This window comes from Adiantum capillus-veneris, chromosome 18, assembly GCF_014529385.1.
Source record: "Adiantum capillus-veneris isolate H3 chromosome 18, ASM1452938v2, whole genome shotgun sequence".
Lineage (NCBI taxonomy): Eukaryota > Viridiplantae > Streptophyta > Polypodiopsida > Polypodiales > Pteridaceae > Adiantum > Adiantum capillus-veneris.
In genome coordinates, this window is record NC_140948.1 from 17,136,008 (window position 1) to 17,280,186 (window position 144,179).

Genomic DNA, 144,179 nt, shown 5'->3' on the forward strand with positions numbered 1-144,179 from the left:
TTGGCACAATGCGCCGAGATTACTTTTATAACTTACAGCTCTAAATTTCCAGCTCTCTGGAAAAAAGGTAATCTTGGTACATCGCGTTGAGATTACTTTTTTTGCAAAGTTAGAGATTGTTGGGAGAAAGGTCAAAATTTATAGGGCATGAATTATTGCGATTAACTTTGAAATATTCGGTAAGGGTTTCTTAATGGCACACGGATAATATTTGTATTAAATCAAAATAGAATAAAACTCCTCAAAATTTATTGCTTGTATTAAAAAGATACTTGAAATAGATTTGTCATAAATATTTCATTGCATAGTTTCGACTAGAGGAATACAAAAGTAGCATTCTGATGATGGAAGCTTTGATGCGTAGCAGTTGTTCCCCATTTTCACAAGTAAGTGTAAAGCAATACTCAACATCCTTTGAACCACCAGATTGACAAGCAGAGATCATCCCCCCAAAACTCTCAGCTTCATTACAAAAACGAATCACTTGACCCACTAGAGTTTGTATGACGTTTTCTTTGATGTGCTTAGGCTTTACTGGGAGGAGAGCATGGCTCGTGTGACACGTGGGTGTGATTTTGGAATCCACTAGCAAGGTTTTGGTGCAACAATGTGGACACCAAATACGGGTCCGTTTATCAAAACGGACACGAGATCTACTCCTTTGCTGCTTGTGTCTGAGTTGGCCCGTTTGGCGTAGTGGTTTGGAAGGTTGGCTAGTTCCATCAAGATCTATGTTTTGCTGTTCTTCATTTGTGCAAACTAGTGGTACACCGTGACCAAGCCGAGTTGTTGTAACATGGACCTCGATTTGTCTAATACTTCCTCTGGTAGGGAGATCAATCTTCATAGGAATCACAAATGTTGAGAGTTTCTCTTTCATGTTTTGCAATTGTTGTCCGATGACTTCAATCTCTTTGGGATCTATGGAATACACCTCTTTCTGTATAGTTGACAGTGCACCTTTGAGGTGGTTGATGAGATCCACCATACATCATATTTCCTCTCTTGTATATCATTGTCACCATCGTGCGCTTCAAAATCACAATGCATGATATCTTTGTAGATATTGGATGCGTCTTTATATGTACCATGTAGAAATTCTTTCAAACGTGGAAAGTGAGACTATCATTCGAACACCATTAAGATGCTTACATTGGCTGTTCCAATCCGGACAATCATAATAACTGCTTTGCAAGCTGACATGATACCATATACTCTCATTTGTGGTACTTTGAATCTTGAAGAGAAGTGACCCTTAATTTATAATCTAAAAGGTAGGTGGTGTGGTTTGAAACCTTTGCAAGATTCTCTCCCCTTCAAGCATTTTTTATGTTTGCATCTGTCCCCCCCCCCCCGGAGAACGCCATATCGCCCAGAGCTAGCTACCATGCAAACCATAAATTAGACATGAATCCAAACCTTCAACGTAACATTTACAGCAATCCCAAAAGAGAAAAAATACTTATTTACCGATGCGACTTTCAGACTTTGAATCACCCACAAGCACATGCAAGAGCTCCAAGATAGATCGATTAATCCAAGCATCCAAAAAAATATATTTAATTTATTGCCATAAGCGATCTACCAAGTTTGTGGTGTCAACATTGCCATGTCTAAACATTCGTTGAAACCTTGGCCATCGGGTTATCCACATGCAATCCCCCCCACACCATCTATAGTGACATAACGAATTATATTTGGGCATGGTGAATACCTCACAAAAAGCTCTTGAAATCTGCCTTTAAAATTTGATTCTGTCACACAACGCATTAAATTTGACAAATCATTATAAAAATCATCCCTTAACTCCTTTGGAACCTACATTTCAAAACAAACATGCATATGTTGAGGTCACTTTTTTTTTGTTAGATCAAATAGTTACAATTAAGCAACTTAACAATATAATACCTGAGGCAAGATGTTCTCCACCCATGCCTTTTTTGGTATGGAACCAATAGAACACGACATGCAACTTAATATTTTGTTTCATTGGCATCAATACTCCAACTATGCGTGTCTTCATCCACGACCTTCAATATATCCTCTAGCTATTGTTTTGACTTATCAATCACAACAGCAAACGAACGAATGTGGCCCATCCTCTCAAAGACTACAATAATTGTTAACTTTCAAGCAATGATGTCATGATGACAACCAGGATCTGTCGTACACAACATGAATCAAATTGGTAGGCCAACGCCTTGTTGGTTTGGCAACACTGCAGCATACAATGGTAAACCATATATGTTTGTTTTAAATGTTCTATCAATAGTCCATGTATTATTTGTAGAGAATTGCTTGGCCATTTGCAGCATCCAGTCATCTTGAATGATCAAAATAAAAAGCTTATCTTTGTCATTAACTGCTTTTGGATTGTACGGTTGGCAAAAATAAGCCACCTGCACAAAAATTTGAATGTAAGAAGAAAAGAAATTTGAACTACTCTTTGTGACTTATGACAATGCTATTACCTTGTTGGTTTTGTATAATTTCATAACCTCCGTATACATAGAAACCCAATAATCATCTGATACGCATCCTATATCAACTTGATCACTTAGAGAGTATCCTCTATATAAAGAAATTTATTAAAGAAGCAAGTCAAAGTGCTACCTCAATAACGCATTTGATAAGACAAGATATTGATTTCATGCGGTATCATAAAGAACCTGTAGATATTATAGTGAAGAAGGGAGGCTCGCTCCATGTGAAATCTTTCTTTTGACAAGGACATGGAAGCAACATATCGAGCATTCCCGACATCAAAGAGGTCTTCCATGCAACACTCAATTATGGATGGATGGACATGCAAGTGATATATATCACTTCTTGAACATGGGACATGACCACTTTGACTAGTGTTTAGATAAATATGAACATCATTACTCCCATAGGTAGTTATCACTTGTATTTAAATGGACAACCACATTTCTTTGATGTCCTTGTTCTCTTTTTATCTCCCCTTCGTCGAGGCACACCACCTTGATGACATATATAATCAATCATAGTTTTTAATTCTCCAGATTTTTTGAAAGAGCGGAGCATCACTAGCTTTGTCTTGTGCTCGATCATGATGGTCTTTAGGTGCCTCTCTACATCGGACATGTTTGTAATAATCACATTTGGAGGCTCTTTATTCAGGTCCATTCTTTGATGCCATGATCCTGAATGAGAAGCGTTAGTTGCATTGCTACACCCACAAGCATTTATGTACTTTTTGATATATATGGTAGATATACCATGCTTCCTAACATCATTGCACCATTTGGACTTGATGGAATTTAGAGTTTTATTAAACCCTTGGTGTTTTGATCCTTTAACAATGTGGCAACTTCTACAATATCCTCCCAATTTTCAACACATGGAATCTCTCAAATATAAACAAAGCCTTTCATCCTCATCACGTCCAACATGAAGCTCATCCTTAATCTTGTGCCACTTCTTCAAGTCCAACATGTCTCTAGAGTCATAGGTTTTAAGAGTCTCCAATGTTGTGGAGATGCCACTTTGAAACTCTTATCATATAATTATATGCATTTCTATCAAAGGAAAAATATGTTGAGGACATGTAGAGATTTGGATCCAAAAATACCTTAACCATTTGATCATCAAGAGGTCCGTTTTTCCCACAAACATCACCTTCTTCATGGAGTACTTCGAAGTCGTCATCAATCTTTTCACTACTTGCATTGCTTGAATCCTCATCAAAGAACTCTTCAATCAAATGATCACCTTCCACGTTTTTTTGATCCCAATATATCACTTGGTTGTGATTGAGGGTGATTGGATGAGAAAGCATACTTTGTTGTGTGCGTGGGTGTGAATGTGTGTGTGTGCGCGTGTACGAGAGAGAGAGACAGAGAGAGAGAAAGTTTTCTGTTGCGTGTGTCAAGATTACACACACTGGATTATATAGAGTGTCAATAGATACATTATTTTGATGGGGACCGAAAGTTAGTCTCTTTAAAGTAAGAAGAGTGAATGCTGCACATACTTAAGCGAACATAAATGAAGGAATTGTTACCATATACATGTGGTAGTGATGTGTGTGAACACACTAGGACCGCCGGGGCATTTTTTCCCTCTTTAGGAGGTTTTTTCCCCCGTGCATTGTATATACGCCCATCACTCTAGGGCTATCTATCTTTCCATTGCACACTAAGTAACACACTCTCTATTGTGTGCCTTGAGCTTCCTTCGTCTTCTCCAAGCTGTGTGTGTTTCTCTGCAACCCTAATTCCAACAATTGGTATCAGAGCAAGTCACGTCCTCCCGGGCTTAGTCGCCAGCTGCTCCAGCACACGCCTGCTCACTTTCTCCGATTTCAGTGAGCTTTGGCAAGCGTTCGCAGGTCGACAAATATTTTGGGAGATCTCGAAGAGCTTGGTCTGCTCAGAATTTTGATTTGGGCTCATTTCGGCCTCCGTTTCCACTACGGGCAGTACTGCACAGGTTATTTCGTCATTTTGTGCAGATTTTCTGTCAGTGTCGTTTTCTGCATAACAGGTGCCTTATAGTCTTCTACGGTTTGTGCTATATAGCACAAGTTGTTCCCGCTCCATTTCTCCTATTTTCGGGCAGTTTTCACATCAGGTGCAGCATTTACCATGGCTGACAACAACAACACAGATGTGTTCAAGATGTTTGTTGCTGAGGACAGGTTGGATGGGGACAACTACCCTATGTGGACTTATATGATGCAACACGTTCTTGTGTCAAAAGGTGTCTGGAACATTGTGCAGGGCATTGATGTACGTCCTGGTTCTGAAGATGTAGGCGATATTGAGGATGTTGCAGGTCTTGCTGCAAGGATTGCAGCTGTTAGAGTTGTTTTGCCTACAGCAGAACAAGCTCGTTGGGATGTTAAGGATGCGCAGGCTCATGCATTGATTGCGTTGTCTGTGAAGCGCACCATTATTCCTCACATCCGTTCAGCAAAATCTGCAAAACAGGCTTGGGATATTCTAGCAGGTCTTTATGCAAGCCGCAATGAGGCTAAAATTGCTTTGCTGCGTAAAGAGCTAGAGTCGAAGATTATGCATGAGGAAGATGATATGGACACTTTCCTTGCTAGTGTCAAGGATATCAATGAGCAACTCATTTCTGCAGGTGAAGTCATTTCTGACAGTTCCCTTGTGCAGACTGTTCTTGATGCCTTACCAGATTCCTACCAGACTTTTGCTAGTACTTGGAGACTGATGACCCAAGGAAATCCTGAAGTTGTCAAGTTTGATGCATTATGCACATTGCTGTTGCAAGAGTCACTTTCTAGAAAAAACAGGACTAGGCAGCGTGCAGTTGAACAGGCTTTTATTGCTTCTCAAAGAAAGGGTGGTAACAGTAATGCAGCCACTTCTTATGGTTCTGCTGCGAGTGGCAAAAATTCTGTTCCTAATGCTTCTGCTGGCAGCACTTCGTCTGGCAATTCTACTGATAAGGGCAAAAAGAAGATGCGTTGCCATTATTGTAAAGCCAATGATCACTTGATCAAGTCGTGTCCTAAGTTGAAGGCCAAAGAGGCTAAGAAGAAAGAGGGTGGTTCCACTGCAAATGCTGGTTCCACTACAAATGCAGCCATTGTTGAGTCTTCTGTGAAAGGAGATTGTGATGCTGATGTTGATGCAGAATGGGCTTTTAGCGCAGAGTGCACTTACAATCCTGCTGTCCATGATGCATGCTTGTCAGTTGCTGCAGATTCACATGTGTGGTATTTCGACAGTGGTGCTACAAAGCACATTACCTCACATCGTGAATTGTTTACCTCTCTCGAGTCTGTCCCTCATGGGAATTCAGTCACTTGTGCCAACAACGCCTCTTATCCAGTTCAGGGAGTTGGAAAGATTGTGCTCACTGCTGCTAATGGCAGTTCCTTCACACTTGTTGATGCACTTTATGTACCTGGGATCAAGAAGAATCTATTGTCTGTATCCGCACTTGCTAGACTTGGACTTGTAGTCAAATTTGTGGATGACAGATGTACAGTTCATGATCTCAGTTTTGGTGATGAAATTGTTGCATCTGGGCTTTTGTGCCGTGGGCTGTATAAGCTCACTTTGTATGACAAGTGTGGACAAAATTTTGCAAATGCTGTTGCAGATTCAAGGGCTATTTCAGATGCAAAACTTTGGCATGCACGTTTTGGTCATCTGAATTTTGCCAGTTTGCTGCGTTTGCAGAAATCTGATATGGTTGCTTCTTTGCCGCCTCTTGAAGCACCTATCAAACATGTTTGTGAAGGCTGTATTCTGGGTAAAATGCAGCGTTCTAAGTTTCCAAAGGATGGTTCAGTTAGGGCCACATGCAGGTTGCAGCTTGTGCATAGTGATGTTTGTGGGCCCATGCAAACTCCGTCCTTGGGCAATTACCTGTACTTCGTGACTTTCATTGATGATTACTCCAGGCATGCATGGGTATTTCCGCTTAAAGCAAAGTCCGAAGTTTTTATGTGCTTCAAACAATTTTTGGCTATGGCTGAAAATGTCTCAAAATGTACTATGGGCACCCTCCGTTCCGATCGAGGGGGGGAGTATATGTCTCATGAATTTAATGCATTTCTGGCTAGTCGTGGGATAAAACACCAATGTACAGTGCCTTATACACCTCAGCAAAATGGTGTTGCTGAGAGGAAAAACAGGTCACTAACGGAAATGGCACGATGTATGGTCAAAAGTCAAGCTTTACCGCATTCTTTTTGGCTTGAGGCCATCATGTGTGCCACTTATGTACTTAACAGGTGTCCTACGAAAGCTTTGCAGTCTATTACTCCATATGAAGCATGGCATGATAGAAAACCTTCTATTGAGCACATGCGTGTTTTTGGCTGTTTGGCATATGCTTTGGTGCCACAAGTGCAGCGCAGAAAATTGGATGATAAGGCTGTCAAATGTATTTTTGTTGGTTATAGTGCTGAAAGCAAAGGTTACAGGTTGTATCATCCGCAAACAAAACGTATTTTGGTTTCACGGGATGTAGTGTTTGTGGAAGATTCTGTTCAACCCTTGCTGTCATGTACTAGAGACAGTAATGTAAGCTCACAGGACATTTATGACACTTTGTTGCCTCTTTTCACTGGTGGAAATACGAATGTAAGTTCCAATGAGGCAAATGTACAGCCTATGGGGGTTTCTGAAAATGTTTTAGAACAGCTTATTACTGATGTAGATGTACATGATGTACTTGATGAGGAAAGGGCTGAAAATGAGCAGGCTAGAGGTATGCCAAAATGGCTGGTGCACACTTTGCGTGACAGTAAATTGGATGCACCTTTATCTAGTCGTACTCGTTCAGGCTCTCGCCATGCATCTTATGCATCAGATTGTTATGCTTTGGCTGTGTCTAGTTTACATGATGTTGAGGAGCCTCTGTCTTTTGATGAAGCACAGAATTCAGAAAATTGGATTGCTGCCATGAAATCAGAATATGATGCACTTATAGAGAATGACACATGGACTTTATGTGATTTGCCTCCTGGCAAAAAGGCCATTGGTACGAAGTGGGTTTACAAGTTGAAACGCAAGCCGGATGGTGAGATCGATCGCCATAAGGCTCGACTTGTTGCAAAGGGTTATGCACAACAAAAAGGCATAGATTATGAAGAGACTTTTGCTCCCACTTGTCGTATGACTACTGTGCGTTTTCTATGTGCATTGGCAGCTCATTTTGGTTGGGATGTACATCAATCAGACATTGTTACTGCTTTCTTGAATGGTGACATATTTGAGGAAGTTTATGTAACGCAGCCTCGCGGTTTTGTCATAAAAGGACAAGAGGACAAAGTGTTCAAATGTAAGAAGGCTTTGTATGGGTTGAAGCAATCTCCTCGTGCTTGGTATGAGAAAGCTGACACTCATTTGGTTAAACGAGGCTTTCGTAACAGTCCAACAGAAAGCACATTGTATGTAAAGCGTGAGGATGATGTATTTCTCATTGTGGTTCTTTATGTTGATGATTTGCTGATCACTGGACCAAATGAGAGACATATTGCTGAATTTAAGGCTGATTTGAATGCTACTTTCAAGATGAAAGATTTGGGGCTGTTGCATCATTACTTGGGTATACAGTTTAAGCAGTGTGATGGTGGTATTGCCTTGTGTCAGAAAAGTTACATAGAGACATTGCTATGTAAGTTTGGACTTGAGGATTGCAAACCTATTGCCACTCCCATGGAAACAGGTTTGAAGTTGAGTCTACATGATGCTGGCGATCCTGCTGATGTCACTCTTTACCAAACTGCTGTTGGCTGCCTCATTTATGTATGCAACACGAGGCCAGATATTCAGTTTGCAGTCTCGTAGGTCAGCAGATTTATGCATAGCCCAGGGTCTAAGCATTGGCAGGCTGTCAAGAGGATTTTCCGCTACCTTAGTGGCACTTTACATCTTGGCTTGTTTTATCCCAAGGGGGGATCATTGCCGCCAGACTTACATGCTTTTTCGGACTCAGATTGGGCTGGTTGTTTTGACACGCGAGTGTCCACAAGTGGTTTTTGTTTCATGCTTGGCAGTTCATGTATATCATGGTTGAGCAAGAAGCAACCTACTGTGGCCACTTCGAGTTGTGAGGCTGAGTACAGGGCGGTCTTCACAGCTACGGTTGAGTGTGTATGGCTCAAACGCCTTATGGCTGACTTGGGTGTTGGACAGGACACTGCCAACACTATCTACACTGACAGTCAGAGCGCATTGGCAGTTGCGAGGAACCCAGTTTTTCATGCTCGCACAAAGCACATTGAGGTGCATTACCACTATGTCAGGGAGAGGCTCTCAGCAGGAGAGATCAACTTGGCTTATGTGCCAACACAGGACAACCTTGCAGATCTTTTCACAAAGGCATTGTCTCGTGAGAAGCTTGAAGCTTTCCGCAAAGCTTTGGGCTTACTCCCCTTTGTGGACTGATCCTGTCCTCAGGGCATGGCACTTCCCTTTACTCATGTGCCAGCTCTCGTTCACCGCATCACTCCAGGGGGGATTTGTTACCATATACATGTGGTAGTGATGTGTGTGAACACACTAGGACCGCCGGGGCATTTTTTCCCTCTTTAGGAGGTTTTTTCCCCCGTGCATTGTATATACGCCCATCACTCTAGGGCTATCTATCTTTCCATTGCACACTAAGTAACACACTCTCTATTGTGTGCCTTGAGCTTCCTTCGTCTTCTCCAAGCTGTGTGTGTTTCTCTGCAACCCTAATTCCAACAGGAATCTATTTATAGCTTGACTTCATTGCACAAATAAAAAGCGTCGTGTCACACCGTTGAAAGTTATGACTGTGCAGACGTTGCTTTTGTGCCAAGATTACAATACCACGGCGTCGAAAAAATCTGCAGTTCTCATTGAATTTTGATCCAACTTTTCACTCCCACCCTTGATCCTTTCCCGTGTCACATATAGACGAGGGGTGTATGGAAAAGTGTCCTTTTTTTTTGTCGGGTGAGAAATAGAAGAAAAGTTTTTTGGTGACTAACTCTACGTACTCGTGACTGCCCTGACGGTCACGTGTCTCTGTGAATCAACTCAGCTGATGCAGTGGACAGCGTCAGTCACCTACTATGGTGGAGTGGTGGAGATCTGGTGCGCGCCCTGCCCCCTGAGCCTGACGATGATGGCGTGGGAGCTCCACCGCCGCCTTAACTCTCTTCTATGTTAAAATGCACCGCTTCCTAGTTCTAGTTTGCCGTAACGCGATTGTGGAATCTGCGCGCACATTACAATGTGGACACCCATTGACACGCTATGGGAAGAGGCGAAGCATTCTAATCAGTTTCAACCCATCTTCTCAGGCACGTTCTGTGTAGTTTATCTGCTCAAGCACCCTGATTACGTTGTGACATGTACTGTTGCTGGAAGCTTTTTGCGGAAGCAAGCTAGAGGCGATTATTTTGGGGTAGGGCACTTTAAGCTTCGTACTTGCGGCCTTTTGATGTAGGTGCCGTAGCGAGCACCATTGTGTAGGAAAGAGGAGAACCATGTCTCACCTTAGCTGGAACCATTTAGGAGAAGTAGCCACTGCAGCACAGCTCACTGGTCTCGACTCTGTGAAGATCATAGCACTCATTGTGAAAGCAGCAAATAATGCTCGGATGCACAAGAAGAATTGTAAGCAGTTTGCCCAACACCTCAAACTCATTGGGAATCTTCTAGAGCAGTTGAAGCTCTCGGATCTGAAAGAATGGCCTGAGACACGTGAGCCCCTTGAAGAGCTTGAAGAAGCGTTGAAGAGGGCATTCCTCCTTGTTAACAGCTGCAAAGACAAGAGCTATTTGTATCTCCTTGCCCTGGGTTGGAGCACTGTCTCACAATTTAAAGAGCGCCAGGCAGAGATTGACAGGCTACTTGGATTGATCCCTCTCATCACTCTCGTCGACAATAACCGGGTTAGTGGTCTGCTATCATTTTCCTGCTGCTTTTTAGTGTTTGTTCAGTGGTAAATTCCTCCTCACTAGATGGATATCTAGTCCCTGCCCTTTGGTTGCTTCATAGAGCTACACTCGTCTGTCCCTTCATTAAGGTGTGGCAATTATTCCCTCTAGGAGTGTCCGAAGAGCATTTCTTTTGAGTTGTAGGGAGTGCTTGGTATTGAGTAAATTGTGGTTGGCCAGCACAGCCCACGCTTAAGATGTAATATCTTGGGACATGTTGTCAGGTTGTCCCAGGGAGCAGCACTTGGACCTCAGAGTAAAAAATTAGATCCTCTCAGCCATGTCAGACGCTGCACAGAGCCACACATAGAGAGGATGGGGGTCAGAGCTTGCAAGTTCATACATAGAGAAATAGTCAGAGACATAGCATGCATGAGACATAGCAGCGGCAGAGAGGCAGAGACAGACAGTCAACCAGTCCATTGTAGTCTATCGATGGAGCGGGGCCAACAAATAGTGGGCTTATGTCTAGGTCTAGGGAGTGAGGGCTTCTTTGTGGCCTTGTGAGGCTATACTCTCTTGGGAGGTCTTGGGGCATCATCATGTCCCCCATTTGGTCCAAGTCGGACTGTTTTTGGTCTAGAGTGGTGACTTTACATCTTCCCTTATATATTGAGTGGCTGTGTGTGTGTGTGTGTGGGGGGGGGGGGGTGTGGAAGCCTTTGGAAGAGGTCCCAGAGTTGTCTTTCGTACACAACATGGAGGCCTTGTAGTTGCGTTTTTAGCGCAGTTGGACAGAGGGATAGAGCATGAGAACCAACAATCGGTGCATAGTTGCCAAGAAAGTCGTTTTTTCAATCAAAGAAACTTACGAAACGCTTCAAACGTTTCTAAACTTCTCTTGAACGTTTTAAAGACGAAATCTTTTTACTAGTGTTTAAGTCACATGGTCTTGTCCCGCTCGAAGAGAATGCATGAAAATTGAGGATAAAGGCATAATCTACTGATATCCGGATCATTTGCCAGCTCTAAAGTGCTCCACCCTCGAGGAAAGAGTTGGAAACTTGCACCTGCAGTCATATTCCACATGCCAGAATCTCCAAGCTGCTACGGGAAGCCCAAAGAATGGGACAACCAGAGCTGTTGAGCAATCATTTGTCTGATGACGAAGAACTAAAGAACTGCACCAACCACCATGTACAATGATGTATTGCAAAGTGTATCTAAAGGAACTTTATGGGAATTGAGAGTGAAACTGCTATTGATCTTCATCTGTTTGGAACACATTTCGAAGGAATATCACCCCTCTTTCAAAGTGAATCGGGAACTAACATCCAACAGAAAGGAACACATAGCAATAACTAAGACTGCAGCTACCACGGCAAGATCAAGCAACCCTGCACACAAGCTGTGCAAGAGCAGAACAAGGTGCTGTAGAAGGCCACCAAATAGACTGTCAATCCTATCCGTTGCACATGGAACCACTAAATCTTTAAGGAAGTAGTCTCAGAAACTAACTCCCAAGCTGGCTCCACATCCCCCTCTAAAGGGAGAACACCCGAACCATGGATAACTGTCATAACCCTCCAATAGTCTCTACTTGTGTAATCGGATCATTTGGGGTAGGTGAATCCGAAGAAAATATGCTTGTGGAACGTGGAATCAAGTCTGGGATAACCGAGAAGAACATTTCCCCAGTTGCAAAGAATGTCATGGCTAACTTGTTCTAGTCCGAAAAGGACCACTATCCACGTGTCTGAACTAACATGCTAGTCTAAGGATAAGGGAAGTAGGTGTGTCCTGAATGAAACAGTCACCAGGGATAAATCTAGAAGACAAGGCATGGGAAGTACTGCTCGGATGCACTAGGAAGGGCAACCGTCACACCACAAATCCGAAAGATGAAGCAACCACCGTAAGTGGCTAAAGAAGAACACCCGCGAAGATATTAATTGCGCTGTGGACTAAAGCAGACCATCCAAAGCCATAAGAAGTGTGCAAGGAAACCAAGGACTAGAAGACACCCTGCCTTGTACTTCGATGAATGGAGCATCGAAAGTCAATTGAAGATAATAATGTGGAAGCCCCCTCTGAAAAAGAAGTATCCTCAAAAGTACGCTCTGAGGTAACAACGGACTCAACCCCACGTTGGAACAGAGCAAACAATGTCACTGAAAGCTACAGAGCTAAAGCTGAGAGCTCTTCCCAAGATAGGACCACCTTCCGCTCACTCCTAGGCAAAGAGAATAAGTACCACCAAAAAGAAATCTGAGATACCCTGGCGTAAAGCTACTTCCTTTGTAACTGAATAGCAAAATGTGAATCTCATAGTCGAGACTCAAAGAGAATTACACCATTGGTAAACTTGGACTGCTAAGAATAGGAAGGCCCGAAAGGTCATCACCTGAGGATCATGTTTGTCAAAGAAGCTGTCGGGGTCCAGAAAGGACCTAGTAAGACTTGGATAAGCACATATACTACCACTATTGTAACTTGTGTCACAAACTGGTGACGTGGCTGCCCTGTACACACACACACACTTGCCTTGGCTGGCTGACGTGGCAGCTGTCCCGGAATTCTTGCGGTGACACATGGCAGCAGCGTGTCACGTGACACATCCCAACCCTATGTGTCCGTGGACAAGCTACACCACAGTAGGGTTCAGTCAGTTTAGTCAAGTCTAGATTAGCAGTGATCTGGCACTTTTGTGAGTCTATTCGTAGACCGTGCATGCCCAGTCACTTAGCATAGATGCACATCCTCCGGTTGCACACAGCATGATCATCGGAATTCCCATCAAAATCCATTAGCATCAGTTAGGGGAATTTTCGAGTGCATTTAGCCTATTTTCCAATTTTTGGTTATTTTCACTTATTATTTTGAAGTGACTTTCCAACAAAAGTATGTAGGGCAATTTTGCTAAGTTAATATACAAGCAAACCCAAGTTAGCACTTTCTGGCAGAAGAGGCAGCAGGAGCTTCCCGCTCAACAGGCAACTTCTCAGCAGTACCCCCCCTCAACACGTAGCCTCGCCATACCTCTCACCCCATCATTGGCGTTTTTCTTCTAGATCCAGCATCGCCATCAAGTCCTACCTCCTGGCGTTTCCTTCCCTTGCAGATATTGCCATCACCCCTTCCTTGCTGGCGTTTTTATCCCAGCCTTTCAGCGTTTTTACTAACTCTAGGCCTTCACAGCAGATCAGCGTTTTTCTTGCTGCCATTCCAGCGTTTTCCAACCTTGAAGAAACCTGCTGATCCAGCGATTTCAGCACTCAACAGCAGCCTAAAACGCAGCCTATGGTGTCAGCAACATCAGCGTTTTCATCTTCAACATGACCCCCAAATAAGAACCACTCATTTTCAGCCTCAAGACAGCAGTAAACAGTCCATTTTCAGCCCCGAAACAGTCCAAGAATTTCAGCATATAGAAGATCACAGATTTCAGCCCAAGTCGTCGTCGTCATCACCGTCGTCGTCATCGGCATAGTTCCATTGCATCAGTCCATTGCATTAGCATTGTACACCTTTGTGCAATCAAAGTTAGACCACTCTGGCCGACGAGAGTGGGGCCTTCGGAGGAGGGTTTTACAACCTCTCGGATTCGTATCTCTTCTCTCTCCTTCTCTCAGTCTCATTCACTTGCACGCACAATAGCCACTTACTTTGTTCGTGATCACAGCACTCTACAAGACGGAAGGCTCTCTCCTTCCCTAAGAACTAAAAGGAACCTTGAGCAATAAAGATCACTAATCTTGAGAAAATACAATATTCATTCCGTTGCACCTTACATTGGTATTAGAGCTTTGAAAGTGTTCTGCATTACTCAAGGAAAGAACCATAAGAACCACAATAATTTTTTTTGCTTGTTGCAATCGCACGAACCCAAGTTTACTTGGGCGTGGCGATTCCTAATCGTGTTTTGTTGAAGAGTGACAGGAATCCCAAGAAAGAAGGGCTTGTTCAGCCTCCCCTTGTGTCTCTTTTCACTCATTGAGAGCGGACCGTGCACTTAGCGGCCGGCCAATCGACGTGAGGTGGGAAAAAGCAACCTTGGTGTGAGTGCAAGGTTGCCAAGGGGTGCGCCCGCGCAGAAAGGAGTAGAACTCGGGTGAAGAGAAGATCCTTCTCCAACGAGATTTGCAAGCGAAAGAAAACCTCAAGAACCCCAAGAACCCAAGACCCTCAAGACTCAAGAACCTCAAGAACCCAAGATTCTCACGAATCAAGGACCTCAAGAACCTCAAGACCCTCAAGAACCCAAGTTCCACGCGAACTTAAGAACCCAAGATCATAGTGCACGGTCGTCACCCGAAGCGGAATGGATACTTCGCATACAGGTGATGAGCATGAGAGAGGCGACGAAGACTCGTCCCCACCCGGAGATGATTTCTTCAACTCTCCCCCTTCACCATCTACGCCACTAAGTGCTATGGAGGCACTGGTCAAGCAGATGATGGCCATGATGGATAGACGAAGCAAGTCGCCTTGCTCAAGAACGAGAGCGCGATGAAAGAAACGCAAGACTTGCGGCAAAACAAGAAGAAAATCGACTTGCTCAGGAACGTGACCGTGATGAAAGAAACGCAAGACTTGCCGCACAACAAGAAGAAAATCGACTTGCTCTCGAACGTGAGCGCGATGAACGAAAAGCAGAAAAGGACAACGAGCGTGAAGCTCAAAGGGAGATTGGCAATCAAGAATTTATTTCCCAATTGCTAGCCTCGAAGACCGAACCACCCAAAGATCGTGGGAGTTCGTCAAGTGACGCAAGCCACGACGTGGATTCCAACCATCCAGTTACAGAAAAGTTGACTTTCAGTAAGTATGACGGTAAGATGGATGCTACAGTTATTCATTCTTGGTTGCATCAATTTAATGCTTATTTTGCGACAACTAAGAAGACAGGAAATAGCAAAGTTTTGACGGTAGCTATGTACCTTGCCGGTGATGCCATCCATTGGTACCACGCATGGCAAGAGGCACAGCTAGCCGTGCACCTAGAGGCAGCCGACGATTTCACGCCCCTCTCTTTTAGTTGGACTGATTTCCAAGACAAGCTCAAGGCGCGGTTTATGCCACCTCAGTACCTTGCACGATTGAAGGACGATTGGCCCGCTCTCAAGCAAAATGGTATGCCGGTTATGTCTTTTTCTAATCGTGTTTTGCAGCTAGGTACCCAACTACGCATGTCGGATGATGAGCGCAAAGAGGCTTTTCTCTTTGGATTGGACGAGTATATCAAGTACGATGTCGAGGTATTCGATCCAATCGATCTCAATAAGGCGGTAGCGATTGCTCTCGCACAGGAGATGAAGCACAAGGGAAAGCCTAAGGAGAACAAGACTTTCACAAGTACCTCGCAGACTTCTCAGAACCCTCAGAACGGTAAGAACGGTAAGAATGGTAAGAATGATAACTCTTCTAACCAATCTTCCAACAGTCTCTCATCAAAGAATTCTTCCAATGAATCTAAGGGTAAGGCTAACACAATTGCTAAACCTAAGCTTACTCCATATAAAAAGGTAACACAAGGAATTGTAGGAGGATGCATCACGTCGGAAGAACAAAGCACTTATTCTAAGGAAGGTCGTTGTTTTCATTGTCACATTAAGGGTCACATAAAAAGAACATGTCCTAAGCTTGAATCGAATGAATCTAAAGAACCCACAGCACCCACTACATCTGTCAATGCAATGAATGATAACACGGGTGTGCCCAAAGTTTCTCAGGACCCTCCCATTGATGATTCTCTCATTAAATGTTATGGTCGTACGTCGGGGCACCATTTTGTCATATTGTTTGACCCAGGTAGTATGCATGATGTGATCAGTTCCTCTCTTGTTGAGAGAGCTCGCCTTGAAGTCAGTCCGAGATCTCCTATCGAGGTCTCTGGCTTTCGTCCAGGTATGGACGCTTTCATCACGGAGGAGTGCCTTGATGTGTTGTTTGCAATTCAATAGACTGCCTTTACTAGAAGATTTGTTGTTTCTCCTCTCTTAGGATGTGATATGATTTTAGGCATTAAGTGGTTTCGTGAAATTGATGCTTTCATAAATTTTTCGGCTAACACTATAACTCTCAATGCCGACAGTGCTTCTGCTACTGTCTTTCATGGAGTGGACACTGCTCCTTCTCCATCTCTCATTGCTAATATGCAGGACAAGGTTGAAAGGATTTGAGATAAGGAGACTCTCTCAGTCTCTTTTTCTCTACAACATGACACACAGAACTTGCATGATTATGAGAAGCATGATGATTTGAATGATAATGATTTGCATGATGATTTGGATGAAAAAGACAAGCATGATGAATTGCATAAAGATGATGTGATTGTTCACAAGGATGATGTGTTAGTGGATGCTTTTTCTAGCGAAGCTAACCTCGTTGTAGATTCGATTAATCACCAAGAATTGATCTTGGCTTTCGAGTCAAGGTCCACAGATCCCCCACACGAAGATTCGATAGATCCGGAAGAAGCGATCTTGGCTCTCGAGCCTTGGTCCAAAGAGCCATCATAGGAAGTATTATGTGTTCGCATGATTGATACGCACGCATTGTTCAAGTGTTTCATTCGTGACGGTTTCCTGTATTTTAGTCAGCATCGTTATGTGATCCCTTTTCCTAGGCATGACATATTGTATGTTGAGCACATTTCTCTCATGGATGAGCAGGAATGTATACGGATTGTTCATGAAAAGTTGAAAAGTTTGTACGTCAGGAAGTCACATTCCACGTCTCTTCCTTGGTATGACACAGTTTCCGAAAGAGGACATGATTGTATGAGCACCAAGCATGGGCATTTCCATTGTGATTTGCCACAGTTGATTGATTTCGATCAAACAGAAAAGATTCGACCTCATTGTTTGCATGTATTTGATGAACAAGTTGTCACTCCGTCTCTATGTTCATCTACATTGCATACACAGTCTTTAGAGAAGACAAGATTTTTTTCCTTCACTTTACATGGAATGGTTATGTTCATGGTTTTGTGTTGGAGAATGTTTCAGGAATTTTCCGCCATGGAGATTCTTGAAAACGAAAGAAGCAGGATACTCGACGAAGTTGAAGTATCAAAGGAGCCACAAAAGACTTTGTGTCGCTTTCGGCGCGGCCCAAAGAAGCAAGCGTTGCAGACCTTTATGAAGTTCAAGTATCGCTCGACCCACATAGCATAGTGGGTCGGCGAAGAGTCCCTTCCAGGATTCCGGATGCTGTTGGCGATCTCCCTCGACGCCATACAGTTCGGTACCAGTACCTCACTTTGAAAAGGAGGGGATGTCACGTGACACATCCCAACCCTATGTGTCCGTGGACAAGCTACACCACAGCAGGGTTCAGTCAGTTCAGTCAAGTCTAAATTAGCAGTGATCTGGCACTTTTGTGAGTCTATTCGTAGACCGTGAATGCCCAGTCACTTAGCATAGATGCATATCCTCCGGTTGCACACAGCATGATCATCGGAATTTCCATCAGAATCCATTAGCATCAATGAGGCAGCAGGAGCGTCTCGCTCAACAGGCAACTTCTCAGCAGTACCCCCCCTCAGCACGTAGCCTCGCCATACCTCTCACCCCATCATTGGCGTTTTTCTTCTAGATCCAGCATTGCCATCAGGTCCTACCCCCTGGCGTTTCCTTCCCTTGCAGATATCACCATCACCCCTTCCTTGCTGGCGTTTTTATCCCAGCCTTTCAGCGTTTTTACTAATGCTAGGTCTCCACAACAGATCAGCGTTTTTCTTGCTGCCATTCCAGCGTTTTCCAACCTTGAAGAAACCTGCTGATCCAGCGATTTCAGCACACAACAGCAGCCTAAAACGCAGCCTATGGTGTCAGCAACATCAGCGTTTTCATCTTCAACATGACCCCCAGATAAGAACCACTCATTTTCAGCCTCAAGACAGTAGTAAACAGTCCATTTTCAGCCCCGAAACAGTCCAAGAATTTTAGCATATAGAAGATCACAGATTTCAGCCCAAGTCGTCGTCGTCATCGGCATAGTTCCATTGCATCAGTCCATTGCATTAGCATTGTACACCTTTGTGCAATCAAAGTTAGACCACTCTCGCCGACGAGAGTGGGGCCTTCGGAGGAGGGTTTTACAACCTCTCGGGTGTCGTATCTCTTCTCTCTCCTTCTCTCAGTCTCATTCACTTGCACGCACAATATCCACTCACTTTGTTCGTGATCACAACACTCTACAAGACGGAAGGCTCTCTCCTTCCCTAAGATCTAAAAGGAACCTTGAGCAATAAAGATCACTAATCTTGAGAAAATACAACATTCATTCCGCTGCACCTTACATAGCGTATGGACCTCCCCGGAAATTGCTGCGCATTCTGCGAAATTTGTACGGACAACTGACGTGGCAGATGCGTAGGGAAAAGCAGCTTTTTACGTGGGCTTATTTCTACGCAAGAGAAAGAGAGAGAGAGAGAGCTTTATTTTTAAGCTGCTCTATTTACTAAGCAAGAGAACTTGTGAGAAGAACTGCTTTATTTTTGCAAGGCTTTTTATGGGCAGCTTTTGGGGCTCTGCTTTTGGCATCCCTTGTAAACCTTTATAAGTGTGGGCAGGGCTCCCACTCTTCAGAGCATCTGGACGCAGAGTCTGAGAGTGAGACCCTCCCACTCCCTTGTACTTTGTGCAACAAATTTAATATAAAAAAGGGACGCCAATGTTTGGGGCCAATACCTCTTGGCACAGAACTCCGCTGGGCCGGTGTTGAATCTAATTGTAAACTGCTTTGAAGCGAATTCCTGTCGTGTCGCGGTAGATTCTTGACTTGGAGTGTCCAAGTCTATTACAATGGTATCAGAGCGCAACCGATTTCTCTTCTACTGGGAAATCCGATCCTTTTTACGCGGCACTTATGGATTCAAGCAAAGGACAATCGACTTTCTCTGCATCCGGAGATGCGAGAAGAGATCACGAAGAAGATTCACGCGAGGAGTACGGCCCGCTTCGGCCTACTCAGGCGGAGCTTGAAGAGATGGAACATCGGAAATTGGTCGATGATGCGACAAAGTTGATGATAGATTTTGCGAAGGACCCTAAACTTGCAAAATTTCAAACCCAGACCTCCTTCGACGAGGTGCACTCACAGTGGCGGCAAACCACGGAGCCACCCCTCAAACCGGCACTCAAACAACCTCCTGCTCCGAGGATGTTTACAGAGCAAGAATTAGAAGAGGTGGTTGATGCACGGATTAGCAAGCTTTTTGACGCGCAGAACAAAGTCAAAAAGCACGACAAAAAGCAGAAGAAAGGAACTGACTTCCCAGGGTTATTTGGGTAGTCAATCTACATTGCCTCGGCAAGAAAGCAAAAGAAGCATGTGCGATTTGAAGGAGTACCTAGTTCTTCTTCTTCTTCTTCTGACAGTTCTTCTAGCTCAGCCTTCAGGTCTAAAAAGATCTCAAACGGTGTGTCAGTTGACTTAGCGGCAGAGCAATGAAATGTTCCCCTCGACATTTCGAAGCTAATGACGTGAAGACCTTTTATGGTCTAAAAATAGCAACTCTCTAAAATTTAGGAGATGCATCATTTGTATTCCTATTGGTCTTCTGACCATCTTTGAAGTCCGCTACCAGACCCAAATCTGCAATGTGGCTCATTTATAGATGATTTTCCATCAATGACCCCGTCTTTGCTAGTCTCTTGTCTACTTGTCCATCTTCAGTGTCAACTGGTCAAACAGGGTAAGTGCCTATCCGACCTAGACTCTTACTGGACATTCCCGTCCGTTCCACACTGGCCATGCAACTCCCGGGCGTTTAGATTTCCAGAGGGATATAAACAAAGGAAATAAAATCTCCCTTAAAGAAAACCAACACAGAAGTTGCCACAATCTCGTGACAACAACCCGAAGCTGAAGAAAACGAGGAGATCCTTGTTCCAGAAAAGATCTTGGCACATAAAGACAAAAAGATAAAGGGTAAAGCGATAAGAAGGTTCTTGGTTAAATTTGCGAAGTGGATGGAGGAGAAGGACCTAGCAGATACTCCTCAGATTGTGAATCTTTACCTTGAAGCATTTGGTTTAGCATAGTCTATTCCGAATCGAACCCCGAACTCAGCTTGGGCGGAATTTGGTGTAGCGGGTATGCACAAGAGGGGAGTCGCTCCACTCCTTTGTCAACAAATTGCCCCAATTTTTGATACTAAAGTCATTGATGTCTCTTTTGAGTTTCAGGGATACTGTGAGTTGACAGTAGTCTGCTGTATGACTTTATGAATTGGAATTCCCGATAATATGATATTGATTTGTTCTTGACTTGTTTAAGTGCAGGAACTGATAGACGAAATGACTGTAGCATTTCGGTTTGAAAGATCTCGATAGATGTGATTGCAATAAGGATTAGTCAATCGGGCATCTATGAGGTCCCGAGTGGATCTAGATGCGATTGCTAAATACGTTGCCGATTAATCATGGTCCGAGATCCGAATAAATTTTGAATGTGATTTTTCATGTGATGTCCCGTGATGTGACTATCGATTGGTACATGTGCTAGATGTGTGTTCCTAGTGCGTCGGTACTAACAGTCAGTGTCTGTTAAGACAGTTTATGGCTTCTGTCTGTTTAGCAGGCGTAATCGAGGGCGATTACAATGCTTTCAAGAGGGGGATATGTCACAAACTGGTGATGTGGCTGCCCTGTACACACACCCCCGCCTTGGCTGGCTGACGTGGCAGTGACGTGCAGCAGTCCCGGAATTCTTGCGGTGACATGTGGTAGCAGCGTACGGACCTCCCCGGAAATTGCGGCGCATTCTGCGGAAATCTATATGGACAACTGACGTGGCGGATGCGTAGGGAAAAGCAGCTTTTTGCGTGGGCTTTCTATGCAAGAGAAAGAGAGAGAGAGCTTTATTTTTAAGCTGCTTTATTTACTAAGCAAGAGAACTTGTGAGAAGAATTGCTTTATTTTTGCAAGGTTTTTTATGGGCAACTTTTGTGGCTCTGCTTTTGGCATCCCTTGTAAACCTTTATAAGCGTGGGCAGGGCTCTCACTCTACAGAGCATCTGGACGCAGAGTTTGAGAGTGAGACCCTCCCACTCCCTTGTACTTTGTGCAACAGATTTAATATAAAAAGAAATACGGAAAGGGGCGCCAGTCTTTGGGGCCAATACCTCTTTGCACAGAACTCCGCCGGGCCTGTGTCGAATCTAATTGTGAATTGTTTTGAAGTGAATTCCTGTCGTGTCGCAGTAGATTCTTGACTTGGAGTGTCCGAGTTTGTTACAATTTGCTTCCTTAAAATCTTCACCAAAATTGTCCTTTGTACTTGTGCTGAAGAGAACATACCCACAACTGAACTATGCAATCAATACCCAATACACAACATGACACCAATGCTTTAAAGGAAAAGTAAAGGAACTGGCTCGGGGAACAAGCCCATGAAGAACGTGGGGGCTGATTTGTAACATGCCAGAAAGCTGGGAAAAAAACTGCAAGGGAAGAACCTGCTATACTTGCCAGTCGTGGCCAGATTTGCACCCGAAGGATTGCCCCCAAGGTTGGAGCTCTCCAAAGGGATGTATGGAAGAAGCATCCAAATGTTGCTGGCTGCGGGCGCAGGAACTAGATGTCTGCACTAACTGTCGACAAATCTGTTGTCGAGCATCAAGAAAACCGCCCATAAAAGGTTGCAAACATGTCCAACAACTGTTATTGACAAGCTCACAAGAGATTGTAAACTGTCCCACAATTGGTACCAACAAGCTCACAAAAGGGCAAAGGAATGACCAAATTTGTAGGACCACACTACCATTGAGGAAGGAGAGAACATGGAGATAGGAGAAGTCCACACTTCAACAAAACCTCCTTGAACTGTTGTCATTGTTGGCTAAGGTTCTGGCACCACATGCTCCACCTCTAAACCTCATCCAAGAGAGTTGGATGATCAAACGAGAAGTGGTTTTGAAGATAAAAATATCGCCCTGTGCCTGTCAAAGCCAACTCCAACACATGCACTGGAACATACACGCAAAGTGCTGCATACCGGATGAACAAGAGTCAACTGAAGCCAGAAGTGTAACTCCCATCCTTAGATGGACAATAGAAAATCAAAGAACATCCTCTGCTTCAAGAAGGAAAGGGATCCCCCTCTATCATCCGTAATCTAGAATCATCAACCTGCTACCCATAAGATAAGTAGCTCCATCGACAATTCTAAGAAAGACATGCATTTGCGAAAGGCAAAACAAATCTGCCAATCCATCTCCTCGAAGAAAACACAGCCATAGAAACCTGCTCTAGAAATGTTGAAGAAGATCCCGTCCAAACACTTTTCTCTGAAGAAGAAGCTGGAAATGAATAGCCCCCCCTCTGGATCCAACAAGCGCATGCTTGCTCCCCTTGCGAGAAGGCACGACAACATGACTCCATCTGGGAAAATCAAAGCAATCCAGCATTGCTACACATTTTGCGTCCTCCATCGGGCTCCCTTCGGCAGAGAGAGGCTGGGGTAAACAAGGGTAAAGACGGGGAAGTCGTAGACAAGGGTCCATAGCCTCCACATAGCCAAATCTGCCCCATACAAGCGAAAAACAGCAAGCTTCTTCTCTCTCAATCATGTCCAAAATGGCACCGCATTAGCCAAATCCGAGCATCCAAGGTGGTCGTGACACCTAGGGCTCTGATACCATATTCGATCTAGAACCCCTGCAATGCCACATACATGAAGGGAGATCACTGAGGTAGAAAGAGAGGACATCTGAGAATGAGAGAGAGCGAAAGTGAGATCTGTGACATGCTCTCCATGCTGATAACAAGCTGCTCATAAAAGTGACATGCCCTCTCCACATGGATACGATCTCCAACATGCTTTGAGAGCATAGATCTGGTCCACCTCCTCGTGGCTAGATCTGACATGGATCTGAATCTCGGATAAGAAACTGCACCATTGCATGATCACTGAAAAACGTTGGGGCTGATCTGCTGGGCAAAAACGTTGGGCTGATCTGCAACAAAAATGTTGGTTCCCCACTCATCTTCCACAATGCCCTCTGGAGCACCTAAGGGAAGGTGCCCCCCTCTGGGCTCAATTGCACTGCTAATAAGGTGACCCCCTCCCCCGACCCGAATATAGGCCCAAAGGCTGGCTGTTCGATCCACTCCTCTAGCTGCACGACCTTGGAAAATGAGGGAACAATAGGAGGAACTCAAGAGAGAGCACTGGAGGCCCGTAGGGATCAAGGCATGGCTAAACACAACCCGACATGAGAAAACAACCTCACACTGGCCAGGCATAGCCACAAAACAACCTTCGCTCCCTAACACTTGTACCTGGGAGAACTTGGGACCGACTGGACGAATCTAGAGGGATGCCTGAACTCTAACACCCCCTCACAGCTCCTTGAAAGGAAGACAGACCAGGAAGCTGGAGTGAGCAATCTGCAAGTGTAAAGAGAGGGTTTTGTGGACGACGATATCTGCTACAAGCTCCGCAATAGAAAGCATCTTGCATTATACAATCCAACTGCTATCCCTGAAAGACATGCGGGAAGTAAAATGCTGTCCGTTGAAAATAAATCCATCTCTATCAAGAATCTCCTCAACCTAACCGACTCACAAGTCACACAACCAACATCTGCAGAAGGTACTATTGCTGACCACTCCAAGAGAATGCATCAAAATTGAGGATAAAGGCAAAAACTAATGGTATTCGGATCATTTCCCAGCTCTTAAGTGCTTCACCCTCGAGGAAAGAGTCGGAAACTTGCACCTCCCATCATATACCACATACCGGAATCTCCAAGCTGTGCAAGAGAAGAACAAGGTGATGTAGAAGGCCACCAAATAGATTGTCAATCCTATCCATTGCACATGGGACCACTAAACCTTTAAGGAAGTAGTCCCGGAAACTAACTCCCAAGTTGGCTCCACATCCCCCTCTGAAGGGAGAACACCTGAACCATGGATAACTGTCATAACCCTCCAATAGTCTCTACTTGTGTAATCGGACCACCTGGGGTAGGTGAATCTGAAAGAAAATATGCCTGTGGAACCGGGAACCAAATCTGGGAGAACCGAGAAGAACATCTCCCCAATTGCAAAGAATGTCATGGCTAACTGTAACTGGTTTCTAGTCTGAAAAGGACCACTATCCACCTGTATGTTATTTCACTGTCCACCTGTATGAAATAACATGCCAGTCTAGGAATAAGGAAAGTAGGTGTGTCTTGAATGGTAGTCTCCAGGGATCAATCTAGAAGACAAGGCATGGGAAGTACTACTCCGATGCACTAGGAAGGGCAACCGTGACACCACAAATCCAAAAGACGAAGCAACCACCGCAATGGCTAAAGAAGAATTTTATGCAATCTAAAGCAAATACCTCTCTAGTGATAGAGAGGGGAGGCCCGTTGGAGGGGTTTGGGACCCCATTTGGTGTTAAATTTCTTTTCTCTCTCTCTCTCTTTCACTCACAAAACCTTCACTCATAGTATCAGTCTCTTCTCTCTTTAGTCTATTGTCCAGACTCCCCATCTCTCACATGAAGTAAAAGGAACCCTCTCATGCAGTAAAAGGAACCATGAGTACACACTGCGCACTCATTCTGAGCATTCACCATCAATCACTTCCACTGCACATTATTTTGGTATTAGAGCTCTTTGGCAGTGTTCGGTATCATTACTCAAGAAAAGAACCTCTCTCAAATTTATTTTCTCAAAGAATCTTTATGTCCTTGCCCTGGACTTATTAGCCACTCCCACCCTTAGTGCATGGCGTTCGCTCCGTTGTCATCTCTCTGTCTTAAGGGCAATTAAGCCATAAAGAACCACATTTTTTTTTTGTTGCTTTTTTTTTGAGATTGTATGTAACCGAAGATCACTTGGGCGTGTGGATCTCTCTAATATGTGTTTTGGAAGAGACCATGGTAGGTAACCTAGAAAGGGCTTGTCCAGCCCCCCCTCGTTCCACTTTTCAATTGATTGAGAGTGGACCTTGCACATTGCAACATGCCAATCGACGTGAGGTGGGTAAAAGCAACCTTAGTGTGAGCGCAAGGCTGCCTAGGGGTGGCCTGCAAGGAGTTGAGCTTGGGCAAGTGAAAAGCCTTCCTAAACTTAGATCGCAAGCAATGCCAAGTACTAAGAACCCAAGTACCCAAGTAACCCAAGTGCCCGAAAAACCCAAGTACCCAAGTACTTAGTGCATTGTCATCACCAGAAGCGGGAGTGGAATTGGAGGAGAAGAAATCCCTACACGAAGAGAATTGTGTCTAGTGCAACGGAATTGGAATGGTGACAAGATTGAGACTTTACACTTCCACAAATCTTTACTTTTTTCCTTGCTTTGATGTGTGCTACTTAGCATGAATGATGGTTCCTTTTATTTCTTTGAAGAGAGAGAGACAGAGATGTGTAGAGAGAGAGAATTGAAATGTTATATTAACCATCTTCAAAAGGCCAAAGTTACCAAACTGATACAATCCTTGTGGATCTAATCCAATGTCTGGGTACAAAAATAAAATGAAGTGTGAAACCGGCCCGAAGGGCGGTAGACTTAGGCTTTCACCCGAAACTTTACTTAAAACTTTAACACTTAGAGAAACCTTGCAGAAGGAACCTGCAACGGGAATTAACACTTCAAAGCGCACATAGCTCGGAAGCTAGAATGCTTCGAGCAGACACCGACAACCTGTAGGCCCCAAAAACTAGCGCCCCTTTCGGTATTTCTTTATTCCTTTAGAGGGTAAAGTTACAAAATTAGAGTCCTGGGGATCTTCATCTGTATCCGACTAGATCATACCTGTTTTGGCAAAATTTCGGCAGCATAACGGCCCCAAAACTCGCCCTTAACAAATCCCCCTGCTGGAATTTCGCTTCCAAAGAATAAACCCTCTGTTTCCAGATCAAAAACAGAAATTACAGCTCGCTGTATTTACTCGTTTTTACCCTGTTTTTAGCCCTAAATAGTCCCAGAACTGTCCACTGACAGTGGGGCACTGTTCCCAATGCTTTTGGCATCCATACGGCTGCAAAACAGTCCAAAAACAGCGCATAACCAGCATTGAAAATGCACCTCTAAGGTGAGGTTATCACCCTCACCGGTGCCTGCTTTTAGAGTAGCAGTTAGCTACTCCTGTTCCTGCTCAAAGAGGCTCTTGCCTCGACAAAAGCATAAGACCACACAACTGTACATAGGTCAAATGAAGAGCCCTCTTGTGGGGCATCATGTTACTGCACGTAGGGGAGAGAGAGAGCAGTGAAAGCTGTGCAAGGCTTCAGTTCTTGCACTTCAATCTACATAGAGGGGAAAGCTTGCACACAATAGCTCTTAACTTGTAACAGGTTCTCAATGAAGCATCCCCCCAGCATAAATCGAGCGCCCTCTCTTCTGCGCTTGATTTGTAATGCATCTGTGAACAAATAGATGCAAAAGGGGAAGAGTTCCATATCTGATGCGCTCCAATGTTGAAAATGAGCTCTTTGGTCCTAGGTAAAGTCATAGGAAGCTCAAAAATGCAGAGAAATGGTTGAAAATTAGAGTTATCAGCCTCCAAAATTCTGTGGTTCTTTCCTTGAGTGATACAAAACATTGCCAAAGCTCGCTCTGATACCAATGTAAGGTGCAACGTACTGCTCCGAAAAGTCAGTTACGAATTCTGTTCTCCCAAACTTGGTAAATTGCCCAAAAAGCGCCACTTGGCACTCATGCATGCAATTTCTCCACATTGGGCTTCCCGCTTAAAAATCGCTCAACTGGTGTATCACTTGACTTTGTGCAGCAAAGTAATAAAATGATCCCCTTGTCATTCTGAAGCTAATGACGCGAACAGATTTCGTGGCCCAAAATAGCAGTTCCCTAAATTTTAGAAATGCTACCATTGGACTCTCACTGGTCATCTGACCATCTTTCACCATTGGGACCACGTCCAAAAATGCAATGTAGCCCTGTTCTCGGGTGATTTTCTCTTGGTGACCCCACCTTGGCAAGTTGCCTCATTTGAGTTAGTTCCACCAACTTATTAAGTGCGGCACTGGAAAATTCCCTTGAAGGATTCTGATGGGAATGCTTATGATCATGCTGTGTGCAACCAGAGGATATGCATCTATACTAAGTGACTGGGCATGCACGGTCTACGAATAGACTCACAAAAGTGCCAGATCACTTCTAATCTAGACTTAGTGGACCGAACTGAACCCTGATCATGCTGTAGCTTGTCCACGGACACATAGGGTTGGATGTGTCACGTGACGTTTGCATTTGCTCAACCCCTCTCTTCAGGGGAACATAAAAGGAACATCCATTGAAGCACAAAGTATTCACTAACACAAGGAAAGAAGGAAAGGATTTCGTGGAAGTTTAAAACTAGATCTTAACCATTTCAATTCCGCTGCACCTGACATTGCTATGAGAGCTTTGAAGATTTTGCACTAATTCGCTAATCCCCGATAAAAGTGTTTTTTTTCTCTCGTGTTTTTGGTTGCGTTGGCAGCCCTTCGGTGTATACTCCTCCCACTCTTTGAACAACAGGCTTGCCATTGTGCGTAGTGTCGTGCGCCTTGAGCGTCGGAAAATAGCAACCAATTGTATATCAGGTGTTGCATGCGGGGTGCGCCGACGAGGGGGTAGATAGTCTCCCGAAGATTAGTCTGTGACCTTCCTTGAACCAAGAGGAGAAATCCTTGCATGGTCAAGACTCGTAGCGGTATGGATACTATAACCGGCCCGTACAACGTAGAGGGCGGTACTATTTCAATTACCTGTTAACTTTACACAGAGCACTGAGAAGGGAAGAGAACACAGTTGCGTCCAGCGACTAGAATGTCACTACGCACACGAGACCGACACCCTGTAGGCCCCAAAGACTGGCGCCCCTTTCGGTATTTCTTTATTCAAATTAAGGTAGACGATCCGACCACTTAGCACAAGCTTTCACAAAGCTGTCCAAACCTGGCGAGGGCTGAAAACGCAGGTTTTCGATCGGATTTCGACAGCATAACGGCGCAAAAACCCCTGTAGGTCAAAAACACCTGTCTAGGACGGATTCCCTCGATATCTGGAAGCTTTCTGGTGAGCTGTCACAGAAATTCAGTGGGCTGTAATTCTCTGTTTTTCACTGCCGAGAGCCCAAAAGCCTGTACACGCATCCCAAGGCTCTCACGAGGCTCCCCCGATGTTCCCTTGCAGTTTAGGTGCGAAACCCTAAACCTGCAGAAAAACACAGCAGGCTGTAATTCCCTGTTTCGGATCGTTTTTAGCGGAGCGAACACGCCTACGCGTGTCCCAAGGGCTCCCGCACGCAATGGGACAATTCCCCTGTGAATTGGACGAGTTTTCACGCGAGAAAACTCTCCAAACTCGCAATCTTTCGTGATGGAACTGTGCGTACCTGTGGGGGATTAGCAATTAGCTGATCCGGTTCCTGTTCAGAAGGCTCTTGCCTTGGCAAACACGCATAAACCCCCAAAACTGTACATAGGTCAAATGAGAAGCCCACTAGTGGGGCATAACATACTGTACGTAGGGGAGAAAGAGAGCAGTATGTAGCGTGCGGGGCATCACTCCCGTCACCATACTGTGCATAGAGGGCAAGGTAAGCATTCCATAGCTTCTGTACCTGCTACAATCCACTTGAGGCTGAAAATGGCGCCCCCTTTGTTGATATGCAGCTCGTTTTTGCCTCCCAGAGTGGCAAAATCGCTCACAGGCTGACACGTCGCCCAGTTTCCGAGTTTGGGCTTTCCCTGCTAAAAATATCTCAATTGGTGCGTCAGTTGACTTGGCAGCAGAGCAATAAAATGTTCCCCTTGTCATTCCAGAGCTAATGACGCGAACACATTTTCCGGTCAAAAATAGCAGTTCCCTAAAATTTAGGAGATGCTTCCATGGCGTCCCTATCGGTCTCCTGACCATCATTGAAGACTACCATTTGACCACCATCTACAATGTGGGTTAATTTACTGGCCCCTTTCAACTTATAAAGTTGCAGTGACTTGACGAGTGGCCCAAATTCCAGTTTGGCGCACACGAGCTTCCATACTCATCAGAATTCAGTGCTAACTGGCCCGGGCAGTCCCTGTCTGACTGACCTAGATCCCCGATGTGAGAAACCCATTTGGCTGCAGCCGTTTCACACTGGCCATGCAATGTCCACTTGCACCTTTTCAAGGGTTCCAGAACAAACAAGTAAAAATAAAATAAATATATCTAATACTTATTTACGGAAGGCAACAGGAAAAATACACCTCCTGGTGACAGATACCTCCACCAATCAAGAAGGCGAGCAAGTGCCACCTATGGATCGTCCAAGCCCTCCCCCAACTCCTCCTCCTTCGTCAGCAAATCCCATGGATGCTATGATGCGCATGATGATGGAGATGATGATGCGGCAAGACGAAGCTCGACGACAAGAGCGTTTGGAAGCAGAGGAGGCACGTCGATTAGAGCGTGTGGAAGCGGCGGAGCGTGAGGAGCGTCGATTGGCGGTTGAAGCCGAGGCTCGTAGGCTGGAAAGTGATTCCATGCGTGATCTCATCACCACCTTGGCGGTGTGACCCGATCCCCCATCTTCGAAGCCCGATTATGAAAAGCTTGCCAAGACCATTGCGGAGGCAACCATTGCTACACGGACGACCAATGATCCAATTCCCGAGAAGATCACGTTCAGTAAGTATGACGGTAAGATGGATGCTATTGTCATTTACTCGTGGTTGCATCAATTTACATCCTATTTTGCGGTTGTTAGAAAGTTTGAAAATAACAAGGTTCTCTTGGCTTCCATGCATGTCACGGGTGATGCCATCACTTGGAAGGATGAATGGATGGAGAAGCAAGAGACGGCCCATATGGTTGCCCATGCCGAGTTCTACCTCGTTCCCCCTCTCGAGCTTAGTTGGGAGGAGTTTGCGGAGCATCTCGCTTCCTCCCTCCACAGTACTTGAAGCGTTTGAAGGAGGATTATCGGGCTTTGTCTCAACAAGGTAAACCGGTGATGTTGTATGCTAACCGTGTGTCATAGCTAGGTGAACAATTTCAGAAATCGGATGATGAGAGGTTAGAGGCTTTTCTCTTTGGATTGGACCACTCGATCAAGTTTGACGTGGAGGCCAGTGATCCAAAGACATTGCAAAAAGCGATACGCTTGGCTCAACTCCAAGGGATGAAGCACAACAAGGGTAAGCTTAAGCCGGCCTCAGGTAATGGTACTTCTTCCTCTCATGACTCGTCTAAGGAAAAGGATAAGAGTTCTAATGGGAATGACAACAATAAAAAGAACTCTCCCAATTCTTCTCCATCTACTTCTACCTCTGTAAGGGCGATAAATCTAAGGATAAGGGTAAAGGAAAATCTGATAAGCCTCAACTTACACTTGATGAAAAGATTGCCCAAGGAGTTTTAGGTGGTCAATTAAGTGAGGAAGAACAAGCATTGTATGCAAAGAGCATAGGTGTTTTCAGTGTCACGTAGTAGGTCACATGAAAAGGGAATGTCCTAAGAAAGAATCTAACAAGGAAACCTCTACTGCGTCAACTTCTGATGTTACCTCTCAAGTGAATGCTATGAGTGTGGTAAAGCAAGAAGCTAAGGAGGAGGGGATGTTTGAAGATGATGAACTCATAAAATGTTATGGACATGTTAATGGTCAAAGGGTCATTGTGTTCTTTGATTTTGGAAGTTCTCAGGATGTCATAAGTGAATCTCTTGTGAAACGTGCACGTCTTCAGACTTCTCCCATCCTCACCCTCCCGGTGCAGGGGTTCTCTGAAGGCATGGACGCTTCGATTTTTCAAGAATGTGATGATGTCACGTTGATCATTCAACAAACCCAATTTACTCGTCGTTTTGTAGTCTCTAAACTTGCAGGATGTGATATCATTTTGGGCATTAAGTCGTTTCGCATGTTCAAACACATTATCGATTGGGAGAAGCTCACTTTTCTCATCAAAGATAATGTGTCGCAGCCCGTCCTCATTTGAGGCGAGAGCGGTATTCCCTCTCTCCCTCTCATCTCTCATGTCCAAGCAAACAGAGAGCTACGTCGAGGAGCCCAAGCAACGGTCATCTATGTCAACCCCACATCAAGGAACTTGGGTATTCTTTGACAGGTATAGTGAAGGTTTTGTTAAGGTCAATTCGGTGTTTTCCCAAGATCATCATTCCCCTACACACTCTCCCCATCGACCTATGGACATTGTCTCCAACCAATTGCATGACGAGAAACATGTAGGTAATTTCTCCATCGGATAAAGTGAAGCCAAAACCAAGTGATTTCTCATTTAGGAGGCTTCGCCCTCCCAAGGTACGGTCTTTTGGTTTACCAGTTCTCTTTGTTCGTAAGACATCAAACTCATTTCAGTTTTGTGTGGATTTCAGCGCACTCAAGTCAAGGATGGTCAAGTTCGAGAAGCTGAGACTTCACATGGCCGTTCCTTTGTAGCGTCCACAGGAGGCACAATGAGTTTCCAAAGTGGACCTATTGAGTTGCCGCCACAAGGGTGGACTTCCAAGGAGCAATTCAAAAGAAGAACCACCGGAGATCATTGTTCCAGTCGAAGTGTTTTCGAATGCTTCCATTTTAGTTTGGCAATAAGAAAGAAGCGAAGCAACATTTCCTCAAATTCAAGGATCGAGGGACACATGAAGCGGCGTGGATGGATGAGGAATTCTTCACCGATTATCAGAATTTGCTAGCCTCATACAAGGAGGCCATGCAGATCGGTACCCGTACCTCACCTTAAGCAGGAGGGGATGTCACATGCACATGGCTCTGTGTGCCACGTGGACATACTTCATCGACTTCCAGAGCCAGTTTTCCCCTTCTTCCTAGATAGGGATGTCTAGAATCCTAGGAGGATTATTACCGGCAATTTTGTGAGCCTGTTTGCAGGACTTGCATGTCCGGACAAGTCCATTAGATTAGGTTTTCCAGTTTGGAATCCTCTTGCATAAATGGTTTGTATACGCGGTTTGACAGATGTTATTACACTACGGTGGTCATCTGGCATGACGAGCATGTAGTTCTAGGTTAGAGGAATCCGACGTGCCAGACCGCTCGTCAATCGGATTCCCGGTTGGGCGGATGTGGGATAGTTGCACCCAAATCTAGACCCCTGGATTATCAACAACCCAAGTACTTGACAGCGATGTAGCAAGAGCGTGGTCCGTTATCGCGACAAGAGCGGTTCCCGCCGTCTCGCGAGAGGCTACAACTGCAATGGAGGTTGTCTGTTTCTCCTTGTTGGCCTCGTCTCTCTTCTTCTTTCTGCATTCTGATTGTTTGTACCCTTTCTTGTGGCAGCGGTAACATTCGATGTCCTTGTTCTTCTTCTTTCTTGTTGCCTCGTTGAGCTATCAAAGCTCCTTCTGCATCAACAACACCTCAGGCTTTGAATGCGTAGTGCCCCTCCATCTGTCTGAGGGGAGGGAGAATCTCGTCCTAGGTGGGAAAAGAGGTACGTCCCTATGTGAGCAAACTCTGAAAGTGGGGATCAAAGCGTGGTGGAAGCTTGAATAGTAAGAGGCCAGCCATGCATGCCGAGGTGACGTCGCCTCCGGCAGAGACAAGGTCGTCCTAGAGTTCCTGCATGTGGTGGGTCAACCCATCGAGTGAGTTGAAATTCTTGAACTGGATGTTGTACAACTCCCGTTCAAGTGTGATCTGTTTGGAAAACGAGGTCTCCTCAAACTGGTCAAGAATCTGTCTCCACAATGGATGTGCATGCTCCTCTTTGGAAACTTCCTTCGTGATGCGGTCCAAGAGGTTCATCATAAGAAAGGTGAAGACTCGTATGCCCCGATCCACCCACTCGTCGATCTGGTCTTGAGTGGCGGTGGGAAGGGTAGGCTTCGTAGCCGAATGGGTGAAATCATTCAACCATTCCCAGAGTCGATGGTAGGCAATGATTGTGCGGACTCATGTCCTCCACACAAAATAGTTGTGTAAATCCTTCTTCTCCTCCTCGACACCGCAGGTGCTCGCTCTTAGACTCTGCGTCCAGATACTCTGAGACGTGAGTCCCCTCGGGTCACTTATAAACATTACAAGGGGTGCTAAAAGCAGAGCCCTAAAAGCAAGTAATCTCAAAAGCAACTTAGTCCCAAAAGCTGCCAAAAACAGTCAGCGCAGAAAGCGGAATTTCCGTACAGTTTTGCCATGTCAGCCTATCAGCGTGAAAAGAGGAATTTCCATACGCTGTGCCACGTCAGCACTGTTAGCGCGTTTCGTATAGCCACGTTTGCAGTTGGCGTGATTTGCAATGTCCGTACAGCTGTCACGTCAGCAATCTTCTTCGCAAAATTTTTTGTGCCTAGTTGTCCCTTTGGCCCCTTGGCAGTTGTCCATGGGTTGGCACAACTTATTAGTTGGGCATTCCACGCCATCAGTTTGTGACAGAAAATTGGGCTTAAGAACTTTTTAGGACTTAGGTAGGGCAAAACATCTGTCAAAGTTTGTAAAATAAATCAATAAATTGACTTATTAATAAACTTGACTTTGGTAAGTTTCTGGGTGAAACTGTCGCACATCTATCCGCCCGAGAATTCGATTGACGTAGGGAATGGCTCGTTGGATTTCTCTAACCTAAAACTACATGCACATCATGCCAGATGCCTGGGCATAGTGTAAGAACATCTGTCAAAACGCTTGTACAATCCATTTATGCAAGAGGGTTTCAAAACTGGAAAACCCAATCTAATGGACTCGTTCGGACATACAACAACAAAATTGTCGGTACTAATCCTCCTAGGATTCTAGACACTCGTATCTAGGGATAGGTGGGAAAGTGGTTTTGGAAGTTGATGAAGCATTTCCACGTGGCACCCAGAGCCATGTAGACGTGACATTGGAGTATGATCATGTTGCTCCAAGATTGTGGAGATCTTTTGTTCGCATGCTGCAAGCCCAATTTGTTTCTATTCATTTCAAGAGAGATGTGAAGATGGAATGGGATCGACTATGGCAAAGGAAGAACAAGACACTTGAAGATTATACAAAGAGATTTTGGGAGTTGTTGTCAAAGGTTCGACACTTCAAGATTGGTCGGTCTTAAAAACTTAGGAAGTATCAAAGTAAGTTTGCACTTTAAGATTTGTATTGCTCTAGATCAATATTCTTGCTCTACTCTTAGGGAGCTTATAGACCATGCCGAAACACGGGAGATAGAGCATAATGGAGGAGACTCTTTTCCAAAGAAGGATAAGAGACCATTTAACTCAATAGTGAGTTCTCTAGAAGGACAAAAATTAGCATCGAAGACAACCTATAAATCAAAAGGAGCTGAAGCCCTATTGCTCCTCTAATGCATCTCAGTTCTGCTCCACCTTATACCTTGGAACGAAGCATTCCTTCGAAGAAGAAAAGCAATAATATACGAAAGGAGATAAGTGTTTCAAATGCGGTCAAACAAGACATATAGCAAAATAATGTCGTAACAAAGGACCCAACAAAGACTTTGCTGACGAAAAATCCATGTAGCCAATCACAATGAATGCTATATGCGATGTGGTGGGTAACACAGAACACACTTTGAAGACACGCCCGTTATTGAAGGTGTTGCTGACAAAAGTGCTCGTAGGAGCGCAACAACAAGTGCAAGTAGAGAGGGAGATGTAGGGCATTGAGTAGAAGAGAGAATGTGCTAGAGGGTGTGTGCAAAGTGATGGCACCATTGTGTGCAGGTAGAGCTCGGAGCTTGGAGAGAGAGAGAGAGAGAGAGAGAGAGAGAGAGAGAGAGAGAGAGAGAGGAAATACACTCGTTTTTGGAAGGCTCACATTTTTGTGTGTAGCCCCCTTCTTTATATTTTAGGTTTTATTAAAGTTTGACCTTTTCACATGGTTGGGCGGTCAGCCAATTGTAAAAAATAATAAATGGTTCATTTTTGAGCAGTATAATGAGTCTGTACACACTATAGGGGGTCAGAAGGACTTTACCACAACAGCCTCCCACATAAAGGCCTTTTGGGTAACCTTTAGTCCAATAGTATCACGTAAGTCCCACTCGAGTAGTGCAAAGCTCATGCTGAGCCTTTGCTAGACTCTTTGTCTGAGGGATTATCGTGTGGCTTGATCTTAGTCCAAGTGACTAGGCCATCCTCAATTACCTATCTAATGAAGTGGTATCACACAACAATATGCTTTGTGTGAGCATGAAACATGACATTCTTAGCTAGATGTATAGCACTTTGACTATCACAATGTATAATAGGCATTTGATGCTACAATCCTAAATCATTAGCAAGTCCGCTAAACCAAAGGGCTTCCTTAGAAGCCTCAGTGGCTGAAATAAATTCAGCCTCTGTAGTAGATAAGTGCAACTTTTTTTGCAATCTAGAACACCATGAAACTGCAACACCAACCAAATTAAATACATACTTGCTAGTAGACTTACGAGTATCCATATCACATGCCATATCAACATCACAAAATCCCTCTTATTGCATAGAGCCCTTCCCAAAGCACAAACATCTACCTAATGAACCCTTCAGGTAGCAAAAAATACATCTAATCGCTTCCCAATGTGGCTTGCCAGGCTTTGCCATGTATCTATTCACAAATCCTATTGCATAAGCAATATCCGGACAAGTAGCAACCATGGCATACATCAATGAACCACAAGCTGACATATAAAGAATGTCTACCATAGCATGTATAGCTGAATCATCTTTTTGGCAATCTCTTTTGCCAAGCTTAATGTGCGATGGTAGAGGCACTCCAGGAGGCTTAACATTTGACATAAGTATCTTTTGAGGATACTTTTCCTGTGATAGAAAGAGAAGCTTTTTTTCTCTATTCCTTGTGATACGCATGCCCAAAATATGCTCATCTTTACCCAAATCTTTCATAAAAAAAACTGTTTTCAGGTGTGATTTCAACTCAATAAGAGCATCCTTGTTTTTCCCACTAAGCAACATATCATCAACATATAGTACGAGGGCAAATAGGCTTCCATCATCAGCCTTTTTAGTGTACAAAGAGTGATCAACTTCACTTCTTTTGAAGCCCTGTGAGAGCATAAAAGCACAAAACTTTTTGTACCATTGTCTGGGTGGCTGTTTCAAAACATACAGACTTCTCTTAAGCTTACATACAAGATGTTCCTTGCCAGACTGTACAAAACCCTCAGGCTGTTTCATATATAGCTCTTTATCTATGTCACCTTGCAGGAATACCGTCTTTACATCCAATTGTTTTAGTTCAAGATCCAAAAGAGCAGCCAGACCAAGTAACACCCGAATGGTTGTCATTTTCAAGAACGACCTCTTGAAAGTCAATTCCTTCTACATGTGCGTAGCCTTTGGCTACTAGCCTTGCCTTGTATTTGGGTTTTCCATCAATACATTTCATTTTATACACCCATTTTATTAGAAATGGCCTTCTTGCCTTTAGGCAAAGGTATCAAATCCCAAGCATTATTTTGGTGCAAGGATTTCATTTCTTCCTGCATAGCAAGCTCCCACTGTTTCTGCTTATAACATGAATGAGCTTCTTTGTATGTGAGAGGCTCACCTTCATCTGCCAGTAAAATGCAATCCAAAGCGGGTGTATACCTTTAAGGTGCCCTTCTAATGCGCGTAGACCTTCTCACCCAGTGATCTACATCATTAGGAATAACATCCATATCATCAGGGTTGTCAACTATATCATCATTGAGCTGATTTTGCCCAATTTCAATTGGCTGTCTATCAATTTCAGCTCGATTTTCAGCCCTCTACCTATCACCGTACATGTCCTACAGGCTGTCCAACATCTTCAGGCTCAAAGATGATAGGCTGATTTTCATGCATAAAAGGTGGCTGGTCGAGCTGAAACCCGAGCTTTTTCTTGTTCCCATCACTAGAAAGCACATTAGTCAACAATTTTGACTCATTGAAGACTATAATCTTTCTAGAGAGAGGATCCTAGACTCTATAGCCCATTTCTCCCTCATCTCCATAACCCAAAAAGACACCTTTAATGTACTTCATGTCCAGCTTTGTCCTTTTCTCTACGGGTACATGTACATAGCCTTCACAGCCAAAAACCCTCAAATGGTCATATGAGACCGGTTTGCCTGACCAAACCTCCTCAGGGATGCCATTATCTAATGCACGGTTGTGAGACTTGTTGCAAATATGAACCTCGGTTTCCAATGCCTCTCCCCAAAACTGTTGAGGGAGATTAGCACTAGACAACATGCAACAGACTCGCTCACACAACTTACTATTTATCCTTTCAACCACCCCATTAGAAGAGAGATTATAGGGAGCTGTAAGCTCTCTTTTTTTATCCCTTCTTTCTGACAAAAGTCAACAAAGGATTTTGATACATACTTAGTACCATTGTCAGTTCTCAAGCACTTTAACTTCTTGCGTGTTTGTGTGCATACATAGGCATTAAACCTTTTAAAAACATCAAAGGCATCATTTTTGTTTTTCAAAAGACGCACCCACGGTTTTCTAGAAGAATGAAAGTGATAAAAGATTGCATACCACCATAAGTTTTGGCAGGCATATAGCATATTTCAGAATGCACACGTTCAAGCACATGAGACTTTTTACGAACACCAGCATAGTACGAGTTTTTCACTTGTTTGCCAAAAATGCAATCAGGACCAAAATCAAGATCGGTTTTCTTTACATCCACTTTGCCAAGAGAAGATAGTACCTGCAGGCCTTTGTGACTCATGTGATAAGCCTTTTGTGCCACAACTCCATATAGGATTGTACATTAGCAACCGCAAGGCATTTCCTTGGAAACACCTTCGAGCGCAAGTAATACAAAGTACCCCTTTTACTTCCTTTTGCAACCATCATAGATCCTTTGTGCATCTTCCACACACCACCACCAAAAGATGTGGTGTAGCCGCTACTGTGAAGTTGGCCAATAGATAATAGATTCTTCTTGATTCTTGGAACATTCCTCACATCATGCAATGCTAATTCCTGTCCATTCTCCAAATTCAAGTGGATAATGCCTTTGTCCTTAATGCTGCAAGCATGATTGTTCCCAAGGGACACCTTTCCGCACAAGCCGGAAGTAAACGAAGCGAAAGCATCCATGTTAGGAGTTACATGAAATGAAGCTCTTGAGTTTGCTATCCAAGACTCTGACAACTCATCATGAGTACTAAGCAAAGCATCAATCACATCCTTTCTATGAATGTGAAGGTCATACATGCCTGCCACAGTACATACATCAATAGCATCTGATGCAACAAGAATCTCATCAATGTCGGGTAACTTTATAATGACCACACTAGAAGCTACATTTGCCTTCTTAGGCTCTTTAGAAGACTTCTCGGCTTTGTCTTCCTTCTTCTCGTCTTTCCTGTTCTTGTCTTTCTTCCTCTACTATTCTCTTTTGTAGTACCTGCAATCGGGCTTTTTATGCTCTATTCTACCACACTGATAACATGTGACCTCCTGCTTCTTCTCCTTCCCTTCGCTCTGGCTCCTAGACGTGTTAGAGGAGTTACTTGTTTGCTTACTCCTCTCTCTAACCTGATATGCACAACTGGACTTATCTCTTCATTTAAGATAGATCCTCTGACTCCATAATAAGTGAGGGTAGGAGAGTTACTCAAAGAGACCACCAGTGTCTCCCATGAGTTAGGAAGTGTCATCAATCAGAAAATTGCTTTCAACTTATCGTTGAAAGCATGCAGACTTGTGTCGTGGAGCTGGCTCAACATACCAGTAAAAGCACTCAAGTACTCGGAGGCAGGCTTCGACTTATCTAACTGTAGGTGACCAGCTTCTGCATAAGATGCACTTGGTTAACCATAGTTTTGTTCTCATAAGTGGCCTTAAGCTTCTCCCATATGGCAGAAGCTGTAGTAAGACCCTTTAACTCTGTTAGTACATCGTTTGACCCGGCCATTTTAATGTAAGTAATGACCGTTTTGTTCAGAAATTTCAGAAAATTCGAAGATCACTCCTTTAGAGACTCCCACCGCTGAAATTTCAGCTACAGCAGTGGTTTGGGGGTGCTTTGAGGCCCTCGATTGATTGTGCTCTCGTGGAGAAGCTTCCACTCACCTCTCGAAGGCTCTGATACCAAGTGCTCGTAGGAGTGCGAGTGCAAGTGCAAGTAGAGAGGAATGTAGTGCAGTGAGTAAAGGAGAGAATGTGCTAGAGGGTGCAAGTGATGGAACCACACATGGCCGGGTGTCCGGCCAATTGTGAAAAATAATGAATGGTTCATTTTTGAGCAGTATAATGAGTGTGTACACACTATGAGGGGTTAAAAGGACTTTACCCCAACAAAAAGATTAGGGGACAATTTCAGGGAAAACAAGCCTTGTTCTTGATAGACCTTGCAGCCAACAAAAATCTGATTTCTTTGAATTTGGCCAAGTAGCTTGGCTTGAAGCATGAAGACATAGAGACTTTTTTGGAAATTCGACAAGCTGTGATGCTTATGATAACGTTTAATGAAACCATCATGTTCAACATTGGAAAACTCAAATTTCAACTTCCAAGGCTTTAGTTATGAAGATACCTTTAGCATTGCAATTTGAATGGTGTAGATGTAATACTTGGCATGCCTTGGAACCACAGGGTTGACTCAACCATCTATTCTTAAAAGAAGGTGGAGTTTACCCAAAAAGGCAAGAAGTTTGAGATTCAAGTGGGAGTGAGCGGAGACACCATACCAATGGCAAGCCACATACATGCAGTCTTTTCAACAGTGTGCGCGTTGTGATGCTTAGAGTGCTGAGCCATGTGTGCCTTCTACCACAACTTGCCGCCTTCCTCGTCACCCATCATCTAGCCCTCGTCACGCATTTGCGAGACTGAACAGGTTGTTTGTTGCTGCCTAGATGGCATCAGTGGCGCGCTGCTGCTTGCCATCACTTGTAACTTCGCCAAGAATTTGTTTGAGATTCAAGTGGGAGTGAGCGGAGACACCATACCAATGGCAAGCCACATACACGCACTGTCTTTTCAACAGTGTGCGCGTTGTGATGCTTAGAGTGCTGAGCCGTGTGTGCCTTCTACCACAACTTGCCGCCTTCCTCGTCACCCATCATCTAGCCCTCGTCACGCATTTGCGAGACTGAACAGGTTGTTTGTTGCTGCCTAGATGGCATCAGTGGCGCGCTGCTGCTTGCCGTCACTTGTAACTTCGCCAAGAATTTGTTGCTATTGCGCTGTGATTCCTCTTCGATGCATCTGTCGCAGGTTCCTTGGAGTTTGTGCTGCAGTTTGCAGCTATTCCTTGAGCGGGCTAAGATGGTGGAGGAGGAGGTCATCATCATTGTGTGCGGCTTGCTCTTCCGCCTAATCTAGTTTTTGGCCAGCTTGGGTGACTCAATCCCTGCTCAAAGCATTAGGTTGCGACGAAGGCCACTTCTGTGTACTGTAGAGGACACCGCTTGGAGGGACTCCCTAGTCCTGCTTCAGCTAGGCTTGATCGAACCCTGCAAGTAAAGGGCCTTGCATCGAGTTGTCATTGTCGCTCTTAGAGGAGGTGCAGAAGCTGCTCAATCTGGCAAATCTCCGGTCGTGGTTGATGGGTGGGTTTGCCTTCTTTCTACCTTCTTGTTTTGCTTTTGGTTTTCAGCTTGCTTTCCCTTGCTTTGGTCTAGGTGCGTGTATGGTGGATGTGTGGGTGTGGGGTGAGTCTTTTTTTAGAGCATGTTTTTTGTTTGCTCTCAATGGTTTTATTTTCTGTTTTCTTGATTGTGTTTCTTACCTTTCTCTATTTCTCGCGTTCATCGTCTTGGGTCGTCTCCCCATTGGGTTGTTGCTATTGACTTGTTGCTCTGCTGTCTATTCGCTCAACAGGCTTCTAAGGTGGTTGCTATTAGAGCTTCCAAAACTGTCTTCTTGGAGTTCCCTCCATAGCTTTGGCCTTCAGGAGCCACCTTCAGCAAGTGGAGTGGTTTCTATCCTAGCTGATAGCTCCTTGTCACCTCAAGTGCAGTGCTTGGTTGCTCAACTTTTGGGCCTTGGCATCCTCTTGCAGTTTCTTGGTGATGTCAGTTGTCTCTTCTCCCTCATCTTCATTATCGACTGCTTTTCTGTTACCTTCTGCTGTCAGATTTTACCAGCTGGTGGGCATTGCTTGTCCTTTTCACCGCTGGTGGCTTTGGTAGTCCATGTTTTTGATATGCAGTAGTGGAGTAAGCTTTTGGTGGAAGTGCCCTTTGAGAGGCTACTGTCATCCTCTCTCCACTTAGCATCCCATGGCACTTCTTATTCTGTTTAGGAGAGGGGTTTTACCTTGGTGTTCAGTTTTTTCTAGAGTTTTTCATGTGGCCAGTTGTACCCAATTTTTACAATTGTCAGATTGCCGCATTCGGGCCGTTGTGTAATCAGTACCCTCAGAATCTGCACCATTTGGGCGTTTGGGGGATTTTTCAAGTATTAGAAATCAGCCTCTTTTTTTTTTTTGTGTGTGTGTGTGTGTGTGTGTGTGAGAGAGAGAGAGAGAGAGAGAGAGAGAGAGAGAGAGAGAGAGAGAGAGAGAGAGCTTTTATCAGGAGCGCTTCCATGCAATAGAGAAAGATGAGCGGTTGTACACTTTGGATGAAGAAGAGATGAAGATCCATGAAACTGTGCTTAAGACAGAGGTTACTGCAAAAGATGCTCGCATGCTTGAGAAGTCTCTTTCTCGAAGTTATCCAGGTTTAAGTCTTGATGAGGTTCTCAAAGAGGAAAACAGCAAGTTAAGGGTTGAGCTTCAGCAGGTGGAAGAGAGTATGGAAATGGATCAGGTTGATGTTATTCATCATCTTATAGATGTCACTGAGACTGTAATTCCACAGAAACATAAACTTCGACAGTCCAGTTCAACATTGAGGTCAAAGCATTTGGAAGTAACAAAAGAGTTTTCACAAGCAAATCACAAGCATGTTAAAGAAAATTGTTATACCCTTGAGCAACAAGAACCTTGTTATTCTGAGCACTTGGACACTTCTCCAAGGTAATGTGTCCTAAATAATAAGCTAAAATATCCCTGCATCAGCGATGGCGAACTCATGATTATTTTTGGTCAGGGAGGAGAAGGAAACTTCATTTTCGAAAGGGGAATTTTCTCTAAAAGAGAGTAACAAAGAGCCTAGTCCATGGAGCAATGATCTTCTGGATTGCTGTATGGATCCTTACTTCTGTAAGTTCATGGGAGAACCTGTTATTGTAATACTACTTGCAGATTTGCAATTGATACTTACCTTTCTTCTGTTAGGTGTGTCCACTTGTATGTATCCCTGTGGCACTTTTTCAGATGTAGCAGCTTTCGCATCAGGTGGTAAAGTCAGTAAGTACAAGGCACCTGCGCAAACGAAATAGACTTTGTGGATTTGGTTGTTTTGGGCAGACAACTATTAAATGTAGACCGTGACAACTGATGTTGCTTCTTATTTGAAGTCATTCATCAATTTCAGTCTAAACATAAGGCTTGTTATATTGGTGTTACTGAAAGAATTGCGCAAAGATTGTCTCTTGTGTGCCAAATAACTGTCTGAAGTTTTTGTTTTTCTGTCAATATACTCCGCACAGGACTTGGCCTTTGCTTCTGCCTTTTAGGATCTAATGCATCACATGAAGGGTCTTTGCACCCCCCTGCCCGACCGGAGGAAATTCACAGAGAGCAGAAGCATGCATCTTAGGCAACAAACATAGTTTATTATTCAGAAGGTGACATTGTAGCAGGAGATTTTCTGTTTGTTCAGGATGCACTAAGGTATGTTGTTATTCGCCTCCTGGTTTCTTTAATGGGTATGCCCTCTGGCTTATTCCTCTGGCTTCTTGGTAGGAGCTATGCCCCCATGGGCTGTTTCTTAGGCTAGCTTAGAGGCTGATGGCCTTAAAAAATATTATACATAATAGGGGAATGAAGGCAAAGATGTTCCTCATCTCGAAGTTGCAGTGGGAAAAGGTGAGTCGGGTAATGATCTTGTATGCAACCAGGAGCAAACCTCCTCTTGGGACGGACGGCCAATGGATCTTGAATCTATCGCGACAGATCTCCTCGGAATCGACCTCCTATTGCCTATCGCCCACTGAACGGGCATGGGTGCGATCTGCAAGTGCTATGCTTACAAGTAAGGTGTCAGAACGAAGAGAGAAGGGAGTGCTAGAGGAGAGAGTAGAGATCGTTGGCAAACTGGGATAGAGAGAGAAAACCCTGCGGCTGAAAAACGCTAGAGAGAGGAGAGAGAAACCGCTAGAAACTGCACTTTAGAGAGAGAAAAACACTAGAAAAACACTTTAGAGAGAGAAAAACACTAGAGAGAGAGTATAGCCCAAACATTGATTGTTTTGCATATAGTGATATGACCCAAAATGCTACTCAAGGGGTCTTCCTATATAGGGTGGACAAAAAAATGCCCTACCCAGCCAGAAACCCCCATGACCAGCGATAAATGAACAAATTGCTACAAAATATGTGAAGTCACTAAATGTGACATATTGCTCACATTTTGGCAAGGGAAAATTGCAAAACACAAGAGACTTTGACCCCGAGAAATCCTAGGAAAGGGGGTCCTGCCTCATGCCAGCTTACTGGGTGGGCAACACTGTGGAATGCACCGTCCAGAAGGTACGTCTACCTCAGGGTACAGCCGGGCACAACCACAAAACAACCCTCACTCCCCAATGTGTTGCTGGGAGATACTGGAGCCACCACTAGCTGAACTCTAATAGCCCCTCTTGGCTCTTGGACGGGAAACAAGTCCAAGGGAGTTGGCATGAGCAGATAATGTCGCTTGTGGAAGAGGTTTGGTGAAGATATGAGTAGGTTTATCTGACGGCGAAATATACTCTAGTCGAATAGAGCCATCCTTGGTCTTTTTATGAACAAAATGGTACTGTATCTCTATATGCTTGTCCGGGCATGAAACACCGGGTTCCTTGCTATGGCTATACAACGCTGGTTGTCAAAATACATTGTGGTTGTCTGTTGGGAAAATCCAATCTCCAAAAGTAGCCTGCGTAACCACACAGATTCACATGTAGCACTGCAAACAACCCTGTACTCTGCCTTTGTGGAGGATAAGGCAATTGTAGGTTGTTTCTTACTGCACCATGAAACTGATCCTGAGCCAAAAGAAAAGGTGTAACCTATAGTTGACCATCGTCCATATTGATCTCCACCCCAATCTGAATCACTCCATCCTCGTAGAATGATCTTGGAGTTTGTACCTCCAGCGACATAGTGAATGCCTAATGACTTGTTTACCTTAAAATACCACAGAGTCCGAAGAGCCTGCTTCATATGTGACTTGGCTGGTCTCTACATGAAAGAGCTGAGAACTTCCATCGGGAAATTGACATCAAACCGGGTGTTGAGAACATAAATAAGAGAACCGACCAATTTTTGATACTCTAAAGCGTTTGCTACATCTAAGGGGTCATATTGTGACAACTTCTGATTGGGATCCATGAGGATGAGATAGGTTTGCATTCAGTCATATCAAATGCTTCCAATAACTCTTAGACGTAGCGCTCTTGAGAGAGAAAGATGCCCCCCTCTGTCTGCCATATCTCCAATCCAAGAAGTAATGAATCAAGCCGAGATGTGTCATCTCAAACTCCTTAGCCAAGGTCTGATGTGCTCAACATGGCTACCTGTAATCACGAGATCGTCCACATAGAGGATAACAAGACTCACGAATCCTCCCTCACTGTAAATATACAAATATGGGTCTGCAGAAGAACGCTGAAAGGAGTGTCGTAGGAAGAAAGAGTCTATTGTTTGGTACCATGCTCGAGGGGCTTGCTTCAGGCCATAGAGAGCCTTCAACAAACCTACAAACCATGTCAATGAAATTTGGATCCAAGAGCCGTGGAGGTTGCTCCACATACCCCTCCTCCTCTAAGTTGCCATCGAGAAAGGCCAAAACTACATCCATCTGAAAAATGGGCCACTGGATAAAGGTAGCAAGGGCAAAAAGCGTCTGATTGGTGGCCATCCTCGTAGTTGGTGCAAAGGTCTCGTCATAGTGCATACCCTGTGTCTGAGAGAAGCCCTTGGCAACGAATTGTCCCTTGTGCTTGTCCAAGGAACCATTAGATTTGTGCTTGGTCTTGTAGATCCATTTGACACCAATCATCTTTCGCTTGGCACGCACGGAATCCAGCTTTTTGTGCATGGTCAACTTCCACTTTGGTTGTGAAAGTGCCTCTTCAACTCTGTCCTTGATCACCGTCGACATCAAAGCATAGTTCACTTATAATAAAGTCCCATCTATCTCAGCAATCCGAAGTTGCTGAGAACGTCGTGTCGTACTGGCATCACGCCAATCTGGTGGAAAATCTAAAGTAGCTACATCTCGCAAGGTCTCCAATATCCACCTTTGTAATTTGTCTTACTTGTCCCTCGTAGGAGGAGCTACTGGTATATCTGGCTCTATTCTACACTATGGTGAGAACCACTATCATGTGCATTATCTAAAATGGGTGCATTCTTTTTTGGAGCATGAGGGATAGGGGTAGGAGAAGAGGGTCAAGAGGAAAATCACCATCTAGGTCTCCAAGTTTCGGCAAATCTGGGGTTGTCGTGGAAGAATTGGGAGTAGAAGCACCCTCTAAAAGAATATGCTCGTTGAAGACGACATCACGGTTGAGTGCAACGTCCTTCTTCACTGGATCATAAAGTCGATATCCCTCGGAAAGAATGTTGTAGCCGACCAAAAACATTCTTCTGGACTTGGGGTCAAACTTCCCCCTCTGCTCCTTCAATACATGGATGTATGCATGACTCCCACATATCTGAAAACGAGAGACATTAGGTTTTCAACCAAAGCCTGCCTCAAATGGGGTCTTCCTTGGAATTGAGGAGGTCGAAGATCACTTTACGGTATGAACTCGTGTCGCAACTGCCTCTGTCCATAAAGGCTTTGGCAGGTCTTGATTCTGAAGCATGGTTCGCGTCATCTCAACCACTCTCCTATTTTTCCGCTCCGCAACTCTTTTCTCTGAGGCTGATCCGATATTTTCAAGCTCCCGCCTGATGCGACGTTCGAACAAAACTGAATGAATGCTTTGGAGGTAAACTCTCCACCTTTGTCCAATCGAATTGTCTTAAATACTTCATTGCTCTCCTTCTCCACAAGAGCACGCCAATCCGTAAAAAACCAAATGCCTCTGACTTGTGCTGTAGAAAATATATCCAAGTAAAGCGGCTGAAATCATCCATAGCAACATGAAATGAAATGTGCCATCTTTGTGAGTCTTATCAACCACCACCAAATTGATTCATAGCTCTTAGAGGGGGGTAGATCTGTAATGAAATCTGTCACAAATTGGTGACGGGGCAAGCCCCCGACACACACACACACACACACACACACACACACACACACACACACACACACACACCCTGTTGATGTGGTAGCAGCCCGTGAATTGCGCCGGCAAACTATACGGACGCTCGCAAATTTCACTCATTACTGACGTGGCGGAGTCTCCGCAAATTGCACTGACTTGCTTACGTGGCAGTACGTACGGATCTCCGCAAATTACGCTGGCTGAAATTGGGACAGCTTTTGGGTTATAGTTGCTTTTGAGTTTAAACTTTTTGGGGCTCTGCTGTTGTGCATCCCTTGTAAGAATAAATAAGTCCAAGGGCCTTATTACTCAGAGCATCTGGACGCAGAGTCTGAGTGTAAGTTCCCATGGTCTCTCTTGGACTTTGCACACACATTAATATAAAAAGAAGGGAAAATTACCAAAATACCCCTCTAATTTGTGGAAATTCCCAAAATGCCCCTCAAATTTAAAAAATTCCCAAAATACCCTTGTATCTAATTTGGTTGAATTATTCAAGCTTATCATTCCTTTATTCTTTTCCGACAATCAAGATCCGTTTTTGAGTGCTTAGCATGTAATTTGTCACAAATTAACTCACAAAAAAGGGCAATTATATCTAAAAATAATGAAGCAATTCATCTCCAAAGCCTACATAACCTACTCAAATTCTAGTTTTAGTATCTTGTATTGATAAACAATCAGTCTTCTTATGAAAGGTACAAATTTTTTAATCTCTGGAAAAATTTAATCTCACCATCAGGGGTATTTTGGGAATTTTGGAAAAATTGAGGGGTATTTTGGGAAATTATGAAAAAATATCGGGGGTATTTTGGGAATTTTTGAAATTTGAGGGGTATTTTGGGAATTTCCACAAATTAGAGGGGTATTTTGGTAATTGTCCCTAAAAAGAAATATCGAAAGGGGCAACAATCTTTGGGGCCAATACCTCTTGGCACGGAGCTACGCCATCGGTGTCGTCTTTTGTGAACTGTTTTAAAGTGAGTCTCTGCTGTGTCGCGGTAGAATCTAGACTTGGGGTGTCCAAGTTTGTTACAGTGGTATTAGAGCACGACCGATTTCTCTTCCACCGGGAAATCCGATCCTTTTCTTGCGACACTCATGGATTCCAAGAAGAATCAATCGACGTCTTCTGCATCCGTTGATGTGGGAGGAGATCACGAAGAAGATTCAACCGAATTAACAGAGGAAGAGTATCCTCGGCCTACTCAGTACGAACTTCAAGAGATGGAACGTCAACAGCAGGTTGACGAGTGCTCAAAGCAGATGATTAAATTTGCGAAGGACCCTCAGTTTACAAAATTTTTGTCTCAGCAATGCATTGCAAAAGTGCACAACCAATGGCAAAAAGCCACAGAACCACCCATCAAAACGGCTATCAAGAAACCTCCTTCTCCGAGCATGTTTACATAACAAGAATTACAGGAAGTGGTTTCGACACAGATCAGTTGGCTTTTGGACGCGAACAATAAATCCAAAAAGCAAGTGAAAAAGTGCAAGAAGGGGATTGACTACCCTGGTTATTTGGGCTGTCAATCTTCTTTTGCATCTGCAAGAAAGCAGAGGAAGCGTGTATGATTTAAAGGACTAGCCAGTTCTTCTTCGTCTTCTTCTTCTGATAGTTCTTCCAGCTCTTCCGACTCGAGTGAGGAGGACAAAAAGGACAAAAAGCGAAGCAAAAAGCAACGCTTCAGAAAGGGCAAGAAAAAGGCAAAGAAACCCTCGCCCAGTTCCTGACAGTTGTACAGAGGAGTCATCCTCTGACAGTCCGGACTCCGATGCCCATATGTTTTATGCGAAGAAGAAGCATTTTTACAGAGCCAACCAATATGACTTCCTCGAAGACAAAAGCAAGAAAGCAAAAGAATTCAAAGAAGATGAACAATCGATAAAATTTGAATCCTTTTCTAGATTCCGAGATGCTCCGAGGGCTTTGGCCTTCATTCAGCAGTTTGACATAGCCTTCTCTAAAGGGCACTACTCAGAGAACTCCAAGATTAGGAGGGCTGCATCTTTTCTTAAAGGCAATGCTCGAACATGTTGGTCCACTCTTCTTCCGAGGAAGGAAGCTCCAGTCAAGTGGTTGAAATTCAAAAGGCTCTTTATATCTTCTTGGCTGACTTGGGAGTACGAACGAGATATACAAACCGCTTGGAACCATCTTCGGATGACCAAGGGAGATTCTTTGGACGCTTAGTGCGAGAGATTTTGGGACTCTTTTCTACCAACCTCTTCATTTAGGAAGATCTCTTTCAAGGAACAAATTGAGCGGTTTTGTTGCGGACACCCTACAGAGATCCGAGACTACTACTTGGAACAAAACTCAAATGCTATTCAAGAATTAATGAGTCATGCGAAACGGGGTTTCTCGATACATTCGAAAAATTTGACTTACCCCATTGATGAGATCTTGACCCTGAGAACCCGACAGACCCCTAACAATGAAAGTAGAAAGAGAAAGAGTTCCCAAGAGAAGGGAAGTGTTTTGCTTGCGGGGAACATGTGCCCATCTCCACAAAGTGCCCCAAAAAGGCACAACAAGAATAGACTGAAGATAGGCCAAAGAGTTTGAGAGTAGCAGAGGAACGTGGCAGAAAAGGCAAGATGAAAGCAGGACTGGTACCAGATTGCATGGGTACTGACCCAAGCCTGGTTGATGAAAGTACAAAACTTTGTCGAGCTTGGGGCAAAGTGAAAGATCAAGAAGCCCTGATTGTCTTTGATGGAGGAGCCAAGGCCAACTTCATTTCACCGGAATTGGTGGCGCGGCTCGAGATTACACCCAAGAGGATGGGACCACCAGTAGAGGCAGTTCTAACGGCACTCGGACGGGACATACCTGTCATTGGCAAACTTCAGTTGGATTTCAGGGGTATTTAGGGCACGAGGACTTTTACATAATGCCCTTGGAAGGTTGTGACGTCCTCCTAGGAGTTCCTTGGTACCATAAGAACAATATTGTGGTCGATTATCGGGCAAAGAAAGCAACTTTGACAAAGGAAAAGGACCGAAAAATTGTATTTGATGTAAAATTGAAGGGCGAGTCCGTCCCTATTGTATCGGCTTCGGCCACTTCCAAATTAATGATATCCAGTTTCTTTGTTTACTCGATCTACTTGAAAGAGTTAAATGATGAACATAGAACGAACATGTCTGACTTGATGAAGAACGCCAAGATTTTTTCCACACATGATGATTGTTTCTAGGAGGACCTGCCAAGCGAGCTGCCCCCATCTCGACCTGAGGATCACACCATTGATCCAATACCTAGAAGCACACCACCGAACTTGCCACCTTACCGAGTTAAACGAGCCCAGAATGAGGAGATTATGAACCAAGTGAAAGATCTTCTTGAAAAGGGTCTTATCCAGGCGAGTATTTCACCCTACTGCTCTCCGGTGTTGTTGGTTTTAAAGAAAGATGGATCTTGGAGAATGTCCATTAATAACAAAGCTCTCAATAATATCACCATCAAGAACAGATTTCCGATTCGAAGGATCGATGATATTCTTAACCAACTTTAGGGATCCTCTTGTTTCAGCAAGACTGATTTGAAAAGCGGATATCATCAGATCCGAATCGCGCCGGGAGATGTCTACAAGACGGCCTCTCGGGCGAGCTTCGGTTTGTATGAATTTTTGGTGATGCCTTTGGTCTTACCAATGCTCCAGCGACTTTCAACCGAATGATGGATAGCATTTTCAGAGAGTATAGATCATTTGTCGGCACTTTCTTTGATGACATTATAGTCTTTTCCAAGGATGAAGCAAAACATAGACACCATCTGCTACAAGTCTTTTAGGCATTGCGAGATCACAAGTTAGTTATCAATGCCAAAAAGAGTGAATTTTTCTTGCCGAAGATGCACTTCTTGGGACACATCGTCTCAATTGCAGGAGTACGGATGGACCCGGTCAAGATCGAGGCTATAGGTGATTGGTCCGATTTGAAGAATGCTCATGAAGTTAGAGGCTTCTTGGGTTTGTGTTCTTACTATCGGAGTTTCATTCGAAAATTTGCAGAGGTAGCTTACCCTTCGCACATTCTGACACAAAAAGGAGTCCCTTTCTCCTGGGGACCCATAGAGTCGACTGTCTTTCAAACACTGAAAGAGAAATTGACTACTAGATTAGTATGACTTTGTCGGATTTGCAAAAGTCATTTGAAGTATATTGTGATGCTTGTGGTCGTAGTCTGGGAGCGGTCTTAATGCAAGAAGGCCATGTGATTGCCTATGAAAGACGATTGTTTTCAAGGCCAGAATTGACAGCACAGATTTATGAGAAAGAGCTTTTGGCAGTGATCCATGCTCTTACTCAATGGTGAGATTACCTACTTGGAGCTGACTTCACGGTCTTCACGCGATTGCAATTCTATCAAGAGGGGGGGTATGTCACAAACTGATGATGTATCAAGCCCCCGGACACACACACACACACACACACACACACACACACACACACACACACACACACACACACACACACACACACACACACACACACACACACACACACACACACACACACACACACACACACACACACACACACACACACACACACACACACACACACACACTGCTGACGTAGCAGCAGCCCGTGAAATACGTTGACAGGCTGACGTGGCAAACTGTACGGACGCCTGCAAATTCCCGTTGATTGTTGACGGCACATTCTCCGCAAATTGCACTGACGTGCTGATGTGGCAGTACGTACGGATCTCCTCAAATTACGCTGGTTGAAATTGGGGCAGCTTTTGGGTTACAGTTGCTTTTGAGTTTAAACTTTTTGGGGCTCTGCTTTTGGGCATCCCTTGTAAGAATAAATAAGTCCAAGGGCCTCATTACTCAAAGCATCTGGACACAGAGTCTGAGTGTGAGTTCCCGCAGACTCTCTTGTACTTTGCACACAGATTAATATAAAAAGAAATACCGAAAGGGGCGCCAGTCTTTGGGGCCAATACCTCTTGGCACGGAACTACGCCGGGCCGTGTCATCTTTTGTGAACTGTTTTAAAGTGAATCTCTGCTGTGTCGCGGTAGAATCTAGACTTGGGATGTCCAAGTTTGTTACAAATCCATGGAAATAGATGACCATGGTTTACTAGGGATGGACAGAGGTTGAAGTAATCCATGTGGGCGATAACGTGGAGGCTTGGCCCTATTGCAATTGTCATATGTGTGTATATAACTTTGACAAGCTTCCACATTTAGGCCACCAAAAATCCTGTGTGATAAGCTCAATCATCTTGTTTACTCCAAAAAATGGCATGCTATCGGAGAATCATGTCTCTTGAAGTATTTGCAATCTTAGCTCTTGTGATGGTATATATAGAAGTCCCCTATAGTACAACAATCCATCAACTTCTTCAAAGTCTTGAAAAGTGCTTTCAAAGTGAAGAGCTCCGCGTAGGGAAGGATTCTGCATAGGTCCACAAAGGTCATGTGAAGCATCTCCAAAACTGCAGTAGCTCGGCGTGTAGAGTGCTTCTGAATAGCCTCTCTATGTTGCTCCTTACGAATGCAAGTAATGCATTTCCCATGCTTATTTTCAACATCTGGTAAGCCTTTAAGCATCTGCTCACAAAAAGCAAGCCAAACAGTATCATTGTTCAGATGATCAAACCTATAATTCCATAGATCACTTGTGGGTATCCTCGTTATTGAAGAAAGAGCATGGAGCGTGTGAAGACCATTCGCCACTCTATCCGCTTTGACCTCCTTGCTGGAGTCTTGATCCCGAACGGACACCGCATCCTCTGTGAAAATCACCTCCATGCTCAATTTGCACACCTCGTGCACGGACATAAGATGAAATCCTAGCTTTGGAGCATAAAGAACCTTGGAGGTATGCATATCCACTTTGCCATCTGGAATCAACTCCATGGAACCCTTGCTTTGAATAGGAATTTCATGAAAATAGTACCACAATGTTGTTGCATGTTGGACAAAAGATCCTTTGAAGGTGTTATGTGCTACCACTATCAAGAATCCAATTGACCATCTCAAATCGCAAGAGCCATCTCAATCTCCAATGTCCTTGGAGAGTCCTCTTAGGGTAGAATCTCCAAGGTTGATGATTGTGCCGCTGCTGTCGTAGAAGTCGAAGCATCTCCAACTCGCTTTGGACACTTCCACCAATAATGGCGTTTTCTTCCACAATGATTGTAGTACCGATTTGCCTTCGAGGCATCCTTTTCAGCATCACTCTTCTTTGGATTGTTGTTACTTTTCTTCTTACCCTTTCGCTTGTTGTTGTTGTTGTTGTTGGAAGAACAACCAAGACTTCGGAGCCAAGCTTCTTCCCCGTATCGAACTGCTCCTCGTGGTCCAGCACCATTGGATCAATCTCGTCCTAATAAATAGAATTCAGCCTGCAACCGCGAGCAAACCTACTCTCGGGACCGGGCAGCCTATGGATCTCGGGTCTATCGCGATAGATCTCCTCAGAACAGACTTCCTACCACGTACCACCCACCGAATGGGCACGGGTGCGATCTGCAAATGTTATGCATGCAAGTAGGGTATCAGAATGGAGATAGAAGGGAGCGCTAGAGGAGAGAGTAGAGATTGCTGGCAAATCAAGAAACCATTAGGCTGAAAAACGCTAGAGAGAGGAGAGAGAAAACACTAGACACTGTAGAGAGAGAAAAACGCTTGAGAGAGAGGATAGCCCAAATGTTGACTGCTTTGCATATAGTGATATGACCAAAATGCTACACTAGGGTCTTCCTATATAGGGTGGCAAAAAAAATCCCTATCCTACCGTTGATGTAGCAAAAGGGTCCATATGCACACTCACATACCCTGACATCTTAACACAACACAAGGAATCCCCTTACCTCTTTAGCTCACACACAACCACTCAAGGTCTCAATGAAAGTTCTCCCCACAAACCCACTTCAGGCTCCAAACGTCTCGAACTACAAGCCCTTGGCTACACGCAGACATTACGAGGTGAGTTGAGTTTTTCAAGGCTTGAAATCACACTCGATGGTGACCAAAAATATAAAAAACTCAAAAACTCCAGCCACAAAAGGCCTCTTTCAAACCATTGCAAAAACTTCACTAAACTCCACTCTGTTGGACTCTTTGGTGTAGCCTCAACTTGAATGGTACCGATACAGGGTCACATAAGTCTTACAGAAAGCCGCACCTTCTTCCCTTATTTCCTCGCACACACACATCTATGGAAACCTCAGAGGGCAAAATTGAAGAGAAGAAACTCTCATTCACTCCTCCACGCACTCGAAAACGGGATGCGAACAACACGGAACTGTATAGGACCACCTGTAGAAACCGTACTCCCTCTTCCACACAGAGAGGTATAAGTGCTGATATGCCATCCCACACACTCTCCTTCAGGTTGGACACTCACGGCACCGTGAGTGATGTGGCATTAATTAGCCTTTTCATACTTTTTGACCCATTTTTGATGTCTGACGGGCTTTTTTTTTTGGTGGGAAAAATGCCAAACATACTCTGATTTCTTCCAAGTTTTGTAGGCTTGATCCTTGATACTCAAGCTTCATGGACAAACAAAAACTCCAACCACAAAGGGCCTTTCTCAAACCATTGCAAAAACTTCACCAAACTCCACTCTGTTGGACTCTTTGGTGTAGCCTCAACCCTAATGGCACCAATACAGGGTCACGTAGTCTTGCAGAAAGCCGCACCTTCTTTTCTCAACTCCTCGCATACACACATCCATGGAAACCTTAGAACTTCCATAGACCTTTCAAGTGCAAAATTGAAGAGAAGAAACTCTCATTCACTCCTCCACGCACTTGAAAACGGGACCCGAACAAAACAGGACTGCATAGGACCACCTGTAGAAACCCTGCTCCCTCTTCAACACAAAGAGGTGAAAGTGTTGATATTCTATCCCACACACTCTCCTTCAGCTTGCACACTCTCGGCACCGTGAGTGATGTGGCAAAAATTAGCCTTTTTGGGAAGAATGCCAAACGGACTCTGATTTCTTCCAAATTTTCCAGTCTTGATTCTTGATACTCAAACTTCATGGACACAAATCAAAATTTCATTTTTGACCATTTCCAAGGTGGTTCGTGCATCATTGCATATTAGGTGCGGCAAATAAACAGTTACCGTGCATGTCAAACTTCCGGGGCAAGATGAGAGTACCAACACTGCCCACTTGCATTATTTGCATTCTAGAAAGCTCAAAAGCACAACCTAGAGCCTAAAGAAGCCACTTGGCACCACAATTAAGGCTTCGACACCCTGTCCAGGCATGCACATGTACGACTGCCGGCACGCAACATGACTATTTGCCATATATACATTGTCCACCAGTGACCATGTTTGAAACCTAGTATCACATTGGATTAACTTCAAAATTCTTGTATTCACATTTATTTGTACATTGTCAGCACTACTATGCATAGCGAAAAGATGTTTATCATCATAGAACCCCACGACTAGCAATAAATGGACAAACTGCTACAAAATGTGTCAGTCACTAAATGTGACATATTGCCCACATTTTGGCAGGGAAAAATGCAAAACACAAGAGACTCTGACCCCAGGAAACTGAAACCGGCCTGTAGCCTCATCGAAGGGCAGTAACTTTGGCTTTCATCGGGACTTTACTTTAATTAACTTTACGTGGTACACTTCACGACACAAAATAACTTCACAGATAGACTTGGAACTGGGATTCAATACTTCAAAACAGATCACAACTTGTAAGCTAGAGTGCTCCCAAGTAGACAGTGACACCTTGTTGGCCGCAAAGGTTGGCGCCTCTTTCGGTATTTCTTTATTGCAATTAAATTTTGGAGAAAACGTGTAAACTTCTACGTGCTATCCCACTTTTATTGGGCTGAACATGGCCTACTCTAGCCCAATTTCGGCAGCATAACGACAATAGAAGGCTTCACATACAAAATCCCCATGCACTAGGTGACTTCCCACGCACATTAGAGCACTTTGACAAACTTGGCGAGAAAATACAGCACGGTGAAATCTCTGTTTTTTGCCTCTAAAATGCACCGAACACTTGTTTCGCAGTTTCCTAGCTTCCCTGAAGCTCTTGGGACATTTTGGCATAAAAAAGGGTCGAACCATAAACCTGCAGAAAATATAGCAAGCTGTAATTCTCTATTTTGGGCTCCGTTTCGGGTGCCGATTGCATCCGTAGCAAGCCTCGAGTTGATGGACCTAATGCAACATGGTTGAAAGTTGATGCGGGCGAAAATGTCCAAAAATAGTAGGTTTCGTGTGTGGCCATAAAAGATGCGTCCAAAGTGGTTACCAAGTGGAAAAACGAGACTCAACACACACGAGTTTTGAGTTGATATTGGTTGTTTTCTAGAGTGATGAGTTCATGGTTGGAGTTTTGTTCTTTCTTTTTTTTTCCATAGAAAAGATCCTTCGATTAGTTAATGAAACTGCCCATAGGGCTACAACCACCTCTTCAAGAGAGGACTACAACAACCATGGTGGGGAGACTCTCCTAATGAAAAACCAACATATGTAAAATGGGGCTAAATCAAGAAATGGGGGGAGGGAAAAGCCACACAGGTGGTCTGTAGTGCCATCGGAGTACACCCTGGACCATGGTGTAGAAAGGTCCAGGATGCCAAAGTCGAAGGAAAGCCTCTTTGCGCTCCCGCATGCGGTCGGAGCTGCCCTGTAGTCTCTCGAGCTGTCCTTTGAGAGTGTGGATCAGCTCTAGCCAAAGGTCGCGAACAGTCTCTGCTGGTGGCACAGGGCAAGCCTCAAAGATGCGGAAGCAACGGGCCCGCCAGATGAACCAGAGTGTCAGGCCACTGATGAGCTCCCAACACTCCTCTCTCTCACTGCACCACGCCTGTGGAGTAAGCTCTGTGGCAGGCTGGAGTGTAGGTCGCCCCTCCTGCATCACTATCATCCTGCTGGTGGAAGATAGCTCAAACTGAAGTGCCGGGCCCGTGAGGGTGGACCAAGCCGTTGCTCCCTAAGTGTACTGTCGAGCCGTGGAAAGAGTAGGCATCAGCTGAAGAATTCGAAGCCACACCTGCTGTGCCAAAGGACAGTCCCAAAGAGAGTGACGCTGACTCTCCACAAGATGGTCACAAGCTGCACATGTGGCCGAGAGACCACTATGCACTAGCCAACTCCCAACTGCTGTAGCTCTGTGTGCGACCAGCCAGTGAAACAAGGTGACTCGCCTCGGCTATCTGGAGTCCCACAACCTCTCTCAGAAGGCTGCCAAGAACTCAGCTGTGAGACCCTCCTCCTGCCAATGAGGTGCTGCAGCGGGGTGGGCCTCCCTCTGTGTTGCTAGTATGTGACGTCCCAGTCGAACAGTGTACTGAAAAAATGGGACACCTGGGTGGTCTGCGGAAGAGAAAGGGTCCCTCCAAAGCCACTCTCCAGGATCCCATTGTACTCATGCCAGTGGACAGCACTCCCAAGCCCACAGTCTCCAGTGTCCAGTCTTGAGAGCTGCTGGGTCAAGATCGATGACACAAGTCCCCCCACAGATGCCCACCACTCGGATCCTCTGAAAACAGCACTCTGCCACCTGTGGGGCCTCTACTGCAACTCGCTGTAGGCGTCCCTCACCCTGTAGCTCGAAGAGCAGGGATGAAAACTCAAGAAGGATGTGGACGACTTTGTTCACAGATAGTATGCCAGAAAGTCAAGTTTTGACAGGCATAAGGCAAAGGGATTACTACAACCTTTACCCATTCCCACCCACCCCTTGGAAAGTATTGCAATGGATTTCATCTTTGATCTCCCGAAGACATAGAGTAGGCACGATGGCATTTGGACTGTCATTGATAGATTTAGCAAGCAAGCTCACTTCACTACAGTGAAGAAAATAATCAAGCTGGACCATTTAGGGAGATTGTTTATTGCACAGATATTTCGATTACATGGCATGCCTGAGACAATAGTCTTCGACAGAGATCCTTGATTCACGAGTTTGTTTTGGAGGCTATTTGGGGGAACATTGGCACGCGGTTGCAGTTCTCGTCATCGTTCCACTAGAAGGCAGCAGATCGACATCGACGAGATTTGAAATTAAAGGAAGACGATTGGGTGCTCTTACGTTTTGAGAAGGCACGCCTAAGGAAACGAAAGGCAAAGGAGCGGCTTTTTCCAAAGCTTAGCATGAGGTATTATGGCCCTTTTTAGATTGAAGAAAAGATAAATGATGTGTCCTTTCAACTCAAGCTGCCCGATACTTGGAAATTTACAATGCATTCCATGTGAGTCTCTTAAAACCTTTTAAAGGTGAGGTGCCAGTTGATGAGGAGCTTGATGAGCAACCCGAAGTGGAAGAGAGCAAAGAGATACTCATTCTTGAACAGATTTTGGTACACAAGGAAAGAAAGATGAAAGGTAAAGTGATTCGGCGGTTCTTGGTTAAATTCAAGAACTATCCAACATTAGATGCGAAGTGGATGGAGGAGGAGGACCTAGCAGATACTCCTCAGATTTTGGAACTTTACCTTGAAGCATTCGGTTTAGTATAGTCTACTCCGATAGAACCCCGAACTCAGCAAGGTTGAATTTGGTGCAGCGGGTTTGCACAAGAGGGGAGTCACTCCCCTCCTTTGTCAACAGATTACCTCGATTGAATAAGGTCATTGATGTCCCCTTTGGGTTTCAACAATACTGATGGGTGGACTGTATTCTGTTGTATGACTTTATGAAACAAAATTCCCGAAATTGAATATGATTGATTTGTACTCTCTCATTTGACTTGTTTGAGTGCAGGAACTAAAAGGCGAAATGACTGCATCATTTCGGTCTCATAAATCTCTATAGACATGATCGCAATAAGGATTAGTTAATCCGGCATCAATGAGGTCTGGGATGGATCTAGATACGGTTACTAAACACGTTGCTGGCAGTCATGGTCTGAGATTTAGAATGAATTTTTCTGTGATTTGTCATGTGATGTCCTGTGATGTCGGGTGATGTCCTGTGATGCGACTATCGTCTTTGTACAAGTGCTAGATGTGTCGTGTCTAGTGCGTCGGTACTTACTACTGAGACACTTTATGGCCTTTGTTTGTTTTGCAGGCGTAATCGAGGGCAATTACAATTCTTTCAAGAGGGGGGTATGTCACAAACTGATGACATGGCAGCCCCTGCTGTATGGATAGAGCAGAATGGACATGATGACGTGGCAGAGTGCCACATGGCAGACAGTACGTATTTTCGGGTTCTGCGTTGATAGTGCTACGTGGTAGAGTGTACGGACTTCAGCGTTTTACGCTGGCTGCTGACGTCGCCTTGCTTACGGATTTTCGCAATTAGCGCTTCTGCTTTTTGTTGGCAGATTTTGGCCAAGTTACTTTTGGAAGCATTGCTTTTGAGTTTTAATGTTTTTGGGGCTTGCTTTTAGCAACCCTTGTAATCTTTAAAAGTGACCCAAGGGGGCTCACTTCTCAAAGCATTTGGACGCAGAGTTTGAGAGCGAGCACAGGCGGGAAGTTGTACTTTGCTCACGGAATAATATAAAAGAAATACCGAAAGGGGCATCAGTCTTTGGGACCAATCTCTCTTGGCACGGAACTACACCGGGCCGTGTCGACTTTCTCTTGTAATTTGTGAATTGTTTTAAGGAATCTCTGTTGTGTCGCGACAGAATCTAGACTTGGGATGTCCAAGTTTGTTAGAGTGGTATCAGAGCATAGCCAGTGTCTGCTACGTGTAGGCATTGGAGAGTGTTCCCATACAGTTTGCATTAGTACCCACATGTGAAGTACCTTTTATAGTGAGTTTATTAACTCATTACTAAGTGGCATTTTTAGAAATCATGAGATTTTTATTGACATTGCCTGACCCAGCTTTAATCCCATAAATAAGTAACTTCTTAAGCATAAGTCAGTACCCTCTAGCAAGCATAAGTAAGTACCCTCAGTATCAAAACCAAGTATCCGTAGTACCTCAACATCTCTAGCGTTTTTGCACTAGATCAGGCCATCAACACTAGCGTTTTAAGTTTTATAACGTTGCAGATCTTGCCGTACCAGCGTTTTCAGTTTTCAGCCCAAGACAGCAAATCAGACAGCGTTGTTCAGTTTCCTGTCCATTGCCGAAATTGGCGACAGTAGATCAACCCATAGCATCGTCATATCGCAGTTTCAAGATAGATCAGCTCTAGCGATTTGCATTATCAGCCCTTAGCCTCTTCAGTAGCAAGATTCCATGAGCATCTCTGCATCTAGGACCATTGTATCAACATTTGTGCAATCTAAAGCAAATACCTCTCTAGCGATAGAGAGGGAGGCCCTTGGAGGGGGGTTTGGGACCCCATCTGGTGTTAAGTCTTCTCTCTCTCTATCACTCACAGAACCTTCATTCAGAATATCATTCTCTGCTTTCCCTCTAGTCTTTGCACATCTCTCATGAAGTTAAAGAAACCTTGAGTACGCACTGAGCACTCATCCTGAGGATTCACCATCAATTACTTCCGCTACACATTACATTGGTTTCAGAGTTCTTTCACAGTATTCGATATCATCACTCAAGAAAAGAATCCAAAGAACCTCTCGCTGATTATTTTGTCAATGAATCTCCGTGTCCTTGCCTCAAATTACTAGCCACTCCCACCCTTAGTCTATCGCTCTGACTTAAGGGCCACTAAGCCAGAAAGGAACCACAATTTTTTTTTGCAGTTGAAGAAAAGAGGGCAGCTATGGAGCTAGAGTGTGAGGCGTTGCAAGACAAACGCATTCAAGACGTGGTTCTGCAAGTGCTATCCTCCAAGACCGACCCACTCAAGGAGGCTGACGAGTCATCACGTAGCCAAGGTAGAGACGACGACTCCAACAATCCAGTCATTGAAAAGTTGACTTTCAGTAAGTATGATGGTAGGATGGATGCATCTGTGATTTATTCTTGCTTGCATCAATTTAACGCTTATTTTGCTACTAACAAGAAAAATAGGAAGAGTAAAGTTTTACTGCTGCCATGTCGAGTGATGCCATTAATTGGTATCAAGCTTGGCAAAAGGCATAGTTGGCTGAGCACCATGAGCATGCCATGGATGATGCACTACTGTCTTACAGTTGGGCCGACTTCCAAGACAAGCTCAAGACTCGTTGTATGCCACTGTAGTACCTTGATCGGTTGAAAGAGGATTGGAGAGGCATCAAACAAAATGGAACTCTTGTTATGTCTTTTTTTAAACCGTATTTTGCAAATCGGTGTTCAATTGCGTAAAATGAATGAGGATCACATAGAGGCTTTCCTCTATGGTTGGAACGAGTATATCACGATATGCAAGTCTTTGAACCAAAGGACTACAATAATGCTCCCAGAATTGCTATCGCGGAGGAAATGAAGCACAACAAAGGTAAGCCGAAGGAGAACAAGTCTACTTACTACCTCTCAAAACCAACAGAATTAGCAGAATGGTAAGAACAATCAGAAGAATCACATTACCTCTCCTTCTCAATCTTCCACTACACCTAGAGCACAGAATTCTTCACCTAACAGTGACAATCAAGGAAAGGCTAAAACTTAGGAAACCCCTAAGTTGACACCTGATGAACAATCTGCTCGAGGAATAGAAAGAGGAGAAAGAACCGCGTATGGAAAAGAAGGAAGATGTTTCAAGTGTCACACTAAAGGTCACATGAAAAGAGATTGTCCCAAGAAAGAACCCACAAAAGAACCTAGAGAAACCACATCTTTTGTTAGTGTCATAAATGAGAAAATTAATGTGTCCCAAGTTTCTAATGATCATCTAGATGAGTCTCTCATGAAGTGTTATGGTCATGTAAATAGTCGGGGCATTGTGATCTTATTTGATCCTGGCCGTATGCATGATGTGATTAGCAATTCTTTTGTGAAGAGCGCACGTTTTGTGAAGAGTGCCTCTCCCATGGTCATTCACAGTATGCCTTCTTTGTTATTAATCTCTCTCTCTCTCATGTTTTGAAAGAGGATAAAAATCTCTCAATACACAGTCCCTTAGTTCAAAAAAGAATCAATCATTGCATTATAAGGAGACTCTCTGTGTCATTCATTCTCCTAAATATGAGAAACATTTTTTGCATGATCGAGATTTAATTTTTCCTAAGGATCAACAAGCCCTCAAGTGGCTCCAGTCTGTATCAAGTACACCTTGGAGTGACCGTTAAGCTCAATGGTTCTAGTCTTGTGAGCAATTTGGTGGTTTGATTGATAATGTTCCTAGTAAAGCTAACCCAATTGTAGATACGATCAATCAAGCAGGACAAATCTTGGCGCTTGAGTCGAGGTCCACAGTACCTATTCAGGAAGTATCTTTTGTTCGCATAAAAAGTTAGTAGGCATTTTTCGAATCTCTCATTTGTGACGATCTCTTGTATTTTCGTCACCGTCTTTGTGTGTTACCTTCTCATAGGGAAGCCATATTGCACGATGCACATGATTGACTCACGGATGAGCATAGAAGCATGAAGATCACTTTAGGAAAAATAAAAAGATGGCATTCAAGGAATACACACTGTTTCACCATTGTAGTCGTGTCAATAAATTTTGCATTTGCAAGACACAGTCATAGCAAAAGCATTAGCATGATTTTCCATCGAGCATTGGTATTGCCTTTATGATTTTCTAGAGTTGATAATTTTAGGTGGAAAATTGGAGTTTAGATCACATTTTTGGCAATGAACTTGTTGGAAGGTTTGGTACTACCGTCACATTTTTCATCAGCATTCCATCCACAGTCTTTAAGAATGCCAGTCATCCAAAAAGTAAACGATGTGCCTACGAAGTTGGGGTTGAAGTTGTTTCAGGGAGATCTCCAAGAGGAGATTCTTGAAGAGGATGAACCCAAGATTGTAGACAAAGTTGAAGACATGGAGCCGGAGCATATTATTTTGCATTGCTTTTGGCCTGGCCCAAAGAAACAAGCACCGCAGTCCTTAGCCTTTGAGATCCAAGCATCAGTAGCAAGATCCCATTAGCATCTCTGCATCTAGGACCATTTTATCAGCATTTGTGCAATCTAAAGCAAATACCTCTCTAGCGAGAGAGAGAGAGAGAGAGAGAGAGAGAGAGAGAGAGAGAGAGAGAGAGACGTGCAAAGACTAGAGAGTAAGGAGTGAATGATATCGTGTGAAGGTTCTGTGAGTGATATTGATAAATATCACTCACAGAACCTTCACACGATATCATTCACTCCTTACTCTCTAGTCTTTGCACATCTCTCATGAAGTAAAAAGAACCTTGAGTGCGCATCGAGCACTCATTTTGAGCATTCACCCTCAATACATCCGTTGCACGTTACACTGAAGGTGATGGGGAGAGAATGATAAAAGACATCTGGGTAGGGGGAATACGGATTTAGGTGGTGATTTTTGTCTGGCATTTATTTCTTGTCAAGTGTGATGGACGATGTCGCTTCTTACTTGAAGTTCTTTGTCCATTCCTTTCTAACATAAAGTGTGTCTGCCGCTGTCGCTTCTTAGTTGGAGTCCATCCATTCCCTTCTAACATAAAGCTTGTTAGGTGTGTTGTTGCTGGAGAGAATTGTGTGAAGATGGTCTCTTGGGTATACTTTATGTAAATATACTTTTAAAGGCCTTCGTGTTTTTCTTTTGGATCTTGATGCATCAGAGTAAGGGACATAACACCCCTTGTCTGACATTGGGAAAAGTCACATTATTGAGAAGGCAATGTTGTAGCAGAAGAGTGGTTTGTTCAGGGCGCTGGAAGATGTATCGTTATTTTCTCCATGTTTCTTCAATGGGAAATTCATCTTGCTCCTTGGCAGGAGCTATGTCCCCATGGCATGTTTCTCATGCTAACTTAAGGGATCAATGGCGTTAATAAAATTCTAATGGGGAGGCAACTTGGTATATGATGATCTAAAAATCTTTCTACATAGAGAACGTGCTCGTTGCTGCTGTGCGCTGCCCCCCTCGCCATCACCCCCCCCCCCCCCCCGCCGCCCTTTGCCCACTCGCGCCAGGCCGCCTCCTCGCAGCCGGCTTGCCGCAGCCCTCCTTTACTGCCCACCTCCCCTTTGTGCACCTTTAGTCCCCCCCCCCCCCCAAGGCCTCGCTTTGTTCAGCCTTGCAGTGGAGTTCTCGCTGGGACTCTACTCGCGGTCGGGTCTCATAGGTGTTTGTCTTCACGCCCCCCCTTTCCAACACAGCAGCAAACACAGATGGAGGCTCATGCTCTGCCCCAGAGGGACTCCTCAGAAGCCTCCTCGCCCGACCCTGCAGAGCCCACCATCCGACTTGGTCTTTCATCGACAGAGCAAGCGAGCCTCGCAGCAGAGGTGGAGCGCCTCCGGGCGACCTCCGTCATCTGCAAGATTCTCGGCACCAGACCCAGCAGAGGAGAGCTGCGTGATCTTCTCCAGGCCCGCCTTCTCGCAGAGGTGGGCAAGATCTTGGATGTTCAGTTCCTCAGACGCGGCTACTATCAAATAGAGTTTGAGACCTCCGAGATGGCGTCCAAGGTCGTCGCGATGAGTCCCTTGACCATCCGAGCAGTTCGAGCCCACTTTCGACGGTGGAGACATGGTTTTGACCCAGCTTCAGATGTTCTGGTAGAGGAGGCAAACCTTCCCATCTCCGTATGCTTTCCTGGTTTGAGGAGGGAGTACCTACCACTTTTGTCCAGGATAGGCTCAGAGATTGGGACTGTCCTGAAGACACCTTGTACGGCAGCCTCAGTAGCTGCCAAGGCGGCTGGCATTCCCTTAGTATGTGTTCTGGTTAGGGACACCCACACTCTCCGAAAGGTCATCCTACTTTCTCGGGTGAGTGGAGGTTGGTTCCGACAAAGCGTGGAGTATTCGGGCCTCCCGAATCAGTGTTTCATTTGTCGATAGATGGGCCATCTTGCGAAGGCTTGTCCACGAAGGAGGCCCCGACCTACACCACAGGCCCAGCCCCAGCCCTCAAGGGCTGGCCAGTAGCAACACGCAGAGTCACAGAGTACGCAGGCAGAGCCACCCTCCGAGCCTGGGGCTCAAGCGGAGGAGGGCTGGCATTCGTGGTCGACGTTGGTAGAGGCCACCGCGCCAGCTTGGCACTCGGAGTGGTCCTCAGGCTCCTGCCGAGCAGCAGTGGGTTCCCACGGGGAACGGATTCGACCCTCTTCAGCAGGACGAGGTCCCTGCTCCAGCCTCCACCTCAGTCTCACCCTCGACAGCCCCTCCTCCCCATCCTCGGCTGCTAGGAGATCTCTTGGCAGCGCCTTTGCCATGAGTCGCTTGGCGAGAGAGGGACAGTCTTTCTTGCGACCCCCTCTTCTGGTGCAGATGTCTCCCTTTGCAGCAGTTCCTCGTGGTCTGACGAGCTTCGACATTCATCGTCGTTGGGATTTCTTTGCCTACGACTTTACACGGTTTCTCAACGACTCCTCACCAGACCTAGAGGTAGCCTGCTTCAGAGTTCATGTACTGCTCCTTGCAGCTAGGGGGGATAGAGGCCTTGGACTCGGTGGTTGGCTTCTTCTCTTTTCCCCTATGCGGCAGAGACTAGGCTGAGTGGGGACTATAGACTCAGTGTTGGAGTGGCTGCAGACACAGGCCCTAGAGTTCTCTCATCACATGGGAGACCTAGGGGTTACAAAATTGCTTCAGACTCTTTGGCCATTGGCTAAGTTTTCTGTGACACCTCCAGAAGCAGCAGGATGTAGACACATTGTGGTTTACTTCTTTGCTGACACGTAGAGCCCGCCATGCTATGTACACATACATGAGGAATCCTGGACAGAGGAGGTTGCTCTACGCACGGCTCGGTCTACTTGGGCTTGGGCTAGACACTCTTTACAGTCACGCCTATCTCGAGGACGCTCGGATACGGATTACTTCCCATCCAAGTTTGCCTCGAAGATAGCACGGTTAGCTGCTGCGGCAGCATCAGTTCTCTCTCGCTCCCCATGAGGATTGTCTCATGGAACGTACAGGGATTAGGTGGGCCCCAGTTTCAGCGTCAGAGGGGCTGACTGCGTCAGGAGCTTCAGCGATGCCTTGTGGGAGGAGAGATTGACCTTCTCATGCTACAAGAGCATCATCTGTGTGAGAGCCGCATTTGACGTTGTGGCGAGCTGTTGCATGGACGATATGAGACTTTTTGGTCAGTTGCATTTGGACGTGGAGGCATGCAAGGCGAGGTATGTATGACTATTGCGGATTCTTTGAAGGCAGGACATTGTGGGCAGAGGGATTATTGTGCCAGGCAGGGCTCAGTGGATCACTATGTAGGTTCAGGGTTGTCTCATGGGCTTCCTGAACATCTATGCGCCCAATTTGGCGAGTGCACGTGCAGAGTTTTGGTCTCCGATTGTTGAGTCTCTGCCGCAGGCAGAGCAATGGTGCATAGGGGGTGATAGTAACTGACTTCAACATGTTGGAGGACCCCTCTGACAGGATCGGTGGTAGCCAAACTGTTGTGCATGGAGTTGAGGTGGCAGCTTGGGAGAGGTTTTGTATGACTCTGCGGGTTTCAGATGTGTCGCAGCATTCTAGCTTTGTGAGGCCCTCAGACAGCCTGGCCTTCTCGTTCGGGACCGCAGAGTGGGAGGAGTGAATCTATCTTGTATAGATTACTTCTACACTAGTGACCACTTTTGTGACTTGGGTGGGACAATTGGCATTCTGGCAAGGACTTCCTTTTCGAACCATGCACCAGTGATCCTCACAGTGATTGATAGGCAGAGGAGGGGGAGCACGATGCTATGCATCCCTGAGAGGCTCTTGCTGGACTCTGCGCTCAGAGAGCGAGTGGAAGCTCTCTGGATAGAGAGCTTAGATATGCAGGATTCTCCTGCTGATAGAGTGGCCTCATGACTTGCTTAGCTTAGTTGATTCTTTCTTCAGGAGTCTTCGGCTCGCCTGGCTGCAGCGAGAGAGGAGCAGCGTCTGCGTCGGGGCGTTGCTTCCTTGTAGAGGATGCAAGAGCAGCATTCAGATACTCCTTGGTTGGAAGAGCAGTTACAGCAGACTCGCCAGGAGCTCGTCAGCACAGAGGGTGGCTTGATTTACCTCATTCCCAGGGAGGGTGGCTCCTTGGATGAGATTCGTCTGTGGCGCCCCATCATCATCCTCAACTCATGTAATAGACTTGGACACTCCAAGTCAAGAATCTACCGCGACAACACAAATAACCACTTCAAAACAGTTCACAGTTCACAATTGATTCGACGCTGGCCCGGCGGAGTTCCGTGCGTAGAGTTATTGGCCCCAAAGATTGGCGCCCCTTTCGGTATTTCTTTTTGTATTTAATTTGAGCTCAAAGTACAAGAGTGCGGGCATGCGCTCTTACTCAGACTCTGCGTCCAGATGCTCTGAGTTGTGAGAGGCCAGCCCACTTATTTAAAGATTACATGGGATGCGAAAAGCAAAGCCCCCAAAAGCTGAAATCAAAAGCTTTGGAAAAATAAAGCAAAGACTCTTTCTTTCTCTCTCAAGCTTTAATAAAGCAGAAAGCTTGTCTCTCTTGCTGCCTTAAGTGAAATAAAGCATCGCCCAAAAAGCTGCCAGAATTGCTGCAAATTCCACCGTAGATCACGCCGCAAATCGCGGGCTGCCACGTCAGCAGGTGTACGAAATTTTCGTGTTTCACGGGTTTGCCTTGCTCACCGATTTTGCTTCCCCATATTGGCAATGTGTCTATGTGTTAGGGTTTGCCACGTCACCATTTTGTGACATACCCCCCTCTTGAAAGCATTGTAATCGCCCTCGATTACGCTTGCAAAACAGACAGAAGCCATAGACTGTCTTAGCAGACACTGACTGTTAGTACCTATGCACTAGGAACACACATCTAGCACATGTACCAATCGACAGTCACATCAAACGACATCACTAGACATCACAGGACATCACATGACATTCAAACATTCATTCGGCTCTTAGACCATGATTTATCTGCAATGTAGCTAGCAGTCGCATCTAGATCTAGTCGGAACCTCATAGATGCCCGATTGACTAACCCTTATTGCAACCATGTCTATTCGAGATCATTTAGACCAAAATGCTGCAGTCATTTCGTCGATCAATTCCTGCACTTAAAAACAAGTCAAGAACAAATCAGTTTCATATTCACGAATTCCATTTCATAAAGTCATACATCAGAATATTGTCAGCTCTCAATATCCCTGAAGCTCAAAGAGACATTAGTGACTCTAGTATTCTAAAAATCAAGGCATCTGTTGACAAAGGAGCGGAGTAATTCCCCTCTTGTGCAAACCCACTGCACTAGATCTCCGGCCAAGCTGAATTCTGGGTTCCATTTGGAATAGACTATGCTAAACCAAAAAAAAATTCAAGGTAAAGATTCACATTCTTAGGAATATCTGCTAGGTCTTCCTCCTCCATTCGCTTCGCATCCAATGCGAAGTAGGTCTTGAATTTAACCAAGAACTGTCAAGTCGCTTTACCTTCTTACTTTCTTTCAGTGTCAATGTCTGTTCTGGAACGAGTATCTACTTGTTTTCGTCCATTTTGTGTTGTTCATCATTAGGCACATCGCCTTCAAGAGACTCACATGAAAAACATTGTGAATCCTCCAAGTTTCTGGCAGCTTCAGTCCAAAGGAGGTATCATTTATCTTTTCGGAAAACCTGGAAAGGTCCACACTATGTCATGCTAAGCTTACAAAGAAGCCGCCTCTTTCCCCTTTTTTTTTCTTTCTTGGGCGTGCCTTCCCCATAGTGTAAGAGCACCCAATTCTTCTCCTTCAATTTTAAATCGCGACAATGGCGATCTGCTGCCTTTTTTTGTCTTTCCTAAAATTTGTGCAAAGTCTTCCAGACCAAGTCCCTCGTGAACTGGTCGGCTTCAAAGAAAAATCTTATCTTTTGTGCTAAGGAAGGGTGAAACCTTCGTAGCAAATTCAAGAATCTTAAATGGCACCTTCCTTATCAAAGAGTTAATTGTGTTTCTGTAGGTATATTCCACCAAAGGTAAAAACCTTTCCCAAATAGTCTTCTGATCCAATCAAAGAAGACTTCAACAAATCCAATACCACTGAATTAGCAATCACTGATTGCCCGTCAGTCTGCGGGTGGAACGATGACAAGAACTGCAACCACGTGCTTATGTTCTCCCAAATAGCCGTCCGAAACAAACTCGTGAACCTGGGGTCCGTGTCGAAGACAATCATCTCAGGCATGCCATGTAATCTAAAGACTTGGGCAATAAACAGTCATGCCCACACTGTGTTCTCGGGAGATAAAACCATTGCAATACTTTCCCAGGGGCGGGTGGGTATGTGTAAAAGCTGTAACAATCCCTGTGCTTTATGCCTGTCAAACTTGACATTCTGGCATACCAAGCAACTGTGCACAAACTCGTCCACATCCTTCTTGAGTCTTGGTCAAAAGAAGTATCTCTCTACCCCTTTCAAGGTGGTAGCAATGCTGCGGTGACCCGAAAAAGACGGACAGTGGCATTCGGTTAGAACCTTTTCCCTCAACGGCTGTGTAACGCACAACATGGTTTTCTTCATCAAGTAGCCATCCCGAATGGAATAGTCAGCTACTATCTCCCCTTTCTGTATTCAATTTCAGCCCACCCCGACCCGAGGCGGTCCGGGGACTTTTCGGCAATTTTCCAAGTTAGCCCAAAGTGGCCTGAGAGAATTCCAGGGGGACCTCTCAGAAATGCGCTCTTGGCCCGAATAGCCTCGTTCGCTCAACATTGATCCTAAAGACGCTTCCGCACTCAACTCAACTTCAAGCCCGCGCGGTGCCACGAAGGCTCCCGCGCGTGTCAAGCAAGACGTGATCTTGGGCCGTTTTCTGGACGAGCCCATCAAAGAGCCGCCAAAGGGACTCAAGTCAGTGGACGCGAGCCTCCCAGCCCGCGAGCTCCAAGTTGCGGGCCCTTGGCCTCTAGGTGAAGGTGTTCATCTTGAGTGACCCGGGCAGCCCCGTAACACTTGGTGTGGATACTTCTGCAAAATCTGTTCTGTGGCGTACTGATCGACCATATCGTCGAAGTTCTTATGATGTATCGCGGAAATAGCCAGAACCAACGGCTTCCGAGACAAAGCATCTGCCACCAAATTCTTCTGTCCCTGAACATGGACAATTTGGAAGTGAAACTGTGACAAGATGTTCGCCCAACGCATCTACTTTTCCGACAGCTGCTTCTATGACAAGAAGTAGCGTAAACTGTGATGGTCTGTAAAGACGGTAAAATCCGCTCCAAGTAGGTAGTGCCGCCACTGAGTAAGAGCATGGATAACTGCCAAAAGCTCTTTCTCGTAAATCTATGCTGCCAATTCTGGCCTTGAGAACAATCGGCTCTCGTAAGCAATGACATGGCCTTCTTGCATTAAGACGGCACCCAGACTACGACCACAAGCATCACAATATACTTCAAATGACTTTTGCAAGTCCGGCAAAGTCAAAACTGGTCCCGTAGTCAATTTCTTTTTCAAAGTTTGAAAGGTAGTCGCCTCTGTGGGTCCCCACAAGAAAGGGACTCCTTTCTGTGTCCAGATATGCAAAGGGGAAGCAACCTGTGCAAACTTTCGAATGAACCGCCTGTAGTATGAACACAATCCCAAGAAGCTTCTAACTTCATGGACATTCTTCAAATCGGGCCAATCATGGATAGTCTCTACCTTGGCCGGATCCATTTGCACTCTTGCTACTGACACAATGTGTCCCAAAAAGTGCATCTCTGGTAGGAAAAATTCACTTTTCTTTGCATTAATCACTAACTTGTGATCTTGTAATGCCTGAAAGACTTGAAGTAGATGATCTCTATGTTCTACCTCATTCTTGGAGAAAACAATGATATCGTCAAAGAAAGTGCCAACAAATAGCCTATACTCTCAAAAAATCCTGTCCATCATCCGGTTAAATGTCGCTGGAGCATTGGTTAACCCAAAAGGCAACGCCAAAAACTCAAATAACCCAAAAGTCGTCCGAAAGGCTGTCTTGTAGATGTCTCCCGGTGCGATTCGGATTTGTTGATATCCACTCTTCAAATCAATCCTGCTAAAGCACGAGGATCCCTGTAATCTGTCGAGTATATCATCGATCCTAGGAATCGGAAATCTGGTCTTGATGGTGATTTTGTTGAGAGCTCTATAATTGATGCACATTCTCCAAGATCTGTCTTTCTTCAAAACCAGCAACACTGGAGAGAAATACGGTGAAGTACTAGGCTGGACAAGACCCTTTTCCAAGAGGTCTTTCACTTGGTTCATAATCTCTTCGTTCTGTGCTCGGCTCACACGGTAAGGTGGCCGGTTCAGTGGTGTGCTTCAAGGTATTAGATCAATGGTATGATCTTCAAGACGAGCAGGTGGTAACTCGCCTGGCAGGCCCTTTGAAAAGCAATCGACATGAGTGTGGAGAAAATCTTGGCGTTCTTTTGTTCAGGTCAAAACATAATCGACCTTCATCCATCGTTCAGTTCTCTCCCAAAGAAAAAATGAGTAAAGAAACTAAAGTTCATCAAGTACAATCTCTGAGCCCTTCATTTGTCAAAGTCATTTTCTCGGCCCGGTAGTCAACCATGGCGTTGTTCTTGTGGTACCAAGGGATTTCGAGTAAAACGTTACAACCTTCCAAGGCAATTATGTAAAACTCCTCCTGCCCTAAACACCCCTGTCATTGCAAACAAAGTTTGCAAATGCTCGGTGTAATGGCAACATCCCGTCCGGGTGCCACTCGAACTAAATCCGCTTGTGGCCTCAGCCTATCGGGCGTAATTCCAAATCGAACCGCCAATTCTAAAGAAGTTGGCCTTGGCTCCTTCAAAATAGCTTCTTGATCTTTCCCTTTGCCCGACAAAGTTTGTACTTTCATTCATTTGATTCGGTTCAGGCCCCACGCAATGTGGTTCCATTTCTGCTTTTTTTCTGCCTTTTCTGCCACGTCCCTCAGCTGCTTTAGAACTTTCTGGCCTTTCTTCATCCTGTTCATTCTGTTCTTTCTGTGCCTTTTTAGGGCACTTCGCGGAGATATGTCCAATTTCCTCGCATCCAAAGCACTTCCCTTCCCTGATGAAGCGAGCTCTCTCCTGAGGAGTAAGCTTGGGTCGTGCATGTTTCTTTTCTAGGTTGCTCTTTCTTTTTCTACTTTCACTTGTCGAAGTCTGTTCGGCTCTTTGTGTCATGATCTCATCGGTGGGTAGGTCAGACTGCCCGATTAGATGGCAAAACCCCGTTTCGCATGACTCATCAACTCCTGAATGGAAGCTGACTTCTGTTCCAAGCAGTGATCTCGGATCTCTGTAGGTAGACCCAAGATAAACTGCTCAATCTGTTCCTTGAACGAGATCTTCTTAAATGAAGAGGCGGGTAGAAAAGAGCTCCAGAATCTCTCGCAATATGCGTCCATTGTATCCTTCTTGGTCATCCGAAGATGGTTCCAAGCAGTTCGTATATCGCGTTCATACTCTCGAGTCAACCAAGAAGAAATAAAAAGCCTCTTGAATTTCAGCCATTTACCTAGTGCAGTCTTGCTTAATAGAAGCGTGGACCACCAAGCTCGAGCATTTCCCTTATAGTAAGAGGCAGCTCTCCGAATCTTAGAGTGCTCTAAGTAACGCCCTCCCACGAAAGCGATGTCAAACTGCTGAACAAAAGACAAAGCCTTCGAAGCATCTCTATATCGAGAAAACGTGTCAAATTTAATTGACTGTCCACCTTCCTTAAACTCTCGGACTTTCTTGCTTTTGTCTTCCAGAAAGTCATACTGGTTGGCTTTATAAAAATTCTTCTTCTTTGCATAAAAGTTGCTATCGTCAGAGTCTGAACTGTCTATAGACGAGTCCTCTGTAGAACTGTCACTCACGGGGCGAGATTTAGACTTTTTTGTCTTTTTCTTGCTCTTTCCGAAGTGTTGCTTCTTGCTTAGCTTTTTGTCTTTTCGGTCTTCTTCGCTCGAGTCAGATGAGCTAGAAGAACTGTCAGAAGAAGAAGAAGAAGAAGAAGAAGAAGAAGAAGAAGAAGAACTGGGTACTCCTTCAAATCGAACACGCTTCTTCTATTTCTTTGCCTTTTCAAATGTCGACTGACAACCCAAATAGCCCGGGAAGTCAATGCCTTTCTTTTTCTTTTTGCCGTGCTTTTCAGCTTTGTTTTGCGCGTCAAAAAGCTGAGCAATTCGTGCATCAACCACCTCTTCTAATTCCTTCTCTGTATACTTCTTGGGAGTAGGAGGTTTCTTGAGAGTGGGTTTTCGGGGTGGTTCTTACTTTTCTATCACTGTGTGTGCACCTCCTCCAAAGAGGTCTTGCTCATATATTTTGCCATTTTCGGGTCCTTGGCAAAATTAAGCATCATCTTTGTTGCGTCGCCGATCAATCGTTGACGCTCCATCTCTCGACGCTCCGCTTGAGTAGGTCGAGGCGGGCCATACTCCTTGACGGAATCTTCGTTGTGATCCCTTCCCGCATCTCTGGATGCAGAGGGAGTCGACTGATCTTCGCCTGAAGCCATAGGTGCCGTGGAAAATAAATTTGGGATCGGATTTCCTGTAGAAGAGAAATTGGCCGTGCTCTGATACCAGTGCAACAGACTTGGACACTCCAAGTCAAGAATCTACCGCGACAGCACAAATAACCACTTCAAAATAGTTCACAGTTCACAATTGATTCGACATTGGCCCGGCGGAGTTCCGTGCGTAGAGTTATTGGCCCCAAAGACTGGCGCCCCTTTCGGTATTTCTTTTTGTATTTAATCTGAGTTCAAAGTACAAGAGTGCGGGTAGGTGCTCACACTCAGACTCTGCGTCCAGATGCTCTGAGTTGTGAGAGGGCAGCCCGCTTATTTAAAGATTACATGGGATGCGAAAAGCAGAGCCCCCAAAAGCTGAAATCAAAAGCTTTGGAAAAATAAAGCAAAGACTCTTTCTTTCTCTCTCAAGCTTTAATAAAGAAGAAAGCTTGTCTCTCTTGCTGCCTTAAGTGAAATAAAACATCGCCCAAAAAGCTGCCAGAACTGCCGCAAATTCCACCGCAGATCACGCCGCAAATCGCGGGCTGCCACGTTAGCAGTTGTACGGTGAGCTGCCACATCAGCAGGTGTACGGAATTTCCGCGTTTCATGGGCCTGCCCTGCTCACCGATTCTGCTGTCCCATATTGGCAATGTGTCTATGTGTGTTAGGGTTTGCCACGTCACCATTTTGTGACAACTCAGCCTACAAAATTCTTGCCAAGGCTTCGAGTTTAAGGATTCAGCCACCTCTAGAGAGCAATATACATGGGACACAGACACGTTTTGTCAAGGAGCGTAGTATCCTTGACAACATCTTTAGTTTTTGGGAGGCTTCTGCCCTCGCGCGGCTCCGTGGTGAGGATCTGGTGATACTTCTTCTCGGTTTTGAAAAGGCCTACGACAGAGTTGACTGGGACTTTTTGAAGGGCACTCTACGCAGGATGGGATTCTCAGCAGAGGGGTGTTAGCTCTGTACAGACGGGCACACAGTCAGGTACTTCTGTCTGGAGGTAGAGGTGATCGTTTCATGCTCACACGGTCGGTCAGACAGGTTGCCCTCTTGTCCCCTTCCTCTTTCTGTTCTATGCTGAGGCGATGAGCAGGTTTTTGGTTTCACAGCAGGTTGGTTTATGTGGCTTAGCGCTCCCTATTCGGGGAGATGAGCTACTGGACGCTAAGTTTGCAGACGACTCAGCCTTGTACTTGGATGGCCAGTAGGCCAACCTTCACAGGTGTGAGCAGGCTCTTGAGACTTTTTGTTGTGCATGAGACACATTGATCAACTGGAGAAAGACAGTGGCTTTCTCGGTTGGTAGTGCTCCTACGCTTGATTGGATACCAGGTGAGGGTTTCAGGTGGATTCTCCCAGGGACTGCAGTTCGGTACTTGGGCTGTCAGGTTGGTTTGGACTCGTCTCCCGAGCAGCAGATTTCTCCCCTCCTCCTGTCCATTAGGAGGAAGTTGTTACATTGGAGCTCCGCACGACTTTCTTTGGCAGGCAGAGTTGTAGTGGCCAACCAGGTGTTGTTGGCTACTATGTGATACATCACTCCTTGTTGGATCTTTTCGAGTTCTTGTATCAGCCAGGTTAAGAGGCTGATCATGACCTTCCTTTGGTCAGGGCGTGACACTCACATAACCCGGGCCAAAGTGGCATGGCAGGTCATCATTCTTCCTTGTTCTCAGGGAGGATTGGGGATCATAGACCTTGCACAGCAGAGCAGAGCCCTTCTTGGGAAGTTTATCGTCAGAGGACTTCTTCCAGGAGAGGAGCCCTGGAAGGAGTTCTTGCTTCAACGGCTTAGTGCTAGGGTACCTCAGGCTAGAGGCCCCTGGCGACCCTCGACTAGATGGATTTGCACAGAGATGCGTAGAGTTGGCTTGAGCAGGAGACTGGAGGACCGCTTCGCTGTGAGTCTGCTGCGTTCTTGGGAGCAACTGCGGCGAGGCCTGGAACAGCGTCAGCCTACTTGCACGGAGGAGCGCCTGAGACAGCCCCTTGTTTGGAACCCCATGGTTAGCACTCAGAGAAGCCACTTGGTTGGTAGTCGACCTCATGTTTCCTGGGGTCCCATGGCAAAGGGTCCAGCATGCACTTTAGGTGACTGGCTACAATTTTCAGGCTTATCAGAGGAGCTTCAAGGCATTCAGCTACCTACAGGGCATGAGAGGAGTGCAGAGCATGTGTCAGGACATCTCAGAGGCAGTACCAGCTGAGTGGCTCACACCTCTCGAGTCAGCAGCGCACGCGACTGGAGGTTCTCATCTGAGTTCGGGCTTGCTCAGAGACTATACCCTCCCTGTTTTTCGAGCTACATGGTGAGGGACGCTTACATCGAGTTGCAATAGAGTCCCTACAAGTGGCAGAGTGTTGTTTTCAAAGGATTTGAGTGGTGGGCATTTGTGGGAGGACTTGTGTCATAGATCCCGACCCAACAGCTCTTGAGACTGGCCACTGGAGATTGTGGGCTTCGGAGAGTTCTCCACTGGCACGAGTACAGTGGGATCCTGGAGAGTGGCTTTGCAAGGACCCTTTCTCCTCAGCAGACCATCCATGTGCCCCTTTCTTTCAGTACACTGTTCGACTGGGACGTCACATACTGGCACCGCAGAGAGAGGCTCGTCCTGCTACAGCACCTCATTGGCAAGAGGAGGGTCTCACAGCTGAGTTCTTGACAGCTTTCTGGGAGAGGTTATGGGACTCTAGACAGCCGAAGCGAGTCACTTTGTTCCAGTGGCTGGTTGCACACCAAGCTACAGCAGTTGGGAGCTGGCTTGTACATAGTGGTCTCTCGGTCGCATGTGCAGCTTGTTACCATCTTGTAGAGAGTCAACGTCACTGTCTTTGGGACTGTCCTTTGACACAGCAGGTGTGGCTTCGTGTTCTTCGGCTGATGCCAGCTCTTTCCACAGCTCGGCAGTTCACTTTGAGGGGCAGCAGCTTGGTCTACTCTCATGGGCCCGGTACTTCAGTTTGAGCTATCCTCCACCAACAGGATGATAGTGATGCAGGGGGGTCGACCTACACTCCAGCCTGCTACAGTGAGAGAGAGGAGTGTTGGGAGCTCATCAACCGCCTGACACTTTGGGTCACTGGCGGGCCCGTTGCTTCCGCATCTTCGAGGCTCGCCCTGTACCACCAGAAGAGACTGTTCGGGATCTTTGACTAGAGCTAATCCGTACTCTTAGAGGACAGTTCGAGAGACTCCAGGGCAGCTCCGACCGCATGCGGGAGCGCAGAGAGGCTTTCCTTTGACTCTGGCGTCCTGGGCCTTTTTTCACCATGGTCCAAGGTGTGCTCAGATGGCACTACCGTCCACCTGTGTGGCTTTTCCCTCCTCCCATCTCTTGATTTAGCCTCATTGTACATATGCTGTTTTTTCATTGGGAGAGTCTCCCAATCATGATTGTTGTAGCCCTCTCTTGCAGAGGTGGTTGTAGCCCTTTGGGCAGTTTCATTAACTAATATAAGGATCTTTTTCTCAGAATTTTTGTTAAAAATAAAATGGGGAAAGAAGGTGAAGGTAAAAGGGCAAATACTTTGAAGGGCAAATACAAAGTATTTGCAGGTACAGGGAGGAGAGTGTATGTTTTGATACAAGAGTCTTATCTCATGGATTAGCTTAGTGTAAAAGCAGAAGAGTACCACCCCACTGCAAGAAAGAGACGAAAGAGCTCCAAATAATCTGCCTAGGTGGAAGAATGACTGACGGTAAGTTGGTGCTTGATAGTACCGTGGATTAAAGTGAAAACATGACTGAATATGGAGTTCTTGAGAGCTGCCAGCCTTATGGACACGTGCACCTTTCATGTTTATCATTATATTTGTACACTCAAACCCAAAACCCCTATACAAACCAAAACCTCCACAAGGGATCGTGTTTCCTCCCTCACACAACTCATGAGGTCACTGAGAGTGAAATGCATTTGGTGTCACACTATGGAAGTTGGATTAACATCTTGTTTGAATACAACTGTCTCAAAAGTCTGAATGCTGTCCACAAGTTCTTAAAATAGGTGGGTGGGATGGTAACAATAGCTAGTGAGAGACAAAGAAAATAAGAAGAAGATTGTCAAGGAACATAAGTACAGAAGCCAAGTGCTTCTCTGTTTGACAACCTGGTTTTTCTTCTGCCTTCTCAGCTCCTGAGGATGCGTGCAATGACTTCATGACATATTCACTGGTTCTAAGCTGTTGCTGCTATACGTGCTGTGTCAGAAGAAAGCTACGGAAGCGCTACAACATCGAGGTATCCGGCCAGACTGTTGCTTATTATATGAGAGAGGCTTTTGTTGACCAGGTCTGCACTTGTAGGGTGGATGTTGCGAGGACCTATGTACACATGTTTTATGCTTCTATTGTGCACTTATTCAAGAGTGGCACGAAATTCTTGCTCGTGAGGGTGAAGGTATGTATGACGTGTGCTATTGTGTTGTCATGGTGTGAGCTCTGAGGACTATTTGCTGACTTTTGAGTGGTCTTGTCCAGTAGGCAAGAGCATGAGCCCTCCTGTGTCTCAGAAAATGGAGAGAGATGGGTGAACTGTCGAAAGCTGGTGCGCCGCGCCCTTGCCCTACAAAAGGGGCTCTGTTTATATGTGAGTGTGGGTGTCATTGATTTGGGACGATACCACTTCACTTGGGGTTATTCTAAGCAATCTTGATGCTTTGGTCCGAGACACGACATTGGTCTCGATTGTATGCGGTAACCTTCCCCTTCCCCTTCCCCTTCCCCTGGTGAAGAAGCATTACGCTTTCCTGCCTACACAAACGTTAACTTTCAGCTCAGCGTTTTACTTCATCTACCTCTTAACGTTTTGCCTGACGCCGACGCCGACGCCGACGCCGCCCGTGTAATCAGCTGCTTTCAATGGTTGCCTGGAGCAATAAAAACACAAATCGAAGTCACTAACGAACTCACGAGGAAGATGGTGTCTCAAATTTATTGGTATTCTTGTCAATACTCTTTGTTTGTATGTAAGGTTGAGGAACTTGGGATTTGATTAGTTATACTCTGCTACCTCAAGTACGTACTGGGCATTTGTGTTTCTGGTTCTGGCTTTTGGTTTTGTACACATTAGAAAGCTAAATCATAGCCTTTGAACACACACGTGCTTATACAAGCCAACTTGGTCTTAAAAACTTGGCATGAAAGGATGCTACTCATATATGATGCTTTTTGAGCATGCTAAGGAAGGTGCAACTTACAACATTGTCCAACACGCCATAGACACAACATATGCTTGTACTAAATACATACAAGATGATTTTCGAAACAATTTTTTGGTTACAAAAAATCAACATATTTTGATGTTTAAACAAATTTATTTCTTTAACATAGATAGCCATCCACATCTAGCAATATCAAAGTCAACCTCAAACATGCGGTTGATATCTGATTGCTAGCCCACCACATAGACTCCTTAATAGTTATGAGAGTATCTAATAGGTCATATCTTATTTTGGAGTTTTAGCCATATTCAAAATACTGCACTTCAAGCTTAGTGTCTTCTCTCATATACCAACCATTCCTCAAACACACCTCAACTTTTCTATTCCCAAGGCCTTTGTGAACATGTCCGCAATTTGCTCATCTATCCTAATATACCAAAGAAGAGAACTCTTTAGCTCTTGTTATGTGTCCATGTATGCACCCCTTGAAGTGTCTAGCCTTTTGTTTTCTTGAAGGGTCATTTACCCTCTCTCACCCACTTTTCTAGCTCATGGAGGATTCCCAAATTAGTCCCTACTTGGATGGAGACATCCTCGAAGTCATGCCACCTCTACTTACCTACCTTTTGCATATTTAAGGCGTGCATCTCTACTCATTGTATATGTTGCCATCCTTCATTTACAGCCCATAAGGTACTCATAGATCAACACGGGAATTTTCCAACCATGGAGGGAAATTGGAAAAACCTCGACCTTGCCTTTGATACGAATCTCAGCTCGCACATGCTTTGTGAATCTCGTCAAACTTGCATACTTAGGTCAAACACGAGAGAGAGAGAGAGAGAGAGAGAGAGAGAGAGAGAGAGAGAGAGAGAGAGAGAGAGAGCTTGGGAGCCAGACTACATGAGATGGTTGTAAGCAATGACATCGTTGAACCAACCAGACTTTCAACTTTCTTACCTCTTGGTTTTCAAGCCTATTTTATGGCATGGATTGTGTAAAGAGAAAGATAAGGAGAGAGCTTGAGCTCTTGCAAGCATTCATGCACATGCACACGCGTGCACGCGCACACATACACAGAGATTAAGAGAGAAAAGAAGAAAGCTTGACCCCCCTTGAACCCTTGCATGCATGCCCCCCCCCCCCCCCCCCCCCCCCCCCCCCCAAACCAAGAAAAAAAAAAACCACACACTCACACAACTTAGAGAGCACAAAATTGAGATGAAGGTTGCAAGTTGCTTCTTCAATACTGAAGAAGGATAAGGAGGTCTAAAAAACATAAGAGAAATATAACATAAGAGAATGACTATGTACAAGTGTCAATGTGAAACCACCAGTGAATCAACTTGCAAGATAAGGGCCATCACTCTCAATACGCAGCCAAATTGGGTGAAGTACATGTCGATGATACTTGTGTTGGTTTTCTCATGCTAGTGATGTGAGAAGTCCTCTAGGCATACCATGTGTTGAGCTTGATATCTTAAGCTAATTAATTCAGCTTTAGTGTCATTTCGTCAATGTCTCAATAAATTATATAATCTAATTAATTCATGGCTAAATTATGATGAATTGAAGTCCCATCTACCCCCCATCCCTCACACAACTAGTATAAACGTTGTAGGTTATCAAGTCACCTCAGTCACCAGGCTAATTATGCTAGATCATTAGGGAGCTCTCTTATAATCTTTTGATTGTGATCAATCTCTGTTAGGATATTATTTACATCAAATCATAAGTTGAGTTGCTTGCAAAGTCAAAGTGTAGAGCCTTGATTTGAAGAGATCACACCGTTCTCTAGGGGGCACTATCATGTCATGCCATCAAAAGAATTTTGTTGCTACCTCAAGGAGTACCTCCTTGGCTCCTCAATTGATGTTATTACGTTGACATTCCCTCAAATTTTTCTACTTAGTCAAAAGTTTCATGTTTTGGGTCTGGTAGGTAGTACAGAGGCTTGTTCTCCTTGCTCACTTGTAATTGCCTCAAGACCCTTGAGATTAGGGGCCACCCATAGTGTCCCTACATCTTCCCAAGCTAGAAGTTTTTTCTGAACTATCCATTGGGAGAGCCAAAATCATCTTTGAGGGGCTCCTACTATCAACTTCAAAATTCTAGAGAGTAAGCAGTTCAATTGTTGCTTCAAATTGGCTTCACACCTTGGGAAGATATCTTGGAATCATACAAATATAAAATGGATAAGTTTTAAGCTCAAATTTCCATTGAAGAAGGAGATCCAATCTCTACAAAACCTCTGTGGACAAGCAAAGACTTGACAATTTTGGATGACCTTGTCATTTAACATTTAACTGTTGTTTGAGCCCTATTTTGTCAAGCTTTCTTGTAGTAAAACTCTCATACCTCAGTGCATTGAGCTTACACAAATAACCTAAAGCTTCATTCTCTCATTCATGTTTTCAAATAATTATCATATGATACCCTACATGAATAAACTCACAAAGAATATAGTAGATGTAAAAATTAACTTGTGTCAAGTGAAGAAGCTCTTGGGCATATTAGTGTGCAATGTTTTTTCGATTGAGAATTGTGTGATTGCTTGTAAAGTATAAGTGTTGTGATCAATGCTCCATAAACACCTCGTTTTTGTCAGTTTTGAAAGGTGTTTCACTGAGCTCCAATGCCACTCGTGCATTGCGACAAATTTTGAGTCAAATTTAGATGCAACCAAACATTCATGATCAAATTTAACAAATCCTTGCTGAATTAGAAAGCATTAGAAAAAACTTTCCAATATTAACAATTTCCCCTCCATAATATTGGTAAAAAATCTTAAAGACATGTACTTTTTCCACTCATATGAAAACCATACCCATTACTAAGAATGGGCATGAATGTGCTATCTTTTTGCTCAAAATACAAAGACCTCAAACCGTAGTCACTAAGAAATCTGCTAGAAAGAGTTGAAAGTTATTTTAGATTGGAATGTGAAATAAATTGTAGTTGTGTCAACTTGACTATCATGAACACAATTAAGGGAGACTCCTAAAGAGTGTTGAGATTTCCCCATTCTTCCCTACATGCCAAGACATACAAAAACACACATAGCACAAAAGTAAATAAGCAATGATTAGAGGATATGTCCAGGAAGGGAAGGGTACAAAAGAAAGGGCTATTCTAACCTATGTTTGCATCTTGAAGGCATGTTGCAATATGCAAGAATTTGACAATCATCTCCTAGAAAGCATTGGTTGGAGAACATGTCTAGCAAGGGAAGGGTTATAAATCTATGGGTTGTTTTTATGAGATTCAAACCTAGGGGGTCTCTCCAAATGCAATCCTCTATGCTTGCATCTTGAGTTAGAATTTATTGGGATGAAATATTTATGGGATATGTTTGGCAAGGATAGGACGATTGAAACCCTAGGTTGTTTCTAGGTGCAAAGAGAGGGCTTCTCTCCACCTCAAATTACATATGCTTGCATCTTGAGTTTTGTCGCTTGAGATCATTGATTGCAAGTTATGTCTTTCAAAGGAAGGATAAGAAAGCTATGCAATTTTTTCATCCAAAGTGAAGCAAGCACTTTAGGCCACTTTCATCAGATACAAAGTGGGGCCTTTTCTCCACATATAACCACCTAGGCTTGTACCTTGAGAAAAGTTTCATCCTCTATGCTTGCATCTTGAAGGCATTGCCTTATGCAAGGATCTCATATATCTAGTCAATGTGTATGTGAGATGTTCTATCTAGGTCGATTTGATTTCGAGATGTAGTCTCTCATAATGCATTGTTTGGAGAGTATGTCTAGCAAGTGAAGGGTGAGGAAGCTTTCTCTTGCATGCATTGCTTGGAGGACATGTCCAAAAATATAAGGTTGAGAAAGTGCTACCTTGTTTTGTGAAAATCAAGGGGGATTGTTATGGGATACATAGGGAGGCTTATCTTTGCGAATGCAATTGCTTTTATGAAGCATGCATCTTGAATGTGATCTCTTTAAGTGCATTGATCGAAGGACATATCCAAAAAATAGAGGGTGAGAAAGAATTGAGCTACTTTCATCACATGCACAATGAGGGATTCTCTTCAAATGCCATTACTTGTGTAAAGCTTGTGTGCCAAATGCGATCTCTTTGGATACATTGATTTTGAGAAACATCCGCTTCATATGAAACCACTTCTGCTTGCACCTTGAAGACATATCCCATTATGCAAGACATTACCATACACAAACAAAGTCTTGAGGAGATTATTAGTAGAAGCCTCAAGCTGTTTACATGGGATTTGAAGTAAGTTTTGGGGATGTGGTCTAGAATGGAACTCTTCATATGAAATCAAGACATTACCATGCATCAAACGAGTGTTAGTAAAAGCCTTAGACCATTTACATCATGTCTGAAGCAAGTTTATGTGAGAGAGAGAGAGAGAGAGAGAGAGAGAGAGAGAGAGAGAGAGAGAGAGAGAGAGAGAGAGAGAGAGCATGAGCCATGCTTATATCCTATGGTATTGAGAAACTCTTGTCCCTATCATTTTAAATGAGAAAATATATACCATATACAATATTGTAAATGGGGGGAGAGAGAGAGAGAGAGAGAGAGAGAGAGAGAGAGAGAGAGAGAGAGAGAGAGAGAGAGAGAGAGAGATGATTGCTAGGTATAGTTCTTCCTTGCTATCTTCGTTTTTAGTGATGGGGACTCAATGGTATCTTCATTGACGTAAAGATTAGTTACCAACTCATGTGGTGTCATTGAAGTGGGGGGGGGGGGGAGAGAGAGAGAGAGAGAGAGAGAGAGAGAGAGAGAGAGATAGATAGATAGATATAAATAAATAAATAAATAAATAAATAAATAAATAAATAAATAAATCAATATATATATATATATATATATATATATATATATATATATATATATATATATATATATATATAGAGAGAGAGAGAGAGAGAGAGAGAGAGAGAGAGAGAGAGAGAGAGAGAGAGAGAGAGAGAGATGATTGCTAGGTATAGTTGTTCCTTGCTATCTTCCTTTTCAGTGATGGGGACTCAATGGTATCTCCATTGACTTAAAGATTAGTTACCAATTCATGTGGTGTCATTGGTGGTTCCATCTCCTTCAACTCCATATCCATGTGCTAGTGATTACCTATGAGGATCAACATAAGAATTATCTATATCTATAACTTAGTATTATGACTTAATTTAATGTGCATATTCAAATGTTATTTCATCAATATTGATGTTGAGAGAGAGAGAGAGAGAGAGAGAGAGAGAGAGAGAGAGAGAGAGAGAGGTCCCTTACAAGAGGAGATTGTGTGTTGGAGGCAATCATTATAGAGAGGCTAAGAACCATGTCCATGGCATTAAAGGCTCATTTGCCATGGGAAAATCCTCAAAGGAGCCTCTATTCTGCATAAATCAATGGGGATTGGTTTGCACAAGAAACACATCTGACTTGGAGGCCCATTAGTGTGAACATCACACACTTGTTTAGCTCATTATTGTCTAGGATCCGTGAAGGTATTGTGAGGCATGGAAGGCAATGAATAATTGGGTACCAACAATGGATTTTGTGTACCCCAAATCCACTCGCAACCACTGACCCATCGAATGCCATGCTAATTGAATCTCATGTTGTAGGGTTTATGTAGAATGCTCCTTTTATCTCTCCATCACCTTTAGCCTACAAAAAATACACCTACTTCTTGTGCAACTTCGAAACGTGATTTCTATTTGTGGCAAGTTGATCACTTCAAATATGGCTACTCAACTCTTGGCCAAGCTTCCCTTGGAATATGATGCTCTCTCCCAATCCCTTGTTTCCTCTACTTGTGGCTACCACATGGGAGAATCTTCTTTGCAACAAATTTCTCTTCCCCTGACCCTCTTGCATGTGACACCACTTTAATAGTTCATGGTGGTGGAGCTACACCTCAGCAAAGGACCACCCAGCACTGTCATCAAACAAAATCGACCTAAAGTTACCTATCATGAAAGATATGGACATACTATAGTTGTCAGGGACATGGATACCTTTATTGCTCTATGCCCATGATATTGTCCTTATTTCAAGCTCTATGGTTGGAGATTGCATGAACGTTGTATAAATGCAAACAATAATGGTCTTTGGGACCGGGACAACTTCTCCACCTGCTGCTCTTGATGCCTCAACGAAGTTATTCGCTCCTGGAATTTTCCTTTAGCCCCTTCATTTGTCCTTTTGCCCTTCTCCTATGTTAGCTCCTTTGTACTTGGAGTGTTGCCGGGTCTCAATTGTTATCGACCTCGACAACCTTTCTCTTATAGTGAGAGTGCATGTGAAGTGTTTGAATGTTTATATATATCTTCTTATTGCAAGGAATAGGGTTGAAATCTCAGATTCAATTTTTGAGGAGCCTTTATTCAATTTGTAATGATTCTTTTAATCACTTCGTTAGTTTTCACCACAAAGCCATTTTGATTAAGGATATAGGGAGTGGTATGTTGGCAAGTACTATCAAAACATTAACCTCAAGGGCTCCACCTTCCAACAATCATCTATAACAACGTGCGTTCAAGATGTATTTCTGTAATCCCTACACACACACATTTCACCATGAATTAAATGAGCCCTTTTGATTGAAAAAACTTATAGCTTTTTCCAAAATTCTATTTTTCAATCCCTCAAGTAAATATAATTTATATAACTTTTTGAATTGTAAAAATGCCCTCCTTTTGAATTTTCACTCCTTTAAATGTAATGTTGCAATTCTTTGAAATTTGAAAACACCCTTCCTTTTGGACTGACATGCGGCACTTGCATAATCTGAGGTGGAACTCACACGATTAAAAAAACCTCAATAAGAAAAAAGGCTTATGTTTTAGGATAATGATAGTGATGTTTTGCCAGCAAAAATAACTAGACCTCAAATTATAGAGAGAATAAACCTTGAAAGAGGCAAACTTCAAGTAAAAGTGAAGGAAAGATGTGAACAAGGGTGAAGGACCCATGGAAGGAGCACAACCTTTTAAGTATGGAAAGGAATCAAGAAGGGAATGGAAGACCAAATTTGATGATTTTCAAGTTGGAGAGTAGAAATTAGCTTACATCTCATGAATGAGTCAAAAGAGAAGAAGTCATATATACATATAGCTCCTTCATTAGACCTCATGTATAAGAAGGCATTGGAAGTAAATATTTTTGATGCATACATAGTGCAATTACACAAAGTAAGAGATATGCCACTGATCGTTGATTATGCGTGAACTTATGAAAAAATAGTGAGTAATGATGGGGCACAGCTACGGCGGGTGCCGGTAGTGAGGGGCCATGGTTTGGAGCAACGTGCAACACACGAGAAAGAGAGAGAGAGAGAGTCGATACTCAGAAAGGACACAAAAAACACCTATGCTTTTCTTGTATATTCACAAAAAAATGAGCCTTACATATATATAACTTTGGACCTTCCGTGCAACAGTCCAGTTCAAACTAGAGTGTATAACTGCATGGTATAAAAGGTGGTTCCCATGAGTTAGACGACCACAACCTGGGCTTGAAACCCAACAATCCCCCCCTCAAGCCCGAACTAAATAGGCAACTCATGATACCTCGAGGTTTTGGTGTACTCGTCAACCGTGAGTTTTAGGTTCTCTCACAACCAAGGATTTTTGGTGTATCCATAACTTGGTGCTATGATAATAACCCCCCCTTGAACAGACAAGGTGTAGGTCAAAAACTTAGCTACCAAAAATGGAGTTTTTGTTTCACTGTCAAACCTTGGGTTTAAGGTGTACCCAATAACCTCATGAAAAGCGGTAATAAAATAGGACTTGAGAACAAAAACTAATAATTTGGGAGGTCTTACCATTCATGTGTGGCAATGTCTATAACCCGTACAAAATTTTGGGACATGGCAATACTTGACAACAGATAAAGTAAAAAGCAGATTTGACTAGAAAGTTTATGATGGTTTTGATAATAAACAAAAGAGGACAAATCTATGACACTAAAGGTGGAGAAAATTGTTTTGAAAACTTGTATTGTAGTCTCGAAGCAGATACTCATGTTGATGTATTGAGTGCTTGAAGTAGAACCGTTGGGAAGGTTGGATGGTTCTTCACTTGCTTTCTTTATTAATAAGCTTTGATTGTGGAATCGCAGTTTTGTTCTTCTTTTACTGACCTTGATTTCAATATCCCGCGTCGCAATAATGCCAATATACAAACCCTTTTGTATTCTTTAAGCTCTACAAAGCCATCGAACCGTTCTCTCAAAACCAGTTTTTTTTAAAGAGAAGCTGTAGTCTTGAGATGTCGTCAAAACCTTGGTCGAGTCACACACTGACTTGAGAAGCCCTTCAATGGGTTGCATGCAAGAATTGTCAATTTTGTGTTGTCCTATTGTCAACAAATTCTGGAATTAGGATGACGTTTTAGAATGCTAACGTAGGGAAACTATGGCGCCTTCCTCTGGGTCCACCACCTCGTTGTTGCCTTTTGAAATGCAATGCAAAACTGTTTGCGAAGAAGTACCACCTCAGCAGTGCGTGTGCTTGGCACTGTCTATTCCCATATGCGTTTTGATATGCAATGACTTGCCAGTGTGAGTGTGAATGGGCTCTCACTTAAAGCCAAAGACTTCAAATAAGGTGGACAATTTACTAAATATCATGAAATTAAAAAACAAAAAATGGCGAATTCTGTAGCAGCAACGTTGATGGCGAAATCTACGTGTAGTGGGCTCTAGAGACAACTGTTGCAAAAGGTACCGTGTCAACAATTCAACAACACCCCAAGGCGACTTCTTTGAAGGCAGTTTTGATCAACTTCACGCATGTCTCATTTCTGCCTTTTCTCTTGGCGTCGACCTTTCCCACGCAGCTTGGTAGCTCGGCTCGACCAAGCTTTGATACCAGTTGTTTGGGGTAGCGTGCAACAGACGAGAAAGAGAGGGGAGTCTCGATACTTAGAAAGGACACAAAAACCACCCTATGCTTTTCTTGTATATTAAAAAAAAGGGAGCCTTACATATATATAACTTTGGACCTTCCATGCAACAGTCCATTTCAAACTAGAGTGTATAACTGCATGGTATAAAAGGTGGTTCCCATGAGCTAGACGACCACAACCTAGGCTTGAAATGCAACAAGTAAGTTCTCTAGATGAAATAGTCCAAGGGTCATTTATAATAAATGAATTGATATACCGGTTGGTAGAGCTCATGTGAGCAACTCCTTTCAAAAGCTCTTAAGATGGTGTTAGTAGAAAAATCAAATTGATGTGGGGTCGACAATTCACCACATATTTTTGAAAAACAACTTGTCATATGGAAATTCATGGAACTCTATGGAGTTCTAATCCCAATATGTTTTTGTAAGTTCTTGATTGTAACTATTATTCAATATTAAAATATGATCAATAGACTTCTAGATTGTAATTATTTTGAGTCTTTGACAAGCTTTCAAGCCTAGGACTTTCAATTTTGGCAATCCCTAAGTATAAAAGTCAACTGTAATCCATTCTTGAGGCTCATTATGTGTAGTAAGAGAGAGATTTTGTTTTGATTTTTATTCAATATTCCTTGCATCTATTTCATCCAATTTTATTTCCATTTACATATTCATAATCTCCTTTTATTTCTCTTTTGATTGATTGCTTGGATTTTGATTTACTTTGCTAGTCGATGGGATTCCCACATCCTAAAATTTCTTTCCATTTAGTTTCCAATGGCACATCATATTGGACCTTTGTCATCCATAAGTTTTGCGCAACTATTTCAATATACAATAGTGCTTGTTTAATATTCATACAAAGAGACAACCTTTCTTCACTTTGGCCAATATTTTCATGCTTAGTTGTTTCTCCACATGTAAGGCCAGTAAATAAGGTATGATGATTTGATTTTGGGCTCTAGCGGCCAAGTGTAAAACTCTTTATGTGATACATGATGGCTTTAGAGAGTAGCATATAGTCATTCACACTATCTCTATTGTGTTTTTACATGTAAATCCAGCAATTCCACTCCATAAATATAAACCATTTGCAATGAGCATATACATACGAATGCACATGTGTAGAAGTAGCCTTCCATAGTGATCAAACTCTTTCTCATCCATTGAAGTGCAATCATACAAGTGAACCTTGTCTAGCTCCCTCAAAATGTATGGCCTTCCGTAAATATAAAACATTTGCAATGAGCATATACATATCAATGCATATGTGTAGAAGTAGCCTTCCATAGTGATCGAACCCTTTCTCATTTATTGAAGTACAATCATACAAGTGAACTTTGTTGAACTCCCTCGAAATGTATGGCATATCAAATTGTTGTGTATCATGTTGCAATTTTTTTGTATGGAATACATATCTCCAAGAAAAAACATCCTTTTCCAGAAAATAAGAAATGTTCTTCTATAAATCAACAAATGGAGTATCCCTATCCATGAAAGTATAAAAGGGAAAGTTATGATCGGAATGTAGCAACTAGCTACAAAAATGGGTGCTCTTTTTTGTGTCATAATTTTTAGTCATATGTAATTTTTATACTTGGCGTCTTTTACAATTGATACAAAATTTTCTAATTCTTTTTTAATCATGCACGCCTTCCCTCCTTGCCCTCGTGCTCTCAAGTTTCAACAAGAAGTACAACATTGGATTTGCTAATTAATTCATCTATGAGAATCCTTACAATCCATGGGTAGTCAAAAGCATACTTCCAATTTTAAATTGACATCATTGGTCACATGTTCCTATTTTCTTGATGGACGTGCCTCTTCCTTTAGCATGTTTTCTTCATAAGACATGTCCTTCTTTTCTTGTTTTGCCTTGTCAAGTGCATTTTGTTGCATAATAGTGCAATATTCACATACAAGACACTTTATAGCTCTTATGTATATTAACTATTATCAATGATAATCTTTCACTTGGTCTCATCTAGCATAATGCATACGATTGGACTATCTATCGAGCAAAGAGATTCTTGCTAACCGGCCACTCTATGACTTCTCTTTGAGAATAATTCCATGAATGATAATGTTCTTGGAATATCTTTCCCGTTTCTTTTCTAAATCTAGATTCTCAACATTCATTGTTTGGGCCATAACTTGCATGAGAGATACATTGAAAATGTATCTCTCATAACTTGCATGAGAGATACATTGAAAATGACATTGAAATATTAGCCCAAAACTTGGGTGTGACTATATTTTTTGTTTCACTTACACCATGAATCATAGTGTCAATTCTTCCCCGTTTCAGTACATGATCATTCTCCACTTTTCTCATGTGCTCCTTCAAAGAATTCATGGTTTGGGCCATAACTTGCATGAGAGTTTGGGCCATAACTTGCATGAGAGATACATTGAAAATGACATTGAAATATTAGCCCAAAACTTGGGTGTGACTATATTTTTTGTTTCACTTACACCATGAATCATAGTGTCAATTTTTCCCCGTTTCAGTACATGATCATTCTCCACTTTTCTCATGTGCTCCTTCAAAGAATTCAAGTCCATAACAAAGCGCATACATTCATTGATTTCCTCTCCAAGATTCATTAGATGTGTTGTTTGCATCTAAAATGTCCTATTTAGATGCTTGTTATCAACAATACGAATCCTTAGCATGCCATTATCCATTGCACCCTATTCATAAGTCTTCAATTGCATGTTTATGGTCTCTTGTAATTTTACCAAGTATCCCAAACCATGGTTTTTGATCTCATTGATTAAGTGTTTGTATTGCTATCTCTATCCTTAGAAGCTTTGGGATCATTTTTCACAATGGTTGTGGACCTTGTTGAGGAAGAAGAACCCTTACAAGTGCCAAAAAAGACATTGTATGAAAAACAAGAGATGATAGTCAACTTTTCCAAACTTATTTACTTTATAAATGCTACTATAGAAAAGCCTTGCATTGTTTTTTTTTCGGTCTTTAGATGAATATATAGAGGCCATCAAGATTTTTGATTGAGGGGCTAGAGATCACCCAAATCCAAGATTGGATGAAGAAGTTATGATCAAAATAGTGAAATATCATCTATTAGAGAGAGAGAGAGAGAGAGAGAGAGAGAGAGAGAGAGAGAGAGAGAGAGGAGAGGAGAGCATTCATAAAGGAAAAAGAAAGTAGGTAAGAGGGACTACCACTTGCACCCTTCAAAGCTATTGATGACCATAAACCATTTCTCTTATTGTTTTAGCAAGAAGAACGAGCCATTTGTTGCTAATACCCCAAGATACCCATTGTTGCATCGCCTTCTTGCATGAAAGACAATGACCAAACAATATAAATTCTTCAATATATGGATCAAATGTATGGGCTATTTTCCAGTACGTTTATGTTTCTCAATAAGGAGCAATATTATTTCTAGAGCACATGTGCTTCATAGGCTGACATGGTTTGCGCTTATCAATAGTTTCTATAAATTAGCTAAGCTTGAATATTTTTGTTCATCAGATTAAGGCGAATTTCTTTGTGAGAGGAAAATTGAACCCATGGCATTTTCTTAATCCTACTCAATTGTTTTGGCCATCAATCTCACTTGATTTTAATTGGATGCATTTCTAGCTTGATGCACCCAAATAAATCATCCTTTCACTAATGATTTTCCTCATTGGGCTAGAAACAAATTTTCATCCTTTTAACATCAAATTTTCAATCAACAACTAAAGTTGCTTGCCTAATTTTCTTGCCCGCTTTCTAACCTTGTTCACTTTTTGTTTCTTAGCTTTTTGAATCCTTAAATCATATACAAAAAATTAAGCTTCTTTATCGATTTATGAAAAGCTTCTTGAGATACTACTAGAATTGTGCTACCCTTGCTATTTGCTTGAACGACTATCTCTCTACCTCTATGCTAAAATTTAATAACTCTATAAAGAATTGTGACTTGGCTAACATACATGTAAATCAAGTTAATCCTAATAGAACATATTCATGCTTCAAAGGATAAGTGTAGAAGTCCTCTTGATTAGAACAATCTTGAATGTGAACTCAGAACTTAACAACTTAATTAGTAACTTGGGCTTCTTATCCCTCAAAATGTCCATCTGTATCTTCAAAGGGAACCATCTCAAAAGAGTGAATGCCCAACTTGATAGACATTTTCTATTATGTGAGAGAGCTTGAGAAGCTTGTGGATTGTCATTTTTGGCTCATTTTAATGTGATCTATTATGTGAAAGAACTTGAGCACTCATGATAACTATGATCGATTACCCTACATCACAAAAATTTATGCTCTTTCTTAGATCTTTCAAGCTTCTTGGGAGAGAGTTTGGTTTTACATTTGTAGATTCCCTTCTCCTCCTCCTTATTCTTTTTACTATCATCATTATTACTATAGTTTTTTCCTTTGAAATCTAGGTTGGTTTTTTCTCCTCCTTTGAGCTTGTCTACCTTCTTAGGAAACTTAAGAGCAGTTTTTCAAGATGGAAGATTCTAGAGGCTACAGAAGAGTCTACTAAACACAAAATTTCTAGAGCACTTTGGATAAGGCATTACATCAAAGAACTTTGGGGATGCCTACAAAGATGAAGTAGAGAAGTCTGCTTGAGTATGTCACATACGTGTGTCTAGCTTTGTGGACTTATGGAAGAAATGGATTGTCTTACTAAGGAAAGGAGAAGGAGCACCCCCCCCACCCACCTTCTTCAAGAAGGACAAGTTCATATATGCTTTGTATCCAACGCTTACAGAGAAGGTAAAGGGGAGGTGCCTTACAACTTATGAGTTGCAGTGAAAATTGCTTGCCTAAAAGATAAGGAGATGCACCTAAAAGCCAAAATCACCAAGGAGGAGGAGTCTAGTGTAGCTCAAGTAGCCCTCATAACTACAACAATTGCTCAAAGAATTCAAGCACAAGAAGTACTAGACAACCAACAAGACTTACTAAACTGCATCAAAAATTATCTTGAGACCTTGTTAATCCATTTGGTTTAGCAAGGGCATGCATCACGTCAACATCCAAAGCAAGGGAGAGGACAATGAAGGCAAGGCCAAGAGTACTACTACCATATAGCTATGGCGAGTATGGTTAGCTATGTGTTTCTTCCCACACCCTTGGAGGCAAGGTTTTAATAGAGTTCCTAGGGAAAACCAACTCTCCCCACCAAGAATAAGACAACAAATTCCCACACCTGGGCCAACGCAACGAACACCACCAATAGAAATCTTACAACCACCACAATCCCATATTCCACCCGTATCACTGACATCAATGGGCAATTGGGAAGTTAGTGTCATCAGTCTTGATGGAAAAGGTAAGTCTAAGGTAGAAGAACAAAGTAGAGAGAAGGCTAAAGCAAGGGTTTGTAAATCAAAGAAAGAGTACTTAGAAGCCATGGAATTAAAGAATTTCAAGAAGAGGAAAGAAATAGGACTAAAGGAGAGTCTCGCAAAAAGCCATCTAAGCCACAATGTAAATTTGGCATTTCAGACTTCACTCTAGGTGATAGCTCTAAACCTTATGACTAAAGAAATAGGACTAAAGGAGACTCTAGCAAAAATCCACCTAAGCCACAATAATTTAAAATCGGCATTTCAAACTTCACTCTAGGTGAGATCTCTAAACCTTATGATTTAGCTCAAGATGTCTGTGTGCAGCAAGGCTCAAGGATCACATGGACTTAGTTACTTCACCTCATGCACAAGGTGAGGAGACAACATATCAAAATTGTAAGCACAAGCAAAAAGTCAAAGGTAGCTAAGTCTATCTTTGGGAGAAACTTGAAGAATATACTACATTTCATAGATGCCCACATCAATGCGAAGAAACTTGTTAGCATGTACATGCTTGAATGTGCATCATGAGAAAAAAAATGATGCATCACCTAGGGACCATGTTAAGCTTCTTAAGATGTCCAAAAATGAAAAGTTATGTTGTGTTAACATCATTAATGTAGGTATAATAAACTCATTTTGCAATGAGGTGTATGTGGAAATTTTTGTAATGCCAACCAAGCGGGAGGGCTCCATTATCATTTTAGGTAGGCCCTCATTTATGGCAATGCAATACAAGTAGGATTGGGTCACATGCATTTTTGGAATGCAAGGAACAAATGGTAAGGGAATATTCTATGACATGAAGATAGGGAAATAGCAAGATATGTATGGAGCTAGAGACCTCAATGCATAAGTTCTCTATTGATTCATCAACCACTTCAAAGGAGAAATCCACAACTACAAAGAAGAGCAATAACTCAATTAAGGCGAAGTGCGCTTGGACAATGATGATATGAGGACAAAAATTTGTATAATTAGTGCTACAGTCCTGAAATCCATATGGGTTTTAGGAATAAACAACTATTCTAGAAAAAGAAGGGAGTGCTACATGCAGATCTCATGCTCGAAACCTGCAGATGGCTTTTGTCAAGCATGAGGAAGTGGCCTGCCGAGAAGCAAATATTTGTAGCTTGGTTTAAGGTTATGATTAGGGTGAATGGTATGAAATGCCTCAAGGGGCTCTGCACCCATTGAACTGACCTCTTTGTACTTGTTGGACATCCCTATGCAAAGAATATGCCAGGGTTTATATTTATTATTTTCAGCTAATTCAATAGAAGATCTAATGAGCATTTCAAAAAAAAAGTTTAAAGACCTTCATATCTCTTTTTTATTGGGGCAATTAGGTCTCCCCAATCTCGGGGAAAAAAAAATTCTTTTGAAACATCTTAAGTGTGTAAGTGAAGGGTAGTTTCGGAAATGAAAAGACACATGAAGGTGGAAAGTCAAAAGACATATGAAAGTGGAAAGTCAAAAGACCTTTTGTGTCCATATAAAGAGGTGGTCCACTTCACATTGGTATATTTGTGTTTCTCTTCTCCTTTATTTTCCCTTTAGTGTTTTCTTCTTCTTCTCTCTCTCTTTCTCTCTCTAAATGTTGTATCCATCCTTCTCACGTCTAATAGATACTGCTGCAAATCTATGTGCTTCATCATTGTACCCATTGCTGCGTGCTATAGACTAGCACATTGCTTTTTTTGTTGTTGAGGGAATATTTGAATTAGAAATACCTTTTAATTGGGGAAATTAGCTCTCCCCAATCTCGGAAAAATAAAATGTCTTTCAAATCATATTAAGTGCATAAGTGAAGGGTGAGTTTAGGAAATGAAAAGACAAATGCAGGTGGAAAAGTTTAAAGACATATGAAGGTGGAAAGTCAAAAGACATTTTGTGTCCATATAAAGAGGTGGTCTACTTCACATTGTATATTTGTGTTTATCTTCTCTTTTATTTTCCTTTTAGCATTTTTTCTCTTTAAACTCTCTCTCTCTCTCTCTCTCTCTCTCTCTCTCTCTCTCTCAAAGTTGTATCCATTCTTCTCACGTCCAACTGATACTGTTGCAAATCTATGTGCTTCATCATTGCCCATTGCTACGTGTTATAGACTAGTGCATTATTTTTGTTATAATTGAGGGAATCTTTGAATTAGGAATACCTTTTAATTTTTTTGAAGCCATTAGGTCTCCCCAATCTCGAAAAAATAAAAATTCTTTTGAAACATCTCAAGTGTGTAAGTGAAGGGTGAGTTTAGGCATTGCAAAGCCCCCTGAAATTTGAAAGTCAAAAGACCTTTTATGCCCAATAAAGAGGCGGTCAAGTGTGCATAGATATCTCTTGTTAAGCTTTGCTTATTATTAGTAATCTTTCTATCCAGCTGAGGTTAAACTCGAAAGCCAATTGATGTGTATCTTTTCAGCAGCTTCCAATGTAGTCCCAAAATTAGCCAAGAAGTCTAATACCTTTGTTATTAATCTTTTTGGCAATCTCTCTTCAACAATGGGTCAAAAGGATGCTTCCTGCCTGGGAGAGCTAGGGGGACGAGTGAGTGATAAAGTTGAGAAATTACCTTGGCAACTCTCCCCATTCTAAGGACTCCGTTGCTTTGTTTCATTTTTGAGTGAGCCTACCTATTAAACCCCCCAATTTCAAGACAATCCGTGGAGGGGCAAGCAGCTTGTCATGCACCTCCAGCCTTTTCCATGTCCATTATAGTCTTAGCCATAACAACCCAAGCTTGGTCGTGCTTGGTGAGTGCTACCAAAAACTTGGCACATTGGGCCTCCGCATGAGTACTAGGGTTAAGAATCATGAGGCCGCCTTATTCCACAGGTTTTGCAACAATCTCCCATTTAGCCCATCTCCAAGGCGTCGAGTCTTTAGGTTGTTTTTCCAAAGAAATCTCTTTACTGGTTTCAAGAACTCTTTCCAGTTGCATTTAGCTAGCTTGAGCAGTGGACCATTAAAGGAAACATAAGGAAGATCCATTGGCTACCTTGCAAACATACTTTGGAGCTGTCCATCATAGTCTTAGCCATAATATCCCAAGTTTGTTCTTGCTTGGTGAGTGCTACCAAAAACTTGGCACACTGGGCCTCCACATGAGTGCTAGGGTTAAGAATCTTGAGGCCGCCTTGTTCCACAGGTTTTGAAACTATATCCCATTTATCCCATTTCCAAGGCGTCGAGTCTTTAGTGTTGTTCTTCCAAAGAAATCCCTTCACTGATTTTAAGAACTCTTTCTAGTTGCATTTAGCTAGTTTGAGTAGTGGACCATTAAAGGCAACATAAGTGAGAAATAAGGCTTCACTCTGCTCGAAAAGGGGAGAAAAATACATTCTTGGAGCCTAGTGCAAGGCCTCTTCTAGAGAAAGGGGTGCCAAGTTGGCAAACTACCCATTTGCAGACTCTTCTAGTGAAGCACTTGATCATTGGACATCCCCATATGAGATGGGAGATGGTATCACTTTGTTGGTTGCATTTGATGTAGGTACCATCACCAAGACTCTGCACTTTGGCCTTGTCCCCAGTCGGCAACAAAAAACCAAAAAGAATTTTCTAGAGGAAAACTTCTTGAGCATCTTCGCATTCAGAGAGCCATATATTCCCCAACACTTGGCTCCACTTGATCTTGCTCCACATTTTAGACCAAGTTTTGTTGAGATGCCCAACCCACTGCTCAGAGAAACCTAGCTTCTTATAAATGCTCTTTGTCAAGGGAGAAAGAAAAGACTTTACCTCTGGCCACTTCCACTCGATTGTCGTGGGAGGAAAAAGTGGGAAAGGATATCCAAGAGTCTACCAACAAGGACCTCTTCTTGAAGGGACAAGCTATTGACCTCCTTCAGTCATTGTAAAGACCGCCATCCTCCTTCATGATGATTCCATAGAGAGAACATTGTGTCAAAACCTTTATTATTGATCTTCTTGCAATTTTGGTTTAATGGCCATCAAGACCAAGACCTTGTAAAATTGGGCCCCAAGGAGACCTATGTAGAGTTGTGTTTTTCTAGTATCTGATCTCTTTATCCTAGATGAGTGTGGAGGCACCTCTGTGGAATTTTCCAATGAATTTACTAGTGACCCCCCCCCCCCCCCCCCGCCCGAGCCCAGCTCTATCTGCACTTCTTTGGGGGCAAAACTCTATTTTGTAGACACAGATTCAACCACTTGCCCCCTCTAGACTCAGATTTGCATTCACCTCAACTTCAAATCTCGCCAAAACCTAAAGATGAAGAGATCCAAAAGCTTTAAAAGCTGACATTTGAACCAACAAGTACTTTAAGGGATTTTATTTCTTTACCAAGTATTAGATTTGGGGTGTTTGGTGACAACAAAATTTTTGGACAAGCAAAAATTAGCTTTGGGCTAGATCAAATTTCATTCCATGTCACATAGAATCTTAGGAATATGTAGGAAAGCAGTCTACACTTTTATTATCATCAACTCCTAGCTTTAAAAAGGTGGAATCTATATAACGATGATAGAATTTTTGAAATAAGATCTCGTATTGGGCAAGACAATTGCACTTGTAGTCCCAAAACTTCAACAATCTCAAGCTATGGACAAGAATAAAAATGTAAAATTGGAAGTAGATCAAAGTCAAACTTCTACAAGTGAGTCTCAATTTAATCAAGGATGATCCAACAAAGAAAAACTAATTGAGGGAAAATCAAGAAGTAAAACCACCAAGAAAATTGGATGTCATGATGCTAAATAAATGCCATCAAAGGTACAAAATTCAAGATAGAATCCATTACAAAAGCAAAGATCATCAAAGGTGAGATGAATAATGAATCAGCTCAACCACAATAGCTAATCAAAGTGGTAAGATGGATCCTTGTAGAGGCTAAACATCAAGCTCTTTAGTTAGAGTTCAAAGAATGCATATGGAACTTCAAAAGGAGGACAAGGTAGAGGTATCATGCTTTACACTATTGGATTCAAATGTTGAGTTCAATTTGAATTCTTTTGGCACTTGTCTTTTGCTGGACAGGCCTAACCTAATGTGCTATCACCTATGAATATAGCTTTATCAAAAGACATGAAGTGCCTACAAATTGCCAAGTCTCCATAATATTTTTCATCAAGTACTAGTAGAGGAATCATGTGTGAGGGCTCCAAGAAACCTGCTAAAAGAGCTAGTGTTAGTTAGAAAGTGGATGGAAAAGGACTAGGCTACACACGAACATCATAAAACACCCACAATGAAGAGAAACCTTATATTGTATCTTGGAGAGACCCATAGTGCCATTTAGACATAACCCTACGGATAATGCATGGATTTCTAGTCGCTGTGTGTGTGTGTGTGTGTGTGTGTGTGTGTGTGTGTGTGTGTTAACTTAGTCAATGTTAGTTCAGAGAAGCTGCTAAAGATCGAAGATGTACGAATGCACATCGAAGATCAACATGAATAAGCAGTAAATATTGGAGTTACACATTTTCCACATTTTCCCAAAATGGTCACGTATTGTAAATTCCTAATTTATTTCAAGCCATTGTAATATTTTAATGTGTTACGGGCTCAATGGGAGTTCCAAGCTGTAAAGAACAGGCCAATTAGTGTGTCTAGTAGCAGTGTAGTGGAGCCCTAAAGGCCTTGGATGCCTGGACATTGCATATTTTTACCCTAGGTATATAAGGCAGTGTGTAAAAGAAATTAGGGTTCTCAAGATTATTTGTTGAGAGCACTCTTTAGTGAGAGCTCTTGAGGTGTGTGGCTATGGAGTCCTTGAGCTTCTCCTTGCTCATGTGATTTGGTTAACACTAATTAATGCTTAATTCTCTTTCACTATGCCTCTCTCATGCTTCTTGTGATTGCCTATGATGCTTTGATTAGCTAGATCGTAACTAATTAGTGGTTAATCCCTCTCTAATCTTGTGTGATTGCCCTCTTTTGCTTGTGTGTGCATGTAGGTTTGATTGAAGTGTGGTGCTTGATAGATCTATATGTGTGTGCTTGTGATTAGTGTGTTGCATGATGATAGGATTAGTGTTGTGTGCGTCTTGCAATCGTTAGTCTGTGTGATTAGGTTGATTAGAGGTGACGAGAATTGGTTGTGGAGATTGCCTATCATTGTGCTTTAGCTCCTCCATAGGACAAGAAGCTCACCTCATAGAGTCACCATTCGTGTTGCCATGATTAGCTCACTAATCGTGTGAGTGTTTCCATGCCCTAGCCGGGTAGCTCATCCCTCCGGACTGATAATTTTGTTGGTCATTGGAGCTATGCAACGATGGGAACCCCAACATTTGGCACCGGTGTTAAGGACGATGGCTTACGCTAGTGTAATTGTGGCATAATCGGATGTGTTTCCTCACTAATTTCACTTGTGTGTTTATGTTTTTCTGGATTTTGGATGTGTGTGCATGAAGCAATGTGTTCATTATTCCCTAATTTGTCACCGTATCTTGCCAATTGTGTGTTTACACACTCCAATTTCACACTAACCCCTTGCTAATTTGACTAATCTTGCTAACTTACACACTAATTTTCTACGAAGGATTGGAGCTTTCAACCATTCAATCGATCTTCATTGGAAAGGCAATCAAGGTGGTATTCTCAACCTGCCTAGAATCTAAAGATGTGTAGAATTGTGTAGAGACTTCACCATGATGCAATGTAATGTTGATGCTATGAAATTTTTTGGATTGTTTGTTTTCATGCCGTCGTAATGCCGAAATTTTCCAGATTTGGTGGCGTATGAAATTGATAAGCTCAATTGCTAATTGATGAATGTACGTTGCTAGTTGTGTGCCTAATTGATCTAATTGCATTCTTGAATGGTCAATTGCAAGTGTGTGCACTAAAATCAAGTGTGTATTTTTTTTTAAATTGAGTGTGTGTATACCTAATTTTAGGTGTGTGTGCACTATTTTGCCCTTGTTTGTGAACCTAAAAATCAATTTGTGCTTAATGATTTTTCAATTGTGATGATTGATTTGTGTTGTGGTCATGCCCAACTAGAGATTTGTGAAATCACATTGCAATTTTGGCAAGATTAACCCTTTTGTGTGAGCACCTAAAGAATGGTAAAAACTGCCAATTTTATTAGTGTGTGTGTGTGTGCCTAAAAAGTGCTTAATGTGCATGATTAATTCAATTTTGGATTGCATATTTGATGTGTGTAATGGTTAATTATTGCATTTTTGAGCTCAAAACAAGAATTTACACACTCCAAATAAATGCGTCAATTTTTAACCTATTTTTTTCGCTAATTTTACCGATTTAATTGCCTGCTTTGGATTTTATTCATCAAATTATTTGGCAATTGAATTGATTTTCTTTGTGTAATTTTATTTGGTTGCACTAATCCCCTATGTGGAGAATTTAAAAAAAATAAAAATTTTTTGGACAATTTTTGCATTTATTTTTGCTTAATTCCGTAAAAATTTGATATCATGTGATCTTTACGTGCTGTTTTGTGTGCATATTTACGGCATCATTTTGAGCGCATTTGTGCCCTCCTTGGTTGAGTTTTGAGCGTTTTGCTATTTTCGAGGGCCGGGTTGATGATTTTGTCGTAAATCACGTTGTTGGTAGAAATTGCTATTTTTGGTGTGCATTTGCATGTTGAAAGTGCTCGATTGTGATTGCCAATGATTTTCTAAGATTTCTAGAATTTTCCAAGGATTTTTTACAGGTGGTTTTTGGATTTTCGGGTGATTTTTAGCGGTTCGGCTAATTTTTGGCCTATTTTTAGCATTTTTGGAAGATTGAAAATAAAATAATAAGGAAAAAAAAATTCGGGCTTCAACACAGTGTCTTTCGACGCATAAAATCTCTGCGCCGGATAGATCCTTACAGTCCGATGGGATAGTTTCCATCGACATTAAAAATACTCTTCTTCTTCCAACGCCCCTCTCGCTCTCCCTCCTCTCTCTCTTCCCCTCCCTCTCTCTCTCTCTCTAAAAGTGCGCTAATCAACCCTCTCTCTCATCCTCCTCACACTCTCTCTTTCTCTCTCTGCCTTTGCCAACACGTGTCCTTCCTCTCTCTCCTTCTTTGTCCTACACACACATCCCCTCCCCCTGCATTTCGGCGTCTGCAAGCTCGCCACTAGCTTGGCGTTTTTGCAAATACACACACGTTCACGCTGTCCCAAGGTCCACTCTCTCTCTCCCACTGTCTGCCAATGCCTGCACACAAACACTCTCTCTCTCTCTCTCTCTCTCTCTCTCTCTCTCTCTCTCTCCTCTCTGTTCTTACTCGCAATCAGCACCGCCAGGTCTACCACGTCAGCACTTGCGTGCGCTTTCGGCGCCTTCAACGGGCTAGTCCCTGACACCCGTAACCTGTTGTCAATTCCTGCATTCAGCGCGGCTCATGCTGCCTACCCGCCTGTAGGTCAACGCACTGCACCACGCGCAGACTGTAGCCAGGTAAGTATACAGATAAGCAAGTTTTTTTATAAAGAAAAAACACTAAAAAAATAAAAATAAATAAATAGATTAATTGAAAAAAGAACATAAAAACAATTAAAAAACATAATTAAAAAAAAAAACCAAAAATCCAATTAAAAAATAAAAAATGGTTTACAAAAGAAAACACACCAATTTCTTTTAAAAATAAATAATACTATGAATAATAATAAACTCATCAAAAATTAAAAAGAAATTACAAAATTACAAAAAATAAAAAAACTCATAAAAAATTCACAAAAAAAGAACCTCATAGAAAATCATAAAAAAATAAAAAATTCACAAATAATTAAAGTTTTTTGTAAAAAATCCTAAAACTCAAAACAAATCCATAAAAACTTAAAAAGTGGCCGAAAAATAATAAAAAATCACAAAATCTATAAAACCTTCAAAAAACTTCATAAAAATTACAAAATTCATAGAAAAACTAGAAAATTCATAGAAAATTTATTAAAAAACAAAACTTTTTCAAAAAATCATAAAAATACTAAAAATTTTAGAAAATTCAAAATTTCACAAAAAACTTATTGATAAAAATAAAAAGAAAGTCGTCGAAAGTGTCAAAAAAATCCAGAAAGGGGTAGAAAAGAAAAAAAGCAAAGCCGAAAGAGTTGCACACCGAACAGACCGTGAAAAAGCGAGCAAAAAGGCCAACTCAAAGCTGTGAGCAATAGAAAAAAATTTCGTGCTCAGTTTTGGAAAGTGCAGCCACAATTCAGCCACAATTCAGTCAAGAAGCTAGAAGTGAACGTGCATGCTATAAATTGGCTAGTGCAAGTAATTGCACTACAAATTACCTTTTAATCGGACGAATAGGGGTACAACTCACATGTGATTGCAGATTAGGTTAGTACAAGTAGGAGAAATTCTGCTTATCGACATCAAAATTTGCTAGGAGATAGTTTTGGTAGATTGAGCCAACATAGACTCAAATCGAGCCGAGAATTCAAGTACAGCAGAGCTAGCAGTGGCAACACATGCACAACTGCAACAGAGCAGATTTTACAGCTACACGGCTACAATGGGGATAAATTTTTATATGCAGATACAAAAGGCCATAGATACTTATGAGCAGCAAAAGCAACACAGGAGCCAAGATTCTATTGAGAAGAGTAAAGATAGATTTAGATAACCCCCAAATGTTCACAGACTTCAGTGGAGCCAGGTATTGCAAGCTCAAAGATGAAGTGTAGATAGAGGTGCAAAAAATCAACCCAAATGTTTATCTAGAAATTTGCACAAGCTAGCAAAACATACATTTGGTGCATATGCAATCAGGATCATTGTACATGGCCTACAATGGTCAGATCTATAGTCAAGAATTAGAATTGCAAGATCCAACATATCAGCCAATAAAAGCCAGTCTAATTGGAGAAAAACGTCAAAGACGGTACAAAGGTCAAGATGGAGCAGTCTACAGCTTGATGCTCAATGTTTTAAAAGAAGATGTCGACAACTTGGTCAGCATAGAAGTAGAAACTTCTCATCTAAAGCTTGATATGACAGAACCAAATGAAATACCACCAGTCATGGCGTATTTCTCAGATTGTGGACAAAAAGGTGGACATTTTTCTAAAGATTGTCCAAGAAATCCAAACAACAAGGACACGTCAATTACCAAGCAAGGCACAAAGCAAATTGGAACTACGAATCTCGATGTAAGTGCATCCAACTCATCACTTTTAATGCAATCAGACGATTTTGCATTACCATTAGAAGCACCAATAAAAGCACTGCAAGTTCAAAGTCACGCATAAAGATGCAGAGACAGCTGAAGAGCTTAAAATTGAATCTTTGAACAAAAAATTCTTCCATGAATTTGGTCAAGATGTCCAGATATCACCGAATGTTGAAAATACTGTTAGGTTTGCAAATTATTCTGCATCCACTTCCAAAGTGTGCAATCATTCAAAAGTCTAAGGAACAAATCAAACAGAATGATGTTAGATTTGTATGGTACACCTAATTCATATGCACACTATGTAGACCAAAAAGGAAAATTGTACAGAAAAGATCAACTTGTGTTTGAGAATGACCCACATACTAGCTCATAGAAGTGCGTCTAATGATAGATCAGACAGGATGGTTCATTTCAGAGGAAAGAATCTATTATAGCCCATCCTCTTTAAAGCTAAAGGATATTACTCGAGTGAACCCAGAAATTTGTTTAGAGCCAAACTCTCCTCCATTGGAAATCAAGCTTCGACATTGTGACCAAACGAGCATATACTTTGACCAAAATAGTCAAAGATATAGACGAGAGTCTAGCATCTCTGATGCCTTGGGTCCTGAAACCACAGAAGCTCATATCATAGGAGACCCATGGGATATCGGGGCAAAGATAATGCTATCTATAGCTTGACTTGGGGAATAATTTGTCATGTTTCACGGAGATACATAGGAAACTATGCAGAAGGTTTACAAATGCCAAACATCAACAATACCCAAAGTGTACCTTCACAGTCCCAAAAGGTGCGACTAAACCAGAGCCAAACAATTTTGAACTCTTACAATGAAGCAGGCTATAGTGATCACCCTAGGAAGGGGGGAGCTCTAAATTCATCAAGCTCAGCTCTAGTACCAGGAATCGCAATGTCAGTTAGAAGCCCTAGGGCTTCTAGCCAACATACCCCTTCAAAGCAAAAACCATTGAAAGATCATATGGTTGTTGGAAGTTTCCAATTGACCCAGATTCCCTCAGAATCTACAGACATATGCTTATATGAAGATTATCAGGGACAAAAGTTTCAGCTAATTTCCACAAATCAAAGTAAAAAAGTGTTCAAATAGTTACATGTGACCAAACTCACATATGCATATCAAGATGCACATGGTAACAAATATCAACAAGATCATGACCTTGTACAAACCCCTATGAATGGCCCGACTGAAGTCAACCGACTGAAGTCAAACACTATATGAAGATGATTCAAAGCCTCAAGCTGCCAGAACAGGTAACAGAAAAGTCAAAATCAATGAAAACTAAATTCCAAAAGGAGACACAAAGGTCACCACCGAAATCTCCTTCGAAGAGACAAATTTTGCTAGAAAGTATTGTGGATCTTTTAAGATCAAAGGTTACTCAGATGTAGGAAGACAATTCTCAACAATTGCAAAAAGGTGCAATATTACAGCCAATGGAGTCAACATCAATTGTTTTGAAAAATGCAGATACAGCTCAACCAAAGAACACTGTCACAACAAAAGCAGTCAATACAGAAAGAAATCTTGAAACGATCAAGTGCAACATTGTTGGTGAAAATGAAGAAAAGCTGTCAAGCAAAGTAAAGCTAGATTTTCAGCTAGATAAGAACCTCATGTCTTTTTGCACTTGAAAAAGATGTGGCCAACCACAGTTGGAAGATGATCCTGAAATTGTGAGCATCTAGAGACAAATGAGCAAAATACCGGGGAATCATCTCCACCACCATTGAAGTAAGTTCAGAGAGCATCATAGCTCAATTCCACGTGACACAGTAAAAGATATGCCAAACGACATCATATTGGGAATGCCATTGGCCCAGAAGATGTTAGAGATACAGAATGCAAACAAGATGCAATCTTTAGAGACAACCAAGAATGAAGACCAGGACTGGTCACTCGCGGACGACAACACAAATTCCTCAAACACAGTTAAAATGGAGACTTATATCAAAACAGATCTTATTGAAGATGATTCATCTCCATCAAACAAAACTTCAGAAGAGCTTGAAGCAAATCAGGCATTAGACAGTGCAGATTAAACAAAGCAAAGAGCAACCACAAAAGCTATTGAGCAGAGAATGCCACCAAAGCCAGAAGTTAAGAAGAATGGGGTTGCAGACAAACCAGAAAGCAATAGGAAGTCCAAAGATCAATCACTCATTGCCAGCTGAATCAACCGATGTAAGTTAGATTGAAAAATAGAGTCTCAAGCTACTCTTCATAGAGACACAATTAGATCAAGATGAGACCATGGAAAATGCAAGCAAGAGATATTCAATAGAACAAGCAATGAGAATACTTATAGTTCTCAATAGTACAAAAGGAGCAAGTGTCAGATGCAATGCTCTATTGGATAAAGAACCAAGGTGCAATGTGGTTGCAGACAACATTCAGATCATTCTAGAGATTACTCAGGGCAAGCCAGGTAACAAAGAAATCATGGGTGAGGATACAAGTCAAGAAGAAATGGTTGCTACCCTTAGCATCCAACAACATGAAGAGCAAGTAAAATTTCAGGTGAAACCTTCAAAGGAAATGCTTGCAGATGTAATCCTTGGACATCAATGGTTAGATCAACACAAGGCCTACAAAAAAGATAAAATGCTAATACTCTCTTTTCTAAAAGGTAGCAAGCAGCAGTTACAGGTGCCATTAATGCTAGATTCAGAGTTGCAGAAGTCACAGGGCTTGAAGAAAAATCTTGCAGACAAAGGTAAAGCGAAAGTGAAACTTCCATCGACTAGCAAAGAAGGTGTAACATATTATGCCTCTACATCAACGAACCCTCATGGATCATCTTCTTCAAGCAAGTCAGGCTTTCAAACTTCGAGTCAATTGCTAACCCAACTAAAACCTCAAAGGAGACACCCAAAAAAGAAAAAATATTTCAGCCAAAGTACTCAAGAAAGCAAAGGAAATTCAAGCAAGTGTTTGTTTCGAGCAGTTTAGTCAAAGTCAATGATCCGGTTTGGATTAAAGACAGGAAATCAGTACAGAAAGACAAACACATGGGATGAATAGCATCACAATGGAGCTTAAAGGAACATTAGTACTATGGAGGTAACAGACATATATGGGTGCCAAAACCGTAGGTTAGAGCATATGAAGTAATGTCAAGTCCCTCCCAATAAAGAAGGCCCACAAGGTATCCACCTCGACAATATTCTAGGATACCTAAGAAGCAGATATACAATAGAAAAACATTGAAAGATGCTAAAGTCTACCACAACTTACAAGAGGATACAAAACAAAGAGGTATCTCAAAGGATATTCCTCTTAGACAAGGATTCTACACAGGCTATACAAATATTTGGGTGCCAGTCCAACCACAAGCCAATTACAACTCCACCAGACCAACATGAAGATCTCAAGAAATCAACAAGACCTAGAGCAAGGCAAATTCAACAAAGGAGTTACAAAGGTCCTCAAAAGATTTGGATTCCCAAGTCTTCCAATAAACCGAGTCAAAAGCTAGATGCCGACAGCCAACAGAGGCCTACAACAACATCAAAGACTCCTATCAACATGCCTAATTGGAGAATCAAACAAATAATGGAGTCTTCACTGTCAAATAAGGACAACCTAACCAATGCGAATGCAAATTCAAAGATAATAAAACAGGTATGGCAAAAGAAACCTTCAATGCCATTCTTGGTCCTTCAACAATCCTCTTTTTAAGGATTCAAGCTTACTTTTAACCGAATAAATGTTTGTAGTAAGCACAGGAATGTAAAGAGTCAAGTCGCCAGGGTGCAAAAAACACTCTTTGGCATAGTCAGAGTTGGGCTGCTGAGCCATAAAATGAGCAAAGCATTAGTCCCAAAGCTTCAAGTCATATTAAACTCTGTGCTAAGATTCGTAGTTATTAGGCTTACGCTCAAGCTGGAAGAGTTGAGCATATCTAAGTCATGTAGCTCATGCTGGATGAGATGAGCATAAGAGTTGAAGTCTATTTACTTACATGGTGGAGTGTTGTAGAGTCCAACACTCACGCATAGTGCAGAGTAAGATGAGAGCACATATCCTTGTCAACAAAAACCATTCTTAAAGGGGTGTCAGCTTGCAAAGCCATGTCATATGCTTTTATAGCTACACCATCTTTTTGAAGAACCCCTCAAAATATTTCTTGCATAGCATATTGTTTTCCATGCATTTTTGTGTATGCATAAATAGGATGTCCCAACATTGGACATATGCATTAGACACTCTTTTTTGCTTCCACCTATGCACCTTGAGTGGACTCTACAACATGCAAACCAATGTTCCATCATGCTACACTTTTATATTTGCTGCCTTTTTAATTCCATATCTATCAGCAAATAATCCCTTGAGTACTTTATTAATATTACAAAGGCTAATAAGTACCCCAATAATGTGTGTATCCCAAAGACACTTTTTCCCCACTGGGTTTTTTCCCTTTGGTCATTCAGATATTAAACCCTAATTTAGAACCTCATCATTCTACTTCCCTTGTACATACTTTTCATAGATAAACAGAAGCCTCATTATGCTATTACAACAACAGACAAATGTAACATCATCTCTCACATCAAACATATTCGGACCAATGAAGATGCTGTAAAAAATTGAACCTCATCAACAAATTCAATGCAAATGAAGACAATCAGACCATCAAAAACCAATCAAAAACCTTCCACAGCCTCCACGGACACTTTTCAACAGTGCTCGAGGATGGGCACTAAAATCGGAAAGGGGGAATGTTAACTGAGTCAACGTCAGTTAACAAAAGTGCTAAAGATCGAAGACATACGAATGCACATCAAAGATCAACATGAAAGAAGCAGTAAAGATTGGAGTTACACATTTTTCACATTTTCCCAAAAAGGTCACATATTGTAAATTTCCGATTTATTTCAAGCCATTGTAATATTTTAATGTGTTACGGGCTCAATGGGAGTTCCAAGCTATAAAGAATAGGTCAGTTAGTGTGCCTAGGTAGCAGTGTGGTGGAGCCCTAAAGGCCTTGGATGCCCGTACATTGCATATTTCTACCCTAGGTATATAAGGCAGCGTATAAAAGAAATTAGGGTTCTCAAGCTCATTTGTTGAGAGCACTCTTTGGTGAGAGATCTTGAGGTGTGTGGCTATGGAGTCCTTGAGCTTCTCCTTGCTCATGTGACTTGGTTAACACTAATCAATGCTTAATTCTCTTTCACTATGCCTCTCTCATGCTTCTTGTGATTTCCTATGGTGCTTTGATTAGCTAGATCGTAACTAATTAGTGGTTAATCCCTCTCTAATCTTGTGTGATTTCCCTCTTTTGCTTGTGTGTGCATGTAAGCTTGATTGGAGTCTGGTGATTGATAGATCTATGTGTGTGTGCTTGTGATTAGCATGTTGCATGATAGGATTAGTGTTGTGTGTGTCTTGCAATCATTAGTGTGTGTGATTGGGTTGATTAGAGGTGAAGAGAAGTGGATGTGGAGATTGCCTATCATTGTGGCTTAGCTCCTCCATAGGCCAAGAAGCTCACCTCATAGAGTCACCATTCGTGTTGCCATGATTAGCTCACTAATTGTGTGAGTGCTTCCATGCCCTAGCCGGGTATCTCATCCCTCCGGATTGATAATTTTGTTGGTCATTGGAGCTATACAACGATGGGACCCAACTCTCTCTCTCTCTCTCTCTCTCTCTCTCTCTCTCTCTCTCTCTCTCTCTCTCTCTTTGTGTGTGTGTCTGTCACACACACACACGCACACACACGCACGCACACACGCACACACACACACACACACACACACACACACTTTAACTTTTGGCAATATTGACTAAGGAATGTATATCAAAATAAAGTAAGCATGGTCAAGCGTAGAATGCAAGAAACCCAGACATACACATTGTTATTATATAGAAAAGAGATTAGTAGCAAAGAAAAAGGAGAGACACACCATAGCCAAGCTTCAAGCTTACTTATTCTCAAAAGAGGATGAGTTTACATCCTACAAGTATCTTTTATACCTAGGGTTTCCTGAGCATTGTTTGAGTGCACAAAACTGGTGAGCATCCTAATCACATAACTAATCAGGTAGGATTCACATATTTCATTGCTCTTAAAACTCAAAACTACTCACAAGCCCAATTTACATCAAACAACACCACGTTAGTGAAAATTACATTGAAAATATTATTTACAAGGAAGGTTTTGTAGATCACTTTCACAATGAGTATTTCAACCTTCATTTTGACACTTATAGCTTACATCTATGTAATATGTAGAAATCACTACACAAATCCCCTCTTCCTAAAGGGTGTGTGTTCTTGTGCTCCATTGAGAAAGGTTTTTATGGGGTAGGAAGAGTGTCGTTGATGAAAACTTGGATGTCAATATGAAGAGTATTTGCCAATGTTGGTTTTCTATTGATTTTTGTTTAAAATTTTCTATGAAATACACTTTGTAACTCATGATCGTGATGTACACATTGTTTACATCTTGTTTAGCTTTCTTGTGTTGATAAGGAAATCGTTAATTAGGAAACCTAGATTAGGTTCTAAAAGCTTTTATGACCAAGGGGAAAATGTTGTCTCTTGGAGTTGATTGATTGTAGGATATGCCCAACATGATTGTGGTAAGGAAGCTCGATGATGTTTTCATGACATGTGAAGAGAAGGCCTTTTACTAAATGCAAGCACCTCCACACGCCATCTTGAAGACCTTTGGCCTTACGCAAGACATCAACATGAGTGAAAAAATTCATGATGATAGTGTTATTCAAGGGTTATTGAATAAATATATTGTTCTTGATGGTGCTTTGATTGATAAATATACAAACCTTCTATGTGCATGGAAGAGAAGAAATGTGTTTACCCGTATCATGTGCACAAGTGTTTATGTACTCACTTTAATTCTCCTTTGATTCAACACACCACCAAAGAACATGAAGCTTGTAAGGTGGTGTACCAATAAGAAATATTAGTGGGTAAAGGAAATCAAGAGAAATCTTACAAAGGAAAAGCAATGGGTAAAGGAGTAAGGTGCAAAAATATTTACCAATTGAGCACACATACATTCACCATAGAAAGAGACATAACTACACTTTGGCATGAATAGTTTGGTCACATTAGTATTGCAATTTTTAAAGAGATGCAAAAATGTATGATGCTTGCACATATGCCTAGAGTCTCAAATATGCATAAAGCATGTGAGTCTTGGATTATGGGCAATCAACAAAGAAAGGCATTTTCAATACATCCCATTTTTTACTTTCTTCATTTACCAATAGCATTGCAATCCCCTCTTCTTTTGAACAAATTTCTTGCAATGGCAATATTCACTTCTATCCTATCCAACTTATGCAATGTGTAAGTTGCATTTCCATGCACGTGCTTAACAACATAAGGACCAAACCATCTGTTTACAAGCTTCCTTATTGTATAGTGCTAGTTATCAAGACTAATTTCATACATCAACAACCAATCACCCTCCTCAATAGGCTTTGGTAAAGCCTATGCCTTTTCTCAAATCTATTTTTATTTATTAGCCTTGGATCCTTCAAGCTGCAAGCTCAATGTCTTCAGGCCTTCCTCCCAATTTCATTATTTGCAATGCAAGAAGAAATTCCCTCCTCATTTGATATTTGCATGGCAATACATTCCATGTAAGAACCACATCTTAAATTGGCATCATAGGCTTTTGACCATACACCAATTCAATAGGCATATATTGAGTGATTGAACTATTTGTTATACAATTAGCCCATTATGCAAAAGGTAATAATCTTAGCCCTTGGGGTCAACTTCTTTTAGTATCTAAAACCATTCATGTCCAGTGTCTTCAACTACTCTCAAATCAGGCATTGAGAATTCCATTGATCATATATCATCAAGTCTATAGAGTAAATTGAATGGAGCAGTGTTCTAACTAGTTATGTATGTTATTGAAAAAGCCCATAATACAAAGTGCAACTACATTTCCTAGTCACGATCTTCTTGAACTAGCAATCTACGTAAGGATAGAGCTTAAAGTCTTGTTTTGGTATGATCAGCTTGGCCATTTCCTTATGGGTGATAAGGTGCATATTTATTATGAACTATCATGAACTATCATGAACTCATTCAACAAGTGTTCAATAACTTTACTCAAAAAATGCATATTCATGTCATAGACTATCTCAATTGGTAAGCCATATCTTGTGAAAGAACACATTCATACACAAATAAAGTTATTTCCTAGCATCATTCTTTCTGATGGATTTTTCTTGAGTCCACTTTGTTAGAAAATCCACAGCTATGATGATATATTGAGGCTAACTTCTATAACCTAGAGATTCTACTCATCTTACCATAGCTACAAGGCCTCACCAGGCACCTCGTCCTTGATCTGATATTTGGTCAACTTTTAGGTACACCCACTTTCTTGATATTGATCCACCACATCTCCAATATCTCTACCTTTGTCTCCATTATCAAACTATGTGGAGGCTATTCAAACCAAGTTTTCTTTCCTCATCCTGTTATTCCAAGTGCTGGCAAGACTAACACTATTGCCTTTGATTTGTTGCACCTTCATTTTAGCAATCTAATTTGTTGATCATGCCTTGACTCTACAAACTCTTTTGAGATCCTCTCCCATTTGATGGTCATCCATTCATATCATTAGTATGATCATATTGTCTTATGATCTCCAAGTTGCTTTCATAAAACCTACAAAGGTAGCCCAATGATGGATAATCCGAGGCCCCACTTGAGCTTCTCTTTTGTTGAGATAATGCCATTTTAAAATTCTTCCATAGCCATTTCCATGGCATTTGAGAGCTCCACTAATGAGATTAATAGTACATTCTTTCTCCTTGCATGCAACATGCTCCAAAACCCCAAAAATTGAGGCAAATCCACAAAGTAACACATTCTCATGCACTTCTTGTTAGATTATTCTTGCAAATAATGCTCCATGCATCCTCCATTAATACAATCTCCTCTTCAAACTCTTCATGGTGACTTTGTATAGCCTCCTATGTTGAAAATCTTAAGAAACTTTCTAGGTAGGAGTGGATTTTAGTGGTTGCAAACATCAAGGTGAGCACCCTGTGCTCAACAACAATGAAACCTTTATTAGGTGTAGTCATTATCTTGCTAGCCAAATAGGTGGGGCATACAGAAAAGGTTTGGGGACCTTTTGCACTAACACTAGCTGAAGCATGTCATTGCCCACACTTGGGTTTATAGAAACAAGATTATCCTAATTTGAAGGTGCAATGGTGTGGATTGAGGCTAAAATTTTATTCACTTTAACATATTGGTTCCCATCAATTCTAATTTGGAAATAACTAGAACAACCATCATGCACTACCTGCTATCTCATTAAGGATTTGGTCTTGAAATGGAAGGGGAAAGTGGTCCCTTTCTGTGGATGTGTTGAGAGGTCTATATCTCACATATATCCTCCACTTATCGTACTTCTTTGGGGTGACAATCACTAGACAGACCCAATCTAAGTCCTCTACTAGATAAATGAACCCAAATTCTAGCAACTTCCTTACCTCATAAAGTGAGGCCTCTTGTTGAATGACACCAAAATGTTGTAGCTTTTGCAAAATAGGCTTACTATTGAGTTTTTACCCTCCTTGAGCTTTTATGTGGTGATCCAAAGAACTGGTGATCACACCTTAGATTGACTTTTCTCAATATGGTCTTTGAGGATGATGCCACATCTTGGCATCTTATTCCTTACTTTTTCGATGACCCAGAAGAATCTTTGATTGTGAGTTACACCCACCCCCATATGGGCTCCCAAGTGCCGGAATATCTTCCCTTTAGACACTATCTCCCCGCTCCCCGTTGTCGGATCAAAGGAATTGCTCTCAAAAGGGGATATCAATCTCAATTTTTTGATACTACAGTTTGACCCTGAGGCTAAGGCATATGTTTGCACAATTTCCAGAGCCTTCCTATACTAACCTCAAGGCTAGCTTCAAGAAAATCAGAGAATCATCCTCAAAGAGCTTTTTATAGATATTTTGACTTCAAATGTGCCCACAATTCTCTCATTGAAGAGGAGCTCCGATTGGCTACTAGCACCAAGGTTGCTGACCAATCGGCACATCCGTGGCTCAAAGCCTAAGGACTTCATGACATCTTCAATGAGAAACCATGTGATCCTATCATAGGCTTTATCAAGGTACAATTGTAGTTGGATACACTCTTGCTTAGAGAAAGCATCATATTCAATGCCGACCATAGCTGCCAGAATATTATCATAAATTGACCTCCCCTTGATGAATCCATGCTAGTGGGGAGTGAGTACTTTGTCAAGGAGGGGGAAGAGCTTGAGGAATATAATTTTGGAGATAATTATTTAGGCTACTAACATCATCATTATGGGGCATCGATGCTTTAGTTGGGAGCATCACACTTGTTTGGGGATAGGTTTAATGAGGCCTCTGTTAATTCTTACGTCCATAACTCCATCAACCAAGGCTTGATTAGCCATTCTCGTGATAGACTTGAGATCATTCCAAAATTACTTGAAGAACTCAGTATAGTCAATACATCCAACTTGGGACTTCTCTTTGCCCAAAGCTTGTAGCACAAGAGAGCATTCATCCTCAGTGAATGCCTTCTCCTAGAGGTTGGCTTCAAAGGGGGGTATCGTTCTTTTGATGCTCCCAAGAAGAGTAGATCTGGTTTCATGCATTTCAGGGGAGCGGGCCTTCACCTGGCTTACAATCTACTGTAGATGTCTAAGCATTAATTGAGCCTTTTCATACGGATCCTTAATGTCATTTCCATTTTTCTTTGTGGTGAGTGGGCCAAGTCCCAATTTCTTTTGACTTTGAGGGCCCTAAAAAAGAGTGCATGGTTAGCTTCCTCAGGTTAAAGAAAAGTTTCTCTGGATAGTATTATGGCCTTCCTCACCTCATCTAGTTGGTAATCAATTAAATCTGCTTTAGCTTCTGACCAGCTTATGTGATCCACCTTAGAGGCTGAGCCTTTTTGTTTTTGGTGGATAGAATCTCAACTTCATCAGCAAGATGTTTAAGCCACTCCATTCCTCTTGGTGCTTCTTTCTTCTAGGTCCTAAGATTTTAATTTATTTTTTCATATTCTTGGCAAAGATATCCCAATCCTTAGGGCTTCCCGAGTCCACATCTCTCCAAAGCTTGCTCTGAGCTTTAATATTTAAGCGCATCTTTGAAGAGGTAGGCCCCTGTCAAAAGTTTCTTTTTAGAACCTTGGGGACAGAGATCTTTTCCTTTGTTTTTTTTAAATTTTATACTTAACTGCAAGTGATCCAACATGAGGCTAGCCATTCATCTTGGTGGGAGCAATGGCAATGGTCTAGAAGAGATGTCGTACCGGAATATTGAAGAGGTAGGCCCCTGTCAAAAGTTTCTTTTTAGACCCTTGGGGACATAAATCTACTCCTTTGGTTTTTTTAAATTTTATTCTTAACGGAAGGTGATCCGACATGAGGCTAGCCATTAAGCTTGGTGGGAGCAATGGCAATGGTCTAGACAAGATGTCGTATCGGAATATTGCAGGCTAGTGTATGCGAGTCTCATCATGCTACTCCATGGGACTACCTCCCACATGCCCTCCATTTTTTGCAAAGGCCTAGCCATTTGGATCTTTCAAATCCAGTAAGCATGTTCGATGCACCGGTTTTGTCCCTTCTCTTTGTTAAATTCCTTCAATATGGATATCATTCAAGTGCTCCCATAGTTTAGCCCTTTCGTGTGCCAAGTACCTTTGGCTCAAGATCCTATCCATAATCGAGAGGATGCCATTGAATCCATTAGTGCCCTCTCTGTAGAAGACAATCTTATTTCCAAATGTTTGCTTTCTTTTGCTTGCGGTATCCATGTGATGCTCCTGGATAGCATAGAAGCTGATTCCTTACCTTTTTTGACTTCCTCCCAAAAGAGTGAGCTCCTTCACATTCCAAGACTGAATAACAAACTCTTCCATTACTGAGAAAGGGGTACAAACTCTTCCACTTGTAGGAACTCTTCTTTTGTTCCTTCTTAATAAGAGAGAAAGACTCAAAATAAATCACCATCTTGAGTAAAAGCTCATGGTTGAGCTTTTCCCCCCTCCCTTGAAGGCATCCTTGGTCAATAGAATCAAAAGAGACTCATGGTTAGATTGCATTATGGGTTGTAGAATTTCACAAAAAAGAATCTTTTTTTGAAGGAAAAAATGAAGAACATCCTTCATGTCAAATTCAAAATGGTGTTTCTTGTCTATCTAGGCAAGAAGGTTTAGAAGAAGACCCACTTGTCATAGCACAAAGAATTAACGTCATTTTAGTGAAGTAAAACAACAATTAACAGATATAGATGCATAAATGGGAGTGGTTTAAAAACTTGAGTGTTTACTTAAAGTGCAAATGTAAATTGGAAATTTGCTAAATGGGCAAAATAGTCGATCCAAGAACTATGGTTAATTTTAGGGATGCAAGCTCTTTAATATTCTCCATAATTATCAAATATTATACGCTCCATACAAATACAAAACCATCATTATTTGTGTGTGTGTGTGTGTGTGTGTGGAGCTTCATCTTCACTGCACATAAAATTAAAGTGTCGTGAGATATATGACGAGTGATGTGAGATGATAATACTTCTATGAAAACCAATCAAAATGAGCTATAATTTTGACATCAATGCAAGATGTGTTTTTTTCCAAACTCACAACTCATGAGTGATAAATGTATTAAACACCAAAAAATTTACAAAGTAAGCCATACTCTTCCCAATCCATGGCATCTGCCATTATACTAAACACACACCCCAAGATACATCAACTGATAAAGGGAGCCACCATGTGACCGAAAACAACAAAAGGGAACTAAGTCAAACTTAGGGTACCCACCAAGAATATAGCCCTACCATGACACACTCGTGGACTGCTAAACCATTGCCTAAGGAGCTTAACGCCAAGAGGGAGGAAAGCTAGAATCACTTTTTATTTTTCTTTCATTTAAGCAAAGTAACAGTACTGGTTGTAGTATCCAAAATATAAACTTACATGGATGATTAGATCAAGCTTAAGGTTCCGAGTTCCACCTATATTTAAGTCAACAAAAAAGTCTCATTTGGCATCTCTAAAGTGGAATTAAAAGGTGAATCTGGTTTATCATGCAACTTAGTTGATAAGCCCACAATATCTTTGCTTATCTCACCACTAGAGGGTCCGATGGTGCAACTTGTTCCTCTTGCATCTCCATTGATGGGACACATGTCTCTTCAACCACCTCTTCTCCAGCTACATCTTTCTTACTAGCCTTATCATATGGTCTAGGGCCACTTGCAGAGGGTCCGACCTCCATTAGGAAATTTTGGAGGTCATTTGGAGGGCCTTCTAAGAAAAATAGAATTTGACTTTCTCTCTCTAGAAAATAGGTGTGGTAAAAGCAATTGTAAACTTGGAATAACTATTCGAAAAGTGCACTTACAAGTAGATTCTTGCCACAGTGTCATAACGGCCATGATGATTGAAGAATAAATCATTTTTAGTTGCATTAAATGGACGTCCTAGAATTGGAGGGAGTTTCTTGTACATGGAATGTATGACTAAAGGAAATAGGACGTATCCTTCCAAACCTTCTCTCTCCTTACTCTCTACTGTTTGTGTGCTGACCTTAAAGAAATCCTCCCTTTCTTGCCTTGTTGCATACATGGATTCTTCTTCCACCCCCACAAATTTCCTCCTTAAAAGACCCTTCTATCATCTACACATTGACCTGGATCCCCAATATATGCCACTGTGTAAGCGAGACAAAACTAACATCAAAGTGACACCGATCATGACAGAGAGACTCAGAGAAGAGGGAGAAAAACACTTAGATATTTGGACAAAAGGCTCATTCTATCCATTGAATCCCATGACCAATGCTTTCCTTGCATTTATCAAATCCCACTAACTTATTGACCTTTGCAGTAATGGGGAGAATGGATTGCTTGGCTACTGTAAATCTCTAAGCAACAAATTAGAAACTTATAAAGACATGGTGAAGCACCAAGAAAATGAGATTCAGAGACTTTCAAACTTGCATCATGAGGACCGAAAGACTGTAATGCAGCGCACACAAGAATCACAGGTCTTGCAAACAAAGGTACGATCACATTACAAAACAAAGAGACAATGTTAGGCACTCGTGTGCGAAAGAAGAAACTATGGAATCTTGAAACGTTGAAGGTAGGCTCTGGCGGCCTTAAGAAAAGAATCCAAGCAGCATTGTAAACTGTATTATTAATTTAAACTAATCTAAGTTTTTTGTTTATGTTAGTTATGCTTTCTTTGTAGAGATTCCATCTATCCAGACAGAGAAACATAGACCCGAAGGCCAATGTAGGAAAGCAGTTAAAGCCATTGATAACTAGTGGTCTTGCAAAGGATATAATGCATGACAAAAAGTTTAATGTTTTGCAACGGGATGTCGTTGACATATTCATTTCAAAGAATGCAGTGCTCACCAAGCATATACAGGGTACATTGGACTCCCTTGGAGTTAGTAAAAGAGGTTACTCAGCTATTCAACAGTCTATCTCTTCCATGTTTGTGAAGAAGGGAATAAAGTCTAAGCTTTTACCAACATCTACAAGTGTTTGGAAGGAAAGACTACAACTCAATAAGAACTGATAGACTTCATTGGATGTCCATTTCATATTCAAGATATTTATGGCTCACAGGGAACTATTGTCACTTATGATGAGTACAACAATATCTTCATGGACCTCACTTTGTTGCAAATTAGAACGGTAGAGTTCTACAATATCATATTCGCAAAGACAGGTGGCGTTCTACATTTTGTTTTGAAGCTACATGAGTGTGAGATTTTTAAAGAGAAGAAGCTAGAGCGAGTTACAATCACATTAATGAATAGGGGCTCTTTCCAAATGTCCCACTAATGACCCTTCATACTTTAATGTTCAATAAAAAAAAAACATATGGTGGCTTGGTGCATTTCAGGTAATCCAGTTATCTCCAGTTTTGCAACTCTAGCAAGCCCTTTATTGTACCTAAATTTTAGATTTATTTTTCGTATCTCATAAGGATTAATCTTGGAGGTAAAGAAAGAGGGCCATGTTAGGTGTTCCATTAAACCCCTATTCCAGATATCATTGATAGACAAATTAATCGAGGAGAGGTATTGGTTGTAGATGGGAGAGAAGAATTTCAAGTTCAATGGCATCTTGGAGGTGACCTCAAAACACTTAAGTGTATGTATAGTTGTTGAATGGGTGCCATGGCAAAGTCTCCATGCTTGTATTGCATGGAACCTGCAAAAGTGATGGACCCAAAGTGGTGGCAAAAGGCTCCTACTCGTCACAATCAAGACTCTAATTTCCGACCAGTTTTGGATATACCACTTGTTAATGTCCATATTTGTACAATGCATGGTCTCTGCTGAATTTTAGAGAAGTTGGTATATCTGTACATTGGGTTTTCTTGGAAAATCAAAAAGTCATCTGAATGACAAGTCGCTCTAGAGGCTTTGGAACTAGTCTTGTCAGATATTGGTCTACATGGGGGCAATGTGAAAATACAGCGGGACGAATAAAGGTCAACCAATGAGAAAGATGTACCCTGCATGGATGAGGGCCTTTGTCTTAACCAATGCCTCTGGTACATTCCAATGATTAATAAACACTGCTCTAAAGTTTTTTTTAAAGGGATTTTTGTGGAGCTTTCTTAGATGACCTTTTTGCTTATTCCTTCTAGGAATAACATCTATCGTGTTTATGAAAGGTGTGTGAAAAGTGCATATCTTATTGAACCATTTCAAATGCCAATTTTGGGTTAAACATGGAGTTATTTTAGGGCATATAGTGTCCAATAAAGGGGTTTCTATAGATGAGGAAAAAATTAGAGACATTCTAGAATTGCCACCATCTACAAGCTATAAGGGACTTCAAAGATTCATGGGTCATATCGGTTATTATTGATGGTTTATTTTATTTTTCACTGAGGTAGTTTGTCCCTTGTACAAGCTTCTTATTGAATTGAATGGAATGAAGAATGTGACAAAGCTTATGAACTAATAAAGAAAGCCCTAGTAAGTGCCTTGGTTTTAAGAGCACTTGATTGGAATGTTATCTTCCATGTGCATATTAATGCATCAAACTTTTCTATTATGTGCATTCTAACTCAGCCAAGAGAACTTAAATTGGACTTTACCATTAGCTTTGCTAGTCGTCGCCAATTGAACAATGTTGAAAGGAACTACACCACTATGGAGCAAGAAGGTTTAGCTACGATTTATGCAATAAAGAAATATTGGCATTATCTTCTTGCCACCAAATTTTTTTTCTAGGTGAATCATCAAGCATTGTTGTATTTGGTAAATAGCCATGGTCCACAAGAAGAATTACCCAATGTTTACTTATTCTTTTGAGTTAGATTTCAACATTGCTATGGCAAAAAACATGTTATGATGGGTGATCATTTGTCTCACATACATAATGGGGAAGCTCATAATGGAGTTGATGTGATGATTTTCTTAATACTTCCCTAATCATGGTTGAGACCATGTTGAGTGGGGTGAGAAAACTGTTAACTTCTTTATTACTGGTTTTCTATACAAGGAGCTTTGTAAGTATTTAGCTTGGAAGCCAATCAAGGAATTTAAACCTTAATGCCTAATTATAGAAACTCTTTATAAGCAAGGAAAGATAACATCCTTAGGAAATGTGCCCATGAGGACGAGTGTTTATACATTTTACAAGAGGCACATATGAACTTAGCTAGCAATCATTTTTTAGGATATTTGATTGCAAGGAAGGTATTAAAATCAGGCTATTGGTGCCCCACCTTGTTTAAGGATACATCACTTTTTGCAAAAGGGTGTCATGAATGTCAATGTTACATATAAACACAACAAAAAGATAAGATGTCCTTACATCCTATCATAGGTAACCCAACCATTTGAAAAGTGGAGCTTAGACTTTGTCGGTCTAACTAGTTTTGCAAGTCGTGACACTCAAAATTCATACATCATTGTTTCCACTGACTATGTGATAAAGTGGCTTGAAGCAAGGGCTACGCATAAAACTCATGCAAAAAAAAGGCTAAGTTCCTCTTTGAAAACATTATTACATGATTTGGGTGTCCCTTTGAGATTGTGAGTGATAATGGTACCCATTTTATAAATGAAGCGATAAAATAACTCACAACAGGTTTTATGAGCTTCTACCACAAGTCTCTATCGTTATTATCCACAAGCTAATGGCTAAGCTGAGAGTACCAACAAGATGCTAATTTTTATTTTGACCAAGATGATTGAGGCTCATTGCAAGATTGGGAATAGAAGATTAAATCAGCTCTACAAGCCTATTGCACTTCTTATAAAGCGGCCATTAATTGTACACCATTCAAGATGGTATTTGGCCAAGAAGTAGTTATGGTATGGGATTTTGTCACTCCTAGTCTTTGTGTGGTTACTCAAGAAGGTTGGGATAGTAACCCACTAGTTGAGTGTGTAGACATCCTTGAGATTCTAGAGGAAGAAAGGAAATTAGCTGTGCAGAATGCCCTTGTGTAGAAACAAAGGAGTAAGAAGAGGTTAAACCACCATTCAAAGAACTAGGATATCCAAGTTCGGGATAAAGTCTTTATGTATGGGGTGCAAAAAGAAGAAGTAAAGGATCATATAGAGTATGTGAAATTACCCCACGAGGTACCATTTATGTGGAAACTCTTGATGGAGTTGAAACCATTGGATTCTTCAACGGGAGTAAATTCAAAAGATATTACGATTCCCTTGATAATAATATTTGCATGCCATCCATCAAAATAAGGCAGCCAAAGCACATGCATAGTAGATACAAGCCCAAGCTAAAAAGTAGAAAAAGATACAAGCCCAAGCTAAAAAGTAAGAGTAACAACAACAGACTAGGGGACAACATGAGACTAACCTTGGAATCATATATGTATTCCAAGTTGAAATAGATGATGATTCTGAAGAGTTTGATCTACCTCTACAATACCTACTTGAATAAAATAGTCCTTATGGGAAAGTATTGTACAATGCATTATTGGATATGAGAGCTCAACATAATTTACTATCACCACATGGAGTGTGGTGTCAGCTAGGAAAAACACCTTTATCCTCCAAGAGTATCATCCAAGTCAAGTATAAGAACAAAACCACCATCTTTGGAATCATGCACACTCTTGTCACTATGATGATGGAACTGTGGATCAAAGATTTTTGGTCATACCTGATGGCACTACACAAGGTAACATAAACCTAGGGCAAAAGGGGATGTTGGCAACTAAGTGCACTATAGATTGGGGGACCAAGAGCATCACAATGCAAAATCAGATCTCAACCCTACCACTCAAAAAACAAAACTTGAGCTATCAACTCTTTAGGTAACACAAGATAAAAAAACTTTGCAACCCCAAGAGGTTCAAACTTCCTTGCTTGTTGTTCACCTCTCTAAATCTTCAACTCCCATACCTAAGATAGAAAGTGTCACCCCAAGGACCCATCCTCCTTCACTAAAGATTATATATTAATGAGTCCCAAATGATTCATTAATGTCTCCTTCTAGTATTCAATCTCATTCAAAAAAGAAGCTTCGTAGCAGCTTGATCACCCACCCTAAGACATGCAAGGTTGCATCGTGTTGGGTTCCTAAATAACTATTGGAATCCCAAGTCTACTATGATGGAAATGATCTAATTTGGGTACCTGAATGTAATCAATATTCTTCCCTATTGCCTTCACAACCATGTAAGTCAATCTTGTAAGTCCAATGTCGGTTGAGGACCGTGGGAAAGGAAAGATCACATAGTACACCACAATATTTCCAAATCTGGTTTGGGTTTTCAAGCACAGTCAATCTATTCCACCTGAAGGAGTACGAGCGGAAGTTCCACATGAGAGAGAGTGCGAGAAGAAGAGCACGACGATATGGCGAACTCGTTCTACTGTAATGTGTAGAGCATAGTGAGTTCTTATTAGGTTTTTACAAAAGAACATGTGTACATACCTGGCGGCCCGCCCACTTACCTGGGCGACCACATTGGGCTTTATACCCCAACAACCTCCCACTTAAAGTCCAATGTGGTACTTTAAGTGTGAGAGAAGCTACTATACAAGCTAATATACAAGAGATGTAGAGAAGTGATGTACTACCCTACACCTAACTGCTTGCGAAAATGCGCAAAGCTCTCTGAGGGAAGTCCTTTTGTAAGTAGATCAGCAGGATTTTCTGTGGTGTGAACTTTGACAAGCTGAAGTTGCTTATCCTCGAGCATTTCCCTGATGAAATGATACTTCACATCCACATGCTTTGTCTTTGAGTGATAAAGTGGATTGCGAGCCAATTGTATAGCACTTTGACTATCACAATATAACACAGGCATCTCTTCTTTGATTCCCAAATCTGTTACTAGTCGATTAAGCCAAATTGATTCTTTGCATGCCTCTGATGCTGCAACATATTCAGCCTCTGTAGTAGACTGAGTAACACAATCTTGTAATCTAGAACGCCATGATATTGCTCCACCAGCCAATGTAAAGACATACCCTGACGTAGACCTTCGGTTGTCTAAGTCACCTGCATAATCTGAGTCTGTAAAACCCTTTACACTTAGCTCCTGACTCCCATAGCATATACGCATACTCTTTGTAGCTTTCAGGTATCTCAATATTCCTTTCACTGCCTCCCAATGTTTCTTGCCTGGGTTTGACATGTATCGACTTACTACTCCCACTGCAAATGCAATGTCTGGGCGAGTAGCAATCATTGCATACATCAAACTACCCATTGCAGACTCATATGGAATCTTATCCATTTCAGCTTGTTCTTCCTCAGACACAGGACAATCTTGTTTGCTAAGTTTCACATATGGTGGCAATGGAACACTCAATGCATTTCCCTTCTCCATATTGAAACGTTGCAAAACCTTGTCAATATACTCTGTTTGTGATAACGAAATCAACTTCTTTGATCTGTCTCTCTCAATGCGCATACCAAGTATATGACTTGCCTCACCCATGTCTTTCATGTCAAACTATTTTGCCATCTTTGACTTCAAAGCTGAAATTTCTTCCAAGTGCTTGCCAGCAATCAACATGTCATCCACATACAAAATAAGGATCAACCAACTGCCATCCTTAGCCTTCTTTGTATATAGACAGTGATCGAACTCACTACGTTTGTAGCCTTGAGAAAGCATAAACTTGTGGAATTTATGGTACCATGCCCTCGGTGATTGTTTTAAGCCATAAAGACTCTTTAACAGCTGGCATACCCAATCTTCCTTGCCTTTCTCAACAAACCCTTCTGGCTGCTGCATGTAAATTTCCACATCTAAATCACCATGCAAGAACACTGTCTTGACATCCATTTGGTGCAACACCAAATCTAATATGGCAACCAATGCAAGAAAGCATCTCAATGTAGTCATCTTGACCACCGGAGAGAAGACTTCATCAAAGTCAATGCCTTGTTCTTGCTTAAAGCCCTTGGCAACAAGCCTTGCTTTGTACTTTGGCTGACTATCATGAGCGGTGATCTTATACTTGTAAACCCATTTACAGGGTAGAGCCTTTTTGCCCCGTGGTAATTTAACTAGCTTCCATGTCTGGTTTTTATGCAGAGCTGTCATCTCTGACTACATGGCCAATTGCCAATTCCCGAAGTCCTTCATTTGCACTGCTTCCTTGTAACATGAAGGCTCATTGCAATCAGTCAACATGACATAATTCATAGATGGAACAAACCTATCAGGAGGTCGCGTGACACGTCCTAATCTACGCACAATAGGTGGCTCAGGCTCAGCCACAACCTGTGGTTCCACTCTATCATGTCCTTGCTCCTCTTGAGCTCTGACATTTTGTCTTGCACGTGCAGGTCCATCTTCTTGGAAGACAACTCTTCTAATCTCCTCAACCCTCTCTAGTTTAGAATGATATTTGGATTCATTAAAGTGAACATCATTGCTGCGGACAACCTTTCTGGATTCGGGATCCCAAAGTCTGTACCCCATCTCACCAGAATTACCATAGCCTAGAAAGATGCACTTTCTACTCTTTGGCTCAAGTTTGTTCCTAAGTTCCTTTGGAACGTGAGTATATGCCTCACAGCCAAAGACTCTGAGATGCTTGTATGAGGGCATTTTGCCTGACCATACCATCTCTGGCACTGAATCCTTCTGCAAAACCTTGCTAGGAGATCTATTTACAAGATGAACAGCTGTTGATACAGCTTCAACCCAAAACCCATTTGGCAGCTGTGCATTAGACAACATACTTTTGACCTTCTCTTGTATGGTCCTATTCATCCTCTCAGCAACACCATTTTGAGGAGGATTGTAAGGAGCAGTAAGTTCACGTTTTATACCTTTTGACTCACAAAAGTCCTGAAAGGCCTTTGAAACATACTCTCCACCATTGTCAGTGCGTAAGCATTTAAGCTTCTTGCCACTCTGATTCTCCACAAGTGTCACAAACGTTTTGAAAACACTAAACGCTTCATCCTTGTGCTTGAGAAAGTAAACCCATACTTTCCTCGAGTAATCATCTATAAATTTCATAAAGTAAGAAGCTCCCCCTAGAGATACGTTAGGCATAGGTCCACACAAATCACTATGAACAAGTGCCAACTGTGTATCTCTTCTACTGCTTCTATGCTTATGTGGCTGCTGTGTTTGCTTACCATATAGACAATGTTCACAGAATTCAAAATCATTAAATGAAAAGCCAGGCAAATAACCAGAACGAGACAAGATTTCCATTCCCTTCTTGGACATATGTCCTAACCGGCTATGCCACAAAGAAACGTTCGGCTGCTCGGTTACATTGATTACATTTTTAGAGACATTTGATACATAAATCATGTAAATTCCTCCACACTTTACTCCATGTGCTACTGTCATAGAACCCTTGGATATCTTCCACATGTTCTGTCCAAAAATGGTGACGTAGCCAGCATCATCAAGTAAACCTGTGCTGATCAAGCTCTTTGTAATTGCGGGGACATGTCTCACATTCTTCAGCGTGAAAGAAGAGCCATTCTGAAACTTCAATTGAACATCTCCAACACCTAAGATCTCACATGTCTGCCCATTGCCTAGCCGAACATGATCTTTAGTGGTCACATAAGAAGTAAACCACTCCTTGTTTGGAGACACATGAAGTGATGCCCCTGAGTCTATAATCCAGTCACTCAGTGCATTTCCATCAGATGCTGTAAGAAGAGCTGAGTCCATTGTATTCTTCAAGAAGTAGATGTCTCCTGACACTAGACTGTCATCCTCTGCAACAGTGTTTGTCACATTTATTTCTTGAATCTTCACCGAGGACTTGTTCTTCTCACCATGGTCTTCAGCTTTCTCTTTGCCTTTTTCTGCTTTCCGTTCTCTGCAGTCTCTTTTCATGTGACCCTTCTTGCCACAATGGTAGCATTCTATGTCACTCTTGCCTTTAGCACTGCGGGACTTGCTACGAGAATGATTCCTCTTTCCACCTTTGTACTTTTCTTTGGTCCTTCCCCTGACAACTAAGGTTGTTCCTTTGACTTTGTCCATTGTATTTCTATTGGTTTCTTCAGTAAGAAGACTTCCTTCTACACCTGCTATGTTCAAACCATATGGAGGTGAAGAATTACTCAAAGCTGTGCGAAAAGTGTCCCAACTTTCCGGCAATGTGATCAACAGGAACATAGCTCTAACAGGTTCATCAAACTTGACACCTTGAGCTGACAATTGACTATAGATTGTGTTGAATTCATTCAGATGATTGGACATAGGTGTCCCTTCTTTCATCTTCAAGTCAACAAGCTTCTTAAGCCAGTATACCTGTGAAGCTGCACTCTGCTTCTCATAAAGATCACTCAGCTTTAACCATGCTTGATAAGCCGACATCTCGTCTGCTACATTGAAGTAAACGCTTTCTGCCAAAGTCAGCATAATGGTAGAAAGTGCCAATTCATCCATTTCGCTCCATTCATCTTCGTCCATATCTTCTGGTTTTATCCCCTTGAGCTTTATAGGTTTTATTTGCTTCTTTTGTACCAACACGTGCCAAATCTGCTTCTTCCACAATGGGAAATTGGTTCCATCCAGCTTCTTGATATTGTAAAGAGCAGTGTCCTGTGATCCAGCCATAGCTACGCTTCACAATAGTTTACTTTTCTGGGAAAAATTCGGCAGAGTTTCCCCTGTAAACTGACCTCTGAACCAATATCAACTTGTCAAATGAACCAAGAAAGCTTCAGATTCTGCAGGAATTTTGGCAGAGTCTCCTTTGTAAAATGGCTCTGGTGTACTAAAAACAGACTAAAAAACAGCTCAAAAAACACCATCTGTGTGACATTGTAAGCTGCGGGTAAACCTGTCCTGCACCTGTACTGTCTCTCACTGTCCTGTCACTGTCCTATAAGCATAGACTGCGACAATGCCTCAACGGCAGTAAAGCAAAGATGCAATCCCAACTGTCTCACAGTCAATACATCCTAGCTGCCTATCTAAGGGTGCTCGAGGGATCGCTCCAAGACCTGTATCACCGAAAGGATCTCAACATTCGAGAATCCCCTAGCTCAATAAAACCTCACTCGACCCTCAACAAAGGCTGCAGTAAATCTGACAGTACATAGACTTCCCACAAAGTCATACATCCACAAATTTCCCACTGTATGCTGTAACCGCTGCGGTGGTTGTTTGCTGCGTGACTCACAGCCAGCAAACCCTTAACAGACATACATCATCTCTGACAATACATCCCATGTGGCAGTACCTGCAATGTCAGGATGAAATGTGGAATATCAAGCAGCAAACACAAGCTACCTGATGGACTAGTGGATGTCGCCTACAGTTTGTGTGTAGATGTGCCCATGTCGTATGTGACATGCCTCCAAGAACTGTGAGCCGTCCTTCGATGTGTAGACAGCCACAAATCAACACTCTGGGAGTGTCGATATCCTCAGCACCTGCAGTCGTAGGCCAAAAACCCCAAATTTGCAGAGACGGATCTTCACCCGCTGAGACCACGTAGTCGAAAATGGCCTGCGCAGACCTTTGTCGAAGCCGAACGGTGGCCGAGATGACCTCAGAATGAAATTCTGAGAACACCAAGCCCTTCGAGCTTACCCACAGGATTTGGGGCCGTGTCTTCGCCTGTCGAATTTCACTCCAATCTGAGTTGGTGACTCTAGCCTCCTGCAGTGCTGCCCCAAGCCTCGATCTGAGCTTTGATACCAGTTGAAGGAGTACGAGCGGAAGTGCGACGCGAGAGAGAGTGAGAGAAGAAGAGCACGACGATATGGTGAACTCGCTCTACTGTAATGTGTAGAGCATAGTGAGTTCTTATTAGGTTTTTACAAAAGAACATGTGTACATACCTGGCGGCCCGCCCACTTACCTGGGCGACCACATTGGGCTTTATACCCCAACACCACCTAGCATAAGGGGGGTATTACATAAAGCTTCTAGCTCCTCATGTAATTCATCCATTGGCATAAAAGCTTCTGTATAACCTCCACCTACCTCTATCAATCCCCATGAAAATACAAATAAATCTACCCCTTCCACTGTAAATTTATCGTCTGGACAAATGTTTTGAGTTTGTTCATGGGAGAGTACCTTATCAACCTTGCAACTTGATGAAGAACCTAGGTTGACAAAAACCTATTGCCCAAAGCACTCACCTATGGGAAGCTAAAACAATTGGTTTAAAAGGGTGACAAGATCTTTTCATCAAAAGGTATGATCTGCTCGAGGAAGTGGAGGAATCGTCCTATCTTGTATCTTCGTATGACTTCCCTCTCAGCCTTCCTTCGGTGACTCTTAAGTTCCAAATCTTAGGGAATGTATATATATAGTCTTATACTTGAACTAAAAAGAAAAATACAAAAGCAATAAAGAAAAAGAGTAATCTAACAAAGAGAGTGATGCATCCAAGATTCGAACCAGATCCCAAGCACTCACCATGTCAAATCAAGCATAAGGAAATGACATATATGTTATTAAAGACCTAACCAAATATATTTGTATTCACAAATATGGCTAGTTTACCAAAAGATATCCATTTCTACTTTTTTCTCAAGTGTGTCGCATGTGCTACCCTGTACTTTTATGTGAATGGGATGAACTAGATAGACTTGTGTGTGAGGAAAATTTTGAGGATGGCTAATATTTCTATTGACCAAGAGATATTGCTACCCAACAAAGAATGTTTCTTCATTTGCATAGGCTTATCTTTTTAAACAAGATGAGTATCCATGCCTAGTGAAATCCTTGATTGACATATGTGCACAAGAAAATGACAAAGAATCAATCAATGAGACTGAGATAGCCTGCGGCCTTAGTGAGGATGGTTTTGTTTACCTAGATGAGGAGGATAGGGGTTTAGCCTTAGGACTGCCAACCAATCTATATAATGTCCTCTTACCGGGTGACAAATATATAAGCTTGGGTTCTACATTTTGTTTTAGTTTTGTTCTTGATTTGGATAGTCTTCTCGTGAGCAAACCATGTCACACAAGAAGAATTGTAAGATGATTTATCATTTTATTAGAAATTGATTTCACAGTGGTGGTAAAAAAGGGTACAACCCATCAACGGGCTAATCACCTTCTCAAATAACAAATGGAGAGCCACCAAAAGAAGTTGATGATGAATTGCAAGGTGCAGATTGTTGGGGTGGTAAAGCTCAATGTGCCGCGCCTGAGTGTTGGGCGGTCAGAGATTACCGAGAACTAACACTGACCATTCATTCTACATAAAAGAATAAGGACTCATAACCCTAACACTATTGTGCTTGGAGTCCACCCAAACCTGTTTCTCCTCTCCTCTCCATTGATGCGCACACACACGCACTCTCGCACGCACTCTTCAACTGGTATCAGAGCTCAAGGATTGGGACCACCATTGGAGCTCAGCGGGGAGGCAAGCCGAGAAGCAGCAAAAACTGTAGCACGTTTTTGCAGATCTATTTTGGCCCACCAAAACATCTTTATTTAAGCCGATTCTTGTCAGATTTTGACCGGTTTTTTGTCCTCTTCAGCTTTTCATAAGAAAGTTTTTTCAAAATCTTCACCAATTTTGAGATACGTCACTCAGACTACCTGTAGGTCGTGAAGTAGAAGCTGCAGATTTTTATAGATCTGTTTTGATCTGTAAAAATAGCTTATTTCAAGTTCATTCCCGCGATCGCCAACTGCTACAAATTTGCAGAAGGAAGTTTCTACAAATTTTGTACAGTTTGGGAGATATTCAGTTCAGACAGCAGGGTGGTCTACCCTCGTCGATTCTTCTACGTACAGGTTTTTGTTGCAGACTCTTTCTGCAATGTCTGTCACATGCATATTTGATGTAAGGTCTTGAGGGTCTGTTATAGCAGACAAACCACCATAGCGGCTACAAAAAAGGGTTTCTGTGGTTGATGTAAGATCTTATGCGGTTTATGTATTGTGATGGAAATATGCAAAGCCTATTGTTGAGGGTCGTGGTAAGGTTTTATTGAGCTGGGGGATTCTCAAATGTGGAGATCCTTTCGGTGATACAGGTTTTGGAGCAAGCCCCCAACATCCCCATAGTTTGGCATTGACATAGGATATATGTTTATGTGGTTAGTGCAGTATTGGTGTGCATCTGCTGACCCGCCAATGTTGGCATTGCTGTCATCTTTATGCGTATGCCTTTGACAATGTTCAGTTGGTGAGAGACACTCTTCTAGAGTTGGAGACATTGACAGTGATAGTTATTTGAGATTTTATCTTGCTGGTTTATCCACTTTGATCAGCATTTCAATCATTGTACACATTTGTTTTGGGTTCAGAAGTCAGTTTTGCAAGGGAGACTCTGCCGAGTTTTTTAAGGTTTTCTATCATCTTCTTTAGTGGAGTGGATCTATCACTTTTGTTCCTTGTCGAGTGATGGCTTCATCATCCAAGAACTCTTTGTTCAACATTGAGAAGTTAGATGGCACTAACTTCCCATTTTTCAAGGAACAAATTTACAATGTCTTGGTACAGAAGAAGCAGATCCGACCAATAAAGATGAAAGGGATAAAGCCTGAGGATATGGATGAGTATGATTGGCAGGAGTTGGATGAGCTTGCGAGGTCCACCATCATGCTGACTTTGTCAAAGAATGTGTACTTCAATGTGAACATGGAAAAGACTAGTTATGAGTTGTGGAAGAAGTTATGTGATCTGTATGAGAAGCAAAGTGCAGCATCACAGGTTTATTGGCTGAAAAATTTAGTCGATTTGAAGATGGATGAGGGCACACCCATGTGCAACCATCTCAATGAGTTCAAAATAATTTTCAGTCAGCTTTCTGTGCAGGGAGTCAATCTTGACAATTCGGTCAAAGCAATGTTCTTGCTAGTTACGCTACTAGAAAGTTGGGATATTTTCCACACAGCCATAAGTAACTCAGCACCTCTTGATGGTTTAACCTGTGCTGATGTTGAGGGCAAGAGGTTAGCAAGAAGAATCTTGATACTTCTTGTGGTACTGCCTGCTTGATTCTGTCAACTATTTGGGGTTTTCTGGTGAAATATTTTTGGTTTTTGATGGGTTTTGGACATTTAATTTGTCAATTTTGTGACTTTGTACTGCTTTGATATGTTGTTTTGGCATTGTTCATGCAATATAGGACATACACACATGTTCTTGCAAGGTTAATGATCATACCTGTCAAATCTGGTATAGTAAGATCCACCGAGGTAGTCACAGCGGGCAAAAACAACTCCGAAAACTCTATGCCCCTGTGGCTCTCTTTCTCTCTCTCTCTCTCTCTCTCTCTCTCTCTCTCTCTCTCTCTCTCTCTCTCTCTCTCTCTCTCTCTCTCTCTCTCTCTCTTTGAATGCTAATGAGCTTATGTTGCTCCATTTGAGTATATATTCCTAGTCTACCCGGAATGCCCCATTTATACTTACCTCCATTGATCATATCTTGTTGTTCATATCACCTTCGGTTCAAACCGTTCGTCATTCTGACACTCGCTTGATCAAATGGCATTCATCTTGTGTTGAATCTTTTCATATTTTCCATGTTCAAAGTCCTTACTTTGAAGTTTTGACATTTGCTTTCAAAAGTCAATTCTGACTTTCGTGGCTCGACTTATCTATTTTTTGTTGATTATCTATCGTTTTTTGCTTTTTTGAAAAAGAAAATTATTTACAATGATTATTAGTCGGCCAAAAATTAGCCAATATTAGTGTATCCTCCCTTATATACATACTCTTATTCTGGTATTAGATGGTGACGATATGGCTCATGATTATGCCAACGAAGAATTTGTAAGGCTCTGAAAAACTGGTTTTTTTTTTTTTAAAGAAAGGAAAAGAAAAGAAAAGAAGTAAGATGATAATAATAATTATACAAATGATGCCGCATTTTCCCTCCTTCCTAGAGTGAGTCGTCCCCTACGAACATGTGTCAGAGTGCATGGGAACCAAGCGCGTGTCTATGCATAGCCGTTTAGTGTGGCTCTATGATGCTGATGGAGGATATGCATGGGGAAACAAAATGCTGTGCAAGAGAGAGGTGCTGAACAATATATTTGATGGCTATTGGTGGCGAGGTTGCATTGAAGCTGCGTGCTTAGAACAACAGCAATTGGAGAAGACGCGCTCTTGTTTGACTGTGACCTGCAAAAGTTTTGATGCTGATGCTTGTGTTGCTTTTTGGCTTTGTTTTGGTTGCCACTAAAATTGCTTGGGTATGGATTCACTAGAAGAGGCATCGTGTGAGCGAGTTTGTTTTGGTTGTCATATCCACTTGACAGTGTTTGGTTGTCGAAAGTAGTGTTCCATTGGCTTAGGTCATGTGACAAAAGCGGCAGGCAATTTGTTGAGGTTTGATTTTCGTGTAGGCAATGTAGGCTGACTTGTATTGTTTTTTCGTTTTGGTATCCACAATTGCTTAGGATTGGTTTGCATGATGGATTTTTTAACCCATATTTTCCTGACCACTATTGTGGAATATCGTTGAGCTAGTGCATGTGGTGATGGTCGAGGTTCCCATACATTTGTACGAATGGAGTGGCGAAAGTTGTCCCTCGTGTTCGAGGAGTAAGGTATTATCCTGCCAGTTTGGCGTGGCTTGATAAGTGCGCATCCACGAAACTCCTAGAATAACTGCTTCGTTAAGATGTTGATCCTAGACCACATGAAATTGATGCGGATAAACTGATGGAGCAATGGTGATTGGTAAATTTATGTGGCCCAGACTGCCCATAGTGCCTTTGTTTGCGACTTTGAACCCCATAGTGTTTGACATTAGAGGTTCCCGCGTGATTTTTTTGAATGTGGAGTAGTTAGCCACATTAGCTATGGCCCCTACGTCCACTAAGGCTCGCTCGATGATGCCGTACGCAAGTTGTAAATGAATGCGTAAATCCATTCCTCCTAACCATGTAGCTGTCGTTTGTATGGATGCTATTGGAGCAGTCTCAATAGCATCGTTCTGTTGTGCTTTCCTCTGGAAGTTTTCTTTCTCTTTATGCTTTAATATTTTGAGTTTGGCTTCCTGCTGTGCTTGTTCCCGAATGTCCTGTGCTTGACGTCTGTGCTGAGCTACTGCATGTAGCGTTGCGAGTTCCTCTGGTGTCAGTGGAAGCCTCGATATTTCTTTATTCTGTAGCTACTCATCCAATTAGGCATCTCCTCTTTTGCTAATGTTGCAAGCTTGATGGCGTCACCTTGTGATGTATCATGTATTACAAAAGGCCACACCCTCGCTTTGTGAGTTTTTTGGAGTGTTGTTTGAGGGTATACATTAGAACGTAATCCCCTTTTTGGAACTCCTTTCCAATCACGTGTTGATCATGGAAAGACTTCATTTATTTTTTCTGAGAATATATCCCAGCTATCGCTCTAAGGCTGGTTTCATCTAATTGTTCCAGGGTGTCTAGTCTCTCCGATAGCTCATGGCCCTTCCATCCTAATTGTGTTGCCACTCTTAGGGTTTTGATTAAAAATTCCAATGGTAGGATTGCATTAATCCTGAATACCAGGTTAAAGGGAGTCGTTCTGATAAAAGTTTTAAAAGCTACTTTGTAAGCCCATAAGGCTATGTGTAGCTTTTGATCCCAACCATTCCTTGAGTCGCTAACTATTTTGGTGAGTACGGTGCATAAGATTTTTTTGGTACTCTATACCTGCCCATTAGCTGCGGATGATAGGGTGCCGATTTGTGATGCACTACCATGAATTCGTTAAGGAGGCTTTCAATGACGTTGTTTAAAAAGTGTGTTCCCCTATAGCTCACTATTTTGATAGGTAGTCCATATCTCGTAAAGAAGTTTTCTGAGCTGTAGTTCTTGCATCGTTTTTTGGGGTCGCTTTTTCTTTTGCCCATTTTGTCATGTAGTCTGTTGCTACTATGATGTATTGTGCGTGTGTCCTGTATCCTGGAGGTATGATGGGACCAATGAAGTTAATGCCCCATTTGGAAAAAGCATGTACTCCCATAATTGGCCTCATTGGAATTTCATCTCTCCTTTGGGGTGGTTTTGTGCATTGACATTCATCACATCATTTGACATATGTCTCTGTATCCATAAACAGGGTTGGCCACCATATGCCTGAGTGTAGCACGAGCCTTGTCGTTTTATCAGCAAAGAAATGTCCCCCTGGCTGTCTTGAGTGTGCTTGATCTAAGATAACGTAATATTCGCTTCCTGTAGCACACAACCGTAGTTGTTTGTCCTTTCCCCGCCTATACCGTTGGTTAGCAATGAGCAGATAGTGTTTCACCTCTTCTTCTACAATTTTCATTCTTTCTTTGCCCCATTTCTCTAGAAAGGTTGGTTTTTTAAGTACTCAACTATGTGAGCACTCCATTTAGGTGCTTGTACTACTCAAAACAGGGTGGCATGTTCCACTGGGATTTGTTTTGTACAACTACTATAGGATTTTACATATGTATGGACACTGTGCTCCATGTTTGGCCAGGAGACGCCCAATCTCTAGAAACATTGGTCTGTCTATGTTTCTCCATTGTGACATCCCGTATTTTGTATATGAGGCTGTTTGAGGGTAGTAGGTGGTTTCTTCGGGCTGTACACATAGTCTCGATATCTCATCCTTACCGTATTTGTACAGCCGTCTTGCTAAAAGATGGAGATTTTGTGTTTGATGGATAATTGATGGTTGTATTTCTATCTACAATGAGCCAATTGTGAGTAGAGGAATGACCTCTTCGCTCCATCTCGGCACCATTTCGATGTTAAACAGATATGAATCAAGAAGGTCATCATTGACACCCTGCGGTGCTTCTCCATGAAATAGTCATGAAAGATGATCTGCTCTTGTGTGTGTGGTCCCCTTTTTTATAAATATCGTGAAATCAAACTCAAGCAGTAGTATAAACCAGCGAACAAGTCTTCCACTGTTGCAAGGTTTGTTTACTAGATATAGTAGTGCTTGGTGATCCACGAAGAAGACAAACTTGTTTGCTAGAAGGTAGTGTCTAAATTTCTTGACAGCATAGATCATTCCCAGACCTTCTCTTTCCATAGTGGTATAATTTCTCTCTATGTTGTTTAGTTTCCGACTAGAGTAGCAAATGGAAAAATCCATTTTCTTCTCTCTTGGCTGGGGCTAATATGCACCCGATGGCATAGACTGATGCATCCACATGGACATGAAAGATTTTGCTCCAGTTAGGGGCTTGCAAAATTGGAGTCGAACTTAATTCCTACTTCAATTTTTGGAAAGCCTGTTAACACATTCCTCCGTCCATCTGAAGGCTTACCTATTACAACATACATATATATAAAATGCCTGTAGTACCCGCAATGCCCCATAAATGCTTGCACTTCTTTCATCTTCGTTGGTCTTGAAAGTGCAGCAATTATTTACCTTCTCTCGATCAGTTGAAATTCCATTTTTGGACACAATGTGGCCCAAAATTCTACCTTGTCTTACCATGAAGACGCATTTTTTCGGGTTTAAGCAAATATGATATGTTCTGCATTTTTCCCAGATGAGTGATGTGGTCACTTCTTTGATGAGAATGAACACAAACATCATCCATGTAGATCTCTTGAAATTGTCTGAGATATTCTTTGAATGCATGGCTCATTAGTCTTTGAAATGTAGGTAGGACAATTGTCAAGCGGAAAGGCATTACCCTGTAGGCAAATACACCCTACTCTGTCGCAAAAGCTATCTTATGCTAATCTTCCACTTTAATCATCAATTGCTTGTAGCCTGAGAACCCATCCAAGAAACTATAGGCCTCTTTCCTTGCTACCCTCTCAATAACATGATCTGTTATTGGCAGTGGATAGTTATCCATGATGGTGGCTGCATTTACTTGTTTTAAATAGACATGCAATTTGCCATTCTTTTTGGGTACCACCACAATTGGGGACACCCAATCAGTGTGTTCAATCTCGTAGATGAACTCAGCGTCCTTCAGTTTGTCTATCTCCTCCTTAATTTTCTTCGCAAAAGTTTCATTGTACGTTTAAGGACGTTGTCTGCGTGGTCTGCATCACTCTTAAGGGGGATTGTGTGCTGATAGATCTTAAGATCTATCTCCTTTAGATATTTGTATGACCATGCAAAGACATCTTTGTATCATCTGAGCGTATCAACTAGAAGTTGCTCTTCTCGTCAGTAAGGTTCGTGGAAATGTATGCCGGTTTAGGTTCCTCGCTTTGTTCTGCTAAGTTGATGCATTTTTCATTTTGAGGCCCATCATATGAAGTTCCTGGTTCCTTGGGATCTCGTTTGGGTTTTTGCACCACGATTTTCCTATCCTGAATGTTATACTTCTTATAGTGGGAAGGTGCATCAAGTTTATCATCATTTGATTCCTCATCAGTTTCCATTTCTGTTGTCCAAACTTCCTTCAAGGCTCACTTCAGTTATTGTATTTGATTTTGCATTTATTTTAGACAACTTAATTGATTTTTTGGTATTGCTCTCTTTTTTTGGTTTTTGTGTGTTTTCCTTCTTCGATTTTGTTTTGGTTGAGTCAGGTTTCATGTATCTCTTTGATATCCTATCCTTGAGGCAGTCAGTCAATTCTACTAAAGTACTGCGTTTTGTCAATGAACAGAGGTACAGAGTCCTTGTTGTGCTTGTGTTGGTTGTTTCTGCATTTATCTCGATATCTGCATTGTCTTCGAGGATTTTGGTTTGGGAAATCATAATATATTACCCGTTGATCCTTTCGTTTGATGCTCTGACTCGAGCTACTAGACAACTCGTTGTCTGCATTATCCTCTAGCATCTTATCAGTTGAGTCTTGCAACTCTTCTTCGTCCTTTTGGTCAAGTTCTCTTACTCAGATTTCATCCACGATGCGTTGACACTCGGCAACCCTGTCCCTGTCAGGGACTTTCCACTCTGACTTTGGAGTTAGGCTGACACCCAACATTTGGAATGGAATGATATCATATCCTTCCTCATCGCAAAATTTGGTGAGGGCCACCTCCTTTACATAAACATCAAGAGTGGTTAACATCTGTTGCCATCCAAAAGGTTCGAACATCTCTTTTGGAAAAGGCTCCGGTATATATGCCTCGTCTTGTGCAGTCCTATCAAGAATGCAATTTTCCCTTTTTAAACTTCCACCTTCTGAAGCTTCGCCTGTCCACCACTGGTGAGATTTGTTCTGTAGCCAAGCTGGCATTCCTCTTTCTTGGTCAGTTGTGGAGTGAAAGCCTTCTCCCGGGGTTCGTTCTACATATCTATAGCTATGATCTATGACACTTATTTTTGTAGTGACATCCTTGTTCCTTAGATAGATATAGTTGTAACCCCAATCTTGCACCATTTTGAGCTCATGCATGAATGGTCTGCCCAATATGATGTCGAAATTACTGTTCTCATCGAAATTCATAATAGCAAAAAGTGTGTTCATATGCAAAGCCGCAAGAGCTTACCAAAATCTTCTCCAAGATGCCAATGGGTCTTTCCAAATACACATCTGCCAATTGAAGTTTCATTCTAGTCTCTTGGAGAGCAGGTTTTTCCCATTTTTTCCACATTGCTTTGGTAGCTATGGCTATTCCAGCACCATTATCCAATATTTCTATTGACTTGACCTCTTTGTACTCCACCGGCAGGGTAGTATTTCCTTCTTCACCTTCACAATAATCCCCTACCTTGCTCACTGGTACTATCTCATGTTTAGTTTGTTTCAAGGGTTGTGTCTTCAGCGTGTTTGGAGAAGCATTAGGTGGTGGAACTACTAGCACTATTTTTTCCAAATTGTTCTTGACCTCATCCCAAAGATGCGGTTTGATATGCAGGAACTCTAACAGAGTCAGTGTACAACGGATAGGCGATGACATCAGCTTGTGAAGAGTTTTAGTACCCATCATCTTAGGATTGTCTTTCCATTGAGATGGTACTTTCTTTAACTCCGATCGAGTTTCATGGTCACCAATAAATCAAGGTAAAGTCTTCAACGACTATGGTTTACTATCTTTTGACATTGTTGTATCTGCATCGCCATATAGTGATCTGATGTCATTTGGGTAGAGCTCATGCTCCAAGTGGATTTCTGGGATGGGAGCTGACACAAGTGTGGCACTTCCATCTTTTCTATTCCTAATCTGTTCCCATATCTCTTGAGGCCATTGCTTTTCTACTTCTGAAATTGGCAGTGGTGCTTGAGAATACATTCCATCTGTTGTATTGGCTGCCACCCTCGAATCCAATGGTGTTCTATCTACAGGATTTGGTCGGTTATTCTTTTCAATTACCCACCCCTCTAGATCCTGAATCTTTTCTCAGATTAGTACCTCAATTTTTGGAGCCGTAGGAACTGATGGTTCCATAAGCCCTTGAGCAGCTTGGATGAGCTCCTTGCACATCTTTAGCCTCTCTTTCTCATAACCTAGATGAGGGTACGTTGACCATCTATCCTCTTGGGTTCTGTGCCTTGCCTTGTAATCTTTTAAAATTGCGTCCAAAGGTTCAAACACCTTGTCTACCAAGATAGACCCTTTCGATGGTAGATCTGATGGTTTTTTTATCTCGTTGTTTCCCTTAAGGTATCTTTTCCTTTGAAGTTGTTCCTCTGTTTTCAGTAATTTGGTTTCCAATGCTGTTTTTTCCTTTTCTCTTTTGGCTTTCATCTTGTCTCATTTTGCCTTCCAGGATTTCCTAGGGGTTTGGATAGACAAATTTTCTATCTCAGTTTAGCTGGCTGGGACATTCCTTACTGCCTCATGTGCCTGAGCTCTAGTGACCATGTTTATCAAAATGTTCGTTTCTATTTCTGATCCACTTGAGCTTGGCACAATCCCCATTTTGTTCATGGTTTCTTTCCCTTTGTTGTCAGGGTTTTTTGGACATTGTGGAATGAGATGGTCGGTCTTGCATCCATCACAGAATCCAAAAAGTTTTACTCGTTCTCCTTTGTTTGGACAAACTCACACCCAATGATCACTGCCACATTCATAGCATGGTCCTATAGGTGGTGGAGAAGCTTGTGGAACCTCCATCGGTTGTCCTGCTCTAGCAAGATAGCCCCTAGGTTTGTAGCCCTGAATTGCCATGAACATGAGCATATTCTCATCGGTTTTTAGTTGGCTATGCTATGTATGAGGGCTCGGACATCTCTTCAAGAATTATCCATGGATTGTGTCCCTCTGAAGCATATGCATTCCCATCAGATCCCCTCTCACGAGTATTGTCTGAATCTTCTCGGTATGAGACTACTTGGACCATACTTTGGTCAGAAGGTGGTTCTATGGGTTTAGAAATCCTTACCATAGCCCTTTTTTCCTGGGGTAAGGGAGGTTGATGTCCCAACACAGGTTGAGCTTTGTCCTGCCCCAAGATTGCGTTATTTGGCCCTACTTGGTACCTTGGAGGGGGCGGAAATTGTTGCCCTCCATGTGGTCCGTATTGTCTCTCTCTAACATATTTTTGATTATAGAAACATTCATGAGTTTCATGGTTTGTCCATTTTTGTTTGGTAGCACACCATTTCAATATTTGCTATGCGTTTACTCCTGGTCTTTGTTGAAGGTTGCACCACTAGGTTGGATGATCTCCTCAACAAGTGTCGCATTTTTGGGTGGGCGGTTGTTGTGTGTTTGGGTTCGTCCTATTCGGTAGCACACCATTTCAATATTTGTTGTGTGTTTACTCATGGCCTTTGTTGAAGGTTGTACCACTGGGTTGGATGACCTCCTCCACAAGTGTCGCATTTTTGGGTGGGCAGTTGTCGTGTGTTTGGGTTTTGCCCTCCCAATTTTGTCGTGGACTCACTAGTGGTTGAAGAGGTGCTACTCGTCTTCTAATCTGTGTCTTCAATCACCTCCCCATATGCCTTGCAGTTATCTACCAGATACAACGCCTCTTTTGTGACTTGCTCAAAAGTTACACATGCCTTCAAGTTCAAGGTTTTTTTTAGCGTGTCATTTTGCAATCCTTCTATGAAAAGAACTGATAGTCTTTCATCCTGAGGTAGTTCTCGAGCAGGGCATATTTCTATGTACAGCTTGAAGTGAAGCGATGCTTCCTTCACTTTCTCTTTCTTCTTTTGCCTAAATGCATAGATCTGGGAGATAGTGTTATGCTTGATCCCCCTCTTTGAGAATTCCTTTGCAAATTCTCGGAGAAGTTGCTCAATACTTGAGAATTCCAAGTTGTTTAATGGTCAGAACCAGGTCAAGGCAGTACCTTCTAATGTCAACCCAAAACCTTCATATTAAGTGTGGAAATCAGTTACCTATTCCTCTCTCAACACTCATTTGAAGATTGAAACATGGGCATATGGATCTTCGGATCCATTATACTTTTTGGGTACGCATTTTGCCACTTGAGATGGTCGCATACGTCTGGCCTCTTCAAACATTCTAACAGCACCTGCTCTGCCTGGTGTGGCTTCTCTAGGTTCATAGTCTCCTCTTGGTACTGCCAGTTGTATCCTACCCGCTATACGCTCATCAAGTCGATCTCGTGTAATAGACGGAGGGATTCTAGTGGTGTAAGTGACATCAGGAACAATACTGTCCCTTTGTGTGTTCATGGACGCCCTAGACACCGTTGATCCTAAAGGCCCTGTGTTTGGGACTCGTTCATGTCCAGAAGACTCCTCCACCCTGGTTCTCACAGGGCTCACATGTACAATCCCAGGTCTTGTGTGAGTAGTCGTGGTTTTTACCTCTTTCGAATTTACATAGTATTGGTGGAGTGGTCCTCCAAAATATGCATATCTCTCTAACTCCTTACAATCTATTGGAGAGTACTTTTGGTCATACTTGTCTATTATGTTCACCTGAATACTTCTCCCCTCTGTGTACGTGTAAACATACAAGTGTTTTTGGTCAGTCAATTCCTTGATGCAAGGCTCGTCACATATGTAATAGAGTTTTTGTTCTCCATTATTGAACTTATAAAGCCCCACATATGTGTTGTCTGCATTAAGGCACTCTGTCTCATTGGTGCTTCTCAGTACCACATTTTTTTTCTCCGTTTTGGGTGATTCATTGGCTATCTACCTTGTCCTTGGTGCCAACCATTCCCCATTTATCCACAATAAAAGGGTTATGAACCTCTAGGTACATCATTCCCTCTCGGTCGAAATATATATCCCCATCATAATCAACATCTATAAGGTCTCTGAACTCGCTCGGCTTATTTTCCAGCTTAACACAGCAGCAGTCCATTCCATCCTTATAGATTTTTGCCTTAAGCACATTTTCAAATTGAAACTTCAACAATTTTACATCAGATGCAGGCTGAGAAGGACCTGCCCCCATCGAAGTTGTTCCCTTAGGGTTTGACTTGTTAGACTCTTCAAGCATGAGGTTATATGATCTCTCTAACGAAGTGTCAGAGAAGCTCTTCTCTAAAATGGGTTCTAAAGGTGGCAATGGTCTCTGATTCACACTTTCCTCCGTCGAGTAATTGCTCCCTTGGTCAAAGGTGCAGGGATTCCTATTCTGGTACAATCTTCCTGATCACAAATTCATGAAGAATTGGTAATACAAAATCCAAACCGAGTTACCTCATTAAATAGTTTGAATCTCCCGTTTGATCTTGCTTGTTGGGTAGTATCCTCTAGTACCTGCAACCTGTCAAAAATTTGCTTGATAGCTGTGAGCTTACAGCCGTTCTTGTTAGTTCTTGCTTTTAATCGACAAAATTTAGCTAGGTTTTTTAGTCATACACAATACCTTACACAACCTCAACAATTTAGGTCCAATTTCAAATTTGAAAGAACCACCAGGATACTGTGGACTAGCTCTTTGTGTGGTAAAATTTTGTTTTTGTTTCTGACTTAGAGGTACATGGATCGCGATCCATGTTGGAAAGCCAAATGAACTTTTGTTGATACCATTAGGTTGAGCATGATTAAGAGGTATTATGGTATCAAAACTTTTAGAAATGAACCTCTGGATTGGAAGCTAGGTTGATTCTGTCACTTTGCCTGAGCTTTTGCTAGTTTTGGGCTTTTGAGATGGTTTTTTGCATCCAAATTCCACTCTGGAAGGACCACTGGACTCTCTGTGATGTCCTCTAGCTATGGTGCCAGTTTGGTGTCAAAATGTGCCAGGGGAACAAGGATTACGATCCATGTTTCTTAGTGTCAATATGCACTGAAACTTGGTCCACAACTAGTCCTTGGCCCTGTGATGCTGGCTATATAGTTTTTTAATGTTTTGGAGTTTTTTAGGTCAGCAAAAAGTGAGTTTTAGGGTTTGTTTCAGTGGTTTCCTCCTTGATCTGATTTTTGCCCCCTTTTGCTCTTTTTTTGGGAGAAAGTGTTTCAATTGTTATCACTTTTCTGCTTGGGATACTCTCGACTGATACTTTGTGAGCTGATCACACAAGGTATGGTGATGCTATTGCTCAAATATTTTTGGACTTGATCAGTTTTTTCCAAGTGAAAAGAAAGATTTTGTGTCTCTTTTGCGGTTTTTTGCAAAAAAACTCCTTTTTGGTATTTTGATCATATTTTTTTCACTTTTTGTTATTTTGATCAAATTTTTTCACTTTTTGTCTATGGCTCCTTTTGGAAAAGTTGTTCAACTAGTAATCAGGAGTACACTGGTCAAATCTTACTGTCAGATGTCTACCTGGAACATGGATCGCGATCCATGTTGAAAAGCATCTAGACATGAAATTTGGTTCTATTGATTTCCTGCTTCTAGTTGATCCCAATTCTCATCCCTTTTTGAATTTGGACAAGTAAAAGTTCAGTTTTTCCCTGTTTTCTCCCTTTTCTAAGGTTTTGCTCTGCTCACCCTAGTCTTTTGATTTTTATGATCTTCTAGCCCTCTATTTTTGACCAAACTCAAGGTTCTGATGCATGAGAGCCTGTTCTAAGCAAAGGAAATAGTTTTAGCACATTTTGCCAAGAAGGTACATGGACCGCGATCCATGTTGGATAGGAAATTTGAATTTTTTTTGCACAATCTTGTTCAAAAAGTGTTTTTATCCCCTTTTTGAAGGTTTTGCTAGGTTTGATCCAGTTTTGAAGCTCTGATCAAAACATCACTTCTTCAACTTTTCAGAGTTATGGTCTTCAACATCAAAATAAGGGTTTTGACAGTTTTTTCCTCGATCCTTTTGACCCCAAATGATGGTGTAATTTGTTTCCTAACCTACTCCTATAAACTGAAATAAATCTGCTAACATAAATGAACTTAACAGTACAAAAATAACAACAAAGTGTGTGGTGTAACAACCCCTTTCCAAGCATGTGAAAATCAAAGAACGAAATACTATCTTGTACTTCACTCACAACTTTCTTTGCTCTTAAGGAGTAGCACTGGCTAGTTTCGGACTCAAGTTTCTCTACCAAGCACTAAACCTCCGTCTAGCTGCTTCAGTATCTATGTGTAAGCGGAATGGGTGTCAAAAGATTTTTTTTGTACACTGAGTCACTAGGATCGATTTCCCAGGCATTGGAGCCAATGTTAGCGGCTTGCCGCGACGGACGACTGCAGCATAGCTCTTTTGTATTAACATAATGTCAATATGCAAGGAAGCGACTCGGGATGGGGCATGGAGACTTAATGAGAGTGTCAATCTCATCAAAGTGAACTCAGAGGGCTACTCATTCTATGACAAAAGCAAATCAACCACTTCCTAGTCAGACAATCAGTATGTGTCCAATCTCACCGCTCTAGGTCATCACGCCTTTTTGGTATCCAAACAAATCCGGAATGCAACGAAACTTAAGGAGAGGTATCACAACACTTAAGGGATTAATCCTACCAAGTTCTGTCACCATTTGGGAAGGTACATAAATCATGATCCATCTTAAAAAATGTGCAAAAAACTGAAATAGAAGTACTCGAAAAGGTCCTCCTTAAGCATAGAAACACTTATCCATGGTCAAAACATAAAAAAACAACCATTTTAACCTCCAATTCAATGCATTTAGCTCATAAACAATACATCGCGAACCACAACAAAATTGAAAATGATCACACTTAGATTGTAGAGCAAGAGACAAGGAATGCAATGTGCTTTTTTTGAAAATGAATTTTGATTACCAGTCCAAGAGAAAAAAAGATTACAATTTGTAGTAGTAAGAGGCTCCCACAGTGCACGTTTCAAAACCTTCAAGCTAATGCTTTTGAAACCTATAACCTAAACCTAACCTATAACCTAAGCTATAACATAACCTAACTGAAGTTTGTTTGCATTTTTTGAAGTACATGAGTCATTTTTGAAATCCGTTTGCATTTTTTCTACTATTTTCCGCTAGCTCTAATCTAACCTAACTTATAACCTAACCTATAACCTAAACCTAACCTAACATAACCTCTAACCTAACCTAACCTATAACCTATAACCTAAACCTAACCTAACCGAAGCCCGTTTGTGTTTTTTGAAGTACACGAGTCATTTTCGAAGTCTGTTTGTGTTTTTTCTACTATTAACTTATCGCTAGCTCTAACCTAACCTATAACCTAAAAGTAACCTAACATAACCTATAACCTAGCCTAATCTATAACCTATAACCTAAACCTAGCCTACGTTTGCGTTTTTTGAAGTACACGAGTCATTTTTGAAGTTCGTTTGTGTTTTTCTACTATTTGTCGCTAGCTCTGACCTAACCTATAACATAAATATTACTTAACTTAACCTATAAACTAACCTAATCTTTTATGTACAACCTAATCTAACTAACCTATAGCCTAAACCTGACCTAACATACAACCTAACCTCACCTAACCTTTTACGTACAACCTAACCTGACCAAACCTAACCTATTATGTACAACATAACCTAACCTACCCTTTTACGTACAACCTATAACCTAAACCTGACCTAACATAACCTATAACCTAAACCTAAACCTAACCTAACATAACCTATAACCTAGACCTAACCTAACCAATGTCCGTTTGCGTTTTTTGAAGTATACGAGTCATTTTCAAAGTCCGTTTGCGTTTTTTCTACTATTTGCCGCACTAGCTCTAACCCAACCTATAATCTAACCTATAACCTAACATAATTTATAACCTAAACCTAAACCTAACCTATAACATAACCTAATGTACAACCTAACTTAAAACCTAAACCTAACCTATAACCTAAACCTAAACCTAAACCTAAACCTAAACCTAAACCTAAACCTAAACCTAACCTATAACCTAAACCTAACCTATAACCTAACCTAACCTAACTTAACCTAACCTAACTTAAAACCTAAACCTAACCTATAACCTAACTTAAAACCTAAACCTAACCTATAACCGTTCGTGTTTTTTGAAGTATACGAGTCATTTTCAAAGTTCGTTTGCATTTTTTTCACTATTTTTCGCTAGCTCTAACCTAACCTATAACCTAAACCTAATCTAACC

General features: G+C 42.2%; 1 protein-coding gene across 2 annotated transcripts; it reads left to right on the plus strand.

Annotated features, from left to right (window-relative positions):
* Positions 1 to 9,438: 9,438 nt before the first annotated feature.
* MCA1 (PLAC8 family protein) lies at positions 9,439 to 78,000 on the plus strand. 2 transcript variants are annotated; one of them, XM_086488364.1, is made up of 7 exons: positions 9,439 to 10,372; positions 41,781 to 42,223; positions 42,297 to 42,409; positions 42,485 to 42,556; positions 77,096 to 77,202; positions 77,268 to 77,361; positions 77,442 to 78,000. In XM_086488364.1, exons 1-7 carry the CDS (start codon positions 9,965 to 9,967, stop codon positions 77,492 to 77,494), a joined length of 1,290 nt encoding a protein of 429 aa, XP_086344490.1. In that variant the 5' UTR covers positions 9,439 to 9,964; the 3' UTR covers positions 77,495 to 78,000. The 2 variants fall into 2 exon arrangements, with proteins under 2 accessions (XP_086344490.1, XP_086344491.1); XM_086488365.1 differs by having other exon boundaries at positions 77,445 to 78,000.
* Positions 78,001 to 144,179: the final 66,179 nt, after the last annotated feature.

Coding starts and splice junctions, on each gene's coding strand:
- MCA1 (XM_086488364.1), top strand. CDS start 9,965: ATGTCTCACCTTAGCTGGAACCATTTAGGAGAAGTAGCCACTGCAGCA. Junction 10,373..41,780: donor CTCTCGTCGACAATAACCGG/GTTAGTGGTCTG, acceptor AGCTTTTATCAG/GAGCGCTTCCATGCAATAGA. Junction 42,410..42,484: donor CTGTATGGATCCTTACTTCT/GTAAGTTCATGG, acceptor TTCTTCTGTTAG/GTGTGTCCACTTGTATGTAT.